The 119529-nt window shown below is 44.0% G+C and overlaps 3 protein-coding genes and 1 pseudogene across 6 annotated transcripts; 3 read left to right on the top strand and 1 right to left on the bottom strand.

Annotated features, from left to right (window-relative positions):
* Window positions 1-13223: 13223 nt before the first annotated feature.
* On the top strand, window positions 13224-20152 carry RAP2C (RAP2C, member of RAS oncogene family). Its single transcript, XM_061598421.1, has 3 exons — window positions 13224-13786; window positions 15443-15762; window positions 19213-20152. Exons 1-2 carry the CDS (start codon window positions 13514-13516, stop codon window positions 15719-15721), a joined length of 552 nt encoding a protein of 183 aa, XP_061454405.1. The 5' UTR covers window positions 13224-13513; the 3' UTR covers window positions 15722-15762; window positions 19213-20152.
* A 7180-nt stretch (window positions 20153-27332) lies between these two features.
* Window positions 27333-67696, top strand: FRMD7 (FERM domain containing 7). Of its 3 annotated transcripts, XM_061598533.1 has the most exons (12): window positions 27333-27415; window positions 40276-40380; window positions 47580-47622; window positions 50295-50373; window positions 53151-53248; window positions 54166-54280; window positions 55082-55229; window positions 58148-58243; window positions 59050-59213; window positions 61615-61683; window positions 64330-64402; window positions 66305-67696. In XM_061598533.1, the coding sequence occupies exons 1-12, from the start codon at window positions 27359-27361 to the stop codon at window positions 67319-67321; spliced, it is 2064 nt and encodes a 687-aa protein (XP_061454517.1). In that variant the 5' UTR covers window positions 27333-27358; the 3' UTR covers window positions 67322-67696. The 3 variants fall into 3 exon arrangements, with proteins under 3 accessions (XP_061454517.1, XP_061454520.1, XP_061454518.1); XM_061598536.1 differs by lacking the exons at window positions 27333-27415; window positions 40276-40380 and adding an exon at window positions 47337-47417 and having other exon boundaries at window positions 50162-50373; XM_061598534.1 differs by lacking the exons at window positions 27333-27415; window positions 40276-40380 and having other exon boundaries at window positions 47496-47622; window positions 50162-50373.
* A 2170-nt stretch (window positions 67697-69866) lies between these two features.
* Window positions 69867-104250, bottom strand: STK26 (serine/threonine kinase 26). 2 transcript variants are annotated; one of them, XM_061598203.1, is made up of 12 exons: window positions 103675-104250; window positions 102907-103043; window positions 85412-85642; window positions 80920-80976; window positions 78910-79018; window positions 78655-78812; window positions 77741-77926; window positions 76424-76572; window positions 73599-73692; window positions 72244-72306; window positions 72025-72161; window positions 69867-71742 (listed from the first exon to the last, which is right to left on the bottom strand). In XM_061598203.1, exons 2-12 carry the CDS (start codon window positions 102946-102948, stop codon window positions 71718-71720), a joined length of 1251 nt encoding a protein of 416 aa, XP_061454187.1. In that variant the 5' UTR covers window positions 102949-103043; window positions 103675-104250; the 3' UTR covers window positions 69867-71717. The 2 variants fall into 2 exon arrangements, with proteins under 2 accessions (XP_061454187.1, XP_061454188.1); XM_061598204.1 differs by having other exon boundaries at window positions 102907-103040.
* Window positions 104251-111410: 7160 nt separating this feature from the next.
* Window positions 111411-119304, top strand: LOC133371100 (ran-specific GTPase-activating protein-like; annotated as a pseudogene).
* Window positions 119305-119529: the final 225 nt, after the last annotated feature.

The raw sequence follows: 119529 nt of genomic DNA, 5'->3' as shown, positions 1-119529 counted from the left end.
ATCAGTTTGTGCAATTTATTAATCCAACTCATCGCCATCTTACCCATCAGAAACTGTTAAAAGGTTGCTATATACATTAGGAATCAGCCCCAAAGATTCCAGGGGCAGTTTCTTCCAGTAATTCTTCAAGACTAGAGCATAAACGATGCTACTGTGTTTTTTAAATAGATTCAGAATATACATTATGCATCCATGGAAATATCAACATATTTTAGTTAATTTGACATGACTTTAAACTGTCAACCTTAAATCTGGAGTTGCATTGCATGGGAGAAAGGGAGGGGCGATGCATGCAGGGCAAACGACAGTCAACACAGCCCCTAAGATCTGCACAGGTGTCTCAATGTTCACACAGGACTGAAATCCCATCCACTGCACATTTACGTTGGTGGAGGAAGTGGAATAATGTGACCCAGTTCAGAAGTGCATATCTTGGCTCAATAAGCCAAGAGATGAATGAGCTGTGTGCCAGTACACATTGCCCCTTGCCTCCTCTTTTTTTCAGCACACCATGATTTCTAAACCAACAAACCATGGTTACCAGGTTTGGAGCAATCTAGTGTATTAAACCAACACTGCACAGCCGCTTTAAGATACTGGCTTGTTCCATTCCTGGTAACCACAGTTTCTCAGTATGGATGCAAATGAGAAACTCTGGTTAATTAATTCATCCTGGAAGTACTGAATCACGGCATGCCAAGAAGGGAAGAAAGAAGGATCAGCAAGAGGACAAAACAATGCTGGGCACAAGGCTTGTGCACATTAAGCCGAGATACATAAATCCAAACCTGGCCTGTATCTTTTCACATCTCCATGTCTCCCATGCAAACAGCAGCACAAGGGGCTTGGTGACAGGAGGTAGCCAGGCACAAGGTTTCTAGAGTGGTGTTTGTCTCCTCTCTGGTCTCCTTCACACACCTGTGCTAGCCAAACCTCATTAGGTTGCTCCCTAAGAATGGGTCCAAGGGAGCAGGTGGATTTTTGTACGGTCCTGGTCTTTCAGCAGCAGTGTCTTCATGCAGGGAAATTTATCTGCATGCCAGGGGAAGTTCTCTGTCCCCAAGCTGCTTTTTAAGCAAGACATACGGGGGGGGCAGAGAATTAAGAAGACAACACCTACTTTTGGTTCAGGAGCTAATGGGTGCAATGGGGCAGAGAAAATTTTGAGCTTCGGGAACTTTCAGTTGATGTTTTGTGATGCACTTAATTGTATCCCTGCCAAAGGAGAAACTATCCTATTTTGTCTTTCAGAATAAAAATTAGATGACAGTAAGATAACAGTGGGAGCTTCTTTAAACCACTGGGATGTTCTGTTTCTTGTTTCCTGAAGCCTATTTTGAACTGAGTCTTCAAATCAGGTTAATTGGCTGACCTGTTGTGTCAACCCACTTTTCACAGTTCTTTCTATAAGTGACTTCTTCATAACCAGGATGCAAATTAAACAAAAAGAAATGAAATGAAAAACTCCCCCTCTGGCCAAGGAGAAAAAGATTGTTTCATCAATGGTTTCCTTGAAAACCTGTTTTATTTGCTTTCAAATAATTCATTCCACCTTCCTCTGAATAAAACCAAGGAAATTACCATAAAAATGTGCTCACCAAGAGCTTCCTTTAAAAGGAAGGTTGTACACAGGGCCGGGCCTACCATTGGGCAGAGTGAGGCGGCTGCCTTAGGGAACTAGTGCTGGGGAGCATCAAAAGGTGTTAGAGGGCAGTACTGTGTGCCACACAGGCTGCCCTGTGCCTCCTAAGCTAGCCCATTGACCTCTGTTGAGGTGGAGGACACTGTCCCATTCCCAGTACTGGATGATAATTCAGGTACAGTCCCAGACAGCATCTGGGCATGGAATGGGGGGGGGCTTGTCCTTTGTCTCAGGCAGGAAAGTGTCTTTTGGGATCATAGAATAGTAGAGTTGGAAGGGGCCTTTAAGGCCATCAAGTCCAACCCCCTGATCAATGCAGGAATCCAAATCAAAGCATTCCTAACAGGTGGCTTTCCAGCTGCCTCGTGAATGCCTCCAGTGTTGCAGAGCCCACTACCTCTCTAGGTAAATGGTTCCATTTTCATACCGCTCTAACAGTTAGGATGTTTTTCCTGATGTTCAGTCGAAATCTGGTTTCCTGAAACTTGAGCCCATTATTCCGTGTCCTGCACTCTGGGGTGATTGAGAAGAGATCCTGGCCCTCCTCTGTGTGACAACCTTTCATGTACTTGAAGAGTGCTATCCTATCCTCAGTCTTATCTTCTCAAGGCTAAACATGCCCAGTTCTTTCAGTCTCTCCTCAAAGAGCTTTGTTTCCAGTTCCCTGATCATCGTTGTTGTCCTCCTCTGAACCTGTTCCAGTTTGCCTGCATCCTTCTTGAAGGGTCGAGACCAGAACTGGACACAGTACTCAAGATGGCCATGGTTGTGTGTTTCTTTCTGAAAGTATCCCAGGTAAGACTTCCAAATGTTTATTTTAGTAAACATTTCCACCCAGAGACGGTCTTCCTCTACAGCTGCACCTACTGAAATGTACGGTGTATTATTATTATTATTATTATTATTATTATTATTATTATTATTATCTTTATTTATACCCCATTTTTTCCAAAACTGGAACTCATGGCGGCTTCCAGATAAAAAATACATATAATTAAAATACGAAGTCTACATAAAAATAAGATTAAACTATTTCCAATATTAAAACCATACACACATATAGCTAAAAAAGTTCAAACTAGTTTAAAAATGATATAATAGACATTAGCAATGCAGCACCCTTCACGCCCTATCCTTAGCCTTCAATTCCAAAGGCTTGTTGCAATAGGAAGGTCTTTGCTTGTCGGCGGAAGGCGGTGTACATATTAGAGACTCCTCTGAACATTTATGAAAAAAGGTTGCCTCATGGATGGGTGACTGGTGAAAGTAAAAGAAGGAGAGGGATGGAATAACTGAGTTTTCATAGAGAGGGACATGCTAGTTTGTGGGCTCTGTATTGGGATCCGTGCTTTTCTTGCTGTGGGACTCTCCAGTATGGACTAACAGCACATCTTTTTTTGTTGCCTTTAGCAGCCATTTTGTGCTGGCACCCACAGCACTTCATCAAGATACAAGTACTGGCACCTCCTTTTTTTTTTTTACCAAAATTAAGCTATTTAACTCCTTCAGAAATCATTGGGAGCTAAAGTTAGCCGTGAAGAAGCAAGGTCTGCAGCTGACTCCAAATAATTCAAGATTTATCGGACCACACTCATACAGGCCCATGTTGATCCTGTCATGTGGGAGTGGGAAATTTTTTCCATCCCGAAGGCCATATTCCCTTCCGGGCAACTTTCCAAGGGCCACATGCTAGTACTGGGCAGGGCCAGAGGCAAAAGTGGACAGAAAAACAAATGCAAATGTTGCCTTTGTACAGCAGACTAGTTTCTATACACAGCCGGGCACCTCTCTCTATCCATGCAAGCAAAAATGCATTATCGGAGTTTAAAAACTTCCCAGCCAGGCAAAGACAGCCAAGGAGGGTACAAAGCAAGGCTGGTGAGAGGTGTGGCCTGGGGACAGTCCCAAGGGCCAGACAGAGAGGCCTGGAGGGCCGCATTTGGCCCCCGGGCTTGAGGTTCTTCACTGCTGCTGTAATGTCTATACCGTGTTACCAGCTCACCTGGAATCTTGGCCCCTCCAGCTGTTGCAAGGTGTGAGCCCAACTTGAGATTTCCAGCCATGGCAGCTGGTGGGTCCATGTCAGTTGGGCAATGGGATCTGCTCCAGTTTTAGCACCTTGGATAGCTCCTTGAAACTTCAGGCTAAAACCCAGAGCAGATTCCACTGCCCCGCTGACATGGAGCCGCCACTGATATCCAGTGTTCTCTGTGCTTTCTTTTCTCGTGTATTCTTGCCGGGGAACCCATGACGAAAACAAAAGAAAATATGTTGGGATCTCTTGAAATGGAGACTGAAAGGCCCTTTCTGGACTTTCAACTGGCCAAAGCTGTCCCGCCCTAATCTGTCCCCCCTATATCCAGTGTATTCTCCCTTTAGCTTTTACAGAAATTTGCAAACGTTCCAGTTCCTGCCATACAGTGGCATCTGGTTACAGTTCCTGCATTACGAAACCAGACGGCTCCTTCCCCAGCCCTACAAAGAGCAGGCACCCTCACTGCTTAGGGCAGTGGCTCTCAAACTTTTTTGGTTCGCGGCGCACTGTAAAACATAAAAATTTTCTGGCGCGCTTCGTATACAAAATTAAAAATATATTAATGTATTTTAAACTATGAATAAAAATAACTTGAAACTATAGAAAACTATTACCCTATACAAATGGGTTTCTTCTCATTTTTAAAATATACTTTCATAATATTTGAGGCACACCTAGCCACCTCTTTGGGCGCACCAGTGTGCCTGGGCACACCGTTTGAGAATCACTGGCTTATGGTCTTCATCCTAATACCCTGAGAAGTGGCAAAAGCGGACACGAAGGGATCAGCTCATTTCCTCTTTCTTTCCATTAATTGCCATTGTTCTGCAAGTGTCTCCTTGGAGATGAACTCCAGTACTGCTGATTGAAACATTCACCCACACAAAAGCCTATTTGCTCAAATACCGAGTAATGTCATGGCTGACCATGGGGTGGCAGGCAGCAAAATGAACCCGCTGCCATTCTCGTCCCAGGGCCAGAGTTGCACCTTGCAATGGATCCCGAGGCACATATTTTTATGTAGGGGTGGGTGTTTAGCTGCCCTGGGTGAATTACAAAGTTGCAACACGCACAGAGATACCTTACTGTATGCTGAGTAGCATTTACAGCAGCCCATTAAATGACCAAGAGTTGATTCAATTACTGTTATCTTGGTTTTTAATGCTCATCGCTCCTCTGTTCCCTCCCCTTTGCATCTGCCCTTCCTCTTGTCCTTCCTTTGTTCTTAACTCAATCTGTACGGGAGGAACAAAAGAGAAACTTCTGTGGAGGCTTCCTTTCCCCACATCTCTTGGAGAAAAACAACAAGGAATGGAAAGAAATACTCTACAGATCCTCGTTAGACTTTAATTTGATGTTGACTTAGATTGGGCAGTATTACTGAAATGAGTACGTCTCATGGCTATGTTCTACCTCAGACAGTAACCCTCTGAATACCAGGTGCTGGGAATCACAAGGAGAGACAGCCCTAGTCATAGAACAGTAGAGTTGGAAGGGGCCTATAAGGCCATGGAGTCCAACCTCTTGCTCAGTACTGTTGCACTTGGGTCCTGCTTGCAGTCTTCCCATGGGCACCTGGTTGGTCACTGTGAGAACAGACTGCTGGACTAGGTGGGCCATTGGCTTAATCCAGCAGATATTTTCTTATGCTCTTATCTTCCAAAATCTAGTAACTAACCTTAGCTTCTCTCTCTTAGACCTATCTAACCAACACTGAAAGCACCCTGTACTCTATCTGAGGGCAGGCAGAAGATCAGTGGGGTAAATATCTGGGCTGATGGGAGTTGCAGTCCAAAACCTCCAGGTGAGGCACCAGATTGGCAACAGCTGTAGCAGACTGGCAAAGGTTTTTGACTCCCAGTAGAGATTAACAGTTGTATGTTTTATAAAAACTGTGGAACTGTTGTTTGCATTTCTACAGTATGTTTCATCTGGAATTGCGTATTTGTTTTGTTTACAACCTTTTTAATGCCACCCCCACTGCATACCCTCCTGCGGGCATCTTACAATAAATGTGCTGGTCCTCCTCCGACAACAAAAGGCAATGTTTGCATTTGGTTTGGGGGCTTTTTACTCATTTTAGCACCTCACACACTGTCCCAAAAATGATACAGTTTTGTTGGATCCAGGAATACCCCCAAGCTACAAACCTGCTCCTTCCAAAGGAGTGCAAACCCATCCAGCTGTCTCTCCATCTCTCAGACATGAGAACTCTGGACACATAACACCTCTGTCTTTTCAGAATTGTGCCTCAATTTATTGGCCCAATCCAGCCTATCGCCAAGCACCAGTCCAGCAGTTCAACTGCCTCTTCCAATTCAGATGAAACCAGAGAGATAAGAGTCAGGTAGGCTCTAAAAATTAGCAGGCGTTGAAAATTACAACAAAGGCACCAGTCTAACATCAATAGGCAGGGACTTACAGAAAATAGATATTGACACATTAAAAGATCTATTTTTACCAGACTTGGTGTGTCCGTTTTTCATTCATTAACATGATAGAGGGTCTGGGGCTGCAGAAATGATTGATCCTTGTAAAAACAAGGATAGCAGCCAAACAAGATGGGCTGAAAAGTTTGCAGTGCAAACAGTGAGCTTTATGAGGTACTTAAAAGATTTGAGGTACCAAATTGACCATTGACAAAACATTTACGTAAAAATGTGAATACACCGATTTACATATGTAGATACAAATTTTAATATCACAGTAAGCAAGCAAACAAATTTCCCATCCAAGTCACCCCAGATGAATTGTTCAATTAATTTGACCCCACCCCAGATCACCGTAAATCAGCTCTTCTTCAATTCATTTACCCCAATTAATCTTGCAACAGATCCTGGTCCAAATCAATTCATTTTCCTTTAATGACCCCCAAATCAATTCTACATAACATAATCATAAATACATTTCTTTCCCTAAATTAATATGTACTCCGTAACCCAGGCTACCCCCCCCAATTCAATTTCTCCCAAATTATTTATTCACCCAGAAACACTTGGGGCACTTAGAACAAGAGTCAGGGCCCAACACCCCTAAACTGTTTGGCTTTGACATTTTATCCCAGCCACACCCAGCGTGGTAAGGGAAAAAAATCTGCTTGGCAACTTATGCCATCCCTTCTGCAAGCCAATGCCATTACACCCTGGAGGTCAGAAGCTTTTGGAAAGGAACCAGAGCTCATGATTCACAAGTTTCCCCCTGCCCGAGGGAGAAGGTGCTGGAAAGCATGAATCAGAAATGGCACAGACAGAGTAGGGTGGCCTGCACGTTTACCAATTCCTCATTGCTGCTCCTATGATCTACAAGAGGGGTGGGAAGAAGGTAGATTAGGGTCTACTGGTAGATCACTGTCTGATTTGCAGTAGATCAGCGTGGGTTTCTAACAACAACAAAGCAACTCTTCCCACCACAGCCTCATCTGCCCCAGATATGTAAAGCAGTATGATACCGCATTAAATAGTCATGGCTTCCCCCAAAGCGACCTGAGAACTGTAATTGCTTAACAGCGCTGACAGTTTTAGGAGACCCCTGTTCTCTCACAGAGCTACCATTCCCAGAGTGGTTTTAGCAATGTCCCTCTACTCTGGGAATGGTGAAATGGAAATGGGCTGCCTTCAAGTCGATCCAGACTTATGGCGACCCTATGAATAGGGTTTTCATGGTAAGCAGTATTCAGAGGGGGTTTAACATTGCCTTCCTCTGAGGCTGAGAGACAGTGACTGGCCCAAGGTCATCCAGTGAGCTTCATGACTGTCTGGGGATTCGAACCCTGGTCTTCCAGGTCGTAGTCCAACACTCTAACCACTACACCACACTGGCTCTCTTTAATTCCTAACCCTTTAATCCACATTAATTGTGCAAACCTAACGTTTCGGTGACTGCTTGAATCCCTCCTACAAAATACTGACAGTTGGGAGATACCCAGAGAGAGAATGAGAGCACAGCTGAGAACTCCTAACACATCAAATCAGGTTCACTTTGAAACAAGCCCAAACCAAACACCACCTACTCAGACTGGCAGCTCCTCGTTGGGGTCTCAGGCACAGAGGGGACTTTTCCATCCCCTGCTCCCTGCCGGATCTTTTTGACTGGAGAAATGCCTGTGATTAAATCTCGACTTTCTGCATGCAATGTGTGTACACAGCCTTTACCACTAGGGGAAATCATTTAACTTTCCATGGACTACGACCTGGGAGACCAGGGTTCGAATCCCCAGACAGCCATGAAGCTCCCTGGGTGACCTTGGGCCAGTCACTGCCTCTCAGCCTCAGAGGAAGCCAATGGTAAACCACCTCTGAATACCCCTTACAGTGAAAACCCTATTCATGGGGTCGCCATAAGTCAGGATTGACTTGAAGTCTGTCCATTTCAGGGCTCTCTGTCTGGGCTGTAGGACTCTCAGCAGGCTGCACACTATTCCCATGGCACACCCTCCCTGAACATTTTCTCCTGGCTGTAATACATCCCTGAAGTAAGATTCATTGGCCAGTCCAGTTGGATTCTGTCCATGGAATGCAGTGGGGGGGGCATCCTGGGCTGGCCCTCTCTATTGGCAGATGAGAAGTTGGCCAGTCTTGATGACAAGGGGTGGTGCTGTATGACTAATGATGCCATTTCCATCTCTCGCTGGTAAAATCTATTTCTTATCCGCTATCCGTCAGGCATTCTGTTTATACAGTCTAATTGATGCCAAATTAAGTGAACCAGTTAGGCCTTATGAGGTGTTTCAGATTCAGCTGTTTTTGGAGTCCTGAAAGGTCCATCATCACAAAGGTGTAGCTTGATAGGACGCATACTGAATCACAGGGCCATTTCTCACAAGCACAAAATATCTGGACCTGGTTTAAGTTGCAACTGGCAGATGGGCTTAAATGGCAGCTTCTTTAAGCCAAATGCACAGAAGCAACTTGCCTGCAAATATGCAAGCTGCACAGGGTGGCCAGACTTCTCGCTGTACCTTTAAGAGTTCAGCAGCAATTGGCAAGTGACCAAGCTTAACTCCCCACCAGGCAAAGCTTCGGCTTGCTGCAATCCAATGCACAGAAGCAGGCCAGGCTGGGGTGTGGCTTGTTCCTGGGCAGCTGGCAATCCTGAGTACCTGAGAACAGGTAAGCCTAGAAAGACTGTCCGTGGTCATCTGTTAAACTAAGCATCCTTAGTTTCCTTCCCCAAAAGCAAGCACCTTCCCACTGCCTCTGGATGTTTGGTATTAACCTACTGCAAACACAGTTTGCAGTTTCCCATCACTCCCCTGCAAGCAGGCATGTTGAGTGCTGCAACTAGTAACTACCAGCCACCAAAAAAGCCATTAAAAAACAATATTTCAGCTGTTGATGCATAAGCCTAAACAGAAGCATTCCTAATACAACATCCAGAGGGGGAGGCAATTTGGTGTAGGACTATATGGATAACTGCTCTCTACTAAGAAAGCACAGGCAAGGCAGAGAAGGGGTGCCAGTAAATAGTGCAGGATCATCCTTTTCCTGTTACTTCCAAAATGGCGCCATGCTGTTCGGTTCTTTGCTGTGGCAGCCCCAGTTTACCTGTGACATCAACTTCTGTTTAATTGTCCTGCCTGGCCTGGGTTCTCTTGACCTACCCTCTCTCTCCTCCTTCCTGCATAGCCCAGCAGCAGCATCCAGGCTCACATGGTGAACGTGACTATGTAATTTTGTTGTGATCTTTCCTTTCTCTTCCCTTCCCTCCTCCCCACACCCATAGTTTGTTACTCTCATTCACAACTGTGTTAAGGCTAAAATTAGATGATAAGCTTCTGTAGGTGGGACTCTGTGTGTGACTTGCTCTGCCAAGTCTCTTGAGAGAGGGAACGTCAGTAAGCACAGGGGAAGGCCAGCTTCCTTGAACCAGCTGTTTCTCCTTTGCCAGCTAGTGAGAGACAACACTCTGAACTTGGCCCTACCACCGACAGCATGGACATATGTCCAAGATCCCCCTCTCTATAAGTTATCACGCATAGTTACAAAACTCCCCTGCAGGAAGGCAGGATGTGGATAGTCATGTAGGTTAGTCATATAGGAAAATAATTTGGTGCTCCAAGGTCAAGGCACAGACAGCACTCTTTTAGTTTCAGGGGTCTGAGGCCGACTCTCCATTTTTTGGTAGGGTGGACTAATGCTAAAGACAGGACTCCTGCACCTTTAATAGTTGTAGTCACTTGCTAAAATTTTCTCTGCTACACAATTATTAAAGGTACACATGCTCTGTCCACTTTAGCATTTGTTGTGCAGTGTGGAGAATCCGTCACCACCCTCAAACAAAAAACCCCACTTCCTCTGCCTTTGCAACCACGTAACAGGCAAACCTCAGCCACCTTTCGCCACTGGACTGCATCTCTGCTGGAGAAAAGCCCCAAGAACTGAAATTCTCCCCATCCATCTTGAAGCTCCTAAATGCACAGGAATAGTTCCCCTGGCTCTGGTGGTACCAGGTTTTTTTGGGGGAAACTCGAGATTGTTTTTTTAAGTGCCCCCCCCCATCTTCTATTATCCTTTACAGCAGGGCTAAGTGTTCAAAGTATATTTTTACAGGACAGAGGGCTGAGGTGGAGTCACATATGTGAGGAAATCCTCTTGCTTACAAAATAACATTTAACAGGTCATTGGGGCAGAATCATCCAAGGTCATGATTACTGCAGATTTTCAGGCCTGGGAACTTGTGCTGACCCCTAGTGGCTCTTGCTGAAGTGACATTTTAACAGACAAATTGAAGTTGATCAGAAAGGAAAAACACGTGAAATAAAGGCGGTCTTGTGGATAGAGGAAAATAGGAAAAACAAAATGACTGGTTGAATGAACGGCTTTTCTAAAAAAATAATAATAATAAGTAAGGTTTTTGGAGCAGAGAACTTTATGTTGTTGCTGTTAACTATATTTTTGGAGTAAGGAACTTGCATTATTGCTGTTTTTATATTGTTACATCTTCCTCTAGGATGCCCACCTTAACATGGTGAGGGGGTTTGAGAACGTCAAAGAAGCTGAGAGCAATGCCGTCAGGAGTCTAGACCAAGAGGCTAGACTCCTAGCAGGGGCACCCAAGGCAGAATGGTCCAAGCTGAGACACCAGACTAAGATGCATCCAGACTCAGAGGAAGGCAGTGGTAAACCACCTCTGAATACCTCTTACCACGAAAACCCTATGAACAGAGTATCCAAAATGCAACACGAGATAGTGCTGGAAGATGAGACCCCCAGATCAGATGGCACTCAGTGCGCTACTAAGGAAGAACAACGGACAAGTACGAGTAGCGCTGTGACTGACGCCACTGGGTCAAAGCTGAAAGGAAGCCCAGAGGCTGATGTGCACAGATGCAAAAGGAGAGTCCGGAGTTGTGCGATGTACACAATAGGAAAATGGAATGTGAGAAGCATGAACCAGGGAAAGTTAGAAATTGTCAAGCAAGAAGTGGAATGTATCAACATTACAATACCTGGCGTGAGTGGAGGGAATGGAACATTTTCAGTCGGGCAACTACAAAATATTTTATGCAGGAAATGAGAAATTAAGAAGAAATAGGGTTGTTTTAATAGTGAGAAGTGATGTAGCAAAAGCAGTTAGGGGCTATAACACAAGGTCTGAGCGAGTGATATCAATGAGATTTAACGGGAAACCTATTAACATAATCATCCAAGTCTATGCTCCAACGGCAAACACAGAAGAGGAACTGGAGAGATTTTACACAGAATTACAGGAATAAATTAATCACACATGAAAAGATGTTCTGATAATCATGGGGGACTGGAATGCAAAAGTAGGGAACAGAGAAGAACTAGAAATTGTGGGGAAATGGTGCTTAGGAGAAAGAAATGAAACAGCAGAAAGACTTATTGAATTCTGTGAAGCCAATCATTTGTTTCTTGCAAACACATTTGTTGAGCAACTGAACAGATGACTGTACATGTGGACATCACCAAATGGTCAACACAGGAATCAAATTGATAATATAATTGGTAGCAGAAGATGGAGTAGTTCCATACTTTCTGCAAAAACAAGACTGTGGTACAGATCACGAACTGGTAATATTGAAAATCAGAGTAAAGCTAAAGAAGAACAAAGGAATCATAATGCCAAAATACGATTTAAATAACATCCCAAAAGAATAAAGATGAAATAAGGAACAGATTTGAGGATTTAAGCTTAGTTGAGCGAGAACCAGAAGAACTATGGAGTGAAGTCAGAGACATTATCAGGGAAGAATGCAAAAAGACAATACCTCTCGTTAAAAAGAGAGAAAGACCTCAATGGATGACTGAAGAAACTCTTCAAATGGTTCAAGAGAGAAGAAAAGCAAAAGGATACAGAAACACGGTCTAGGCTCCTGGCGGCTTTGCTCTCAGGTTCTCAACACTCTCAGACCCCCTTAAGGTGGCATTAGGGGACTTATTAAGGACATAACCGGTATGGGGGGAGCACATAGAAATAGGAAAAGCCGACGGAAAATCCAAGGGACAAGGCCTGAACTTCCGGAAAGCCGCCATTAGCCGTGATTCTCTGTGTGCACAGGCGGATGTCGTTCTACCCCTTGACATCTCTGTAGTCGACACCTCCTTAATTAATGACGCGGGGCTGGGGCTCTTTCGCTATATTTGCGAACCGCTTTGTATCAATGGGCTAGCTAGAATGTAAACAAAATAAACATAAATAGAGCCGCAGGAGTCATAGAGCAGCGGAAGAGTGTGCGGCATCCCGGAAGTCACTCTACCTCTTTTTCTCCTATGTCCTCGGCGGATGTTACATTAGCAGAGAACCCTAATAGGCGCATGCGCACTTGTGTTGTTAGCTCCACCCACCTCCGTGTATATGTGTGTCGCGACATTTAAACCTCCCCTTCCTTCTTCCCGGAAGTCGTTTAAGCGGTGCTGCTCCGTAAGTCTTCCGGGTAGGCGGGCGGTTCCCCACCCCTGAGCAGAGCTCTGCGGCCGGCCATGGAGTGAGGCGGCGGCCGGGGCCTGAGGCAGGTGAGTGGGGCAGAGGGAAGGGATGAGGAGCGGAAGGCCGATGAAGGGCCGCGCTTGGAGAGCTTGGGGGCCGGCGGCAATAATAATAATAACAACAATAGTGAGGGCGATTCTGAGCCGCCCCTCGCGGGCTCTTTCTCTTCTCCTTCCTCCAGGCACGACGGAGCCGCCGGACGGAGACACCGACAGGAGCGGGGACCTCGACCAGCCATCCCCCCAGCGGCCTCTGCGCCTCCTGCCTGGACGCCCTCGACCCCATAGAGCCTGACCACCCCCCAACGCCCACCCCCTCCTCGGTGGAAGTGCCGGCTTCGGCCAGGGCCCCCCATCAGCCCGCCCGCCCTCCCCGGTCCTCTCCGTCTCCGAAGTACCCCTTGGGCAGCTCTTAACAACTCTGGCGAGGAACCCGCTCTCTCGCTCCCCAGGCTGCTGAGACACTCCCACACGCCTAGTCAACTCCTGCTGCTTTCTTTTCTCTGTCCCCCCCCCACAAGAAACTTACATGCGTGTGCCTCAGCCCCCACCCCCGGCAAAGCTTGCAGCTAACTCTGAGGCCCTCAAAAGCAAGCAAGAGAGAGAGTTTCCCCTCCCGTAAGGTTTGTAGCAAATCTGCCGAAAGGTTTTTTCCTTTTTTCAGAAACAGCCCAACCTTACCAGTTTTCTCTCTCCCCTATCTGTTGCTTGCTCTCCATCCCCCCCCCCCCACACACCCCAAGTCAACCTCTTTCTTGCGTGGGGGTGGTGGTGGTTTCTCCTCTTTTTCTAGTCTTCTGTACCCTCTTGCCCTCCTCCACGCCTGCCGGCTGCTCCCCAGTTTGCAGCATTCCTGTTTTATGCTGTGCAGAGGGGAAGTCAGCGCCCATGAGGGAGTACAAAGTTGTGGTTTTAGGGAGTGGGGGGGTGGGTAAGTCGGCCTTGACCGTGCAGTTTGTCACTGGGACATTCATTGAAAAGTACGACCCCACCATCGAAGACTTCTACCGGAAGGAGATTGAAGTGGACTGTTCGCCATCAGTACTTGAAATCTTGGATACCGCAGGAACGGAACAGTTTGCTTCTATGCGAGATCTCTACATTAAAAATGGCCAAGGGTTCATCCTAGTTTACAGCTTGGTAAACCAACAGTCTTTTCAGGTAACAAACATAGTTTTGCTTTTAAAAAACAAACAAAAACCCTCTTTGATGTGTGTTTCCAAAAAATCTTAAGAAACTGAAAACTATATTTTTCTGTTAAAAATACAAACAGGCTTTAAGAAAACACAATCACAGCTTCAGCAGCACTGTATTTTAGCGTAGTACTGAAAAAAACAAACTGCAATATTTATTAATAAAACTTGTTTAAAAAAATTATTCACACTTTGTTACAGAGATGGTTTTGGATAGCAATGATTGCTGATTCCGATTGCTAAAAGCTGTTTACATAAAATTGTGAGCTGGGTCAGGATATGTCAAATGTCTTGCTGAGTGGGGTTTTTTTTAAAAAATAACTTTTGCATTCCCTTAGATAACTTAACAGTCTTCAAATATGCTCTCTCTACAGCCATATAGTAATTTGGCCATGGCCAGTTATCTGGGTTCCCAGGAATAATTCACTCTGGGAAGTGGGTGGAAGTGTCCTCTATAGAAACATGCTCCTTTAATTGAAGCTCAAGCATGAAGAGCTACAGCCTGGCATCTTAATCGTGATTCTTGTAACCTGAGAGGGACCTGAAGTATGAAGGAGTGCATGGGAGAGATTAGAAGCTGTTCTCCTAAGAGCTATGCAGAGGCTCCTTCCTGGCACCAGCTAACTTGCTGAGTTGGACTGGCTCCAGCTTCTTGGCAGAGTCTATTACACCCACGCAAAGAGCTGAGCGTATCCGTGGATGCATAGCTAGATAAATGCTTATCTCAATTCCAGCCCCTTTCCCTTGGCATTCCTTTTCTATTGCATTTGGCTGCCTCTTTCTTCCCTGTTCATGATATCTTGCATATTCCAGCAGAAAGACAATTTAATAACCCCTTGAGCCTCCGTTGAATCCACAAGTGGGGCAGTGGAGCCCGTTTGCACTTAGGTTGTTTGCAAGGGGGTGGCCTTTTTAATATTCCTGATCAAAAGGAAGGAGGCATGAGGCTTCCAATGTTAATAATTATACATTCCAACATTAATAATTGTAGCTTTCAATACTTATTTCTGTGGCTTAGAATTGTGCAAGATACTGTAGATCCCGTGCGACTTATTTATAGTAACACTTCATCTGTAGAAAAGTCATGTCTTTTTTTCTCATGCTGTAGTGGATGCCTGCAAAACCACTTAAGGACCCCTGCAAGGTGTATGACAAGCTCCTTGTTCTTGCAGTCTCTTGTAGGTGCCTGCGAAACTTGGAAGGTGTATCAAGGCCCTGGCAGCCCACTGTACACATGCCTGCCTTTTCTGTTCTCTCATTCCTGTATTGTGAGGTTTTGGGTAGGGGCTTGCACTTTGTGCAGAATTTATATAGTTTTTTTAAGCAGTAAACGCTTACATACTTGAAGGCATATAATTGATCTCTCCTCTGAACATGAAGTTCCCACAAGTGCATTCCTGCCCCCTAAATGTAAATTGTCACTTAACACCCCTTCAGTGCAGCCAGCTCTGCCTCCTAGCATAGTGGCTAAATCGCATAACATTTGGCCCAGTGGCCCATTTTCAATGTTGTATTTTTAAGTTGTTGTATCCTGCCCTGGTACCTTTGGGTGAAGCCGTCCTGATTTGTTGTCTGGCAGCGACGGCAGTCACAAGAGCTTCAGCAGGCTTCTTTTCTTCTTCAGGATATCAAGCCAATGAGGGACCAGATTGTCCGTGTGAAGAGATACGAGAAGGTCCCTCTCATCCTGGTGGGGAATAAAGTTGATTTGGAGTCGGAAAGGGAAGTTTTGTCGGCGGAAGGGCGAGCGCTCGCACAGGAGTGGGGCTGCCCGTTTATGGAGACATCTGCTAAGAGCAAGTCCATGGTGGATGAACTGTTTGCGGAGATTGTGAGGCAAATGAACTATGCATCCCTGCCTGAAAAGCAAGACCAGTGTTGTACAACTTGTATTGTCCAGTGAGCGAGAGAGAGCAGACCCTCAATCATGGCCATACAGAGCAGGTTGGTGGAATATCCATGGCTAACAGTTGCCACCACCCTCCCCCACCCCCCCCACCCCCGCCAGAGGAAAAAAAGCTGTTAGGCTCAGGATGGACTAAGGTGTCTGTGTTGACAAACAACCCATGCATCAGTGTTCTTGCAGCAGCCCTGTGACTGAGAAGCAGCCAATTTAACGGGGTGCGGGGAGATGGCCTAAGGCCACTCAGTTGAATTCATTGCTTGGAAAGGGTTTAGAGTTGGGCTTCCTAAGGCCAGCACTGGGGCCGCTTGTCTCCACTGGCTTTCACTGGACGGCATGTTTAGATGTTCTGCAGGGATGCAATTTACTGTTTCCTGCCAGCCTGAATTGTTGTTGCAGGTGGCTTCAGCAGGGCATCTGACAATTGCGTTGTGTGTCTGCCAGGGTTGCCATATACTGTGTTGTCTGTGCCAGCAGGGGGTTGGGCTAGATTACCTTTTGAGATCCCTTCTGTTTTTATTTGCCTTATAATCAGGGTGTTGGTTCATCTAGCCCAGTGCAGCGTGTAGTGACTAGCAACAACTCCCCGTGGTCTTGAGCAGAGAATGGTGTTTCCCACCTCTTTTAGCTGGAGAGGCAAAGGGCTGAACCTGGTGCTTCCTGGATGCAGTGTGTGCTCTGCCCGTGAGATATAATCCCTTTCAGGTTTGCCCAGAAAATACTTCACTTGCCCTGATTGAACGACATTCTGCTGATTGCACGGAGCATCTCAAGTAGCTCACCTTGACATGTGCAGCTGCCTTCTGGTGGGGAGCTGATGACTGGGCCCCAAAGTGAAAGTGCAGAGTGGACCTCTGTGCTTTGTGCGACCATGCAGTCTACACTGCCCCAGGCTGAGAGAGAGAGAGAACGCTCAGCAAACAGCGCTCCCTCTCCAAGAGGTGTAATAAAGCTTCCGCAGTATTTGGCAAGGTACGAAATAAGCCTGGCACAGGCACAGCATCCTGGGATCATGTGCCACTGTGCTTGGTAACTGGGTTAACAAGCCATACAGGCCACTAACAGATCTCCTTCGTGAACTCAGGGGTAGCCAAACCTTGTGCGTTTGACAGGAAGGTGAACGCAATTAGAGAAAACGGAAAGATGCAAGGTGCTGATGGCAGTTTTTGTTGTTGTTGTTGTTTCTTTCTGCCCCGCCTTTTGGCCAAAAGGCCCTCAAGGCTGCTTACAAAAAAAACACAAATATAAAAATACATCAACAAAAACAATACAATTTACAAAAAGCAGCAGTTACAACTTCCAATAAAATACATTAACAAATCACAGAGCAAGAAGTTGGGCTACTTGATTCAGTCCTGTTTGTAGGGGAGGAGGCTAGCCCAAGGTACTCTTCCCAACATCTTTTTTCTAGTCCTCCAGCTTTCTTGGTACGTTCCAGGTGTCGCTGGACTGCAACTCCTATCATCCCTGACCATTGGGCATGCTGGCTGTTTGGGCTGATGGGAGTTGGCATCCAGCAACATCTTGAAGGCTAACCCCTGGCCTAATCAAAGGGGAACTACTCTAGAAGGAGAGCACTCCCTTGGAGCTCTCCTCCGCTTGCTGGCTTAGAGGATAAGGTGGCTGTCTACAAGGTATGTGAGGTGGCCTACTGTGCTGTACCCCTTGGTGCCTGCTCATGAGGGCGATGTTGATCAGGTCGTGATGGCAAAGTCCTCACACAAGCTGTTCTAAACTGATTCTCCGCCGTGCAAATCACTTTAATAACAGAAGCATAACATGAGGCGGCCTCCCAGCTCAAAAGAGGCAAGAGGTTGCAAAAGCATCATGAGGCGTCAGCTGTCCCTTACGTATTCGGGGCAGGGGGGCTGCTGACAGTAGGTTACAGTGCAAGAATTTGTGATGAAACTAATGTTAGTTGCTTCCAATGGAATGAAACTGAAGCAGCGACATCGTATAGTATCTCCTTTGCCTGCTGAAACTTCCCCTCTTTATTTATTTATTTATTTATTACATTTATATAGCCGAAGCTCTCTGGGCGGTTTACAGCAATTAAAAACAATAAAAACAAATATACAAATTTAAAAACACAATTTAAAAACACATGCTAAAATGCCTGGGAGAATTTCCATGCATTTTTTTTCCAGGCACTACTGAATGTGAAATGTTAACTCCAGATATTCCCGGACTTCAACTCCCATCAGCCTCATTGATGGCATGGCCAATGATCAGGGATGATGAGAGTTGAAGTTCAGCAACATCTGGAGGGCACCATGTTGGCTACCCTGAGTTAATACTAAATCATATAATCTTAGAATAGTAGAGTTGGAAGGGGCCTATAAGGCCATCAAGTATACAAAGCTCTATATAGCTTGGGACCAGGATACCTGAAAGACTGCCTTACCCCTTATTTACCCAGTCGATCACTGTGCTGTGCAGGTGAGGGCCTCCTGGAGACACCATCTTATCGGGAGGTTCATTCTGCACAATATAGGAAACGGACCTTAAGTGTGGTGGCGCCTACCCTGTGGAATTCCCTCCCTTTAAATATCAGACAGGTGCCATCTCTGCTATCTTTTCGGCGCCTTTTGAAATCTTTCCTCTTTCAACAAGCCTTTTAGGTTGAGACCTATCCCAGTCTGTGCCTGTGTTAGAATTGCTTAGTATGTTTTTTAATAATGTTTTTAACCCTTTTTTAAGTTATTTTTTTTAAAATGTTTTTAATGCTGTTTTGTTCTAATGTATTTTAAGATCTGTTTTTATGATGTTTTAAAGTGTTTTAGTGCTTTGTTTGCCGCCCTGGGCTCCTGCTGGGAGGAAGGGCAGGATACAAATTAAATCATAAATAAATAAATCCAACCCCCTCTCAGTGCAAGAATGCAGGAATAAATATATGATTTTGCAGGAAATCTGTCAGCTAGAAACTTGTTTCTTGTCTGCTCCTCCTCATAAATCTTTATTGTGCAAATGTTCTGGATGCTTCACCCTCTTGGTGAGAGGCTAGAGGCATTGGCATAAGGGTTGGAATACAAGCCCCTTTAGAAATAATGGTGGTCTCTCTTCTTTCTCATTCTGCTGTTTGCGGCCGAGGAGTAGAGGGTGGGGCATTCCATGCGGAGAGGTGCCTGCTTTCGCTTCCGTTGGTAGGCTGTCCTCTGCTGGGTGTAACACTTTCTGAGCTGTGTCACTGCTTAGTTCCTGTCTGCCACTCACCATGCTGTGTAATCTTGACCTCTGATGAAGTTGGCTGGGGGCAATTTGTACACCCGCAAACAAAGCATGAGATAGGAGAATGTGAAGGAGCCTTGATTGCGTGGGGGGGGGGAGCTGCTGCAGAGGGAAAAGCTGACCTCCCCAAACCAGACTTTTGGGGGGTGAGGGGTGCCAGGAAGCAGTGGGGTCAGCTTAGTATAAGTAGGGGGATGTCCAAACATTTGTCTGTATCCTGCAAGAGTATCCTGCCTTTGATTGACTCTTTGTCTTAACTGCAGATAAAAACTCAGAGGAATTTGCACAGATGCTGCTTTGGAGAACTCCTTTCAGCCCAGGCTGCAGAACTGAGCCTTGCTAAATCCTGTCTCTCTCTTTAGAGCACATTTCCAGGCATTCAGTGCAGAAAGAAAAAGTAAGCGGCGGCCATGGAGATCTGTAGGCCTGCGAGAAATGCTTAGCATGTTTACCATACGTTTTGAAATCTGTTCTTTATCTTTCAGTCCTCTCTTGGTTTTTAATAGCTTTCTAAGTTCCTATTAATGGCTAATATGCAAGAGTTCATTTTTTTACAAAAACATTTTGATTTCTTTTAATTGATTTCCAAAACTTGTATTTATTAAACTTTAAACTCAGTATTACCTACTCAATGCCTTTTTTTAAGATAAAGTTTTAATGGAGAATAAAAGTGAGCCTTAAACAAATGGTTACTTCTGTATATTACCTCACATCCATGCTTGATTTGCAAAAAAAGAAAGTGTTTTCTTCTCCTCCAAAATGTCATTAGTTGAAACTTCAAAATGTTCTGTTTACATGTGATGGTGTCATGGAAAGATACGAGTCATCTTATGTTGTGAGGATGTTCTTAACATTGCGTTCCGCAGCAGTTGTGGTGTGTGCTGGTCATTGGCCTGACATGAAGACAGAAAGTTATTGGACAGGGTCCAGAGCCATCCAGCACATTGTATGTGTTTTCTCTGTTATCACATGGTATCTAGAGTTTGTTTTTCTTTTTAAACTGATGTAAGTCACAAGGACATCTCCTTAACTGTTCAGTTTTCAATTTCTAATATGCTTTTTCTTGGAAAGGGATAATGTGTCCTCGCAAGGCTTTTGTTCCATAGCAAAAGCTACCTTGGGTTTGCCTGACGGGATTAAGACAACATCTGCACATGTAAATCAAATGCAAATAAAAATGACTTTACATTTTCTAGTCCTTAACTATTGTTTCTCTCATAATAATATTTTGAAGCAATATCTGTTTTCGTTTGGTGCCCTGTTGCACTGCTTCTCCCCCCCCCCTTCCCGGTTTCTGGTAAACTGAGCATTAGTTGGTATAACAGGGCGATACCATAAGCAGTAACTCCATATAGAGATGCATTACACAGCCATTGCCTTCTGCAGAGTTTACCTGATTTAAACTATTTTGTCTGAATACTTGAAACCTTTGAACAGCAACACAGGTATTAAGCAGAATGGAGAGTATATAAATAGTTGAAATGTTTTGAGTTTTGTTAACACAACTGTTGCATATATTGGAGCTTTTTCCAGCAGTGACTTGGGAAATCTTCTTTCTCCCTCTCCCTGCAGTTTTAATAACTGCAGCTCATTTATCTGCATCAAAAGTTGTAGGTTTAAGAGCCCAGCTTAAGTAATTTGAACATACTTGATAAATATTGACCTGTCTGGTAAAAGTCAAGGAATGACTTAACAATTAATTCTTGTAGTGAAATACTAATCTGAGGTGAGGTAACTTTATAATCAAAGAGAGGGACCAGCATTCTTTGGTCTTGTTTGAAACCAATCAAGAGAGAAAAAATTGGGTTTGAAGCTCCAGGTTCCCAAATTTGCTGTGGGGTTACTGGAAATTAATGTTAGGTTTGCACTTTAATGGAAGACTTCAAAACTGAAGACTGTTCTCAAAGTATATTTCTACAGTGATGTGTTGGTAGTGCCAAGGGAACAGAGGATTCAAATAGTCTAATTTCCTAAAAGGGTAGAAACCTTGCATTGCCATTTTTTAAAACTTCATTTGAAATTACTCTCTCAACTGATGTCAGCAGCTGGCACATTAGCAGGAAAGGCAAAACTTGTATCCACTGTGGGGAATATTCCACAGCTTGGGCTAAGGGACCAAATGTTTAGTTGAGGCTTCCTCATGAGCTGCACTGAGGAATAGCTTTGTACAAGAAGAAGCTAATGATGCAAGGTGCGTATTTGCAGTACCCCCCAGATCTATTTCCTGGGCCTCTGCATTAATGAATGAAGTTGTTGTGGAAGCTCCCATTTGCTTTCTGGAGGGCTTATTGTGGGCAAAGCTGCTGGTGGGTTGCCTCCTTTGCCCTCCCAGCATAGTTGTTAGGTGTTCAAATCACTGCAGTGGGGCTCTTTGAACAAAGGCCATGTTTAGGTATCTGCCAAACCATTCCAAATTATCCATCCCCTTATTGAAGAGGGGCAACAAAACATAAGATCCTGATAGAACTGTGGCCGCCTTCAGCTGCTCTTGTTCTGCAGTGGGAGTTGAGGAGGCCATATGCCTTTACCCCCAAGAGTGGATGTTCATTGAGAGAGAGAAATATTTTGCGGGGATGTGGTCTGATCTTTTGCATGGGCCCAGCTGAAGAGACCTAAATGTGGGCAAGAATACCGAAAATGAAACGTGAACTTATCCATTGTACTGTATCTTTTATTGGTGAAAAAGTCAAATCTGGAAAATCAGCAAATGCAAAACTAGAGCTACAATCTAATGCTTTGTAAGCTAAAAACCATCTATTCTCCCTTCCTGGATTTCATTCGTTCATTCTTTTGTAAGACAACCCTACAGTCCACCTGTTTGTAACTTTTTTAATAAAATAGATACCTGTATTAATTAACAAAGCTGTGTCACTGTTGCCTATCTTGGTAATATCTGTGCTGCCTGGTGGGTGGGTTCTAAATGGTGATACGTTTACTATGTACTATATAGTTGGGGCTGCTTGGAAGGGCATATGCTATGCTACATGAGCCAGAGTGCAACATTTGTAGACAATCTCTCTATACTTTACTGTGTGTATGAACATACATACAATATTCCAAACCAGGTGTGGGGAACCTTTGAAATGAAATGGACTGCCTTCAAGTCGATCCCGACTTATGGCTACCCTATGGATAGGGTTTTCATGGTAAGCGGTATTCAGAGGGGGTTTACCATTGCCTCCCTCTGAGGCTAGTCCTCCCCAGCTGGCTAGGGCCTGCTCAGCTTGCCACAGCTGCACAAGCCAGCCCCTTTCTTGTCGGCAACTGGGCTCCTTGGGACTATGCAGCTTGCCCATGGCTGCAAAGGTGGCAGGGCACATAACCCCTGAGCCACTCACTGTGGCGGTGATCTTTAGCTGGCCCTTGACACCAAGGAGATACGGGCGGGGATATGAATTCGGACTCTGGACTCCCAGCCAAGCTCTCCTCCCCACTGTGGTGTACCAGCTGTGGGACCGTTAGCCTTCCAGATATTCCTGGAGCCCCAGCAGGCATGTGCAAGTGCTAGGGATGGTGGGAGTTGTAGTCCAGCAACCACTGGAGGGCCAAAGGTCCCCCATCCTTCTTCTAAAGTCTTAAGATTTTATGGGCTGCAAGCATATGTGTCTCAGCATGCATTGCCTGTGTCCTGTTATCTCAGGTGTCTGAATCAGATCTCTAGTCACTGAGGGTGTGGCATCCGCCCTTCCTTGCCTGTCCCATCTGTGACTAGCAAAACCAGAAAAAATATGCACATTACAAGAGCCTGCAAGATTGAATCATTTGCATAGGTAGCTGGATTTAGCTTTCCTCACCTGAGAAGGTGGGTTGGATTCAGGCGAGGTTTTAACCTTCCTAACATGAAGTACAAAAAAAGGTGTCTTTGTGGCTGACCTATACATTAATAGTATCTGCCAGGTTGGTGATGGCTGAGTTGTGCAGATCCATGTTGCTTCATTAGCCACAGAGGCTCACAGCATCTTTAAAGGCTCTCTGGTTTGAATTGGCTCTAGTCCACAATACAATAAGTCATTAAATCTTTTTAACCCACTACTTGACTGTTTTCTGTGACAGACCTAATTGTCATGCTGGGAGATGTTGACTCCTGTCACATTTGCCTGCATCTTGGAGATGGCCTCATTGCAGAACCAAGGGCAGTCAATTTTTAATATTAATAAACATGCCTACAAATTAACCTGCTTTTTTGCTTAGGTTTCTTAGATTCCTAGGTTGAATCTCCTATATGCAAGAATTTCAGTGTCTTTGACTATCATCTTGGAGACTGGAGATGGACAAATATCCTTATCTTCAAAATGATAGGCATACGTGATTAATAGATATTTGGTATCTCAGCCCAAATAGCAAACCATTAAACCCTACTCAGGAAACCTTACAACGTGTAACATAAGGAAACAGGAACTCAACATAATTGGCCAATTCTGGAATAGTATGAAAGGCATAAGGTGGGGAAATGTATCAACTGATTAGAGAGAGGAGTTAATTTTCTTAATTTCAAGTATGGGCTTGGATTGTTCAGTTTCAATAATGCTTAGAGGTTGTTTTTTGCTAATGTTTAATTTCACATGTGCAGTCTATTCAGATACTTTTGGGGGGGGTTTAAGGCTGCTGCTGCTGCTGATTTGTTTGACAAAACGTTTGGCAACATAGTACTTTCATTTCACAGGACAAGCGTCTAGAACTCTTCCATAATTCAGGAGCTAGAAATATCTCTTCTGACATATGTAGGGTAGCTTTTAAAACTGTGTCTCTGAACATGTCAAGAGTGCATTTCCATCACCTCTGTATGACCACACAAGCCAGGACTTTGGTGGCAAGATTGCTTGCCTTCTGCAGTAAAGGGAGTGGTTTCCGCACAGGCATGAGTGCTGGCACTTCCTCTTCTACAGATGAAGCTCTAGGCGTGGTCCATGGCAGCCACAAGTCAAGAAAGGGTGAGAGTGTTCTTCAGAAATGAAGCCAAAAGCTGCACAGGATTGGAACAAGTTACAGTAAAAAGGAAATTATACATATTTAAACACTTTCTTTATATTTTTGGCTTGCTCTTCCTCCAAGGAGTTTAGGGTAAAGTACAAGGAACATGCACACGTTATCTTTAGTTTGGGCTGAGAGAGAGAGTGACTGGTTCAAGGTTAGCCGGTGAGCGTCATGGCTGCATGGGGGTTTGAATCTGGGCCTGCCCGTTGTGTCATCTGCTGCGTCACACAGGCTCTCGATATTACAAAGCACAAAGGACTTTGCCCAGCATTCAGAAATGCACAAGAGAAATAGACATGTTCTTTGCAAACATCTCTAAAAGAAGCATCAGTCTCCCTGCTTTCCTGCAAAGACACCACCAGTGGGGTAAATACAATCATCCAGTAACTTGTAGCTTCACTTGCCACTAACTCCATGTAATTAACTTGATGAGCATTTTTTATTCATGTTGCACCATTAAGGTGCAAGATGCTGTACAAAATACAAGCACAGGCATGTCCTTGCCCTGAGGGGCTCAAAATCTGAAATTCAAGCCAGGATACAGCAGAGGAAGGATGATGGAGAACAGACAGAGTAGCATACGCATGCATTTCGGTATGAATGTTAAGAGTGGCATAGGGTGATGGACGAGGACTGAGGAGACCCGGGTTCAAATCCTCACTCAGGCCCCATCTGCACTCTTGATTTAAGGTAGCATGCCACATTAAAGACCCCTAGCTTCCCCCCATAGAATCTTGGGAACTGTAGGTTGTTAAGGGACGCGAGAGTTGTTAGGATACCCCTGTTCCTACTCAATTCCCTGAGTAGTTTAACCATAAATCCCTCTTCAAGGGAATTCCGAAAATTATAGTTCTGTGAGGGAAATAGGGGCCTCCTAACAATTCTCAGCTCCTTTAACAAACTAAAGTTCCCAGGATTCTTTTGGGGGAAGCAAATTCAGAAGTGTAGGGTCCCTTCATGATAGTAATGCCACACCCCCTCATGGCCACGCCCCCTTTTCCAATTTCCCGCATCTCCCTTGCTCTCCCTGTCATCTCATGAGTCCACATTCCTCTACAACAGATGTCCCTAGAAGCCAATCAGGATGAAAAGAGAGGGTGTGTGTTAGCTACTGAGAAGAGCCTTCTCAGTGACTGACTCACCTCCTTTCATTCTGATTGGCTCCAATCAGCACGAAAGGATGACTCTTTTCCGTGGCTAATGCGCTCTCATTTCATGCTGATTGGCTCATTCATAGGGACCTGGCTGGGACCCTGCTCCCAAAAAAGTACCGGGTCTACGACACACACACCTGTAACCTTGGGTGACTACACCCCTGGCCATGACTGTTTGAAGTGGTATGACACTTGTTAAAATGTATAATGTAGATAGGGCTTCAGTTACATCGCTCCCTTGGTGGTCTTGGGCTGGTGGTCCTTTTCTCTCAGACTCACCTCACTGGTGCTCCCCCTGTTTAGCCCTTGCCTCCACCTGCGTTCTTTATTGTCTCTCCTGGGTTGCATTTTGGACTGTGAGCCTCTTGGGGCAGAGTCCTGTCCTCTTGTGCATTGTACAATGCAGGGCGTATCGGTTGGTGGTGCTAGGAAGGCAGGGAACAGGCGTTCTCTTTGAGAGCTTCTTTAAACATAAAAATTAAGAGCATGTAGTGCTTTCAGGAAAGCTACTTTTCCTCTTTGAGTGTGGGGTCCGTCCACTGCTGTGTAAACCAGGAGGTTCCTTTACAACTTGGCATCTTTTAGCAAGAGCGGCAGGACTGGCCACAAAGCAGGCACAAGGCTGCCTTCAACAGATACGGAACGTAACATTAAAAGCCATGGATTGTTTTGTGAAAATAACCAGGAGATGGTGCTCTTTGAAAGGAAATAACTGTTGCCCCTTCCAGTGACTAATAGTGCAGTGGCCTTGCAGGGCACGCTCAACCAGGAACGATAATTAAAATCACCCACCTCCAGGAACACCAGGAGCTGCCTCCTACTGGACCATCTAGCTCTGTACTGTCTACACTGACTGGCAGCGGCTCTTCCAGCATTTCAGACAGGAGTCTTTCCCCAGTCCTACTTGGAGATGCCAGGAATTGAACCTGGCACCTTTTGCATGCAGAGCAGGGTGCCCTGCCACGAATGCTTCTGGGGCAAAACTCCTCCAGGCCCAGAGATGGATGATCCTCATTTCAGGGAAGGAGATTGCACTTTGTCCCCACCTCAGCAGTCTTCACAAGGGGTGCCCCATAAATGCCCCCTGATGGAAATTTCCCAAGGCCAAGACCGCATGATGAAATGAGTGTGTATGTGCGTTCATGCACACACATGCCTATATAAGCACATCATAGGTATGCTCAGGTCTTGCTAACTAGTATCAAACTGGTGAATGCGTAATTTTGCAACAGAAAATCAGAAACCTGGTGTGCCAGTGGCCCAATTTAATTTTTTAAAACCTTGTAATGGCAGATCCTTTTTAAGTTGGAAACAAACCTTGCCTGTCTGCAACCAGTCCCAGCTGGGCCCTGTAGATATGCCATTCTTCCAGCGAAGAGTTAAATTGAGAGTGATTGAGGGTGGCAAGTACATCAGTAGAATTAGTTTATCTCCAGCAAGGAAGTACTCTTCCTGTGTTGTTGAGACAAGTTTGCAGCCGTTCAGGCTATTAAACATGAATTGGTGTGGTGCAGATCTGTTCAAATGGTCATCTGGTTTGTAAGAAGTGTGGGCCTTCCTGATGCTGTTGGATTCCAAACTCTCATCAGCTCCAGTCAGCCTGGCCAATGATCAGGGATTATAAGAGTTGTAGTCCAATTATTTCTGGAGGTCCACAGGTTCCCTATCTCTGATCTAATGTGGTTTTTTTTTAAGTTTCTGATCCTCTTGGCAAAATCAAAACAAAACAACCAGCTTGTATATGTCCAAGGCTGCAAGTGCTGAACTCTCAAAAATTCTGAATCGGGCAAACGCTAATCTTCAACAGCAGAGAGATGGTTGCTCCTGGTGTTTTGACACCACTTTAGAGTCCATCCAGTTTCCATCTTCAGTTGTGTACATGGAACAATAAGGTCTTGTTTAAATCCAGAGTGGCCCCAATGAAATGCAACCATTAAGGCTTAGTTCTTAGCATAACACTAGTCTCTCAGCATTTCAGAAACTCAGGAAAGCTGCAAACAAAGTAAAACCTTTTAAGATTTCTGTTGTTGAACAAAATAAAACCTTTTAGTTGCCTGTTGTTTTGTTGCTGTTGTTAGTGGTGATAGTGGTATTGATGTCTATCTCCAACATCTGTTCTTTTCAACTTATGCTCCTGTGCAAAAGTCTGTGCTCCGGAATCCTGTCCTTATCATCCAGCAGAGACTGAAATTCTGTATGAATCAGAACAGGAGGGAGGCTCCTTTCTGCTCACATCCCAGAGCGTCAAGATCTTGCTAGCTGCTCAGCTGCCTGCTTAAGGATGCTGCATCTGAAAGTCCAATTTTTGGATGACTCCCAGAAGATCTTTGTTGTTGATGTAAGTGGATTTTCTTATTGTTATTAGTTTGTGATTGTGGCTCCTGGGGTCCCTCTGATCGTCCTCAGCGTTATCGCCACTTCTGCATGTTGGCGGGCGTCAAAATATGGAAATTGCAGTTAGGTGGTGATGGTGATCTCCTGAGGGACAGCAAACACTCAGGGTGATGCTATTTCAAAGCATTTATTCAACAAAACAGAAAAACTGGGTTTTAAATAATTCTGTGTTGTTTATTTCATCTGATGCAAAAAGGTTAACTCTGATGCACATTAAGGAATCTCGTTATTGGAAAACATCTGTGTGTGTGTGTGTGTGTGTGTGTGTGTGTGTGTGTGTGTACAGATGAGTTTGGTAGTGGGAGGGGATATTTGATTATGTCTTTTTCATAAAAAAAATATTGATTGTTGAGAACTTGGGGAAAATTGCACAAAAGCTACTTCACTTGTTCAATAATATTAAAACCTCCCAAGAAATAATTAGACACAACCATTAAAATAATGTTTTAAAATATTAAAATAGTACCCTTTACTGCTGGACCTGCAAAATCAGCATTAAAACATTAAAGCGTAATGACCATACAGATAATTAACTGTCTGTATTTTAGTCAATTTATTGCTGTGTAGCCATGCCTTTTAGTGTACAAAGTATTTGATTGTTGTTATTTCCTTTTGTCAACATTTTAAAGGCTGGTCTTACCCAACAGCCTCAGTTGCCTGGATTTTATCCAAAATTTATATCCCACATTTCGTCCAAGGAGCTCAAGGTGGCCTACAAACATGGTTCTTCCCCTCCTGGTTTTATCCCCACAACAACCCTGTGAGGTAGGTTAGGCTGAGAGACAACGACTGGCCCAAAGTCACCAGGGAAGATAGGAAGCTGCCATATACTGAGTCAGACTACTGCTCCATCAAGCTCAGTATTGTCTACACTGACTGGCAGTGGCTCTCCAGGCTTCAGGCAGGAGTCTCTCCCAGTCCTACCTGGAGATGCCACTGGGGGTTGAACAGGGACATTCTACATGGAAAACAGATCACCGAACTATGGTGCTTCCCCACCTATAGAGCAATTGTCTTGTACTATTTAGGATGATGTGTACAGAATGATATTAAGAGAGCCTGGAAACATGCTCTGCTTGCCTTTTTCTGAAGCCAATGAAAAATGGCATTTGATGCAATTTCTCAGTTGTGGCTTCTGGGTGAGTAGAAAGGCACAATCCAGACCAACAGGAAAGGACTGCGTATGGAAAAGTGTTCTGTGGGGACAGCAAAATATTTGCTTTTTATTTTCATTTCAGTTTATTTCGGAAGATTTAGATGCCACTTAATCAACAAAAACCTCTAAGCGGTTTGCATAAAACAATATAAAATTTTAATTAAAAGTACTGATAGAAATATATTACTTAGTCTGGATCTTGATCTGCTGCTGGAGCTGCAGGGTTTTTAAAGCTCTCCTTTCATAATGCAAAGCTTTTGGGACACGAGTTGCAAATAAATGATTTTTCAAAAAGAGTTGTTAACAGTGAAAGTCACCAGGTCTGGTCTTGTTCTCATTTGTAAGTGTAACAAATTCCAACCAGAAATTATCTGAGTTCCAGCATCTCTTATCCTTCATGCCCACAGCTTCCCCCCTCACCTTCCTTCTTAGCCACAGACATCCCCAGCGCTTTAGTTCTGCATGACATGTTATTGCAACAAATAGGTTCCTTTAAGGCCCTGGCTTGAACTTTCCTTTTCAAACCTCCGAAACCCTTCCTAGACATATGATGCAGTTGATGCTGAATGGTTATTATAAAGGAGAACCTGAATTAGCGAGTCTTTCGGAATGAAAAGAACGCCTTGGGTTACGTTTCCACCAGACCTTTCACTGCAAGTTGTGCTGTGGCTCTTGTCAGTTAGAAGACTTGGATGAGTTCAGAAACCTCTCCATGGGTGGATTTCAGGGCCAATAAACAGGAGAACCACGTTGGCATGCTGAGAATGTGGACTGCATGAGTCTTCCACGAGCTTGCTCTGCGTGAATGTAGGCCACCCCTTCCCAACCTTGGTGCCCCCTCCCTATGTTTTGGACTACATCTCCCATCAGCCTCAGACCTCCCAGTTATAAAAACAAATAAAGCCCATCAACCCATTACACCTAAAACAGAACAGGATAGATTAAGCCAAAGAGGTGGGTCTCACCAGGGGGGGTGCCAGGCACGACTGGGCCCTTTTTCACCAGCCTGCCCCAGGCTCACAGATCCAAAGCTCAAGCCCCCCTGCAGGTGACGTGGGGCTAATATGCCTGCCTGCACATCCCACCTGCCCCTCCCATCCCTGTGAATGACGTGCATGCCTGCCATCAACCAAGATGGCAGTGGGGGCATCAGTCCCGTAGGGAAGCCTCCGCCGCCATCTTGGTTGATGGCAGGCATTGCACACATCATTCACAGAGACAGGAGAGGTAGGTAGGACGGGTGTGCTTATTAAAGTCCACCCTGACTGTATTGGGGGGGTTGCCTGGGAGCTCCCTCTCCGTGGTCTGCAGCAGAGTCGGGAGCTGACAGTGTCGTGGTTTGCTGAATGGGAGCACGACCTTCCCACCCAAAAGAGGGGGCCTATGGGCTGCAGGGCCCCTTGGCCAGGGCCCAACCTGGCCACCCTGTGGCACTGGCCCTGGGTCTCACAAAATTAAATACCTTAACTGTCAAGGGCCAGTGTAAAGAGGTGCGTGCTCAGCATGCAGTGAAAGCTATTCAGTGAAAATTGTACCTCTATGGGTGGAAGTTCCACAGTTTTGGGGCTGCCACAGAAAAAGCCCTCTCCTGGGCTACCGCTCCCCACACTTTTGAAGGTCACAGGACTACCAAGAGGGCCTCCTCCTCACAATGTACTAAACAGTTCTTTCCCTAAGGAATCACCACATAGTGCTTCAGGCCATGGCTTTTTATGGCATTTTCAGCCTCTGAAGTGCTAATTGATGATAGAATGCTTCATACCGGCATGCTCAATAGTAGAGTATCTGCTTTGTACACAGAAAGTCCGAAGTGCAGTAAGATGAAGTATCCTAGTTTTCCCCCTACTGAGTTCTAGCAACTTTACAGGCAGCTTGGAGGAAGTTTATCAATGTTCCTTCCTTCCTTAATTATTTGGGGGTTTGCTTACCTGGTGGAAGGTGTGCCGCCTAGAGAAGCAAAATAAAACAGAAAATAGTTTCTCCAGTATCACAGTCAGGGAGTAAAAGTTTTCATGTGTCGGGTACTGTCCAATAGGTGCCCATAATAAGAACATAAGAACATAAGAAGAGCCTGCTGGATCAGGCCAGTGGCCCATCTAGTCCAGCATCCTGTTCTCACAGTGGCCAACCAGGTGCCTGGGGGAAGCCCGCAAGCAGGACCCGAGTGCAAGAACACTCTCCCCTCCTGAGGCTTCCGGCAACTGGTTTTCAGAAGCATGCTGCCTCTGACTAGGGTGGCAGAGCACAGCCATCATAGCTTGTAGCCATTGATAGCCCTGTCCTCCATGAATTTGTCTAATCTTCTTTTAACGCCATCCAAGCCGGTGGCCATTACTGCGTCTTGTGGGAGCAAATTCCATAGTTTAACTATGCGCTGAGTAAAGAAGTACTTCCTTTTGTCTGTCCTGAATCTTCCAACATTCAGCTTCTTTGAATGTCCATGAGTTCTAGTATTATGAGAGAGGGAGAAGAACTTTTCTCTATCCACTTTCTCAATGCCATGCATAATTTTATACACTTCTATCATGTCTCCTCTGACCCGCCTTTTCTCTAAACTAAAAAGCCCAAAATGCTGCAACCTTTCCTTGTAAGGGAGTCACTCCCCTTGATCATTCTGGTTGCCCTCTTCTGAACCTTTTCCAACTCTATAATATCCTTTTTGAGATGAGGCGACCAGAACTGCACACAGTATTCCAAATGCGGCCGCACCATAGATTTATACAACAGCACTATGATATCGGCTGTTTTATTTTCAGTACCTTTCCTAATTATTGCTAGCATGGAATTTGCCTTTTTCACAGCTGCCGCACACTGGGTCGACATTTTCATCGTGCTGTCCACTACAACCCCGAGGTCTTTCACCTGGTCGGTCACCGCCAGTTCAGACCCCATGAGTGTATATGTGAAATTAATATTTTTTGCTCCAATATGCATAATTTTACACTTGTTTATATTGAATTGCATTTGCCATTTTTCTGCCCATTCACTCAATTTGGAGAGGTCTTTTTGGAGCTCTTTGCAATCCCTTTTTGTTTTAACAACCCTGAACAATTTAGTGTCGTCAGCAAACTTGGCCACTTCACTGCTCACTCCTAATTCTAGGTCATTAATGAACAAGTTGAAAAGTACAGGTCCCAATACCGATCCTTGAGGGACTCCACTTTCTACAGCCCTCCATTGGGAGAACTGTCCATTTATTCCTACTCTCTGCTTTCTGCTTCTTAACCAATTCCTTATCCGCAAGAGGACCTCTCCTCTTATTCTATGACTGCTAAGCTTCCTCAGAAGTCTTTGGTGAGGTACCTTGTCAAATGCTTTTTGAAAGTCTAAGTACACTATGTCCACTGGATCACCTCTATCTATATGCTTGTTGACACTCTCAAAGAATTCTAATAGGTTACTGAGACAGGACTTTCCCTTGCAGAAGCCATGCTGGCTCTGCTTCAGCAAGGCTTGTTCTTCTATGTGCTTAGTTAATCTAGTTTTAATAATACTTTCTACCAGTTTTGCAGGGACAGAAGTTAAGCTAACTGGCCTGTAATTTCCGGGATCCCCTCTGGATCCCTTTTTGAAGATTGGCGTTACATTTGCCACTTTCCAGTCCTCAGACACGGAGGAGGACCCGAGGGACAAGTTACATATTTTAGTTAGCAGATCAGCAATTTCACATTTGAGTTCTTTGAGAACTCTCGGGTGGATGCCATCCGGGCCCAGTGATTTGTCAGTTTTTATATTGTCCATGAAGCCTAGAACTTCCTCTCTCGTTACCACTATTTGTCTCAGTTCCTCAGAATCCCTTCCTGCAAATGTTAGTTCAGGTTCAGGGATCTGCCCTATATCTTCCACTGTGAAGACAGATGCAAAGAATTCATTTAGCTTCTCTGCAATCTCCTTATCGTTCTTTAGTACACCTTTGACTCCCTTATCATCCAAGGGTCCAGTCGCCTCCCTATATGGTCACCTGCTTTGAATGTATTTACAGAATTTTTTGTTGTTGGTTTTTATGTTCTTAGCAATGTGCTCCTCAAATTCTTTTTTAGCACCTCTTATTGTCTTCTTGCATTTATTTTGCGTTCCTTTTTATTTTCTTCATTCGGACGAGACTTCCATTTTCTGAAGGAAGACTTTTTGCCTCTAAGAGCTTCCTTGACTTTGCTCGTTAACCATGCTGGCATCTTCTTGGCCCTGGCGGTACCTTTTCCGATCTGCAGTATGCACTCCAGTTGAGCTTCTAATATAGTGTTTTTAAACAACTTCCAAGCATTTTCGAGTGATGTGACCCTCTGGAATTTGTTTTTCAGCTTTCTTTTTACCAATCCCCTCATTTTTGTGAAGTTTCCTCTGTTGAAGTCAAATGTGACCGTGTTGGATTTTCTTGGCAATTGGCCAGTTACATGTATGTTTAATTTAATAGCACTATGGTCACTGCTCCCAATCGGTTCGACAACACTTACATCTCACACCAGGTTCCGGTCCCCACTGAAGATTAAGTCCAGGGTTGCTGTCCCTCTGGTCGGTTCCATGACCAACTGGTCTAGGGCATAGTCATTTAGAATATCTAGAAATTTTGCTTCTTTGTCGTGACTGGAACACATATGCAGCCAGTCTGTGTCCGGGTAGTTGAAGTCACCCATTACTACCACATTTCCTAGTCTGGATGCTTCCTCAATTTCGTATCTCATCTCCAGGTCTCCCTGAGCATTTTGATCGGGGGATGATAGATCATTCCCAGTATTAAATCCCTCCTGGGGCATGGTATCACCACCCACAACGATTCTGTGGAGGAGTCCGCCTCTTTTGGGGTTTCGAGCTTGCTGGATTCAATGCCTTCTTTCACGTATAGAGCGACTCCGCCACCAATACGTCCTGCCCTGTCCTTCCGATATAGTTTATATCCAGGGATAACCGTATCCCACTGGTTTTCTCCATTCCACCAGGTCTCCGTTATGCTCACTATATCAATGCTCTCCTCTAAGACCAAGCACTCCAGTTCTCCCATCTTGGTTCGGAGGCTCCTAGCATTAGCGTACAGGCACTTGTAAGCAGTGTCTCTCTTCAAGTGTCTTTGGCACTTGTGGTTTGGCCTGTGGTAATTTTGCTCTTCTGAATTTATATCCTGTGCCCCTGCTCTCACAATGCCTACTTCTAGGCCTACCCCTTTTAAAATCTAATCAATTCTTTGGTTTTTATCCCAGGGGGGAGGTTTATTCCGAACCGGACCTTCCTCAGCTCCTGTCGGGTTTCCCCCCTCAGTCAGTTTAAAAGCTGCTCTGCCACCTTTTTAATTTTTTTTATTTTATTTTAATGCTGGCGCCGCTCCCATCCACAATGAACGCACAAGCTGGGAGAAGGAAGGGACGATTGTCAGTGGCAAAATAGTCTGTCTTGAATCCCAGGAGAAAAATGAGATCTCCTCATCACAGCAGCCTGGCTTTGAGGAACCTTCACAACAAAGTAGTAACAGCTGTGCATTTATTGGGTCTGCCTGCATACACAGAAGACAGACGAATGTTTCCGGCTGACAGCATAGTTAGCTTATTCAGCAGGGTTACATACAACTCTGTGGCAGGCAGAGCAGTTAATGCAAGCCTCCAGCAGGGCTTCTGCTGGGCCAAAGGAAGGAGGGAGGACCCAGGGAGTCATGCCCAGTTAATTCATGGCACTTGAATGCAGTACAACTTGCATGAAACATTCTACGGGAAGAGCTAGTAACTGGAAAAGAGCAAGCATTGTTTTGGATGGCACAAATATTTTGACAGTCTTGTCTAGCGCTTAGCTGTCTTCTAGGGGACCTTGGTCACAGTGCAGCAGGTCTCGCACGCCCAGAGATTTCATTCCATGAGAAAAGAGGCATCTGCGCCATATTCATCTGTTGGCCTAATGCATCCCAATTAGATCACAGCAAGATAGTCTCTTGTGAGGAAACGGCAAATGCCGTTCTCCAACTCTTCTCCTCTGGGAGCCGGTGCCCAAATATTCTACTGCAGGAGGAATCAACAATGACAATTGTTTTAATTGCGGTTGCAATCCAGCCGTTGGGAAGAGAACTGGGACAGCCCTAGAGAGAGTACTGTTATTACGCTGTCACTTCCCAGCTGCCTTCTTCCACAGAGGTAGTAATTTTAAGGTCGTTGAGTGCAATGAGGGATCATCTGCAAAATGTGAGCGTGTATGCTTCATGTTGAGCACGACACACGGTGTGTAAGCAACCCCTCAATTTTCTCCATAGCCAAAGTCACAATGACAGGTGTGTCCGGATTTGTGCCAGCTGCAATTTCCCTAGCAACGGGGCCAGCCTGAGACTCAGTGAAGGGTTAGGAAGCTTCTTCTTCTTAATCCCTTTGCTGCTGCACCTTCCTACCTTCTTCCCCAGGCAATGGTTCCAGTGCCTAATGTGAACTGGGGTTTATCCATTACCTCAGCACTTACACTAAGGACTTTGGGTAGATTCAGTGGCAGGTAGAGCAACTACTTTGATGCAGACAGTCCCAGGTTCAATCTACAGCATCTTCAGGTAGGGCTAGAAGAGATGCTGTGTCTAAATCCCTGGAGAAGCCACTGCCGGTCAGTGTAGACAATTCTGAGCTAAATGGGTCTGATTCTGTATAAGGCAGCTTCAATATATTCCACAAAGACTCCCATGTTAGTTATGGTCTGGAAGCAGGGAAAATTCAGGAGGCAAAGAAGTGAAATGCATTTGGACTTTAATGCAAGAGAGGGCATCCTGCAGATGCCATCTATCAGGAGGTCCACTCTGCATGATGTGGGAATTGGGTCTTTACCCTTTGGCACTCCCTCCCACCGCATATCAGACAGGCACCGTCTCTGTTCCCTTTTTGGTGCCTGTTTCAACAAGCCTTCTAAGGGGATATTTTTATTCCAGTTGGTATCTGTATTGGATTTGAAATTGTTTATTATTATTATTATTATTATTATTATTATTATTATTATTATTATTATTATTATTATTGTTATTATTATTATCCATTTATTTATACCCCGCCTTTTGGCCAAAGGCCCTCAAGGTGCCTTACAAAAAGGACAAATATAAAATACAATATAAAAATGCATCAATGAAACAGTACAAAATACAATCTGCAAAAGTTAAATAACAATACACATCACAGCTGTTAATGGTGGCTTTGTCCGTGGTACAAGTCACTGCATTTTCTGTGTGCTTGAACCTAATTTGAAAGTGAAGGTGCTAGATAGCTGTATATAAATTTCTCCGTCTCTTATGCAATTGTTTTAACTCTTTTTTATTTATTTTATTTAACAAAATGTGTACACTCCTCGATTGTCATAGAACCTCTAAGTGGTTTACAAACAAAATAACCCAACAATAAGAAAGAGAAAATCTCAAGATGCCACAACTGGAATTTTATTTGTAAAAAAGCCCAGCACGCTTCGGCCTATGAATGGTTTAGGGGGCCTTCATCGCCAGTGAAGGGGGGAAATGACTTTATTAACAGAGATTTCTGCACACTGTTTCTTCATTTTATTTTGACCCCTGATGAAGGCCTAAACTATGCACAGGCGAAAGCATGTTGGGCTTCTCTACAAACAAATTTCCCTTGTGGCATCTTGAGATTTTACCTCTCTCAGTGTTGGCATATTTTGGATGTTTACTAGTTTTTGCTATTTTTCCTTACAAACAAACAACAAACCATTAAAATTATCCTTAAAAGTGTTAAAAATAGGACTTTAAAAACATTCAGAAGATTATTATATAAATAATATATAACTATATATGCAGTTTTTTAATAAATGTTTTTATGTATAATGAAATTGCTTCAAGATGCTTCATAGAAAGTGATACAGTAATCATCCTCATCCAATTATAATTGCACCTCACTGGATTTGGGTTTGGTTTTTTTTTACCTGTTATCAGTGCAGAAAGTATCTTTCTTTTTTTCCCATCTTGTCTGGAAGCATCCAAAATTTGTTTGTTTACATGGGACCTGTCTTTTCCCCCCACACATTGACGACTGGAACATCTAGTGCTGTTCCTGTCATTGCTATTAAAATTGCTAGGAAATCTTGAGCAATCAGCTTTTTAAAGGCACTGTTCTTCGTGTTTAATGATACTTAATTACCGTTGCTCATCAAGGACCGTGCAGCTTAATTAATATGTGCAAATTGCATTGGTGTCCTCTAAGTGAGGAGCCAACTCGATTGCTAAAGCCATAGCTAAAGAGCTTGGGAACTGAGTTAGAAGCATTGTTCTTAATGTTAACAAAAGTTTATTGATTTATTGAGTTGTGCATTGACTACCGCAGCTAGGAATTCCAATTCTCCCAGTTTCTCATTCTTCCAATCTTAAATTCAATTCTCCACGTTTCTGCCGCAATTTGCGAATTAAAAAAAAATCCTCATGAAAATTCTCTACCGTTTTAGTGCGAATTTGTCCGTATAAACCCATTTTTGTAGGCAGGTTTGACTAATGGACACGCTTTTGCAAGCCACTTCTGGTCATATAATGCACTTTTGCACGTTATTTTCACTCATATATTTTCCTGCACACTTTCCCCTCGTGTGTGCCGTTTCGTAAACATTGTTTGGTTGGCGAACTGCATTGCAAAGTTCAAGTAACTGTGAATTTCAAAGGATGGCTGTGTTTCAGTTGCCATAGTTTATTTATTTTTATTTATTTATTTAATTCAATTTTTATACCGCCCATAGCAAGGCTCTCTGGGCGGTGTACATCGAATAAAAGCATATTTACATTCAATTTAAAAAACCACCTGGTCATCAAATCAACAATTTAAACATACAGCAAAAGTAAAATTAACATAATAAACCCATATTAAATACAAGTCAAAGGTAATTAGAAAAAAGGAGCTTAGTAGCAAAGTTCAATTATTTGCATCTGCTCTTGCACCCGATTGCAAAGTGCCACCCCAATCCAACTAGTGTTTTGGAAACTGCACATTCTATAGGTTCAGCTCAAAATGTGAACTGAATTGAATTTATTTTGCCATCAAATGGCCTCAAGAATGCAACCCTGTAAATCATTAAAATAAATAACACTTTAACCAACTGTAGCTTTTTGATTGGATGTGATCAACAAAAAAAATTAATAAAGTCCATCCATTCCAGACTCATCTCAGTACATTGTGGGCAACAATCGCATTACCTGCTCAGCCCTTGGTAGAATAGACCCAACAGGGCACAAATACAAGGCATGTTCAACTTAAGAAGTCAGAACAGCTTCCACACCATAGTTGAGCTTGGAAAAGTTACTTTTTTGAACTACAACTCCCATCAGCCCAATCCAGTGGCCATGCTGGCTGGGGTTGATGGGAATTGTAGTTTAAAAAAAGTAACTTTTCCAAGCTCTGTATAACAGTCACAGCTTCCCTCAAAGAATCCTGGGAACTGTAGTTTGTTAAGGGTACTGGGAATTACAGCTCTGTGGGGGATGTCCTCTCAGTACCTTTAACAAACTACAGTTCCCAGGATTCTTTGGGGAAAGTCGTGACTGTTAAAGTGCTATAAGAGTGCTTTAAATGTATGGCATGGATATGACCTAAATGCTGGTGTGATTCAGCCTCCTAACGCTATCCCATCTTCCAGAAACAACAAGAGCTTTACATCAGCAAAGCTTTTTTCAATGCTCAGCGGAAATAAGAGTACTTGAGACTCTGCAGTGGCCTTTTTGGGAAGCACTCGGTCTTCAGATTATCTCCAACTGCATGATGTCTTTGTGGGGAGCTGGGGCATGCTGGGGGGTTGGGAATGGCACTTAATTAAAAAGTTAGCTGGTGCTGAATGCTTAAACCTGTTTGACTGGTTAGCAAGCGCCTCTGAGTCCAGTTGGAAGTTGGGGGAGAGGGCGGGTTTGGCATCTCTGCTGACATGCTCAGTTTTGTTTCTCTTTGCAAATTATAAAAATGCTTCCAAAGGGCTACTCAGAGTGGGATCTTATTTCTTTGAACAACAGATTCTCCCCTCAAGCCATATCACAAACTGCTTTTGAAAGTAAAAAAAAATAGATTGTAATTCTGCATTGTCATTGGTGGTGTTGATAGAGGCCTAATGGAGGAATGGACAGATCTGTCAGTTTCGCTTTCTGGCCTTTCAGATGTTAAGCACAGTTCTCCACATTTCTGCATCAGTTTGCTTTTTTAAAAATCCTCATGAAAATTTCTCAGCACTTCAGTGTAAAATGTGTACATTTTAGTGTGCATTTATCCTAATACACACAGTGTTGCAATTTTCCCTAGAATAATGCATTCTGGTATGTTATTTTCATATTCCTACACTTTCCCCTAATACTGTGATTCCCAGACCTTTTCCCCCACAGACCACTTGAAAATTGCTGAAGGTCTTGGCGGACCACTGAAAATTATTTTTCTGCCTGTCGTAGCAATTGTAATGTGCTGAACTAGATGCTGCATTGATTTTAATTGTATTGGTATTTCTGCTTTTATTCCTTATATTGGATTACAACTTGAATTCTATGGAATGCAAATTGCAATTCAATAAAACACAAGAGAAGAAAGAAAATAAGGAATAAAAATACAATTAAAAAGCAACATGAATATTTAACACAGACTACCTGAGTGAAGCTGATGGACCGTTGGTGGTCTATGGACCACAGTTTGGGAACCTGTGCCCTAATATATATATTAGTGTATAGTATATATTAGTATGTAGCCAACTAAATTATATTCATTTAAATTAATGGACCTAGGTTAGCCATGCCCATTGATTCAATGGATCTACTCTGAATACGACTAAGATTGGATATACAATCCATTTTTATGTTAGTGTGTTGCAAAATTTGGAGGAGTGGGAATTTCAAAAGTTAGCTATGTTTTGGTTCGCGAATTGTTTCAGGAAGTGTAAAATGTGAACTGAAACAAATTTCTCACCCGACTGATGACCAAGAAACAAGAGCCCCAAAGCCCTCCCTGGCACATGGAATTAATTACAGGGCATCTTGGAACTCATCCATTAACATCTGACCTAAGGTAGTGATGAACATTTCTCTCTGCCCAATGGCTTCCTTTTGGCCCTTTCACATCTTGCCCAGGAATTAAAGGTTGTTAACTGTGCTGAAGACATGTGGCAGGTTTGAAAGTATCCAAAGCACACAGATCTTCACACAAGCCGAGCTCTTTCCCATTTGAGGAGAACAGGAGCGTTTCCTGCTTTCAACAGAGCCTTGTACATACATGTGCTCAATCCTTGTACAGCTGCAGATTGTGGCTATGGATGCAATCCTGGGCTCCAGCTGAACCCCATAACAAATTATATATGAAATGTTTCTTCATATTAAAAAAAGCATTGATTTAAAATATATTTTAAAAGAAGTGTTTAGTTATTAGAATATCAGACTAGGACCTGAGAGACTTGGGTTCAAATCACTGATCAGCCGCAAAGCTCTCTAGATGACCTTGGGCCAGTCACTGCCTCTCAGCCTAGCCTACCTCACAGGTTGTTGTGAAGATGAAATAGAGAGGGCAGAGAAATATGTACACCACCTTGAGCTTCTTGGAGGAAAGGTTGGAAGTACATGAAACAAGTAAAACAAACAGATGTTTCTGATTTGCTGTACTGAAACATTATTGTTCATCCTGTTGCACCCTCTCTTGTGTACCTGTCCAAATTCCTCCCTTCCCCTCCCCCTTTTCTTCCAATAGCAAAAATCTTCTGGCAAAACATTGTTCAACCTAAGCTGCAGCCACTTGAACCTCACAGAGAAGGAATACTTTGGACTGGAGTTTTGGAATTCTGCAGGGCATACTGTAAGTGAAGGCATTTGAATCAACCTCTAGAGGTGTCATGGAAGGCAGGCAGAACAGAAGGTAGTCAACTGGCTGGGTTTGTGGGCTCATTTGACTGAAGTCTTCCTGCACAAAGAAAACTAGCATTTTAGGTTAAAGAATATGTTAGAACTCTTCCCTCCTGAAATGCTAGGTTTCCATGTGCAGACATCTTTTTATATACAGAGGATGTGAGGCACACCCACCAAGTCAGCAATTTGAAATGGTTCAGTCTGGACACAGGTTTGCCAATTTATCTGTGGTTTGTGAGTATTACACGGCCTTAGAGATCACATTTCATATATATTTAACTATGCAACGGTAGCTGAAAATTCTGCAGTCTGAACCGTGCATTCTGCAACCTCCTTAAATGATGCAGGTTATGCAGATGTGTTTCACCTTATCTTGCACAATTTTTCCCACTAGTTATAGAGAAGTGAAGGACCCATACTTGCCCCCCCCACTTCCCTAGTTTAAGAGTCATCCCTCAAAGCTTTGAACCAAATGACATGTTATTAAATTTCATAAGAAGAGGAACAGCAGTTTTCAGAGCATGCTGTCTTTGTAGACATAGGTTCTACAAACTTTAAAATGAAAGGTCAATACCATATAAAATACAATATTAAAAACAGTTTAAAACAAATTGCATTCACAACTAGAGAGGGTCCTAAAAATATATGTATTGGGTGTCAAAGGTAAGGGTGAAGAGGTGTGTCTTCAGCATATAACGAAACCAGTGGCGTCACTAGGGTTGGTGTCACCTGGTGCGGCCCGCAGCGCCTTCTCTCTGAGATTGTGAGCGATTGTGACTGTGTGCGCGCAAGCGCGTGTGCGGCCTCTGCAAGCACGCGGTCGAACGACAGGGCCCGGAAGCGCGCCGAGGTCTCGCTGCCGCTGCTTCCACTTTCTAGCAGCCACCGTGCCACGTGAAGGCTCTCGTCGGTGCCTAGGCGGTGCCGGGGGGGGCAGCTCTGGGTGTCACTCCTGTCTGGTGGTGTCACCCGGTGCGGCCCGCACCTGCCGCACTGCCCTAGTGATGCCCCTGAACAAAACCTCTGCTGTGAAGGTGCCAGGCACTCCTCTGTGGTGAGGGAATTTCACAACTTAGGGGCCGCCACAAAGAAGGCCACTTCTGAGGGTGGCGGAACTACCAAGAAGGCCCCTCTGCTGATCTCAATGTCTGAGATGGCCTGTCAGGCAGGAGGCACTTGCTATTTGGGGCCTGCGTCGTTTAGGGCTTCACATGTGTCACCTGCATTGTACTATGCTCACTCCAGTCATGCTCACCTGTTCCATCCTTATTTTTGTTTTGCTACCCAGTTAAATCTTCCAGGCAAGGCTGGTTGGGCTGTTTTGCTGCTTCACTTAGATCAGAGTTGGGACACCTATTTCAGCCAAAGGGTCACATTCCCTTCTGGACAACATTCCAGGGGCCACATGCCAGTGGTGGGCAGGACCAGACGCAAAAGTGGGCAGAGAAACAATTGCACATTTTACCTTTGTATAGTGGGCTAGTTTCTACACACACACACACACACATAGAGTTGCACGGTCAGAAGCATCCCAAACCGTTTCCAGGGAAAGAGAGCCGTTTGCTGCTGTCTGCCTGCCTGCCTGCCTGCTTGCTGCTGCTGCTCGGCTACCACCACCACCACCCTTTCCCGGTTGGACTTCTGCTCTGCGGGGGCCACACATTGCAGGACCAGGCCCCAGGTACTCAGCCAGCTGTGGCTGATTTTTTCCACCTGTCCCTTCTCTGGAGGGGACACATAAGCCGGCTGGCTGAGGCGGCTCCTGCTTTGTCTGCCTTTTTCTGGGTCTTGAGTCATGTGCCTGGGAGAGAGGACTCAGAGCCAAGTGGGGAGATTTGAGGGGCCCCCAATTAGTGTAGTGACGGGTCGAGGGAGATATGGCGTTGTGAGGAGGACTTGCCAGTAAGGGGAACGCGGCCCAGGCAGTTAATGGCTGTGCCTTGTTCCAGTCCTCCCCACACCCGCAGGTTTGTTGGTTGCCCTATCAGACAGCTCTCAGGCCTCCGGCAGCTGCTGCTAAATGCCAGATCAGTGCATAATAAGATCTCCCTCATTCATGATTTAATTGTAGATGAGCCAGCCGATCTGGCATGTATAACCGAGACCTGGGTGGGTGAGCAGGGGGGAGTCAGTCTCTCCCAGCTATGTCCACCAGGGTACCTGGTCCAGCATCAGGGTAGACCTGAAGGTCGGGGAGGGGGGGCTGCTGTGGTCTATAGGAGCTCCATCTCCCTCTGCAAGCACCCTGTCCATGTGACTACTGGTCTGGAGTGTTTGCACCTTATGTTGGGTCAGCGGGACAGACTGGGGATTCTGTTGATGTACAGCCCACCCCGCTGCCCAACAGACTCTCTAGCTGAGCTGACGGAGGTGGTCTCGGGTGTACCGTTGAGATCCCCCAGACTGTTGGTTCTAGGGGATGTCAACATCCATGCCGAGGCCACTTTATCCGAGGGGGCTCAGGATTTCATGGTCTCCATGACAACCATGGGACTGTCCCAACATGCCATTGGCCCAACTCTAGATTTGGTTTTTGCATCTGGACATGGAGTTGGTGATCTGAATGTGGGGGGCCTTACATCAGTCCCTCTGTCATGGACAGATCACTGCTTGCTGAAGTTTAGACTTACAGCGGCTTTTCCCTTCTGTAAGGGTGGGGGACCTATTAAGTTGGTCCGCCCCCAGAGACTAATGGATCCGGATGATTTCCAAAGGGCTCTGGGGAGTTTTCCAGCTGATAGGGCTGGCGCTCCTGTCGAAACCCTGGTTGAACTGTGGAATACAGAAATGACCCGGGTGGTTGACATGATTGCTCCTGAGCGCCCTCTCCTGTGTAGAGCTTGTACAGCTCCATGGTATACCCCAGAGCTGAGAACGATGAAACAATATAGGAGACGGCTTGACTGCAGATGGAGATGAACTCCTAGTGGATGCAATTATACACTGGTAAGTGCCTATGGTAAGCTGTATTTAGGGGCAGTGAGGGCAGCAAAAAAACCAATATTTTGCTGCCACTATCAAATCATCAATCTGCCGCCCAGCGGAGCTCTTCAGAATTTTCCGGGGCTATTACACTCTGGCCCCAGGGACATGGTAGAACAATCTGAGGCCCACTGTAATGAATTTGCTAGGCACTTCCAGGATAAAATCTTTAGCATCCGCCAGGACTTAGACTCCAGTGTGATAGCAGGTGAATCAAGCGAGGTATCCAGGTCACAGCCTTGTCCCGATTTCTTGGATGAGTTTCAGTTGGTGCAGCTTGAGGACATTGACAAGGTGCTTGGACAGGTTCGTGCAACCACTTCTGTGCTGGATCCTTGCCCTTCTTGGCTAATAAAAGCTAGCAGGGATGGAACAGCCGGCTGGGCCAGGGAAGTGATTAATGCCTCTCTGTGAGAGGGGGTGGTCCCTGGCTGCCTGAAAGAGGCAGTAGTGAGACCACTCCTGAAGAGGCCCTCCCTGGACCCAGAAAATCTTAATAACTATATGCCGGTAGCAAATGTTCCATTCCTGGGCAAGGTCCTGGAATGAGTGGTTGCAGGCCAGCTCCAGACACTCTTGGATGAGACCGATTTTCTGGATCCATTTCAGTCAGGTTTCAGGCCTGGTTTTGGCACAGAAACAGCCTTGGTCGCCCTGTATGATGACCTTTGTCGGGAGAGAGACAGAGGGAGCGTGACTCTGTTGATTCTCCTTGATCTCTCAGCGGCTTTTGATACCATCGAGCGTGGTATCCTTCTGGGGAGACTAGCTGAGTTGGGAGTGGGAGGTACTGCATTGCGGTGGTTCCACTCCTACTTGGCAGGTCGCCTCCAGAAGGTGGTGCTTGGGGAACATTACTCGGCACCCTGGACTCTCCAGTATGGGGTTCCGCAGGGGTTAGTTCTGTCCCTCATGCTGTTCAACAACTACATGAAACCACTGGGTGCGGTCATCCGGAGCTTTGGAGTGTGTTGCCATCAGTATGCTGATGACACGCAGCTCTATTTTTCCTTTTCATCTTCTTCAGGTGAGGCTGTCAATGTGCTGAACCGGTGCCTGGCTGCGACAATGGACTGGATGAGGGCTAATAAACTGAGGCTCAATCCAGACAAGACTGAGATGCTGTTAGTGGGTGGTTCTTCTGACCAGATGGTGGATGTCCAACCTGTTCTGGATGGGGTTGCACTCCCCCTGAAGGAGCAGGTTCGTAGCTTGGGGGTTCTCCTAGAACCATCTCTGTCACTTGAGGCTCAGGTAGCCTTGATGGCATGGAGTGCCTTCTACCAACTTCGGCTGGTGGCCCAACTACGTCCCTATCTGGACAGGGATAACCTGGCTTCAGTTGTCCATGCTCTGGTAACCTCCAAATTAGATTACTGCAATGCACTCTACGTGGGGCTGCCTTTGAAGACAGTTTGGAAACTGCAGCTTGTGCAAAATGCAGCGGCCAGATTGGTAACAGGGACCAGACGGTCCGAACATATAAAACCGATTCTGGCCCGCTTGCATTGGCTGCCTGTATGTTTCCGAGCTCGATTCAAGGTGCTGGTTTTGACCTATAAAGCCTTAGAAGGCTTAGACCACAATACCTGATGGAACGCCTCTCCCGATACGAACCACCCGTACACTACATTCAAGATCAAAGGCCCTCCTCCGAGTGCCTACTCCAAGGGAAGCTTGGAGAATGGCAACAAGGGAGAGGGCCTTCTCAGTGGTGGCCCTCAAATTATGGAATGATTCCTGTGATGAGGTGCGCCTGGCGCCAACACTGTTATCTTTCCGGCGCCAGGTCAAAACTTTCCTCTTCTCCCAGGCATTTTAGCATGTGTTTTTAAATTGTTTTTATATTGTTTTGAATTTTAAGATTGTGTTTTAAATTGTTTTTAAAATATGTTTTTAAATTGTGTATTTGTTTTAATGTTTTTGATTGCTGTAAACTGCCCAGACAGCTTCGGCTATGGGGTGGTATACAAGTGCAATAAATAAATAAATAAATAAACCCTGAGATTTTGGGGGCGGGCCCTAGTGATGTCATAGGGGTGTACCTGAGTGATGTCACAAGGCAGGCCCAAGTGATGTCATTACACATGATACATGAAGCATCAACCACAGTTGCTTGGTGCATACAATTCAAACAAAAACATTTCTCTGATTGGAAATTAAGATAGAAATCTTAGCTAAAAGATGGAGCCTGGGTAGGGAACGTTTAATCTAGCCAACTTGCTTCTGAGAAAAAAGGATTAAGTGCCCTCAGCCCAGGTCAGTCACTAGTAGGCCATTGTAGGAAGAAAGGAGCCTAGTGTTGTAGAGATGTTAGATGGGAACACTCGGGAGTAAAGATGGATGCCCCTGAAGGCTGACATTCTAAACACACTTACTAAGGGACTAAGCTCCATAGAACTCAATAGGACTTACTTCTGAGTAGATAAGATTTGGATTGCGCTGTTAGTAAAGCTTGACTAGGCATCTTCCGCAAACATATCAATATCTAAGCAGGGGTTGGCAATCCCCTGCCTGGAATGCCCTGCCCCTACCTTTTAACATGGCCGCTCCACACTTCTTTATTGATTTGACCCTTCACTTCAGAAAGTGGTTTGAGACAGTGGCGTCACTAGGGTTGGTGTCACCCGGTGCGGTAACTCCTTGGTGAGCCCCCAAATGCCCTGCTGAGGTCACCCCAGAGGGGCACCCAGCCGGAGAAGCAGGCCTGGGAATGCCGGCGTGCCTCCCTTGCCCCGCCGACGCTGCTCCCGGTCTCGCCCGCCCGCCCGCCTGCCTGCCTGCCTCTGAGGAGGAGTTGGCTGCTCTGACGCCGACCCAGAGTGCTTCTCGGCTCCTTTGCCGGGCAATGGCGCGGGTGCCCTGCCCCGCAACGGGGCAGCTCTGGGTGTCACCCCCCTCATGGTGTCACCCGGGTGTGGTCCACACTCCCCGCACCCCGCTAGTGATGCCACTGGTTTGAGAAATGAGTAAGAGTAAGAAGATTCTGTGTGTGGCCAGGGGAGCCATCTGGGGGCCTGGAGGGCTGCATTTGGCTCCCAGATCTGAGGCTCTACATCTCTGACTTACATGTAAGATTCATTTGTTTAGGTTAAATTTTTAATACAGCTTTTGTTTTGTTTTTTGCTACTGCTGATGCATCTTGCCTTTGTTTGTTTATGAGTTTATTTACTATTTTGTTATAAGAGTTTTTGGGGTTTTTAAACACAAACAAACACAAGCTTTCTGTTTGCCTTCCTAAAGGGGCATATTTTGGAATAGATGCTGGAGGTGCGGCGAGTTGTGAAAGCTCCCTGCCTGCCGTCAGCTGGCCTCTTTGGTGTTTAAGCTGAGCTATTTATATGCCATTGGAAATTGCTCTCCAGCCACACAAACAGCCACGGTTGTGTTATTTTTGACCCCTTTTCTTTTCACTAGTGAAAAATCCCATCTCAGCCAAACAGACCTGAATCCAGAAGGGAAATCCAGGTTGTGGGGGTGGGGGGTGAGTAGTGGGGAGAGGGGGCAATCTAAGTGGCACAGAGCATCACTGGTCCAGTTTTACATCATAAAGACAACAACGGGGACTGCTGACTTCACTTTGCTTCATTAACTTGTTGGAGTGCAATGGGCCAAAAACAGGAGTCTGTATTTATAAAGAAAGGAAAGCAGTGAATATTTGCCTGTCAGCCGAAAGGCTGTTTTTCCTTCCCAGAAAACCATTAAAGGAACATCACTCCATGATATACATCAGTACACAGATTAACTTGGCGACATTTTTCAGCTGCTAGACTCGGCTTGTGGTCTCCTATTTATGTATGCAGCAGAATGAGAGGGTAGAGTCCTGATTCCTGAGGTGGTTGAATGGACTGTATCGCTTCACAATGCAAGTAGGGAGAAGTTGGTGTTTTTTTTTTTTTTTAAAGTCTGTTAAATTATACCTCCCTGCAAAAGGACAGCTAGCACAGCAAGTGGAGGACTCGGCTAGGACTCCACCCCCCCCAAGCACTACAACTCCATTTGCAGGTAGGATTTGGGTGATGTTGTTGCTTACATAAGAGAGAGTCCAAAAAAGGCAAACCTCACCTGCAGTCTGAAGTGACATTCAGCTCATTCTTCCTGCTGCATATGTAGATCTGGTCAGGATCAGCCCAAGATCTATGATCCACTTCTTTTTTGTTCTTACAGACTTGGCTGGAACTTCTCAAGCCTATAACAAAGCAGATTAAAAGTAAGTATTTTTGTTAATTTCTTAAAAAAAAACACTTTTCTAAGGCAACAGCTGATTAAAGGCCAGGAGGTGGAGCTCGGCTTCAGCACACCTTTTGCCCATCTTTGGCTCTTCCAATTGGAGCTAGCATAATAATTCAAGTTTGTTTACTGCTTATTTTAGAGCACTATGAGTGCAGGTGGTGCTATGCAAAGTGGTGAAACTACTGTAGGCGCTAGGAAGGATGGGAAGAAACATGAGAACCGAAAATTCCTCCCAAATTTGCACTGATCTGAAATGCAGTTCACCAAACAATGTTTACAAAAATGGGGAGAGAGTGCATGTGAATGGATATATTAGTGAAAATAACATACAAAAATGCATGATATTAGGAGAATGCTTGCAGAAATTTGTATATTTGTCAAAACTGCATACATACAAAAATGTGTGTGTTAAGATAAATGCATACTAAAGTGCTGAAGAATTTTCATGAGGATTTAAAAGAATAATAACTGCAAATTGCTACAGAAATACGGGAAACTGAATTTAAGAATAGAAAAACTGGGAGACCCTCAGTGGATAGATCCTTCTGTCCTAGCTGCTGGCCATGAAGGCTACCTGCAACCCAGGCTGAGAGGAAGTATGATGGGACGCTGTGGCTGAGCGGGGCATGTCTTTCCAGTCCCACTTGTGGCCTTCCCAGAGATATCTGGTGGGCTGCTGTGAGAAAGAGGGGGTTGGACTACCTAGATAGTTCTTTGGCCTGATCTAGCAAGGCTGCTCTTAGGTCCTTATTAGACATGACAGCAAAATGAATCCTCTGTGTCAGTGGTTCCCAAACTCCCCCCGGCTCCCCCATGCACCACCTGAAAATTGCTTAGGGTCTCAGCGAGCCACTGAATTATTTCCCCCCCTGCCTCTTTCAGCAGTTGTGATGCGCTGCGGTCGGTGCTATATCATTTTTCATTGAATTCGGTGGAATTCAAATTGTAATACAATAAAAGACTATAAATCTTTTTATGTTAAGTCTTTTATAAGACAATTATATATATAATTATATAATCATTTATATAATTATTTATAAAAGACCATCTGTCTTTTATAAATAAAAGCGTAAGAAATAAAAAAAGCGACGGGAATAGAATTTAAAATCAGTATGGCTATGTCGTGTGATGGCTGCGCTGTCTCCCGTCTTCAACCACAAATCCACCGTTTGGGAACCCCTGTTCTGTGTCCATACACAGCCTTCCTCTGAGTACATCTGGGGATACACACAGCCACGGGGAGGTGGCTGTCATAGTTCCCTACTTGTTGGTGACTCTGCGGTACAGGGGGAGGGCCGCTGTAGCTCAGTGGGAGAGCACCAGCCTTGCATGCAGAAGGCCCCAGATTCAATCCCCAGGAGCACCCCCAGGTAGGGCTGGGAAACTCTCCTGGTCTGAAACCCTGGGCAGCTGCTGCCAGTCGATGTAGGCCGTACTGAACTGGATAGACCAGTGGTCTGACTCAGCATGAGGTCGCTTCCTATTCAATTACTGAATACTGAATTCATAGTTTCCCATGTTCCAGAGGGTGGCATTCATTGTTAGTCCTGCCCAAAGTAGACCCACTGAATCGAACAGCCGTGCTGTAACAGGTTGACTAGTTTCAGTAGGCCTGCTCTGAGCAGGACTTAGATGAAAACAACCCAGCAAGCTGGGACAAGATGGACGGCTGGTTTGATCCAGCCAGCATCTTCTTGTGCTATGTAACCCGCATCTCTGTCCCAAAGTGCTTCCAGCAGGTGGGACGGGATGGAGAGCAGCAACTGTCTGCTGACATCAGGGTCTTAAAGGGACCGGTAGTGTCTCCAGGCAAGCACCTGGGAAGGAGAAAGGAAGCCACAGAAAGGCCGTAGCTCAATGGGAGGGTGTCTGCTCTGCATGCAGAAGGTCCCGGGTTCAAGCCCCGGCATAGGGCTGGGAATATTCCATGTCTGAAGCCCGGAGAGCCACTGCCAGTCAGTGTCAACAATACTGAGCTCAATCACGAACCAATGGCTGGGTGTAAGGCAGATTCCTATGGACCTACAATCCCGAGCAATTTATTTTGTGAAGCACGCCCAATGAATTGTGACCCTTGATGTCCGCACATTTTGTCCTGTGGGGAAATAGCAGCTTGAGGGGGTTGTTATATTATATTTGGGGAAACAGCATGTTTGTGAGGCAAGAGGAAGGAGAAACCCGCAACAAAAGTGCTCTTGTTCCAAAATCTTATTGGGGGAGGGGAAGGGAATATGTCTGCTGCTAGTCTTTATAAAAAGTGTGGTGGATCCTGACCATGGATTTTGCCTCTAGTTGCACCCCAAGCTAAGAGCTGTTTGGCTTTCCCAGTTTGAGAGGTGCCCGTAGAGCAGGGATGGGGAACCTGTGGCACTCCAAATGTTGTTGGACACCAAATCCCAGCTGCCCCAGCTTGGCCAATGGTCAAGGATGATGGGTGTTGTAGTCCAGCGACATCTGGAAGGCCACCGGTTTCCCCTTTCTGCCTCAGGTCCTTCTTTTTCCATCCCTCAATATAGCAGTGGATTGCTCCATTCCTGTTTGGCTAGAGTATTCAGAAAAGCTGATCCCGCAGGCTGTGGAAATGAAGAGATTTGTAAATGTTCCCGACAGACCTTTGAAACCAAACTTATGAAGATGTTGTGTTTTAAGATCCTAAGGAGATTCTTTTCAAATTTATGGTGAAATTTTTCCCAGTGGATCCGGGCCATCTGAGAGAAGAGCTGACAAGGTATGGGTTGTTGTTTTTTCACACTGCCTGTTCTTTGGCTTGCTTGTTTTTGCTGTTGTTTCATTCAGAAATCACTTCCTTGTGAGTGTTCTGAGTCCAGGTTTCATGAAATGCTTTAAATAACTCAACATCTTTAGCTCAAGAGTATTCTTCTTTTTCTCCTGTGTAAATGGTAAAAACACTGTCTAAATCTGCCATCGCCAATATGGTGCCCTCCAGACTCACAGCAGCCTCAGCCTGATCTCAATAAAACGTAACTGCCTTGTTCATTTTTTTTTTTTACTACACTTTGGTATTGTTGCATTTGAGACAATTATGTTATCTTATAGTTATTGTTGTTATTTTATTACATTTTTATCTCACCTTTCCTCCAAGTTGCTCAAGGCTTCATGACTGGGTGAGGATTTGAACCTTGGTCTCCTAGGTTCTATTCCAGCACTCTAACCACTATACCACATTGGCTTCTATCACTGCTACTGCTATCTTCAGGACACTAGGAACTGCTTGTGTAAACGAGGTTTCTGGTGGACTATGCCCATTCTATCCCAACTGCTGTCACAATTTTATTTAAAATGTGCTTTGCTCCCAGTGGACATGTGCATCATTAAAACAGAGAAACCTGGTAAATGATGTAATAGAAATCAACAGAGGACTAGGAATGCAGTGACCCAAACCCCTACACAGGAGGAGGACCTCATATGTATCCGTTACTGTAAAGTGAGAGGTCCAGAAATTGGTACTAGGCGTCGGATTCAGCATCCTGCAGGAATCTTCACTTTCATTTAAAGAAAAACCCAAGTTTCTAGCCCTTCAGGTGGTAAAGATAGGATTGAAAGTGTTTACAAAGAGTGATGAAACTGCAGAAGCTGGATGGGAAGGGCAAGGGGTTAAGCCGGATGCCGAGACCAGTCGTCTCGAGGTGAGGCTTCAGGGCCTCACCCTTCTGCATGCCTGGCAAAAGCAGATAAACCTATTCACAATAAGCACATTTATACCAATGTATGTAAGATGGGTGCTTTATTTGGGAATCCTGCTTTTTACCTTGCTTGTGAAACTAAGGCAAACTAATCAACTTAGACCATCTTGCACTTATTCTGGAAGGCCTGTACACTGATCCCCATTAGGGTTCTGCTGATCTGGTCTTGCTCAGCTTCATTTCTACAGAATCAAGAGGATTAGGAAGAAGAATAAATAATATAATAATAATAAATTTTATTTCTAGGCCGCCTATCTGGCCGCACAAGCAGCCACTCTAGGCGGCGTACAAGATCAAGTAAAATGCAACATACAAACTACATAACAACCCAAGAACTACAATATAAAACGAAACCGAACCCACCCATAGCTAAAACCAATGGCACCCAAAAGAAAACAAAACAAAAGACAAAACCCCAGGCCACCTCAGCCAGCCGGCTTATGTATCCCTCCCAAGAGGGACAGGTGATGGGAATCAGTCACAGCTGGCTGGGTACCTGGGACCTGGTCCTGCAGGAGGCACGTCTGCCAGGCAGCAGTCCCACTGGGAAGGGTGGTGGAGGTGGTGTTCCAACAGCAGCAGCAACAGCAGGCTCTCCTTCCCTGGGTGGCGATGTTCTCCTTCTTCCTGCAGGCACTGGGTCTCCCAGGCCACCTCAGCCAGCCGGCTTATGTATCCCTCCCAAGAGGGACAGGTGATGGAAATTAGTCACAGCTGGCTGGGTGCCTGGGACCTGGTCCTGCAGGAGGCACGTCTGCCAGGCAGCAGTCCCACTGGGAAGGGTGGTGGAGGTGGTGTTCCAGCAGCAGCAGCAACAGCAGGCTCTCCCTCCCTGGGTGGCGATGTTCTCCTTCTTCCTGCAGGCACTGGGTCTCCCAGGCCAGCTCAGCCAGCCGGCTTCTGTATCCCTCCCAAGAGGGACAGGTGATGGGAATCAGTCACAGCTGGCTGGGTACCTGGGACCTGGTCCTGATCTTGGGACAGGGCCACAGCTCAGCGATAGGGCACTTGCTCTGCAGGCAGACAGTCACAGATGAAGTTCTCAGCATCTCCAGACAGGCCTGGAGACGCCTGTCTTGAAAACCTGGAGAGCTATTGCCAGTCATTGGGTTGTATCTAATACTAGTTCTGTTCAGAGCAGACCCATTGAAATGAATAGAGATAACTAACATTGGTCCATTAATTTCAACGGGTCGACTCTGAGTAGGACTTGCACTGGATACAACCCAATGTATTATTATAATTTATTTATTAGATTTATTCATTGCTTGTTACCTGAAGGTCTCCAACCTATTTTGTTAAAAACAAAAGTAATAAATATATTATACAATGAAAACAAATAAAACAATAACACACACACACAGCCACAGGAAGCTCTGGCAGCACACACACACACAAGAACATCATCTTGGTCTATCAGATACCTGGGGGAAAATGTAAGTCCTTACCAGGCACTGAAAAGATGTCAATGAAGGCGCCAGGTGGATCTCAGTGGGGAGTGCATTCCACACAGGGCCCTCTCCCTTATGGACAACACTGAGCTCAACACTGGTCTGTCTCAGTACAGGCAAGTTCTGATGTACTAATGTTGTGTGGAATTTCATGAACACAAAATGATGCACACTAAATCACAGAATTTATGTTAATCAACAACACTAGTTGGCTAACGTGGACGGGTACATGCATATTTGTGTGTTGCACCATATGCCCGAAGGTCTGCTGTTACCCCTACATCTCCTGTGGGAGGGGGAGGATTTTGGGAGGGACTTCTTAGCAGTGATGCCTTTGAAATGTTTTTTAGATATATGTTCACTCTCCAAATCAAGAAGGACTTGTCCTGTGGAAGACTCCCCTGCAGCGATAACAGTTCAGCCCTGATGGTATCGCACCTTTTGCAGTGTACGTACAGCGTCGCCCAGGAGGCCCATTGGAATTCTGCACAAGGTTGGCTAGATGCAACATTCCTGCAGGGCTCCTGTGCCTGCACAGGTTGAGGAGATGTCAGCCGTTCAGTTTTTCTCAGCGTTGCAAGGAAAGCTGAACTTGTCCAACCCCCCCCCCATTCACTATTAGAGGTAAAGGCATTGTCGGCTTTTGCATTTGGACAGCCTGTTCTGCATATAGGATTAGCCCATCTCGCCCGCAGCCACAGGGGTCTTTCAGTGAGGGCCCTGCTCTGAATTCCATTTGTGTGGTCTGTGGAGTCCATTAGGACATTTGCTCCTCTCCCTGAGCCACCATTACGGCTTGGTTCAGTTCACATTTTAATATGCAACTCCTAGTTCACATCTCCTGAAAAAATACATGAACTGGAATGCTGTTATCCTTCAAAATTTGCACTTCTCTGAATTTTTCAGTGCAATTCTCCAACCAAATAATGTATATATTATGGGGAAGTGTGCATTAAAATGCATATATTAATATAAAATAACATATTAGGGGAAACTGCTTACAAAATGTGTATATCAAGGGAAATTATATAACAAAATGTGTATATCAGGTTAAATTTGCATTAAAACATTGATGAGTTTTCATGAGGACTTTAAAATAAACTTTGCAAACTGGTGTGGAAATGCAAAGAACTGAATTTTTCCAGTGGAAAAATTAGAAACTGAAACTGACAGATGTGTCCATCCATAACCACCATTTTGCTAATGGTCCCACCCATAGATACTGTTTCTCTCTTGGCTGTGGTTGGTGGATTTCAAGGTTTTATTAAAAATAAAAATAAAATTGTTCCAGGAAGCCTACAAATGCCCACTCCTGACTCCGGGTCTTCCAAAGAGATTCTTAGTTTGTGTGGTTTCATCTTGCAGCTGCGCTGGGGGATTTTCATGAAGAAATTGATCAAAAGCACCTGGAAACGCACAAATATTTATTAAACCAAGAGTATTTGGCAAACAAGATCATGCATTTCCACAAGAAACATGTGTAAGTGTTTTTGCCACTTGCCACTTTCTGCTTTATTGGTACAGAATCTGGAAGCAGTACTGTGGCTGTTCTGTTCTGCAGTCTGAAAAATAATAATCAAAAGTTCTGTGCATAGAAAATCTGGATTTTACAACTTGTACAAATTAAGCAAATGGATTATATTGGGCGATGAAGCTTCAGTTGTGCTCCCCACCCCCCAAAACCACTAAAAATTTTATTCACCCATCCCCAACTGTCTAAAATCACAGCAAGCATTATTTGTGTACCTTCATAAGTTTTATGTACAGTCATAAGAACTAGAAACTTGGTTTTTTTAAAAACTGAGATTCTCAGGAAGGTGCATGGTGCATCCTACCCTATTCTGTGGTTTCTCGGTATTTCTGCAGGTTCACAGCCCTGCTAATCAATTATTTTTGCCTTATCAACTCAGCTATATTAAATGTTATTTCATAATGTGGTGGTGATGGTGATTGCTGTGGTTGTTACATTTATATCCCACCTTTTCCCCAAGATGCGCAGGGTGACATACATTTATCCTCAGTAAAACTCTGTGAGGTAGGTTAGTCTGAGAGAAGCTGACTGGCCCAAGGTCACCATGTGAGCTTCACAGCCCAAATGAGGATTTGAATGCAGGTCTCATCAGTCCAGATCTAACACTCTAACCACTACACTACACTGATCCTCTTGGTTAGGCGAAGCACCCCACACATCTGGATTGTGGGGGATCAGAAGTATGGGAACGATCCCCTGGAAGAGCCTAAAATTGATGGGGGTGCTGAAATAATCCTCTTTTCTTTCTAGAGGCAACACCCCTGCTGAATCAGATGTGCACCTCTTGGACATCGCTAGGACATTAGAGATGTATGGCATCAGACCCCATGCAGCCAGCGATGGGGAAGGGACCCAGATCAATTTGGCCGTCACTCACATGGGAGTCCTGGTTTTGAGGGTATAGAGAAAAACTTCTTCTGACAACACCTCAGGAAGTAAATGTAAAGTTGCTGCTATGATGTATACTTGCTGCCTTTGACCGCATCCACTGCAGACCTCCTTGGGGATGCTAAGGCACTGGTTTTCTGTGATCCGCTGGAAACAGAATCGAAACACAGATTCTACGCAGCACTTCAGAGGCTGCATTCAGACAGCAGTTTACTCCAGTTTTACAACAGTTCCTTACCTGATAATTTCTCATTTTATTTTATCTTTCGTGTGACATAAAAGCCTCTTCTGGAAATCTAGCAGAATCGAGCGGAAATTTAGCTCTCCTTTCTGTGTTGGGTGCCTCCAGAAAAAATCTTGTTGCAACCCCATTAACCCAGAAAGTCGCTGGAGTAAAGTGACAAAATTTGGGGAGGTATGCTGGCATACAGTTCTTTCCTGCCATTTTCATGGGGGAACCGAAGTGCGCATGCGCAGAAAGGATGGGGAAGTTGTGTCATGTCCAGTGACATTGTTGTGTCACATCACGCTCACTGATGTGAATGAAATTTAGCGCAACATTGCAATATGTTGGTCAAAAAGCCACAGTGCCCTAATGCAACAAGAACTGCAGTGTGACAGGAATGTTAGAAATTGGGATAGAAACACTACCGTTATCACTAAAACTAATACAATAACCCCCATGTCTGAATGCAGCCATATAGTGATATTTTTTTTTATTCTCCAGTGTCCTCTGTGGCTCAAACCCTAGTCCCATTCAACTAAGGTCCTTTACAATGTTAATCAAAAGCTTCCTGCCCATTGTGATGCTTCCTGATGAACACAGGGGGAGGGAAATTAGTGGGGAATCTGAGATAGGTTGCTTCAGCTTCTCATTGCTTTTGGCTCAGTCCTCCTGCAGTTGCTGTCTAGAGGAAGAGCCAGCCTGTTTCTCGAGCGCCCTTTGATGTGGGCGTCTCCAATTCTGTCTTCCCCTGGTAAACCAAAATGCTGCAATGTCAGAACTTGGTGTTACACGGTAGCTAGACATCTCTTGACCATATAATCTTCTGCCAAAAATAGCCACCTAATTTCAGGGCAATTACATGGTACTGGGACTCCATGACATATTTGCAGAGCAATCACATACTTTGGTTGGTGTTTGCAGTGTGATGTGGGCGCTACAAGTCCTAGACGGCCACACCTCCAACTGGGGAAGAAGCCAGGAAATAGACGAAAATCACAACGATTTGCCCAGTGTTAAACATCAGCAGAGATCAGAGTTTTCTCAAGCTCTGGAAAACAAAACCCTCCCAGGTCGAGACGAAATGGCACACAGCATGGAAAAGAAATAATTCCCTCTGTTGATGTTCAGGCTCGAGTGAAGATGCATGTGTAGCCAGAATAGCACCATTCATGGATAAGAAGGAGGGGTCAGCATGCTTGGGATGCCCTTTTCAAAAGCAGCGAGGCCTGAAGTCTGGGGAGCTGCCCTTTCAATATCCCATAATTTATTTATTTATTATTTGATTTATATCCCGCCCTTCCTCCCGGCAGGAGCCCAGGGAGGCAAACAAAGGCACTAAAAACTTTCAATCATCATAAAAACAACCTTTAAAACACATTAAATCAAAAACATCTTTAAAGAAGTTTCTTAAAAAAGCTTTCAAAATATCTTCTCAGATTAAAAACATTTTAAAAAAGAAGGTTTAAGAACATATTAAAAAGCAATTCCAACACAGACGTAGACTACATTGCATAGGATACACTGCATACCCCACATGCTGCATTGAGGGAATTCTGGGAAATTAAAATGGCAGTTCCAAGCTGCCCAGCAGATTGTTGTTGCTGCCACCACCACCTCAGCTCTCCAGAGCCCACCAGGGACCCCCCTCAAACCTGGAGCTGGCTCTGATCATACAACAGCCCAAATATCCCATTAAATGGTTTGTATTCGACATAGCGCTAAGCCAGTGCTACTGAACTACTTTCTGCTTGCACAACGGAACTCCTTCCCTCCTCCCCCTAAACCAACCCTTCGCAGCAGATTTGGGGAGGGTATGGAGCACTTGCGGGAAGGGGAGGGGGAAAGTCCTATTGCGGTAGCGGTAATCTTGGTGCTGATGGGGCAGGTTAGTTGAATACCACCCCATAGTAGGACTAGGTCTAATGGTTTTAAGTTGCAGGAGCGTAGATTCAGATTGGACATTAGAAGGAACTTCTTGACAGTAAGGGCAGTTCGGCAATGGAACCGACTGCCTAGGGAGGTGGTGGGATCCCCTTCGCTGGATGTCTTCAGGCAGAGGCTGGACAGCTATCTGCGGGAGATGCTCTAGCTGTGGATTTCCTGCTGTGAGCAGGGGGTTGGACTCGATGGCCTACAAGGCCCCTTCCAACTCTATGATTCTATGATCCTCCTCATTATTATTCAGCAAAGCAATATGATGTTTTTATGGTACGTTTGGAATTGGGACGTTATAACGATGCCTTACGCTCTTTATCCGTTGCTGGAGGCAGTTTGCCCCTGAATTCCAGCTGCTGGAATCGCAGCAAGGGAGAGTGCTCTTGCACTCAGGTCCTGCTTGTGGGCTTCCCATTGGGGCATCTGGTTGGCCCCTGTGAGAACCAGAGGATGGACTAGATGTGCCCCCTTTGGCTCTTTTTATTTTCTAATGTAATAAATAATGTATGTTTGCAGGTTAATATTCCAAACAGTCTTGGGAGTAACGGAAACAAAACCTGTAAGAGACGCAGTCATTTGGGATGATTTCTGCGTTACTGTGACCCTGTTTTTTTGCTTCCTGGTAATCCAAGGGTTTTCATTTTTCACTACCGAACACTGCAGAGTGAGCTGTTCCCCACGACAATGGCAGCCCTGTCCGGGCATCCTAGCTCACCATGCCTTCCTTTTGTGTAACTTACACAGCATGCTTGCCTCTTTCTCTGCAGGGGAATACAAAGATCAACACCTTCAACTGGTCCAAAATCCGCAAGCTGAGTTTCAAACGGAAGCATTTCCTGATCAAACTCCACGCGAACATGTCGGTAAGAACGATGTTGCTTCCTTCCTTCATGCCGTTTTGTAGCAAAGTCGGCTTAAAGCACAACTGGGTTATCCCGACGCATTTGCCTCCAAAGCCCTCCACGGTCTGCGCGACATCGCAGCTGGCACTACAGCTAAGCAGCAGAATCTGCTAAAGGTGGGCTTCCCTACACAGCTGTCCTTGCAGCCTGGCCTTGGAAGGAAGAATGGGCAGGTATATTGGGATGTGTGTCTTCGTGCTAGGCCACGCTTTCTCCAGGCAGCCATTAATGCAGGCAATTTGGCACAACACTGGATGTCCAGTGACAACATGCATACCGGACGTTCGGTGCGACCAAGAGACAGAATCTCCAAAATGCCGTTCCAGCATTTCTCCAGTTGGCTTGCCTAATCATGTCTGCAGCAACCACTTTCTGTAAGGCCGTGCACTCGTAGTACATGTAAAGCACTATGATACCGCTTTAAGTAGTCATGGCTTCCCCCAAAGAATCCTGGGACCTGTAGTCTGTTAAGGGTGCTGAGAGTTGTTAGGAGACCCCCTCTTCCCCTCGCAGGTTCAAATCCCTGCTCAGCCAGCTATTCAAAAACACCTTTCCTCCAAGGAGCTCAAGGTGGTGTAGGTGGGTCTTCCCCTTCACAGTCATAACAACCCTGAGAGGTAGGTTAGGCTGAGAAACAGTAGCTGAGTGAAGATTTGGACCCTGTTCTCCCAGGCCCTACTCCAACCCTCTAACCATTGCACCACACTGACAGACTGACAGGGCTAACTTCCCACTATGAACCTCTCTCCCTCTCCCCTCCCTCTCAGGCCTTGCGCAAGGATACCCTGGAGTTCACCATGGCCGACCGAGACTCGTGTAAGGCCTTCTGGAAGACCTGCGTGGAGTACCACACTTTCTTCCGACTCTCTGAGGAGCCAAAGTCAAAGCCCAAACCCTTTCTGTGCAGCAAGGGCTCGAGCTTCCGATACAGGTAAGACAGCCCCTGCCCCCATCAGCCAATGGGGACTAATTCAATAAAGGAGGAGTGGGGAACTCTGGCCAGTGGGCTGAGGTGCCTCTCTCTGGCCCCCAGAGCTCTCCCTGGGCCATGCCCCTCCCCAGGCCACACCCCCTCTCTCCAAGACATACCCCTCACCGGCCTTCCTTCGTGCCCCCCTCAGGCCCCTTTGACTGGCCAGAATGTGCTCCTGGCTTGAAGCACCTTGCATGCCTGGGTGGAGTGTGTGTGGTAGCCTCTGATGTTTATGTAGCTGGAAAGTAGCCTACCACACAAAGAGTCACGCCTGTTGCCCCACTCACTTTTTGCCTCTGGGCCTGCCCACTACTGCCACGTGGCCCTTGGGAGGTTAGCCATGAGGCTACGTGGCCCTTGGCCTGAAAAGGGTTACTCATCCTTGTGCTAAAGGATTCTGTGCAGGCTTGTTTGAAGCAGGCTGGCTCCCTCAGGGGTGATCTGTAGTGGGCTGTTCCAAATTTTCCTCATCTGTTCTCTGTCCTGCTAAATTCCCTCTTCCATTTTCCATGGAAGGCTATTGCAATGGTATTGCCAGGATGAGAGACCTCCAAAGGAGCCATAGACTGGCGTTCTTTCCTTTCACTCCCTCTGCAACTCTCGCTTCTCTCTGTGCATGAGTAGTTTGTGTGGCCAATTTTGTGATGATCCCTAAGTGTTCTTCAGGAAGCATTTGGGCAGGGATTGCGCTGTACACAAACTGGCCTCTCCCTGGACATGGCTATTCCTCTCACAGAATGATTCATGTTATTGCAGCAATGAGGAAAGATGCTCCAAGATCTTAGATGTGGTACACCAGCTGAAAGCCTAGTTTGCAGAGCCTCTGCAGAAGGCCGGCCCTACCATTAGGCAGAGTGAAATGGCCAACATGAACTGTTGGATTTTGCAGCACTGTTAAAAGGCAGCAAATTGTCTGTGAGGGACTTTATTTTCGGATGGCTGCTGTTTGGATTTTCTGTCTCTGGCACTAAAAACCATCTTAGATCAGAGGCCCCCAAATTGTGGTCCAACAGTGGTCCACGAGCTTCATTCAGGTGGTCCGTGGCAGGTCTTGGAATAGCAGTGGGCACAGAGTGAACAGCAGGCACAGTGGCTGCCCCATTGTTTTCAGAACTGGGCGGTCTGTCCAGAAGGTGAGCGGGACAGGCCAGAAGTGACGGAGGAAGGAGGCACTTGAAAGGCACTTGAGAGGATTAGCAACAAAGTTAATGGGAGGCTAAAATTAAGAAGCTTAAACTTGATTCAGCAAAAATCGCACAACTAGCACAGTGCATGGCTATTGCTACAACAGGCAGAAAAAGTATTAAGCAGTCTGCTAAGACCTTGGGCAGTTTTCAAGTGGTCCATGGGGAGAAAAGTTTGGGAACCCCTGTCTTAGATCATCTTTGATTCCGAGCATCCCCTAGAGCCACTCAGGGAGATCTAGACATTTCTGAAATAAATCCCATATCCGAGAAGATACTGTTGGCTCTACTGGACCATCAGCCTGTTCACTAATAAATCTAATAAAATCAAACCAAACTCTTGTGAAATTGTCTCTCTTCCTTATATGAAACAGTTGACGGAGAGTTAATAAGGAAGTTAAACCAAGCTCCCTGAAATGATCCTGTAACGGCAAAGTGGGAAAATATTGGAAATTAACAAATATGTAATAGACTTAATGTACAGTATAAATGTATGGCCCAATTCAACACCGGAATTTAAGGAACTGATGTGTGAAAATGTAATGTTGAATTCTGAAAAGTTTTTCTTTTTTTTCTTGGTTGACTTTTTATGAGTTTGTAATGTCTTGGTAAATTAATAAAAAAAAATGGAACAGATCCCCTAAATAAAATTGGCTGTGTTGGACATCTTTATGTGCCAGCCACCTTACTCTGTTTTGGCTTGATCTGGACACCCACTCAGGCTGTCCAGGACATTTCTCAAACGAAGCCTTTGGCACAACTCCCCAGATCGTAACTCAGTCTAAGTACGCGGAACTGAAACAAATGCAAATTCTGTCCCTTTGTTTATCCCACCTCTGTTTCCCTCCCTTTGGGGCCCCTGCCCTCTATATGGAGTAGAGCCCCTGTGCACATCGGGGGTGCTACCCGAGCAATGCAAATGATAATCCCATCTACCTTGTTTATTATAGACGCAGGTTGTGCTGCATGTAGTGCAGAGCTTGGAAAAGTTACTTTTTTTGAACTACAACTCCCATCAGCTCCAGCCAACATGGCCACTGGATTGGGCTGATGGGAGTTGTAGTTCAAAAAAAGTCACTTTTCCAAGCTCTGGTGTAGTGTAAATGTGGGTGACAGTCGTCTGGGGAGAGAGTGCCAGAACTGTGTTCATGTATTTCTTGTCCTTAAAATGGCAGTGGAAGAACCCAGCGGCAGCTGCTGGAACATGCAACGAAAGGGAAGCTGAAGAGCCTGCCATTTGAGAGGTAAGATCTCTCCACAACAAAACTCCCGCCTGCTTTCCTGGGCTCTGCTTGCAGCCCTCCCTTCAGATAAAAGCCTGACAGTGAAGTTCTCAAGAGCAGAGTTGTCTGAAATGAAATTGCTAGAAGGAATTAAATTAACAAAGCTTGCCGGAGACAAGCTTAGTTTTATCTGAGGTGAAGAGCTGTCCTACACCACTGAAGCATTGTTATTATTATTGTCGTTGTTGTTGTTAACAATAACATTTATATGCTGCCCTTCCTCCCAGTAGGAGCCCAGGGCGGCAAACAAAAACACGAATAACACTCTAAAACATCTTAAAAACAAACTTTCAAATATATTAAAAGAAGACATCTTTGAAAATCTTAAAACAAAACATATTTAAAAAAGCTTTAAAAAGCAATTCCAACACAGACGCAGACTGGGATAAGATTTTTACTTAAAAGGCTTGTTAAAAGAGGAAGGTCTTCAGTAGGTGCCGAAAAGATAACAGAGATGGCGCCTGTCTAATATTTAAGGGGAGGGGATTCCAAAGGATAGGTGCCGCTACAATATAGGTCCGCTTCCTATGTTGTGCGGAACAGACTTCCTGATGAGATGGTATCTGCAGGAGGCCTGCACTTGCAGAGCATAATGATCGACTGGGTATATAAGGTGCTAGACAGCTAGCTAGAAAGCACTACCTATCTAAACTACAGTGTGCGGTGTTGAACAAGCCTGCACCAGAGCAACTGTTGATGATAGGCTGGAGCACTGGGCTGAAAACAACATAATGAAATTTAACAGGGATAAGTGTAAGTTCTACACCTAGGAAAAAGAAAGCAAATGTACAGTTATAAGATGGGGGTTACTTGGCTCAGTGATACTACATGCGAGAAGGATCTTGGAATTGTTGTTGATCATAAGCTGAATATGAGCCAACAGCTTGATGTGGCTGCAAAAAAGGCAAATGCTATTTTAGGCTGCATTAACAGAAATATCATTTCCAAACCAGATAAAGTACTAGTTCCCCTCTATTAGGCACTGGTTAGGCCTCATCTTGAGTACTGTGTCCAGTCCTGGACACCACACATTAAGAAGGATGCAGACAAACTGGAATAGGTTCAGAGAAGGGCAACGAGGATGATCAGGGGACTGGAAACAAAGCCCTATGAGGAGAGATTGAAAGAACTGGGCATGTTTAGCCCTGAGAAGAGAAGACTGAGGGGAGATAGGATAGCACTCTTCAAATCCTTGAAAGATTGCCACATGGAAGACGGCCAGGATTTCTTCTTGGTCATCCCAGAGTGCAGGATGCGGAATAATGGGCTCAAGTTGGAAGAAGCCATATTTCAAATGAACATCAGGGAAAACATCCTAACTGTTAGAGCTGTACGACAATGGAACCAGCGACCTAGGGAGTGGTGGGCTCTCCAATGGTGGAAGCATTAAAGGAGCAGCTGGACAGGCACCGCTCAGGTATGCTTTAATTTGGATTCCTGCATTGAGCAGGGGGGTGGACTTGATGGCCTTCTAGGCCATCTCTACTATTTATGATTCTATGAGGCACTAATCCCCAAAGAGAATGCACAGAGGCAGAAATGCACCTTAAAAGCATCAACTGCACCTGCATGCAGTGTATTTGGTGCTGGAGTAGAAAAAACCTAACTCATCGCTAAAAATAGCAAGAAGTAATTAATTAAGAGGAAATAGCAACCGGTGCAGTTTAGAATTACTAAAATTAACTGGGAGGAAAGACCATATGTATGCATGGGGAGAGTCACGTGCACAGCGGACCTTTGCTTCCGTGTTTGAGTTGCAGCAGTTCCCAAGGCCGAAGAGACAAGCCACAGCTCTGTTTATTAAAGAGGATTGTCTCTTTGGCAGGAGTGCACTGCTATGGCTGCAGGATTAAAGCAAGCTGCAGGGTCTATTCAGGCCTACTGTGACATGCACACTTAATGCTTCTTGTGATCACAACTAATTTCAATTCTATAGTGTGGATTTGGAGAGTTTAATTAAGCCAGTCCCCCTGCAAATCTTCTGTGGCTCTCTTGTACGCAGTCAAGCAACTCATTGTTATGTTTTAAAAAGGTATTTACTCATGATTAATTCCGCCAAGGCATGTATATTCAAATGTGCATCCCAGTGAAAACACTGTTGGGCTTAGCCACAGTGGCTGTGTCTGCAAATAATGGTTTAGCATGACATAGTCAAGCCGGCCTGATCATTATTGGAGGATCATTCCACTGGGTATAGGTGCCACCCCTGAAAAGGCCCTTCTCTATACTGCAGTCAGGTGAACATCCATGCAAAGCAATACCATCTTCATCTCCCCAGAAGATCACAATGATCTTGGTGAACTGCATGGGAGAAGGCGGTCTCTCAGGGAGCCTCATCCCAAGCTATTTAGGGTCTTATAAGTCAAGGCTTCTCCTTAAAGTAGTGACCGGCAGCCAATTCTTTGCCTACAATGTACATTTGGTTGACTGCTAAATTGATGCCCTATTAAAATTTACCTTCACATATTAGCATTACACTGAGCATGACCTGAGACAAGAAGTTTTGCAGGGTGTTTGAACACGCATATTTCCTGAGATGGATTTCCTTGTCATCAGATCTGAATTATATTTGAGATGTCAACCAGTGCACCTTTACTTTAATTTCAGGAAACGTTATCCCTCTCGATATGAGAGACAGTGCCGGTCGTCACCAGACCTTCTTACAGATGTTTCCAAACAAGTATGTAATGTTGTCAGAGGCCAGGGCGGGGAGGTGCAATTATATGAAAGAAAGACTGGAACCAGTGGCCATAGATATGGGATGTGTTGTATGTTTGGGGAAAATGCCCACTTCAAATTTTAGCCCAGTTAGCAGGCTGTAAGCAAATCTTACCTCTGTCTCTCTGATTATATCTATGGCAAATGACCTCTACAAGCTGCCTCTACTGTTTTAATTAGGCCTCCACTGTTTTATTGATAAATCAGTTAATCAACTAAAACACTTGGACCACAAGGCTCCTCCCATTAGCAGTTTTTAACTTATAAAAAAGGCAGATTTTAACTGCCATTTTAAGAGAGGCACACTAGAATTGCAGATGAACTGAAGGAAATTAATTCAAAAACCAAGTCTCCTGTGATTCCCTAATACTTACCCACAATGGCGGGGGCGGGGGGAAGACTGTTAGATTTCTCCAGGACTCTGATTTAGCCTCTTTCCTGTCAGCATCTGCTTGGGTTTACTCCATTTTTCTGCAATTCTGCACTAGGTGCAATTGCAATCTTCAGTTGTACCTGCTGTACAAGAACTGTTTGTCCTCTGGGGAGGTGCGCATGGAATAGTGACTCATTCAGAAACATAATGGGTGGGCTCTCAGATGGAGAAATCTTATCCTTATAATTCCATCTAACAGCAAACATGGGTAGGTGAGTGCCAATTAGTTTGGAAGTGAAACAGGGCTACAAAGAGTCATTTCTACATACAGTATTTGGGCAACTCCCTAAGTATGCAGAAATGTACACATTTGTGAATTCAAAGAGTGTTAAAAACAAACCAAAACTGCTTGAAAAGCACCTGTGAGCTTCCCGGAGGTAGAGAGTGTTGTCACTTGAGAGGGAAGGGAACCAGAGAGAGAAATAATTGGTCTGCACAAGGCATTAACAGATGAAAGCAAGTAACCTGGAGAAGGGTTTGGGGTGTGCGTGTGAGTCCTTGCACTATACAGGGATGTTTCAGGAGGCGGCAAATGGGAAAAAGCATCTCCCCACTTTCCATGCTGTGTAACAATGAAATGCTCAGTGAATTGCAGGCAACCAGCCCTGCACACAAGCTCTCTTGGGAGGGACATAGCTCAATGGCAGACATCTGCTTTGCATGCAGAAGGTCCCAGGTTCTGTCCCAACTGGTATCTCCAGCTAGGGCTGGGAATGTACCCAGGCTGGACTCCTGAAGAGCTGCTGCCAGTCAGTGCAGACAATACTGAGTGAGATGGACTAATGGCCTGACTCAGTATAAAGCCGCTTTCAATAGTCTATGCAGCACAACAGGTAAGAAGGGAAGGCTGGGCTGCTATTTCCCCTCCCCCAAAGTAGTCCGAGGAGAGCACAATAGCGGTTAGGAAACACACTGCAACATTTTGTTGCAGGTTCCACTTCTACATACTCTTTTAAGAGTGCACCCTTCTGTGCCAAATAAGCGTAGCTGCAGCTTGAATTTAGAGAGAGAGAACTGAGGCAGACTCTGACATGTGTGCACAGAGTGTTGTGGGGGATTTGGCGATTGCATGTATTGGGTACATGCTGGCTAGTCCATGAGGGCAAAAGGGGCAGTGCCCACACCAACCTCAGTCTGGCCTCAGCCAGCCTCTTCGGGTACACCTGCCTGCCTCTTCGGGTACATCCAGCCCAGAGAGTGGCTCTTCCATAGTCTGTGTTGCCCTTGCAGAACTCAGCAGGGAGGAGGATGGGGGCAAAACTTGGCATCAGCTGCCGCTGCCTCCTGTTTGGGCTCCCTGCATTCTGCCCTACCAGCCCCAATGGGCGCCCCCCCCCACGGCTCTCTCCCGTGCTTTGCTCGTGAAAAAGAAGAGGGCGTTTCTATCACACAGCCTGCTCCCTCACGTAGAATTCTGTCCTTTCCCCCCAGATGGAAGACTTGCGGCTAGTTTATGGCACCTTAGGAGGCTACCACGGTGCCAATGGAGTCCACACCTCTGAGCCTCTGCTAGACAGTAGGCGGAGGAACTCTGCAGTGGAAGTGATATTTGCGGATGAGTTGGAGCGGTCCAAGCCAGAAGCCGACCCGACGCTGCTGCCTCATTCCCAGAGCAGCTCTACCTTCTCACTGGCCTATGCAGAGCTGGAGCGGGATTGGGAACCAGTTCACATGTACGGGCAACAAATCCTGCTGACTTCCTTCCAGCCTGGCTACAAGCTGGCTGGGAACAGCAAAAGCAGCTCTGTGGGCAACATGAGAGAGGTGACCCCCCGACAACAGCTGACTTACACGGACGTGCCCTACAGGGGCCCCATCCACCAGCAATTGGATGTCGCTTCTCCTCAAGTCTTTTTCTACGTGGACAGGCCCCCTCAGTTTTCAAGGCCCACAACGATGGTCGGCCCTGCTGGGGAAGCAGGCAGTGGAGTGAACATGCTTGGGATGGCACCCACAAAGCCTTCAAGGAGAAGCCCTGGTACGCCAAGAATGAGGGCAACTGAGCCAGAGGCCTTGCCTAGAACTAACTACCTTTGTAGCTCTAGTATGGAGCAAGAGGACGATGGAAGCGTCTTTGACTATGGCACTCAGGATCGGACTCCCAAGAGATATTGGAGCCAGTCTGACATGAAAACCATCAGATTCCCATATGGCACAGAATTCCAACCTCTGGGACCATCTCCTGTCCTGAGCAGCAGGAAGGCTGATATTTTGCAGTACGTGCTGGACCAGCAAAGGTTCCCAGAACCTCCCAGAGTCCAGCGAACCACAGAATGCTGTGTGGGAAGCGGGACAGAGTCCAGTGACTCCGATTCAGACCTGCTGCCAGACTACTATTCTCTCTATGGGAGGGTGGTCAAAGCACCCAGTGCAAGGGTCCGCCTGTCTTCGCTTGAGGGGGAGCATGAGAACAGGACTTTACAAGAAGCATCTAATTATTTCACTTAAACAACAGGACTGGCCTAAGCCAAGTAGATCTTTAAAGGAGGTCCCTCTTTCGTACTTGGGGATATTGCTAGTTTTGACAGCATGATTAATTAAAACTCTGGCATTTAATAACAGAGAAATCAGCCAAAGAACTTTGCTCTTCAAAAGGAATGGAGGACTGTATTCAACTAAATCTACTCAGAGTAGACCCACTGCAATTAATGAACCTGTTAGTTGTGTCCATTAGCTTCAGGGGGTCTACTTTGAGGACTAGTGTTGCATACCCCACTGACTTTTTTAAAAGGGGGTAAAGAGGGAAAGCTTACATGCTGTCTCCTGGACACATTCCATGCTATGGGGCAGAGGGAGCAGGCTATAACCCCAGTGTGGCAAACTACCGTCTTGTAATATAGGGGAATGTTTCACCTTCCCAAATAGGTAACTGAACATCACCAAGCAGTTTGTCAGCGTGGCATTTTTCTTTTCGTGAAAGATTACTTCTATGGGGAATTCTATGGGGATTGCTTATATGGGGCAACTTCCAAAATCAACTGAAGTGATGAAATGGGGGCCATTCCAGCAGCTTTTAAAATATTCCCTTCTCCCTACATGGGTGCCAGCGTGCATCAGGATGGGTATGCAATTCTGTAAGCCACCAGTGTTGCTATGAATTCCAAAGACAAGTAAGTGCCCTTTTCAAATTTAACTGGCAGAAACAGAGAAAGATTCTGAGGTCTAACAGTACTCGAGATTTTATCAAGGGGATATGAACTATGGCTAGGTACTGGCACTTATTTATTTTATTTCATTTTTAAACCGCCCATAGCGAATAGCTCTCTGGGCGGTGTACAAAAGATTAAAAGTACAGAAATACAAAATATCACAATAAACTGAAACCAAGAGATTTAAAATTGTAACATTAAACGCTTTAAAATGCCTGGGAGCATAGCCAGGTCTTAACCTGGCGCCGAAAAGATAGAAGCGTCGGCGCCAGGCGTATTTCTTCGGGGAGGCTATTCCACAATTCGGGGGCCACTACAGAAAAGGCCCTAGATCGAGTAACTGTCCTCCGGGCTTCCCGATGGGTTGGTACCCGGAGGAGGGCCTTAGACGCTGAGCGAAGTGACCGGGTCGGTTCATAGCGGGAGAGGCGTTCCACAAGATACTGTGGTCCCACGCCGTGTAAGGCTTTATAGGTCAAAACCAGCACCTTGAATCTGGCTCGGAAGCAAATAGGTAGCCAGTGCAAACGGGCCAGAACAGGTGTTATATGCGCTGACCGGCTGGTCCTCGTCAGCAGTCTGGCTGCTGCGTTTTGCACTAGCTGAAGCTTCCGAACTGTCTTCAAGGGCAGCCCTACGTAGAGCGCATTACAGTAATCCAACCTAGAAGTTACCAGAGCATGAACAACTGAGGCGAGGTCATCCCTTATCTGATTCAAGTTAAATATTACCTATTAACAGTTCTCAGGCCTGAATACTTTTACCACTCACTTTTAGAGGATGGATTTTGAAGTATTGGCAGTGGCCTTTCAAACGCTTTCGATGCATGACCTGTATTGAGATCACCTTCTCATTAGCTGTATAATCTAAGCAGGTAAAACGGCTCTAGTTTGGAACAAAAAAGAAACCTGCCTCTCTGGGAAATTCTGCAAACTCCAGGTTCTGCCCTGTACAATTCTGGAAGCTGCCAGAGGTATAGATTGTTGGCACACATCTGCTCCCCAATGAAAAGTTGGCCTGGAAGTGCTTTTTGTGTCTTCGGCCTAAACACCACCTGCTGCTAAAATCAATCCACTCACTTAAAAGCATACTGCTAGAATCGTATTTGGAAGGGGCCTCAAAGATCATTCAGTCCAACTGCCTGCTGATGCAAATAACATGCTGCCGCAACATCCCGTTGACAAGGACTCGTGGAAGATGCAATTTAGCAGCTGATAAATGTGGGGAAGCAACACCCTTTATATAGATGGGCAGTGCAATCCTTTCAGTGAGGGACAGAGGCAAACCAAGGAAGAGGATCTGCCTTTTCTACAAAAAGTGTGTATGTGGCAAAGCGGAAGGGTGACAGCGCACATAGTTTCTGACATCATAGTTCCAATGGAGAAGCAACAGCTGTGGACCTTTCTGCACCCACAGCTGGGAGGCTTACGTGTTCCGATCTCTCTCTCTCTGAGGATGGACCTCTCTTCTCATCCTTGGAAAGAGAGATCTGAAAATTCCTATGGCCCCAGCCCACCCTCCCAGGAGCCGTAGGTAGGATCGTGCCCTAAAGTATCATAAAAAGCAGGACACTCTTCCTTCCCTTGGGTTCTTTAAAAGAACATCATCACGGAAATGAAGATGAGGACTATAAGAGATTACAGAACTTAAATATTTATTTCTTTAAACCATTCAACCTTCTGCTGCCCCTCCCCCCACCCCACCCCAAAAACATTGAAAGGAGCTTCATCTATAAACAGATTTACAGGACTAACAGCTACAGAGAAGAGCAATAGAGTTCTGTTTCAGTGATGCAGTTATTTTGTAAAGCTTCAGATCAACTGTATTTACAACATTTGCTGCTTTTACATTTATAAAAATATTTTTATTTAATCCATAACATTATTGTTTTCAAAAACTATGTCCAGACTTTTTTCTCCTCAGATATAAATTCTAATTGTGTTTCAGTTATATAGCGATGAAAGCTTTTTTTAAAACAAACATTTCTTAAAATTAAAACAAAGGAGTTAAAAGTAATTTTTTAATTATTTTACAGTGTAGGCACCATTGAAAATAATTGCCCGTGGCATTTCTAAACCACCATCTCTTGCCAGTGTCTTTATATCTTTTCTTTTTTCTAAAAAAGGATGTAATGGCAACTTTTAAACTTAAAAAAAAAAATCAACATTTGTTTGCATTCCACTAACTCTTTTCAATATTTGGCAGATATATTTCAAATCCTTTAAAATGACTTTTGTGCAAAAACAAAAATGTGCAGATCCGAACCATAAAATTAAACATATCCAGACTTTTTATCAAAAATAAATTTACACCAACAGTTCCACAGCTAAGGACTGAAATACAACCCCACTTCAAACTTCAGCATAATATACATACTGGGTTGAAAAGGGGAAAAAAAGGTATTACCCCATCTAAACAGTACCATAAATATATAGCTGAAAGCAAAGTTTATAATTTTATCTACCTTTTATGAAAAAAAAATCACTCCATACTACACAGTACTATCTTTTTGTGAAAGAATATCTATAACTCAATTATTTGCATATTAACTGGTAAATACATATTTAAAATACACTGGGGGGGAGAAGGAATTAAACACATGGTGATGCACTGCATGTAATGTACTTAAAAACTTACGTGTATAAATATCTTACAAGAAAAAACACCACCACATAAACGCTGGTGTCACACACTTATACCTGCTTGTGAGGTATTTATCACATGCCACGGTAATTCTCCCAGTCCCCTACCCCAAACACAGAATGAGCTACTTCCCCCTCCCAAATTTCACTAAAAAAAAAGAATAAATGATTAAATTAAGCCAGATTTCTATGTGTGTCCATTATTGCAAAAAGCCCCCCTTTGCTCTTCAACTGTATTGCTTTAAAAATTTCCTACCATGATGAATGAATATCTGAAATTCTGCCCTAAAAGGTAATACATACAAACTGTACACTAAGCTATATCAGTCGCTACATGTTAACTTGCAAAGCTATTGACATATTGCTCTCAAAATGTAGGTGATCACAGAGCTGCCTGAAATACTGTACCAATTTTCAAAAGAGTTGATATTGTCGCAGATATTACATTGACAGGGGCCTAAATGGTGTTCTAGCAAGTGCTACAGCGACACCCTATTGGCTGAGGTGCTCTCACGTATATTCTTGTGAAAAGCTGTTTTGAAACCTAGTTTTAGTGACTCAGACGAGCTATAACTTATGCGGACATAGAAAGAAACAAGAAGACAACCAGTCTTCTTTGGAGAGTAACAAAATGTTGTTGAAACACATGACACATGTACTTCCTATGAACCAAAGTAAAGAGGTGCAGCAGTCCACTAATCCTCTGGACACCCCAGATCCCAGACGTGGAGATTGGCAATTGGTAGCCCCTGGTTATATCTAGAAGCAAAACTGTGCCTCACCGTTTTTGTTTTTAAACTGGATTACATAGGTGAAAACTACAATATTAAAAGTTGCTCTTTACAAAAAAGAATGTCCAGGAAATACAAAAAAGCATGTATACCCATCACAAAATAGTGGAGTTAAGTCCTTTCAAATCCCCGATCATCAAATATGTTGCAGTGATCCAAAAAGGCACAAGGAGCTCATGAACAAAGCATTGCCAAGCTTATAGTAGGTTTTGGTGGGCTGTTACAGGGTCCATGTGGAACAGCATCACTGGTAGAAAGTTTCTTAGGATGAGTCATTAACCGAAAACCTAAGAGAGAGGCAAGGTGAAAGTGCTCAGTTACATCCCAGCCAAGTAGTTTAGCAAAAATGTTGTTTGCATCCTAACAATCCATCTACACATTCCATTTTCCTTTCCATCCCCACGCTAACTCACCCAACCTTTCAGTCCAGTGCCACCAATCAAGGTTGCTCCTGTGTTGTTTCTGCTCCCTTTCCCAGACATGCACAGCCAGCAGGAAGTGAGGTAACAGGAAATGCAGATGGACCCTAAGGTCTGCTTTAGGTTAAGAAATGAAACTCATGTGCTTACTTCTGAAACTTCTCCGTAAGTTTCTTCACCATCTTATCTGTGATCCCTGGACACGTCGCTTCTGCCATGTTGATGCTTTTTTCAAGTTCTTCAATTGCTCTCTTCCTGCTTGCATTATTGGTGTCTTGCTGCTTAAGCTGAGAGGAAAACAACATATGATCAAAATTTGGCAACCTTTGCTGCACATGCTCTGGACGTCTATGGAGATTAAAGACTTACCTCAGCAAAGACAGGGGTGATTATCATTGTTAAACAGCTAAGGGTTTTCATGAGATCTTGGTCCTGGAAAGGTAGAAAATACCTTGTTCAAACATTTGCTGACAAATAACTGAAATACCCCTGAGACCAAGAACTATCTCAAAACAGACAAGACTCTCCTGTACATAACGAAGCCCTCCTTTTCCTCACGTGTGGAGAAATAATGGCATAAACTGGGCTGCATAAAGGTATAGTCATATCTGCAGCATTCATTTTTCCAACTGGTACAAATGTGGGTATATAGCCACGGCCGTATTTGAGAAAGGCAATCCTGAAAGGCGGCCAATGCAGAAAGAAAATAAAACTAACAGCAGCCATCTAGTTCACACTTGTGTATTTTGAAGCATCTGCAGGCCTGCCTGGGGAGGGGCCAAGAGACTCCTGTATGAACGGAGACCGTCAAATTGGTCCTCATATGTATGATTCTGGGAACAGGAAAAACATGCAGTGGATGCACGCTAAACTCTTACTTGACTCTAGTGAGCTGCAACTAGCCACTGTATCATGGCAAGCTTGGAACTATTGAGAGGTTTAAATCCAGGGAATACTACTTGGTATAGCCAGGATGTGAGGCTGGATCCAGAAGGGCCCCCATATTAAAATTAATTTTGATTAATATATGTCCAGCATTTCTTCATCAAAATAAACCCCCAAAAAGGTAACAATAATCGAAACTGGATGTCAAAACCCCCTCGCTAGATGTCTTCAAGCAGAGGCTGGACAGCTATCTGCGGGAGATGCTCTAAGCTGTGGATTTCCTGTTGTGAGCAAGGGGTTGGACTCGATGGCCTACAAGGCCCCTTCCAACTCTATGATTCTATGAAACACTAAATACAGAAATACAATGTTACAAAATTTAAAAAGCAGGCAAGAACATTAAAGAGCAAAGATCCTCTCCTTTGGCTCCAGTTGACGGTGTGCAGACTCAATAAATAGCGATAGAAAGACAGTCGTTAAACACATTTTAGAGTAGGGTTAGCGAACATGGGTTGCACAAACCCCAATAACTCTTAATCACAGCCCACAATTTTATTGCATCCTGAGAATCCTAGCCTTCATTTTTTAAAAAAGAAATCATCACCACCACCACTTGTCGTCATCACTTCATTCCTCACGACTGCAGAGATAAATTTGAATATGGAATGTCTAATTGCTGTTACAGAACAGGCTGCTCACCCAACTACAGTCAACATTATCAGACAGCACTATGGGAGTGGGGGGAGACTTTTGACTCTGCTTCACAGGCAGCAAGGGATCGCGCTCTGCCTGTGAGAGATCCCAAGCAGTTGAAAGAATGAAGTTCTGGCTGGACGTACCGTTCCGTTCTGCAGTTTCTTGGGCTCTGGCTTCTTCCGAACGGTAGTAAAACTCCATTCTGGGTGAGAATTGTTCTCTTTGTTGCTAGACTCCCTAATGGGGAAAGGGGGGAAAGTGACATGGTTTGAGAGAACTGTGCTGCTACAGCAGAAGTCTGCCAGAGTTAAAGCCCTTAAATATCATACATGTTAAATGAAAAGGTCAATAGCAGGGCACTCTCTATGCAGTATGTGTGTTGCTGAAGTGGATACCAGTATATTCTGGACAAAACAATTCAAACCTTGGTGGCCCCCACTTTAGATGATGTACTTTAAAAAAAGGCAACCAGATGCCACACAAACTGTCATCGGCCACAACCAGGTTCCTTTTGACTTGGACAAAAAATATATAAAAAATAACAAGTTTAGAATTTCATTTGGGGTCTCCTCCTTTAGTGAGGATGGAGAGCGAGCAGGACAAATCTGAAGAAAATGCAGTCCAATGAGGTCCATGGCAAAAGTCACACACAGCAGTGGTTGCAGCCACCATCTGCAAGGTTGTTTATATTACACATTTAGTCTTCACAGAGGAGGTGCAACAGCGCACTGAATGGCAGAAGTAGAGGCTGGAGGGTCTGCCATGTGGCTTCACCACCACACAGAACGATTTATTCTCCGGCTCAGCCTACCTCGAGATTTGTGCCTTAGCTCTCTTGAAAACGTAGGACACACACACACACTTAATGGTGGGTTGCATTATTTTTTGTGCTACTTCAATATTTTTTTGTGAAAGAGCATCTGCCTTTTTTTTGTGGGCGTAAAGCCCCTAAATGATGCCTCTCAATTATTTATTAATGAATAAATGTATAAACTGCTTCACAACCGAAAGTTACTAATGAAAGATAAAATACAAAGGGTTAAAATACAAAAAGACTCAGTATGCTGTTTACGACTTTAAAGTCACTATCCCATAAAATGACTGGGTTACACTTCAGGGAAAGCCTTCTTAAACAAAAACATCTTCCATAGCTGCCTAATCCTAGGCATGTGCCTAATTTTAGCTACTAACTGATTCCAGAGACTGGATCTCCAACATTAAAAGCCCGTCTCCAGTGCATACTAAGCACGCCTTTGGGTCATGTGGTACCTGAGCGGTGTCCCATCTGAGGAGTGTAGTTGCCACGTAGGGATATATGGGGTGAAGCACTCCCTGCAGATAATGTGTTTCAGGTCAAAGATTTCAGAAATGACAGGGAAACATACATATGGTTTGTCAAAATGACACTACACTCAATGTGGTGCAGTGGACGGCCAGAGGGGTAAGTGAGAGACACAGACTCAGTGATTGAGAGGGTGACCTTGAACAGGACCACACCCTCTCGATTTAAATTTACTTCACCTATGAAAACAAATGGCTGTTAAAAATGAATTAAGAGCCAGGATCCACAAAGGCCTGTACATGTGTACAAATATATATATGCTGTATAATTTGCTGTTGACACAGCACTCAAAATAGCTTACGGCAAAGTAAAAACACAGCACATCATTTGCATTTCACTGGGTGCTGCCGGAGGTCTCCTGACCTTCAGATGGTTGGGGCAGAGGAACAGCCACCAGAAGGAAAAACTGGTCACCTGCACACAGAGCTTTCTATCCTGGCCAAGAATGATAAAAAGCATTTCAATATGCCAAAGGAAGTGTTATGGAAACCACCATTTATTGCTGCAACTAGACCAGCAGCAAGGACAGACAGAGTCTACTAGAAGTTACAATAAGAACACTGAACATTCATTGCGCAAAACATGACATCTATCTATAAGCATGCTTAAAATAAGAAGCTTAAAATCTTCTGGAGTTTAACTCTGAAGAAATCAAAAGGCTGCAAAACTGAGGCCTCCAAGAAACATTTATACTCAAGACTGCAGCTCTGTTTCTGCTTCAACAACTGCGCTTGCTGCAGTTGTGGCACCACTCTCTGGGCAAGGGCGTGATGAGTGACCAGCCAGCTGCCTTCCTCCCAACTTCAGAGCTGTGGAGGTGGGCAGGGATAGTCTCAGCAGCTTCAAGGCTAGGAGGAAGGCCCAGGGGTGGCTTGCCAGCTGCGTGGCCAAGACATCTAGAGTGCCTTGACCTTGCAGGCCAGGCTAGTGGCCTGAAGCAAGAAAGGATAGTGGGGCCTTCTTGCTTGCTGCTTGATGGTGCTCTGAGTCTTACCGCCAACCAATGGCTGAAGCTGCCCTGCTCTGTGCTTCTTTCCCTGCAGGAAAAGGAAATGGGGAAAGCTGCAGCAGCTGTTACACAGAAGGTGGCATGGCCTCACCTTCCCACAAGAAAGAGAAGATCTTTTTAGAGGGGGGCTTCGAACACTGCTTGGTAAGTGGGGTTCAGACTTCCTTACTGCTCCTCTGCTAAGCCCCACAAGCTTGCCATGTGTCTTTTCCATGGGGGCAGAGAGATGCTTGTTAAAGGAATTAAAGGCCCATCACTGGACAGTCGCTGAAACCCACGTTCTGATTCTCACAGGGGAGAGAGTGTAATTGCTTCTTCAGCCATTCCTCAGCAAAAGTGGCCTGGTGCGCATATGTGGGCTTCCTTTGCTGTTGGGTGGAGGCACATGCCCTCTATCAAACCACCACAGGGGAGGAACCCGGTGACCACAATTGTTGGCTTGGCTAGCAAGGTTGGCCAAATGTTGTTAGATCCTCGGTTAGCGGTCTGCAGTGGCAGCTCCAACAACAGACTACCAGAGCTGAACGCTACCCACCAAAACACAAAAGGGGTGTTTAGAGTTCCTTCAATCCCCCCCCATCCTCATTCCCAGGAAACAACTCATAATCCAGACTTACGAATCGGAACCGTCTGAATCTGTTTCGTCACTGCTGTGCCCTTCTGCTTTCCACCTCTTAAACCTGTCAATAAGCTCTGTCAGGTATGAAGTCTTCTTGGCATTTTTCAGAATGAATTTGTGCTTCAGGAGTTCTTTTGCAGTGGGACGCTATAAGGAACACAAAGTGCCAGTTTGTTACCAAGCAAAATGCAAAGTATTGTCAATTGCCTATAACGCCCTAAATGGTTTGACCCCAGGATACCCTGGAGGGCTGCCTCCTCCCTTACCAGATAGGCCAGTGAGGTTCTTTGATTCTGCAGCATGGCTGAGGCGTGGCTGGTTGGGGTGTGCGGAAGGACTTTTCCTCAGCTACATTTTGGAACTGGCCCAACCAAGACTTTTTAAAATGCCTCTAACCACTTCATCTGCTGTGCTGAGGAGTCTTTTATGGTTACCGTCATTTTTTGAAGGTTGGTTTTATCTTACCGGAAGGGCCACAGCTCAGTGGTCGAGCATCTGCTAGCATGCAGAAGACCCCAGGATCAATGCCCAACATCTCCAAGTAGAGCGGAGAGAGCTGCCTGAAACACTGGACAGCTACCTCCAGTCAGTGTGAACAATACTGATCTAGATGGACCAATGATCTGATTTAGTATAAGGCGACTTCCAGTGTTCCTCTGATTATCCACTGCTACGATTTTATTGTTTTTCAATTGTTGTAAGCTGCCCTGAGCACTGCAAATGTAGCAGAAGTGCAAATTGGCTCATTAGATCAGATTACAACTGAATTACCAAATGTTTTGTGATCTGAGGGCAGTGTACTATTTGCCCCATTCTCTTTATGCTTGAAAATTAACTTTCAACTTTTAATAAAAGTTCTCATGTCCTCTGCAGCAGCAGTTAAAGCCGGAGCAGGAAGCAGGCTTACAACACAAGTCACTGTGATACTTTTATGACAAAAGCCATGCAGGAACAGATTCATCTGAAGGAAACAGGTGCATAGATGGGCAAGGGTTTCAAGCTTGGATGACCTTCTCATCCCTCCCTTCCAGAACATTTGTTCTTTAAAACAACAGAGCATTCTCCAAGCATCCAGTTTGTTCTTGCAGCAATCAAGACTCTATCAAAGAAGCAATAGATCAAGATCCATGGGATCTATTCTATTTTTGCATGAACTCTGTATACCCCCTCCAGAAGCAACTACTGCACACCTTAAAAGCCCACAACCCTTTTGAAGTAACTAATTTCACCTAGCCTAGTCTCTGCCTTTTCTTATGCAGAACGAACACTACAGGCCAGTCCCCTGATGCTGAGGTAGTGAAAGGTTAACACTCACAAACGTCGGGTCCTTATTCAGACATGCGTCAATAAACTCTTTAAAGGGTTTGCTGAAGTCTCCTATTAGGGTTGGAGGGTTGTTTTTGGGAATGAGAAAGAGAACTCTCATTGGATGCATGTCTGAATTGGGAGGCTCTCCTTTGGCCAGTTCGATAGCAGTGATTCCCAGTGACCAAATATCAGCCTGCAAAGAAGACAGAAAGAAGATCGCATTCACACAGCACCAGCAATTTTGGAAAACAGACTGGTAGCAGGAACAGGTAACATGTTTTGCAGCTGAACTGAACTGATGCACGACACCTACAATAAAAGCAGGACCTTTGTACTCTGGGATGTTGGGACAACACCACCAGAGAAATGTCTGTATATAGGGGGCAGGTACCCCTTCAAGAGCAAGTGTAAAATTTTCAATGGATTGATATCCTTCGTGGGCAAAGCTTATGACCGATTGTGGAGGTGGTCACTTGGAAGGGAAAAACAGGGAGTTGTGTGTGATTATGCTGCACTGAACAGATATCAACAGGAAGTCTAGGGGAAAAAACCATTATAACTCTGGCATGAAAGGAGAGTTTGTTACTATGTGACCCGAGAACCATGTGTGTAACTGTGCACACCATCCTTCTGGTTACAGATTTATTTGGGCTTTTTGGAGGAGAGCAGAGAATTCTGGGCATGGATAGGAGCAGAGTTGAGGCTCAATGGACAGAGGAGGACAAAAGCCGGAAGCTAGTGGGAATATGTTCCAGCGCTCCTTTAGCGCTTAGACCCAAATTAAGGCCCCTGCTGGTTTTCACACTCTAAACAATTCTGGGCCACAATAATCAGGGCTAGAAGCTTGCTCTTTAACACACAGAAAGCTCACATTCTCAAGCTGTCCTACTCCCAAGCACAAACCAATTACCAGGGTCTTACTTTGGAGTCATAGGCAGATTGCTGGATGACTTCTGGGGCCATCCAAAATGGTGTGCCTACAAAGGTGTTCCTCTTAATCTGGGTATCGGTCAGTTGCCCTGCAACTCCAAAATCCGCAAGCTTCACATCTCCTTGCTCTGACAACAACACGTTGGCAGCTTGAAGGGAGGAGAGAGTAGAAAACCTAATTAAAAACCAGAAGGAGCTATTACTTGAAGGGATACTGCCTCCCTACTCATTTAAATTTATACACACCCTTTATATCCCTGTGGATTTTCTTCTCTGAATGTAGATAGTCAAGCCCTTTCAAGATTTCCTTGAGCATCGTGGCAATCTGGAACTCATCGAATGGGCCAGCACGGAGCTTTGGGAATAACATAAAGCACAATTCGTAAGGTTAATGTAGCTCTCACCTTCACCATTTGATAAACACACATTTATTGCAGATTTGAAATGTCACCTTTTTTTCTTTCCTTCTTTAAAGATTTTCAGGCAATGAAAAAGTTCAAACACACATGTTCCACAACAGTCACCGGAGAAACAGTTAATTCATAAACTTAAAAGAGTAACACAAGTAACTTGGAAATGTTGTCAAGCGAACATTGGGAATTGTTTTACCTCCCTTAGAAACTCTAATAAATGTAGCATTTTAGAGAAGGCAGCAAGAGCACAGAACAGAGGCAATACCTTCCTAATAAATGCAGCCCACCACACCCCAGCTTTCCAAAATCTGCTGCCCTGGCCTCAACTGGCAACTATGCCACAACTGACTTGCTACTTCAGAGGACATCCCCTGCCACTCTAAATTCCAGCAGAGAGCAGCAGAAGATGGCTGTTAGGAATGAACCGAGTGCTGTTTATGTGTAGAGACTACTCACAATTTTATGATACTGAATTTCTAGTTTAGTACAGGACGGTTTGCTACTAAGATTACAAAAATGTCTTATTGCTCAGTGTTAAATAATATTTCAGGATCTCATAAGCATAAACACTGAGCAGTATTATCTTACAGGAAAAGGGTGGGTCTCCTATACAGGGCTGTGGTGGAGCTGGACTGGGGGACCAGGGGAAACCACACATCACCACCCAGCGCTCTTTGCTTTTTTTAGTCCCTCCTAGGTTGTATCGGTCATGAATGCTGCGTTTGTCACAAGCAATGGGCCCTTTCATGGCTTAAATTTAAACTGCCCAAAATGGAAAAGCCAGGTCACTTTCAACACATTAACTGTGCTTTGCTTCCACCGAACACTCCTGGGATCTGCCTCCATGGGAAACATTTCTGTGTATTTAAAACTGATAAAACGTCCCACCTTTCAATTTATTAACTGTGCCATGTTTTGATGGCAATGAGGCTTCCTCTTACTAAAAGCTAGAATGTGTTGTAGACCTTTTGCTAATATACTGTATTTTTTAAAGACGCAAGTTAGACAACCTCCACTCAGGCTCATCTACAATTAGGCATAAAGGAACACTGTAGTCATTGTGTCAAAAGGAGCATCGTGTGACAAGGGAGCCAGTTTACACCAGCAAAAAAAGCGTGTTTGACTTGGACTAGGGAATTCCAATCCCTGTCCAGGCACTGAGTCATTTTGTAGCTTCAAAGTCTCAACTTCTGAGACTTGGTTAACCAATTGCAAGTGGAAGAAATAGTTGCCTAGCCTACAAGACTCTTGCAAAAGGAGGGAAAATGCATGTAGATTATATTTACTATTATTTATGCAGTGCCATCAATGCAAATGGCACTTTATACAAAGCAGTAACAAAACGGCAGGTGCCCACCCTGAAGGAGGTAACGATCTAGAGAATATTACACAATACTCTGAACACTGACGTGTTATAAAAGCCTATTATTAATAGCATAAAGAAGATAATCTCTTTCAGAGTTCAGCAGAATTAAACATCTAGTAAAAAACACCTGGAACCTCCATCCTATTCTCTGATGTGGATATTTATACTTCTTCGAGAAAGGAAGTATGTTCACTGAACAAGCTTCAAAAAACTGAAACTACCAACTCATGAACTATGAAACGAAAGAAATCATACTCCTAATAATAAGAATGCTATTGCTGTATTGTTAGACTGTTCTTAATGTTTTGAATTATTTGCCTGTATTTCATTGTTTAATGATTTATTGGTTTGCGTTTTGTATTGTTTCGAGCATATTTAGATGGAAAAGCGGCATTCAGACCTAAATAATAAAATCCATAAGAATGTGTAAGCTAACTTTAGAAAACGAACAAGCCAAAACACAACTGTAAAACTTACCAGATCCAGTGCTGACCCTCCACCTAAGTATTCCATGATGATCCATAACTTTGTGCCCTAAAAGTGAATGCAGATCAAGCATTAAGTCTTCTCAACAGACCAGAAGATGAGCTCATCATAAACTCCTCAGGCAAACAAGACACACACACTCCACGCACACGTGAAAGCTGGGTGGAAAAGATGCAAGCGAAGATGCAAACAATCACTGTGTTTGTCTCCTGTTGCCCACATCCATCTAGCACACTTGGTACCCACTCTTCAGCCCCCAAAGGGGTTCCCAGAGCGACTTACCCCCTGTTCATCATGAAGCACCCAAGGGAAACTGGAAAAGCTGCTGTGGGTGGTGTGCAAGAGATTATTAGGGGTACAATGTACTTGGCAGCAGGAGAGAACTGAGCTGGACTGTTGGCCGGAGGGAGACAAAAAACACCAAACACTTTACTGCAGGCTCTTGGCTAGTTATCCATCCACTGCCTGGGAGGAAAAAAATACCCTACAATCCCAACAGGAACAGAACTTTCCCTCCTTAAATGGACTGCCTTCATGCCATTCCTTCCTAAGGGCTGGCGTGAAGGTTGGTAACCCAGAGGACAAATTCACACATTGTCTTTTATGTGTTGGCTATATTATATGTTCTTCATGCTGCGTTCGCTATTAGTTGCATTTCTACTTTTATTGATTATAAAATATACTTTATATGGTTTTATGATTATGCTATATGGCGAACTGGGTTGTTTTAGCATAAGAATGGAACGCCTATTAATAAGACAGAGTAAGAGCTACTTTTCTATGTTCCTTTTCCACCACTTGATTATCCAGCCTAAGAAAAACGTTTGTGCCTCTCAAAAACTTGCATACTGCACTATGAATATTAACTGATCTCGATAAAAGGTATTTTAATGTCTTCAAACCTTGCTCTGATCACAAAGTTTTACCACTCAAGATATTTGCATCTGAACCAACTGTGCTGTTTATATAGCTGAGGGCCTGCCAATTAACCATTTCCAGATGAAAAGATCTGTGTAATGTGAAAGCTTATTCTAACAGAAGACTCCCCCACTTACTCTGAACTGCTTGCTCTCTGGCATCAACATGATATACTTAGCAATTGCAATGACTTAGGGATGCTACACAGAGAACAGGCGAAATACATGTACACTTTTAAAAGACAGATGGATTTACTCCCTAGCAGGGAGGTCTAGCACTGGACCCCTGCCGAACAGATTATTTCAGCCATTGGCATACCATTTCAAGAGACAGACAGACATCTCAAAAGAGGAAGAGTTGAGGTGTGTGTGTATCTGCATACACAAAAATGAAATATTCCTGGTCTGATTTTTAAATAAATATTATTTGAGGTCTATTTTTAATCAAAAAAACATAAACAAATTGTCATAAATAATTCTGCTTGCATATTACATAATCAATATTACCAACATAACCATGAATGTTTTTTTTTTAATGGAAGACCTATTAGCACATACAAAACTGTTGCAATACAGATTACTAAATGAACAGTTGTTCTTTCTATTCATATATAGGCGGAAGACAGATTTCAGAACAAACACAACTGGTCAATTGAAATTAAAGAAATTTGTCATCTGGTCAGATTAACTGATAAAAAGTTGTAATATCTGCCTTTCCACAAGATGTTAAATAAAATGTTACATCAGGTTTCCCATCTAAGGCTGTATTCTAACCTATCTCGATTTTCTGAAAGATGAAATCTGGGCACAACTGACCAAGCAAATAAAGGTGCAGGGCAGCCATGCTCCAGGTCCAGCGCTGAACAGAGCACACTTTGTTGAGAATCATGAAGGGTTATACTGTATTTATACTATAAAGGTGTGTTCCAATAGCTGGAAATGAGGAGGGAAGTAGTTTGCTACTTTTAGCACCTTTCACAAAGCCCAACTATGCCAGTAAGAAAAACCTGCAATGAGAACTCATTTCCAGGCTGACGCTGTGGTTACACTTATCTCTGGATGGTTTGAATGTAATTTGGAAAAGCCTACCCAGCAGGAAAAAAACAAGTACTGTTTTTTCCAATAATGCCTCAACGACATTGCTACTATAAACTGTAACTGGGTTTGTATAGTTTTCCCCTGGGCATCCAAAAACCCTCCTTGCCAGTCACTTCAGGACAAGAAAGGAAAGACTATATGCATAGCAGAGGACATTGTCAAATTCCTGAATTCCTAACAGGAGGCAGAGGCAGTTTGGGTTAAAGTTATGACACATTAGAAGAGGGGTGGGGACCCTCCATCTGGCCCAGGGGCCAGGCCTCTCAGTTTGGCCTGCCACGCTGTCCTGAGTGAACCAAACTCACTGTTCCCACACTTAATGTCAGGTGTAGGAAACTTTAAGCCATGGCTAAAATGAAGAACTGGAACACACTGCAAGCATGCTGCGGACTCTTCCTTTAAATCACTGGCTTGAATTCAAGCTGGCAATTTGAAGGATCTTCCTTTGCAGCGGATTGCTGTGAGTGACAACCAGGTGACTGGGGGCTGCAGCAAGCTCCACTGGGATCAGCTGTGCCAGAGCTCCCCATTGGGAACTCTGCAGTGTAGCTGATCCCTGTCCAAAGTGGTACTTGTCGCTTTCGGCAGGAATCTTTGTCTCAAGCCTGGCTCGAGTTCCAACCAGGGCTGCAAAGGAAGAAAGGAAAGAATAAGAAGCACACTTAAGGAGTGCGCACCAGATTTTCCTTTGTAGTTGGGTCGTTTGACGCCATGGTTATAGGTACGTGACATGGTTTAAGTGTTTAATAAAAATCTGTCATATTCTAATTCCTGCAGACTATTTGGGAGCATGGTGGTCTGTACAACTGTGATAATGTATGGTAAGATTGTACTGTGAAGTTTCTTTACAATACTGCATGTTCTATATGTTATAAGGGCTTGTGAAACCACGCAGAATGGAAGGCGTAACCTCCCTAAAGACACTGACCTATCTGCATTATGGTCCTACTTCATATTTATACAGTATGAGAACACTGTTGGCTATTGTAAATATGTGGTCTGTGTTGAAATGCAAGTTGTTGCATTAGCTGAACTGTTTGATTCTCACTGTGGGGCAGGCGGGGGGAAGACAGAGCAGATGCCCCTTTCCCCACATATACACACGTCTAACTGCAGCATGTTAATGGGGAGATTTTTGCTGGTGTCCCAATTATCCAATGATGAAATGGCTTCTTCTCGTCTAGCTTAGGCACCAGAACAACCAACATAAATATACATAGAAAAGGTCAAAAAGTATGGGTAGATGCACATGGAAATTTGTAAACACCTAGAACAACATCAGAACCTCTTCCCCGGGTTTGGGGGTATTGCAGGAAGGGTCTCTGCAGGTCATGGCACTGCTGTTATGGAAAGCCCTTCTGAATGTAGCCCGCCTGGGCCTGTCATTGCTGACTTTTTGTTAAGGAGTGAAAATGTGGTTCTTCTGTAAAGACTTTGGGGAGGGCATGCCTGATTACTACTGGTTCTGAATTGGCAGCTGTGTTTTGTCTTGCTAGCTTAATGTATACATGTTGTTTTAATGCTATTTTTACTTGACTTTATCTATCTTAGCAGTCTTCTTTAAAGTGGGATATAAGTATTTTAATGAATAAATGGGGGGGCGGGACACTCCTGAGGCCAAGCTGTAACAGGGTGAAGATTTGATTTCAGCTTTGCTTCCTTTTATAAAAATAACAAGTAAACAGTATTCGGTATGTTTGGTCTATGAGCTTGCTTCTGTTGTATAAGGAGCTTGTGTTTTGGAAGGGGTTGAGAGTGGTCATTGTGTTACCCAGAAAGAGAAACACCTCAGGCTGAAAAACTATGTACAAAAATATCACAGAGGAGGCAGCAGTGGTGGTGACACGTGTAGGAGAGGAGAAAGGCATTAAAGATCCTAAAAGAAGAAACCAGACAGGTGGCCTTCCACCCCATGCCTTTGTCTTATCTCTTCTTCTCTAACTCCACATCATGCCTTTGGGAGACTGATCCTCTTCTTGCAGGTCTCTCTATCCCCTCTCATGTCTACTGCTCTGTGCATAGTATCTTCACTTTTCAAGGTGTGCAACACCTTTGTAAACATGGGAACATTTGAAAAGCTGTGGATTACTGAGGGTGCAAGGGAGTGGAATACTTTGGCTTCAGACTCCATTTGCATGGAGTCTGCCGGATTTTTTTAAAAAAACCACGAGCTTGATATGTATTATAAAATCAATAAAAAATACAAGTAGAGAAGCAATAAGGTGTGAAAGCTGAATTATCTTTAGAATTTTTGACCACATCAAGACCTTGAACATGTGCATAAACCATGTAACAAATAGCAAAACTAAACTCAAACTCTATTCTTGATCTATAAAATGTGGTATTTTTTAAAAAGTCTGATAACATTCCTGTTGTTTGCATCTCATGACCTTAATTTTGCTGCTTTCAAAGCCATCAAAGAGAAGATTGCATTTTTCCAGTAAATAGGGAGTAATCACATACATTACCTTTAAATAGGAGCCATAGTATTTTGTTACATAAGGGCTGTCACACTGACTTAGAACAGTGATCTCCTGCTGGATGTCTTCTATTTCATCTTCTGCCTCCTCTAGGTCTATGATTTTTATAGCAACCACCTGCTGCGTTCGATTATCAATTCCTTTAAAGACTTCTCCAAATGAGCCTTTTCCAATGCGTTCTAGTTTTGTGAAAAGTTCCTCAGGGTCCGCTCTATGATTCTGAAGGGGGGGGGGGAGGACACACAAACACAGTAATTAGTTGGGTTTCTCCCTTTTTCCCCCTCCATGACTTAAAGATTTCAATTTATATCAAGATACATAACAAAGGAGGGATATACAGTGACAAGTAGGGATTCCATCCTGAAATTCTGCACCAAAGAAACTCCCAAGTTCTTGAAATTGAGGCAAGTTTGTGCATGATCTCATATTTTGTGTAGTTACAAACTGCAAGTATTTCACACCTTTTAATTTTCGTCCAGTTTGAAAGAATGGAGTGGGAACAAAGGGTGATGGGTAAGAAATGTTTAAGCTCTCTTTGACCATGACTGCAAGAAACAGCTTTGTAATTTTGAGAACAGACAGGATTCTGCATAGGTTACTGGACCCATTTGTTATCAGTTCATATTCTACTCTGGTATTAGCCACACAGAATTCAGAACGCCTAGAAGATAGCATTTCCAGTTATTGTTACCAACTGCAGGTTACGCCATGCTGAAGGGAAATCAGCAAGAAAATCATATATTTGAGAGAGGACTATGAGATACCTCAGCAAAAATTCAGAGGAAAGGTAGAACAATGCAAAGAAAGGCTTCAGATTGCCACAGCAATAATGTGCCATTAATTGGGGGCATGTGATCATTGTCTACAAAAGCAGGCATTTATTACAATTCTGTCTGTGAGCTATAAACCGATTACCACCAAGTAAAAGCGTACTCTAGCATAAGATGCTAATGGAAAAGTCATCCTTCATGCCTTTGTAAGGTACAAAAAACCTGTCAATTCATGTAATTTTTAGCTGAGCCAGCAAAAAGAGCCAGAATGGTGTCATGGTTAGTGTTGGACTAGGCCCTGGGAAACCAGGGTCCAAATCCCGACTCTTTCATGAAGCTCTATGGGTGACATGCGTCGATCACTGTCTTTCAGCCTAACCTGCCTCACCAGTGTTTTGAGAATAAAATGGGATGTGGGTATGTCTATATGTGAAGAACCACGTACGCCACTTTGAGCTCCCTTAAGGGAAGGTGGTATAAAAGTGTAATAAAAAATAAATAATTGTAGTGCACATTACAAGGCTGCAACTTTAAGTGGGTGACGGTCCTTCAAGGATGCAGGTAAAGGCATTTCTCAGCCCTTCTAGTCAAGATCTCTTAGGCTACAATCCTAAACTTTGTGTGTCTGGGAAACAAAGGCAGCTGAAGTGCGCATTTTCCAAAGGTGTGTTGGGCTCTCGCTGAGAGAATGGAAGAGGAATCCTCTTGCTTTCCTTCATCATTTTTCCTCTCATCTCTGTTTTTTAAAAAAGTATCTCTGCCATCGGGAACAACAGGAGAGAAATCAGAGGGTGAGATTGAGAGTTGGGTTAAATCTCTTCCTGGTTTAAGTGAGTGAGACAGCTTTGAATCCTTCAGAAACATGACATTTTTTGGTCCTCCCCCTAAACCCTATTTTTGGCCCAACTAAGATCAGAGCTCCAATTGTGGCTGGACCAGGAGAGAGGTTTCTGGAGCAACAGGAAAGGGGGCTCAGACATCAAAGAGGGAGATCTGACATATCCCATGGCCCGCAGGAGGCCTTTACAGGGGCCACAGAATTTCATCCTTACTGGAAATGTCAGGGATTGAACTAACCATGCACATCACATGCTACAGATTCTCCCTAATGGACAAGAGAAAACAGACATGGCTCTGAAGGAAAAATAATTCAAGTGGTTGAAAATGCCTCCTGCCACTGAAACTGTTCACACTTGGCCACTTTTTTATTACATTTCTATCCAGCCCTTCCTTCAAAGAAAGGGTAATTGAACACAGGAGATGCCAGGCAGTAATATTTTGCAACCTAGGGGTTATCTTCCCCAGGAGCTCTACAAAGTCCTCTACGAATACAGAATTGCAGAGGCCAAGGGAACATACATACTACCACCAGTGAGGCCATAACCCAGAGCACATTCCGATTTGTACTTTTGAGCACAAGCAGCAGCAGCAGCAGTTGTGCAACAGTTCCAGCTTGCCTAATTGTTCCCCTGTAGAAACCAGCTGATAATTGCATGGGCTGTTTCCTTCAATGCTAAAAAAGTTCAATATCCTCATGGAATTTTCCACTTCTAACTCTTTCATCTCCAGCTCTACCCCACCCCAAGGACTGGGTACTACCAGAAAAAGGCAAGGGTACTGCTGCAAGAGGAATATTAGGATGTTTGTAAAAACCACCTCAAAGATAAAAAGAAAAATCCCTGCTTGTTTCTTTAAGTTTACAAGTAAACGTATGTCAGTGTTCTAGGTATTTAGAAATAAGGTGTTTTTCCAAAGCCATATATATATTTAGAACCCCCTACTTCAGAAATCTGTTTAAAAGTCATAGCAGCTGTATGCAAACATCATCCAAGTTGAAAGGAAAAGGGAAACATAACCAAATTCAGTAATCCAGCATTCAGCAAGGACTTGCTTCTTCAATCATTACATAAACTGGTGAAAAAGTAACATTATGTGCCATTGATGCTCTCTGCTATCCAATGCACTATGAGGGATAAAGGGTGATATCTAATGTTAGCCATTCTCAGAACACACCCATTGAAATCAATGGGTCTACTCTGAGTATGGCTTAATTGACTACTACCCAGTGATTCTGAGTGAAAAGACTGAATGACGCAAAAAATGTAGTGGCTGGTGTCACACATTCCATGACAGCTGATACTTTTATCTGTGGCATGGTCTGACTTGTCAGGAACTCTGAACGAAACAGTAAGACACAATAGAGAACTCTGCAAAATGAAAAATAATCCTGCACTGGCCATGTATGGTAGGAACACTTTTGTTGAGAAGCCCCCATCTAGGCGGTTACCTTGAAAATTCTCCAAGAGCAGCCCTGTTGGTTCAGGTCAAGGGCCCATCTCATCCAGCACTCTGTTCTCATACTGGCCAACCACAGACCCATGGATAGCCCCACGCAGAACCTGAGCACAATGCTCTTCTCATCTGTGATTCTCAGCAATTGGTATTCAGAGGCACGCTGCCTCCATGGAGACTGGTGCAGCAGTTTGTACAGGGGGCAGAAGCAATGTTAGTAAGGACCCTTCCTACCATTACCCACTCCTGTATTTAGCAACACGGTTTCTTGTGCCCCCATTTCTAGCAAAACAAGAGCAAGGAAATCTCAGATGAGAACCAACGCAAAAGTGCCCTAACATTCTCCCCATGCTATCATCATCTGTGTGAACTCAAGCCAATGATCCACAGCAGCCTAGAGTGAAAGCTAATAGTCATCCTTGTGACACTCTTGTGTGTGAGAGAGAGTGAGAGAGAAAAAGACTGTCATTTGCATATAGACAGGTGATGTATAGTAGGTTTTTTAAAAAACAAAAAAGGTAAAATCGACATCTTATAAATAATATAGCAGCCAGAAAGAAATGCTTAGCTAGTCCCTAAGCTTAATAAGAACTATGTATCAAAATATTCATGGCAGTGTTGGGGGGGGGGAATGCAAAGTAGATGCTGCAGACTATTCCCCTTGTCCAATACTTCTTGCTGCAACAGTGCCACACAGCACCTTTCTCCATTCCCTTCAACCGCCAGCATGATTGCTCCTTCCCACTCACACCTCTCGTACATTGATCCATAATGCCAAAGTACTTTCTCTTATCCTTACGATTCCCTATTTCAGGAGACAATGAGAGAGCACCCACTCTGGGGGGACTACATCTTTGGGATCTTGAGCTTGCCCCTCGTTCACCAGTGTCCACTGGACAATACCAGGTTGCATTTTTTGACGCACGAAGGATCTGGATCTCTGTGCTTCTTAATGTATGAGGCTATAGACTTCTATCAGTAGTTTTGCGACTGGGCGTGTTTTAGGAATCTATTCTAAAAAACATATGATAGTCATCCTCAAAAGAAGCCAAGTTAAAGAAGGCAAACCTCTCCCTCAGGAGGGGGGGGATTTTCCTAAGGGGAGAGGCAACTTTGTACAATCAAATGCCAGGGCAACAAGATATACAGAACCCCACAATCCGATGTTGCCCTTCAAATTGCATAGTGATCTAAAATGACAGTCTAATTTAAAGGATCTCTTATGAACCATAATTGTAGCAGGGCAGTTATTCTTAACTTTGTACTTACAGAACAAACTACTCTTATGTTATTTATTTTAGGGTGACAGGGAACCTTGAAAGAAGGCAGCTTGCTGTAGATTATATTACATTTATGCCATGAATGTATCTAAAGAGGACAGGGGAAAGAAAACTAGGGATGGGAAACTGCCTACAAACACAGATTTCAGAAGACACAAACCCACTAGAGTTGCCTCAAAGAAGCCACACACTCTCAGACTCAGCTTCCCTTCTGCAATGGGGGGGGGGGTAATACTGACCTATCTTACAGTGTTGTTGACCTTAGAATCTGCAAAGAGACTGTCTATGAAGCACTTTGAACCTTCAAAGTGCAACAAGATAAAGGCCATGTTTAGCTAACAACCAACAAGCCTGTAGAACCATGCCAAGACTTCCTAAAAGTAATTTGTAAAGCTGAAAACACATCCCTGTGCTTGTTGTTGCAAATGCATATCAATATCAACACACAAAATCACTGTCATTAAGCGACTAGAAGGCTTATGTAGCACAGCTGCCTCATTTCCAAATGTGATCTTCCACACATTACTTCCTAGAGCTTTACCCAGGTAAACCAGGTTACAACATGTCTCAAGGAAAGAACAAGTGAACAAGGCACACCACAATAGAAGCATCTGCAATACTAGTTAACCAGGCCAGTCAACCCACAAAGTAGAGGAAGGCCAGATCCCATTTTGTTAGCCAATCTGACCTGTGGAAGAATTGCTTCCCAGCTCTGAATATGGTGTCAGCTAAACCCTCATCATGAAGCAAACCATAGCCGCTTGAAGGCTACTTTATGTTCATCACCATTCAGAGGTACTGAAACAATACTGGTGAATTCAGCTCTCTTAAGTGCAAAGATAGAGAAGGTCAATGAATAGAGAATTTGGGGAGATGGAGTAGATCTGAACAAGAAGGAGACCGCTGAAGTGGTAATCTAGCTCTTAACAGCAGTAACCTCTTCTTGTACAGGAAATTTTTTCTTCCTTTGGACTAATTCACTCTCAATTGAGAAATAAGCTGGGAACTGAAAAAGCAGAAGTATCTGATGTTGATTCTGTTGAAATTACCTAAATTTTATTTTTTTAAAATTTACATATGTCTAAAAACTGAAATAGTTAACCATTCAAAAATCCATGTGTATGTTTTGTTAATGTTGTTTCTTGAAGAAGAAAACTATCCAGAAGAATAAACAATCTTATTAGCCTGTTTGGTGGTGGTGGTGATTCTGGCACATCATGACAAAAATATCATGATCAATTGAACAGTTGGAGCTGGTTCATCTCCTAAATGACTTCACAAATTCATTCTGCTTCAGTACAAAAGCAACCAAATTATCATCCCATTTTTGATGAGAATTAACCTGAAAACAATTCAGAATAATTGCTTAGTGTATACCTACTTCTAATGAAACCTACATCTCTGAATATGTATTAAGGTTATATTAAATAATAATCGATTTCTACTAAAAATGATTAAACAGAATCTTCCTCACTAGTGATTTAAACTGTAATTTAAATAATTAAAATCGAGTCCTTCAGAAAATGATTTAAATCAATTTGATTTAGAGAGGCCTGGAGGCCACATTTAACCCCTAGGCCTGAGGTTCTCAATGCCTTGTCTACGGTTCTCTCCGTTATAATAAAAAAAGACAGCAGGTAGAGAAGGGATCAAATCCATTATGTTTAGTAAAGCCTTAACAGAACAAATATTTGCAAGAGTTAAGAATGTCTGTCATGTCAGTATCATCACTGGAATGTTCTTGAGATGAGCCACTGCCCCATAACCTGGTAATTCTCGTTTGAGATTTCCCACCCCTGTTATGAGTCGATATTCTATTGTCTGCATGTGGCACTCCCACATTCTACTTTAATGTGTTAAGAAATCGTAACTTGCTAATTAAATAGTTGGGGGGGGGTGCCCCGGCACAGGTTTTCAGCACTCCAAGAGCCCATACAAGAAGTCCTTTGTTTAATAGTTGTTTTTCTTATAGTAACACCTATATTGGAGACATAAGCTCAGTCGTTAAATATCATGGAGCACAAACACTACAGCGAGCAGCTGGTCTCAAACAGCAAGTAGAAAAGGAAGATGAACTATTACCACAGAGATGGGGAAATGAAGCATGAAGGGGTATGACTTGCAACAAGGAAATGTCTCCTTGATCTTTGTATGTTATATTTTGCTATTTACTTTCTTCATTTAGTTTGGGTCAGGAATAACTTCCAAAACAACTAAATTAAATTCTACTTGAACATATTCACCAAGCATCACCCAAGTGACTAATGCAATGCCAAAGCCTTACCATTTATCAAATGAAATACAATGCATTATTATTTAGGCTGGTGTTTTGTGGCTATGATCAACCAAGGTCACTATGGCAGTGGGTTTTTTTGGCGGGGGGTACCTATACATATGTGAATATCATGAAGCCACTCCAGGTACCCAGGATAGTGGCAGGAAAATTTAAAGCGACTAGGCAATGATCCAACACTGCCAGAGAAGCCTGGTCACCCAAGGTGCAAGGATCCAACTGCAAACAGAAAGGTACACCTTATAGCACTTAACCAGTGCCAAATGTCAGACTCAGCACAGTAGGTGGCATTGGCGCTATTGTAGCGAGATGCTCTCTTTGCAAATGGGGCACACCACCACATGTGGGAACCATTGTGCTGCAACCAGTACGGGGGCCTTATTTTGCTTTAACTTTGGCACCTGCTCATATAGCAAGGGTATCTAAAACATTAAATGAATGGAGGTGCATGCACTTTTTAATTGGTTTTTTATTTGACAATATGTGCTGTGGTACACATGAACAGTGTGAGAAATACATAACCCTAAATGCTTAAAAAATAATGCAATTTGCCTTTATCTGTGGCCCAAAAGCAGAAATTTGACACATACATAGACCCTTTCATCAGCCCTCAAAACAGGAGGGTTGTTAGCCATATCTGTCTGAACAGCCTATGCAAAATTAATTTGTGCTCTTAAGTATAACCAGTTAACACGTCTCAACATCACAGAAACATCAATCAAAATTTAACCTGACTAGCTGTTCCAGAGGTCACATTTGAACATAGAGCTATCTTCCAGAGTGGGTTGTCTGAGGCTGCAAATTAAGAAAAATGCGTCTACTGGTCTATACCTTTTGTGAACACCCACTTCAATCAACACTGTTTGATCCTCCCTGCTATAATGCAAAATAAACTAAAACTCAGGAGGGGGAAAAGTGCTATTTTTCTCCTGATAAAGCAGAGTTCAAAGACTGAGCAAGATGACTACAGAGCAGGAATATCAAGAAGCACAATATTAACATGCACTTTACTTTGATAAAATGCACAACAAATCATTACCCTTCATTAGAACAAGGCACATAGTCTGCAAGTTTAAATGAATATTGATTTCTCCCCCAATTAACAGTTTTCAGAATATCTCTACTCTGTTCTGTATTGCCAGTGGGGCCGATATTCCAATTCTGAACATGTTTGCATTGAAAAGAGTTCCAGTGATTTTAATGGGATTTACATCCAAGTAAACATTCTTTGGATTATAGCATTAGCGTTCTCAGGTAAAGGCACTATGTGTGTGAATAAACAAACAAACACTTTTCATAGTTTTTTTTAACAACCTAGCTACAACGCTCCAAGTTATTTTTGCTATCTTCAAAACTGTAATTAATCTTTTTACAGATTTAGAACTCTACATAAATGACGCATTAGAAGTGAGATCTTTATTTACATCTCACCTAAAAACTTGTGGAATTCAAAGATTTTTTGCTGTTTTTTAAAAGAGTGTCTCCTAAGACTCCATGTGTATTTGTTACACTTTGGATGTTTAACATTTGCTGTTTTTACTAAAGGAGAATGCTTGTCTTCATCTTTTGACAATACTATTTGAACGCTTTTATCTTTACAATTAAGAGCGCATTCTGAAAATGACTTTAAAAATAGTACTCAATTGACCTGTTCTTCTGTGTAAATACCCACCTGTAAATTCCTGTCAGTCACAACAGATTTTGGGTTGTTCTTTTGTTTGCACACTACATTACACGCAAACCTAAAGGATCAACATAGGCTAAGAGTGAACTGTGAATTCTATCCCACTGCATGCAACAAGCAGGAGTGCTGATCAGGTTCCAAGCAAAGGTATGAATAGATATACCACCAACATGATTTCAAACTGACAGGCATCATTAAAGGCTAAAGGCAAGTTCTAATCTTGCAGTTTCATCCAGGGAAAGTAGCAATGTGAACCAAATGCAGTGGAGCTGCTACATTTTCTGGGGAGGCATGCTCCCAACACTCCTCCTCAACTGGACAGGTATTCACACGCTCCTCCAAACCCCTCCACCAGAGCGGCATCAATAAGGTTGGAGCCTCTGTAGCCCCTCATTCCTCTGCAAGATTCCATCGTCAAAATGATGACATAAAGGGAAGATCCTGCAGAGGATTCCCCAACATAAACTGGCAGAATCTCAACAGTCAAGGACCTGAAAAGCATAGGCAGATAACTGAGATACAGCGCTCTCTCTTACAAACAAGTCCATGAGGAACATGCTGCCCAGGAGAGGTGACTAACGGGAGGAATGATGTCTATCTAGCACAACTGAGAATACATCAGAAGAACATAATACAGTTTTATTCACATGGTGCTAAATAGATTTGCTTGACGGAAGACTAAAGACACAACCACAATCATAAGCAGAATGGGTCCCATTAATTCATCAGTGAATAATACTACACATAGTCCCAGGAAATTTATTTTTTGTTAAATTTGCTTTACACAGCAAAGGCACTTTAATAACCAAGACCAGTGTTCCCTCACAGCTATTAGTATGGCCTCCAGGTTCCTAAAACATTACATTTCAATTTCCATGATGCAAGATTATATCCAGAATAGACCTTCCTAAGTCATTAAACAGATATCTAAGGGTGAAGCAGAATTCTAATTTTTCTAGATCAAAAGTCCTTTTTTCAGGAGTCCTCTTACACAGTCCGACTCATTTGTGCAGGTCCTCAGTGGTTGCCCTGCTCTGTGTCTGACTGCCAAGAGACGTGGCTCATGGATATGCAGGACACTCCCTCCTCAGTCTTGGTGTCTAGACTGTGGAACACTCTTCCTTGGAGGTTTGCCTAGTCCCTTCCCTGACATGTTTTTAAAATGTCAGATGAAAACACAATAAAAACATGCTATTTCAATGTGCCTACGGTATAGATAATGTTTGTTCTCTCTGTCTTGATATTCACTCTAATTTTACTATTTTATCTGCTGGATTATATCTGGCATTTTATTTATTAACTGTCTGGAGTCCCCACAATGGGATAGAAATGCAAACAAAAAGACATATCCATCCACCTTCAACATTTTTTACAAGGAAAACCTGATTAGTGTGGTAACGAACAAGCCGCTTCTGGTTGAACTTTCATTTCTCCACAACCAGAAACCACATTTATGCTTAAATGAGCTAATTTTTATTGTCAATCAACATCTCACTATCAAAATACAAAAGTAGTTCAGAATTCAGTTAATACTAGCAGAGGTGTTAGACCCAGGTATGACAAAACTACATTGTGCTACGCAAGACAGCCCAGCAGGTAGGTATACAACAAAATTAGATACCAATCTTTTTATAAATACACCAGCCTCCTCTATGTATGAAAAGAAAACAGGTACTATACCTTTCACCTGCACAGAAGGCAAGTGAGTTGCACACACAGAGCTCCTGCAGATCACCACAGATACAGAGAGGAAAAAACGAAATACACAATGGAAAGATCCTTATTCCACACCTACGAAGTAAATGAGTATCTTCCTTCTACTCCTGTTCACACACTGTACTTGGGTCAACGTAGAATACTGTGGTGACCTGTCTCAGAACACTGGGAACAGGACTATTGTGAGAGGCGAGGCAACCTCGTCTCAAAAAACTCTCGACACCTTCAAACAACAGTTCCCATGAATCTCTAAAGGATGCCATAACAGGTCTCAGGCTGATCTGATTTAAGCTTAACCATTACCTTGTTTAGCGCTCTGGACAATATATATCAGAATTAATGTTACTCTTTTGTACCAAATTTACTACTGGACTACATCAGCCAGTGTGGATTGGTGCAAACTGAGGTTTCTAAAAACCCTGATGCTGAGCCCACTGTACACATCTGGACAGAATAGAAGCATAAAGCTTTCTCTGGTAATCTTAGGTCACTTCATGCAGTAAAAGGTATCTGAAAACTGGTCCGTATGAGTGGGTGGAAATGGTTTACATGGGATTAGACAAATCCATTGAATGCTGGTCTATCCATAGCTGTTCTATATGTTGCTGGGAAACTGACAGGGAAGAACTCTTGCCCTTTTGCTTTGCTTGTGAGCTTCCTACCAATTGTGAGAAACAAGATTCTGGAAGATGGACCCTTGGTTTGATTCAGCAAGGCTCAGTTTATATTCTTAAAGATTATTAACAGAAAGTCTATGGATTCTTGTTCACTGAAATGTCTTGGAATGTTAGATTTTTTAATCTGGATCTTCACAGAGCTTCAACGTGTTTTATTACAGATTCTATTTAAAATTCCTTTAAATAAGTCCATATTACATAGTTGAAGTTGAAAGTACTTGTTCAAATCTTTCCCCCAGTCCTAATTTTAACATACCTATTAGAACATGTTACACTGAACTTCAGATCTCTTTACACTTCCTGAAATCAAGCTATATGCACTTCAAATCCATCCAGAACAAAGTAATAATCTTACAATAACTAGGCTGATTTCAATAATGGTAATAATTAGAAGTGGACACATTTGTTCCTATATTTTAATCACATAATAGCCCCTTTGTTTAATAAGGAAAATGGTGGTGAGGAATAATTTCCATGCTATATCCATCCTTGAAGGAATGTTTTGTGTCATCTGCCTTCTTTTTTAAAAAAAAGTCATTCAAGGAAAACTCTTTATTCTCTGTAGCTATGCAAAACTGAAACACAGAAATATACTTTTCATGTTTAAATTAAGGGATCTAGGTTAAGCTAACAACAGTGAAGTGAAAGGAAGTGTGCCATTATATAAAGTTTATATAATAAATATTGTAACAGGAGAATACAGTGGTTTGAGCAAACTGCACAAAGTTCTTCCTGGAATTCAGCGCTGCTCAAGAATAATCGCAATTTAAAAGGGAAACGTCTTTGGAAAAATAGAGAACTACCTTTTAGATTTGAAAATTGAAAATTCATTTCTGTTCTGCTTATAGCTACTAATCTATGGTGAGAACTGCCTTCATTCATTAAGGAAGCATTTGTAAACTGGAAGATAATGAGTTTCCCCCCCTTCAGGCTGTGGTTGTGCTATAAATGACTTACATTTGTATGCATCCACACACAGGTAGGCTAGTAAAACTTGTTGTAGGCAATTAAGTTTTGATGACATTTGCAAGGATTCATTATTTGCAGAGATGTATTTCTGTGGCATACTGGTTAGTGTTGGACTACGACCTGGGAGACCAGGGTTCGAATCCACACACAGCCATGAAGCTCACTGAGTGACCTTGGGCCAGTCACTGCCTCTCAGCCTCAGAGGAAGGCAATGGGAAACCCCCTCTGAATACCCCTTACAGTGAACATCCTATTCATAGGGTCGCCATAAGTCGGAATCGAAGGCATTCCATTTGTAACAAACAAACTGCCAGTAGTGCAAGTTACTGTAAAAATACATTTTTTAGACTACATCTCAAGAAGTAATTTGAGTGTGGGAGAAAAAAAGGTGGGGCAGCAGCTTTTAAGAACTTTCTACCCAAGTAACATTCCTAGTTTCAACATGACAGTCCCAGGCTGCAATCCAATATACTCTTACCTGGGAGTAAGTCCCACTGAATCCAACTGAACTCACTTCTGAGTAGACATCTACTGGATTGCACTTTAAGTTACAAGTTAAGTCTAACTACTTGGCTATGTTCCAATCTGCACAATTTTACTCTTTTATTTATTTAACACCAATAGACGGAGAGACGCCTCTGCCTGGAAGAGCTTACAATCTAAGATTCAACACATGGGAAGCACTTAATTAAAATGGCATTTATGATAGGGATGTATATTTAGCTGTTGAGAAATTCCATGAATAAAAACTTCCTCTAAAACTAGGAACTGAGTTTTGAGGAGCTGTGGAGGGTGACAGCAGAATATTATAGCCAGAGTATGGAAGAAACATTACCTGTTGTTTTAGTTGTTGTTCCAACTGGTTTTAATCCTACCTTGACATTTTAAGTTTTATTTTAATTGGAATTTTTATAAGCAGCTTTATGGACCTAGATCCAACATGAAAGTTACTATTCTATAATAATAATAATAATAACAATAACAACAACAACAAGTTACAGAACTAATTTCTGTATGACGTTCGTTGGCCCCCTGCCCAAAGGTACAAAGGCAGAGACCAGATACTTAGCAGGCAAAACCCTGTCAGAAACAAAAACTGACTTGTACCAGCTGTTAAAGAGTCAAAGAAGGCCATTGATGCATCATAGGGCAAAGTATTCCACAATTTTGGTGCAGCCACAGAGAATTTCAATTTCTAACCTTGCCAGTTGTAGAACATATCTTGAAAAAGTTGCAAGTTGTCGCCTACTACAATCTCAGAAAGCACAGAACAGCCAAGGAGGGCTTCCAGTGCTATCAATTACTGCTGTCTTCCCAGACCTTGGGAGGGGGGGGGAGCAGAAGGGGAGAAGAGGACCAAGCCAAATTGTGCAGAAATTCAAAGTCTGCAACCAAGATTAACCTTAATGATATTGGTAGAAGAGCAACCAACCTGTCCCAATATGAGCAAACCAAACAAAAACATGGAAATATAATCACAATAGAAACAACTTGCACCCTGAAGGATCACTGTGCTCCTTATCACTGAATTCTTTAACGCTGAAGCAGAAGGAAGCAACAACAACAGACTTTGTTTCAACTGCTGAACAACCAAATGATTCCTCCATGTCCCTTCCAGGAAGGTAGATTCTCTTACAGGAAGTTAGTGGTGCAAACTGTGTCACTTAAAGCTTCTCATGCATAGCTACCGAACACATTTTGGGACTGCAGACCTATGCTCTAAACCCAGAGCCAATATTCTTCAAAAGGCAGCTTCTAATACACTCATTCTTATTACAGAAAATCAAGAGGCATTTGGCTTTTATTGCATTGTGGCTTCAGTAAACAGAAGTGGGTTGTATAGCTCTATCCTTCATGGAAGCATTGCCATGATAAATTTGTGGGAAGCATACAGCTGCAGGAACGATGGATGAAGCTAATAAATCTGCTTTCAAGTCAGAGTTTGAATGTTGTTCATTAAATAAAGGTATGCTGTGGATAACAGAGGTATTGCTCCTCCATTCAACTGGGAAGGTAGGAGTCTACCACAGGGCAGGGGAACCTGCCAGACATCTTCACCCACCATTCAGAACCTTCCCCAGGCCACGCCCCTCACTGGTTTCACTTTGCACCCTACTCTAGTGCCTGTATCTGGCTGGAATGTGTCCTTCAACTGTGATAATGCCTCTGGTTTGACTGGATGGGCGGATGGGCAAGTGTGTGTAGAAACCTCTGGGTTTTATTTGGCTGGAATTTAGCCTATCGTACAAAGTTAAGACTCACATCTGTTGCCCCATTCGCTGGAACATCTGGCCCCACTTACCACCACATGTGGCCTCTGAAAGGCTACCCACAACAGAATGTGGCACTCAAGCTGAAAAAAGGTTCTCCACCCCAGCTTACAATACGTTCGCAACCTTTTCCTTCAAAGTAATTAAAAAGCAAACAGCAACAGACAGACAGCTGAATTTGGTGGGAGACCCAAATTCAGATTCTTGCTCAGCGTGAAACTCATTCCGTAGCTCCAGGAAAGTCACCACAGCCAAGGCCTACCTCACATGATTGATGGTAGGACAAAGGCTGTGTTCACACAATACACTGAAAGCACAGGACTTCCCCAAAGAATCCTGGGAACTGTCATTTGTTAAAGGTGCTGAGAATTGCAACTCTGTGAACTATGGTTCCCAGGATTCTTTGGGGGAAGTAATGAGCTTTAAGTGAAGGAAATGCATGCAGCCTACAAACTGATACAGAGACATTGGCCAGTTTAAATACAACACCAAATCAGACGGAAGCTTGTAAAATCCTTCTTTCCCACATGTTCCCATTCATTCACTCACTTTATGGTTCACAACTAGTCATACTTTGTCATTACATCCAAACCAGCGAATTTTGGTTTGCATTTGCCCTTCAATCCATGTTTTCCACTTCTGGAGGGGAAAGCTGACTGGCTGGGTAAGTGCTAAGCTATGGTTTACTGTGAATAAGTAAGTGAATATTAGTGTAAAGGGGAAAAGGGTGAATTTGTGATCCTGAGGCATGCTCATGAAATACCAAACTATAGTTTGGTATTATATATCAACCCGCCCATTGTGTCCCACTCTAACATGCCATCGGGACAAAGCAAGGAAGTTTAAAATTGGCCCAAACAGAATGAATATTAAACTAGAGGCTACAAAAAGGTTATGAATATAACATTTAATAAACTCAAAAAAGATTCCTGCAGCTGTACCAAATATGCACTAACTGGCAAACTTTCAAATGTTCCTTATGCTTCAGAATTGCTTATTGCTCATCTTTCTAACATTAAATGTACAACACAATCCTACATCTACTCAAAAGTAAGTCCCACCAAGATAAATTAGACTTACTTCCAGGAAACTGGGTACCAGACTGTCGCCTTAACATAAAATCTAAAGTCACAGGAACACAGGATGCTGCCTTATATCAAGTCACGACTACCGGTCCATCAAGTTCAGTATTATCAACACTGACTGGCAATGCTCTCCTGAATTTCAGGTAGTCTTTCTGAAACCAGGGTTCAACCCAGTAGCTGACGGTGGGGTGGCGGCACCAACCTCCCAGCTGGTGGGGCGCTGCTGCTTACTGGGAGAGTAGGAGGGGCATGATGATGCAGCCTAGTGCTGTGCGAATGCACCAGCAGGAGGGCCGTATTAGCTCCACTGGTGCATTTGCACAGTGACTACCTCACCGCTGCCCTGACCCTCCCAGTAAGCAACGTCCCACCCTACCCCACCATCTGCCACTAGTTGAACCTGGGATCTTTTGCATACAAAGCAGGTGCTATAACCCTTCCTGATTTACAACTGAGATATTACCTAAACTTTGCAACATACTCATTGTTCAGTACAAATAAAAACTTATTTCCTTGACTTTCTTACCACAAATAGTTAAAGTTACATTTATTTTATTGAGTGACACTGGGTGATTTATGCAATAGGAGAAAAAAATCCCCCCACCCCTCGCACACACACATATTCTTTTACAATAAGAAAGGCAGGAAAGCTTGATTCAACTATGAGAAAATTGTGATGAGACGTTAAATGATTAAAACAATTATAAATACTGAAGTTCTGAAATTATGTGTGAGAAAGTTAGCAATTGTCTGACAGTAATCAATTCTATAGTAGGTTAGGTACAAATTGCCTTGCGAAAATACCAAATTCTAGAGCAAGACCTTTGAGTTGTGTTACAGGCCTAACCATCTTCCCAAGAGCGCATGTGAATTTTTTTAGATTCATTTGCAGTAACCAGCTCCTTGGTGGAATTAAAAAAAATGAAAGTAACTGGAGGGTTCGTTGACCTTTTGTGATACGCTAGATTTAGAAGATAAACAAGCCCAAGGGAATAAGACTCTTTTGAGCCATAAACAAGGCCAGACACAAAATTGACCAACAAAGGAGGCCTCGAACCAGTAAAACCTACTGATCCTGCTGGAGGGCCTTTGCTTCATTTTCTTTTTTTAAACATAAGGACTTTTGATTGGCTAAGTACCTTTACACAAATATCAGCAAATCATTAGGGGCAAACACATCAACACCCCCCTCTGTGTATAGACAGATAAATTCCAGAACAGTAGATGTACTGGGTCACATCCACACCATACATTTAAAGGACATGGCTTCCCCCAAATAATCCTAGGAACTGTAGTTTACCTCTCATTGTACTAGTTATCAGCATCTGTTACAAACTAGTTCTCAGGATTCTTAGTATGGTGTGGATGTGACCTTAATCTGTAACAGCAAAATGACAAAAAGTGCTTCTTTTATTTAACTTCATGCAAACACCAACGGCTGACAAGAATTACTTACAGCTACAGATCTTGACCGAAATGTAATGTTCCCATTATGGTGTGAACAGTTCTAGAACTCTCATGACAGCATCCCACCCCTCACAAAATTCCTGACCTCTTTAACTTGGAGTCCCTCTAGCAATGGAGACTGAAGAATGTAAAAGTTCAGGTAATACTTCCAATCATTTTCCCATGCTCAGAGGTTGTACATAGTGCAGTGACCTGACCATACAAATCCTAGTTTAGGGTCAGGAAAACTGGCACCATCTTATAAACAATTTCAGTGTTCCAACAAGATCTTGCTCTTCCTTTAAAAAAAAACACAAAACGAAGCAAAACAAAAGCACAGCTTTTCTTCCTCCACTAGGGAAAGTCTGAGTAAAAGGAAAAGATGGGGTCCGTTGCTGCAAAATAAGGTACTAATAACTATGCTAACATACACCGGGGTTGGCCAGTGCTTAGTGCAGACAAGCTTAAGGGTGAAATCAGTGGGAGCAGTTCAGTAGCAGTTAAACCTCAGACAGAGACGTTCCATAGTCAATGGTAGCTCCTCAGGCAGGCACAGGATTTTACATTTACAAAACTTGAAACTAAAGCCAAAGTAGTAACAAGCCTCCTGTTCGCATCCCAAACCTCTTCCAATTTCAACAATAAGCGGTACTCTTTAGTTACCATGATGTAGGCACAGTTTGGTGGACTGAAGGGTGGTAAAAACATGGAGCCACCTCACAAGTGCTGCTGAACTGGAAGAACATTTCCATTTGAACCTTCTCCCAACTAATATCTATGCAGCATCCCCAGTTTTTGCCATGTCACTCTCATGCTTGTGGATTTGCTCACTGCTACATACATATCTCAAGTCGAAAGACACATAAGTAACAGCACTAATTGTAATAGGCACTAGCAAGGCAAATTAGAAACTGGGGTGCAGCAATTACTCCAGTGTAACCAGTCCAACACCCCCAGTGTGCTTTTCCTCTGCTGGGATGGTGCGTGCAAACCTCTCTCACCTGCATGCCAGGCACCTGCACGGCAACTGGTGAGTGGGCCATGGCGACCTCAAGCCTCCCTTGGCACGCTCTCTCGCCCTCTCTCCTCCCTGCGGCCTCCTGCTGCAGGGAAATGGCTTCTGCTATTACGGCGTCTGCTGCAACAGGGCCGGGGAAGGGGGCAGGAGAAGAGGAAGGAAACGAGGCATTAAAACACTTCAGCTTCACCTTAGTCAGTTCTGGAGGGGGAAAGAGAAATCCATCTGCCCAAACCTTAACCCTCCCCCCTTTTACTTAAACCCTCCTCTTTTCCCTGCACACCCCATTACGCAGACCCTTCGTTTCGCTTTCCTCCTAGACTACCGGACGGGAATCAATCAGATCATCAACCCCCCCCATCTTAACCAACCTCTCTTCCCTTTCTGGGTTACCCTCCCCCCTCGCCAATCGATACCCCACACATTTCTCTTCAGGTCTACCTACATCCCACCCCACATCTTCATACAAGCCACGACTTTGGATCCTGGCCTATTTGGGGAGGGAAGAGAAGGGCCACATTCTCTCCCACACACCTCATCTTAGCCCCCCAAACTCCTCACATTCTCCACCCAGCGGCCTTCCTCTATTTTCCTCGCCCCCCATAACCCTCCCCGACTTCAGCCCCACATGCCGCCCTATTTCTGGCCCACCCCATCCACTGCCAAAAGCCAAGGGGCGCCCCTGGGCTTCTAGGAGCTGTTCCCCTTTGTGTGTGAAGCGCGTGAAGCCTCCGTCCCCTTCGCGGCCCACCTCAACTCCGTCGCTCCGAGGGCGGCGGCGGCTCTTCTCCTTCCTCTGGTGCCCGCTCTCTCCCGGCTAGCGGCGCGAAGGAGCCATCGGCGGCGAGGCGGCTGGTGCTGGCGCGGTCGTCGTCCCCGTCCTGGTCCCGCTGCTGCTGCTCCTCTTCGCGGCCTGCCCGGCTCCGGCTGCTCCTCCTCCTCCTCCGCCGGCGCAGCAGCCCATGACCCGCTCCCTCGGCGGGGGAGCAGGCGGAGAAGGAGAGGCCTAGCAGCGGCAGCAGTGGCGACGGCAGCTGGACAGTAAGAAGGGTAAGGCGGAGGAGAAGGAGGAGGAGGCCCGGGCGGCTGAGCAAGCGGGCGCCGCGCGGAATCGCCTCAGGAGGACTCCGCGGCCATGTTGGGGGGACGGGGACGAGCAGGCGGGGAGGGCGGCCTCGCTCTCTTTGTCGCCCCTTGCCTTACTCTCCGCGGCGGTTGTCGCCTCCTCCGGCCCAGTAGAGGTGGAGAGCACCAGCAGCAGCGCAGGCGTCGCGCAGGCGGGAGAGGCCGAGACTGAGCCGCGGCCTCCGCCTCAGAAGCGTCACCCTCCGCCCGCCTATGGGGAGGGGACACCCGTTGGGGGGCGGAGAGGGCAGGGGGAGGAGCCTGGAATTAGGGGGGGAGGATTGAGAGGGGCAAGTAGAGTTGGGGGGAGCAGCTGAGGGGGAAATGGGAGAGTGGGGGGTCGCCAATCTACACCCCACAGATGTCCCTTCAGGCCCACCTGTATGCCGCCCCACATACAGCGATGGGGGGGAACAAATAGAGCTGAGGGGGTGGGTGGGGGAGGCGAGGTGTGGGGGGGAGTGAAGGGAACGCGGGGCTCAGGTAAAACTGGGGGGCAGCCCTGAGATGGGGGATAAGTAACTGAGGGGAAATGGCAGCTCGAGGTGAGGGGGTGGGGAATAAAGAGAAATGGGGTGGGGGTCAGGGAAGAGAGCTGAGGGGAGAAAATGGGGGGCCTACGTGTGAATGCCCTGGGGGATGTGAGGGATAAGTAGAGCTCCTGGAGAGAGGAAATGGGGGGCTGCTGAGATGGGGGTGCATTGGGGAGCAGAAGAGGAGTGAGGGGTGTGTGAGACGAGAGCCTAAAACTGAGTGTACATTATGGGGTCTGACAGAAGGGGGACCTGGGGGATGTGGGGAGGGAGCCCTTGGGGGCTTAGTAGGGTGAGCAGAAGGGAAAGTGGGGGCACCCAAGAGAGAAATCGGGGGCCATTCAGCTGCTGAGAGGGAATCTTTGATTATAATTATACTGCCTCGTCAGTGCCGTTGGGGTGGCTTCCAAAGTTACACTGGCAACACAGACAGAGCCCTGCCCTCAAGGAGCTTACAATACAAGAGGAAGAGGAGAGGGAAGGAGGATAATAAAGACACATGGTGAAATGCCTTCTGCTTGCTTGCCTTTGGGGAAGAGGTCGAGGAGGCAAAAACAACAGCTGTTGGGATGGCCACTGACTCCCCTCCACAGGTCTAACCTACTCCACAGGGTGGTTGTGAGGACAGGAGAAGGGGGGGAATTGACTACCTTTCCTTTTATTGGCCTGACCAAAAAACCCAAAAAGTTCTGCATAACTCAAAAGGTTGTATATTCTTTCACTACTATAAATTAAGCAAATTTATATAATGGGTCTGGCGTCCCGTTTACATTTAAAACATTATCATATCACTTTAAACAGACCTGGCTTCTAAAGAGTCCTGGGAACTGTAGTTTGTTATGGCTGCTGAGAGTTGTTAAGAGACCCCCTATTTCCCTCACAGAGCTACAGTTCCCTGGGAAGAGGGATTGCTTATTAAACCACTCTGGGATAATGTTTAAAGTGCTTTAAATGTATAGTGCAGATGGGCCTTCTTAGGAGGCCATAGGAAGGGCTTGAAAGCAATGAGTCTCTCCTGCTGCTCTTCCTCAATGACTGGTGTTCAGTGGCTACCTATGAACCTAGAGTATACCACAAAGCTTTTCTGTGCATCTTTTAAGAAGGCGGCTATACCGCTTACCTTGAACACCCTATTCATAGGGTAGCCATAAGTCAGGATCGACTTGAAGGCAGTCCATTTCCATTTTCATAACAAACGGATGATGCTGGCATTCTGTCCACAACTCCTTGTAGCTTGAAACCAAAACAATGATTAAATACCCCAGAATATTATTATATTATATATTATAATAAGCCTACACCTTACCACTCTCTAGATTTTTCTAACTTCTCATTAGTGTTAAAACTTTAAAATTACTTTGCTGCTTTCCCATCCTTTAAGAACAACCGATCTGTTTGAAGTCTGAGTGACCTGAACTGAACACATTATAATATTCCTTAGTCATCTGGCAAACTGTCCTTATTTCACTTTTCCAGGTAGAACATTTTGTGATAAATGCTTTTGAGAGCTCATACAGTATGCAATATTTACACATTAAATAAAATAATGAAGACACTGGAAAGTGAAGGATATTTTAAATGGAACTCGGCCTTGATTGCAGTCTGCAACGTTGGGAAATTCAAAAGTACCCATTCATTGGATTTCTGATTGCGTCAAACCTAATCCCATGTTTTAGTGGTCTGCGTTTTTCTTTTTAAAAATCCCAGCGTCTGGAACAGCAGTAGAGACTTTTTCAGTCTGCTTATTCACTATTATTCTGATATTATTCAGTAGCCTATGGCTAGGAGTACCTTTTACCAGCTTCAGCTGGTAAGACAACTGCAGCTGTTTCTGGACCGTGATAGCCTGAGCACTGTTGTCCTTGCACTGGCAGCCTTCAGGCTAGATTAGTGTAATGCACTCTATGTGGGGCTGCCCTTGAGGTTGGTCCGGAAGCTGTAGCTGGTGCAAAATGTGGCAGCTCACTGGGGCAGGGTATCGCCAACATGTCACCCGCTGCTGAAAGAATTGCACTGGCTGCCCATTTGCTATCAGGCCAAGTTCAAGGTTCTAGTTTTGGTATACAAAGCCCTATACAGCTCGGGACCAGGATACCTGAAAGACCGTCTTATCCCTTACATACCCAGTCGATCACTGTGCTCTGCAGGTGAGGGCCTCCTGCAGATACCATCTTATCAGGAGGTCCGCTCTGTACAACATAGGAAATGGACCTTTACTGTGGCGGCACCTTCCCTGTGGAATTCCCTCCCCTTAAATATTAGACAGGTGCCATCTCTATTATATTTTTGGCACCTCTTGAAGACCTTCCTCTTTCAACAAGCCTTTTAAGTTGAGACCTTATCCCAATCTGCGTCTGTGTTGGAATTGCTTTTTAATATATTTTAAACCTTTTTTTTTTTTTAAGTTTTAAACTTTTTTTAAGACGTCTTGAAACCTTTCAAAAAATGTTTTTAAAGATATTTTGTTTTAATGTATTTTAAGGTATGTTTTTGTGATGTTTTAAAGTGTTTTTAGTGCTTCCGTTTGCCACCCTGGGCTCCTGCTGGGAGGAAGGGCAAGATATCAATCAATCAATCAAATAAATAAATAAATAAATAAAATATAAAGTTAATATTTTAATCCCGCTTTGGAAACAGCTGCTATTTAAATTATAGAACTGTGTCCTGGACACACATACAAAATTTCATTCTGATGTCTCAATGTTAGATGATGATATTGCATTATGACCACACACAAACACACAAAACGCTTCACTTACTAATAAGTTACTTGAAATAGGAGAATCAAACGTTGTTGATCTGGCCTAATCTGATCCCACTGCAATCTCAACTCTGTTATGGAGTTCAGGGTATGTCACCCTGGAACACTTAACTGTGTACATAGCCCAGAAAGTTTCATCAGTTATGGATATTTTAAATCCAATAACTTCTTGTGGTTATAGGAAGTCAGACTAGATTACCCTTGAATGCCCCTTTAAACTTCGTTCAGGTGGCAGACCTAGTACTAATTGCGTCTGAGTATCAGTGATAAAGAGGGTGGATTTAACTACATCGTGATGATTAATAGCAGTGACTAAGAAGCCAGAATACCTGGCCAGGAAATCTTTTCACCTTCCTTTGAAAAGTATATTTACTGTAATATATATTCCAGAACCTTAAATGTGCCAGCTGTCAGCCAATGGAACTTATTACATGAGGGTAAAAATATAGGTAAAATTGTGGCATAAAAGCAAAATTTTAATAGTAGATTATTAGTCTTTGTACTGCAGAATGAGAGTACTTTGTGCAAGCGTGATTTAGACATGAAATATTCACACACCCACTCCAAATATAATAGAGCGATAACAGTTCAATCTCTGTTAAGTGGCTTGAAAAGCAACTTGTTCACAAATTGAAATCTCATTTCAATTTCCTTTTTTCCCCTGATCCTGACCTCCAGACTGCCAAGAGACCTGTATTGTAGTAGGTCTAAAAAAGAAGTTACAGGATCTATAGATTTTGGTTGGCTTTTGGTATTAGGTCACTTAACATTGAAGAGTAGAGAAAGTTTTTGCTTCTCACAGAATTTTTCAGCCAAGAGTTGTGTGCAACTGAAGAACTTGCTGCTTTTACCAACATAATTGTTTCAATAAAAATTGAGATAATATAGTTCAAATTGTGTCTCAGTTTTTATTGGAACAATTATGTTGGTAAAAGTGGAAAGCTATGCTCAAAACAGATACATTGTTTACATAAAGGGAAATTACAAGAAGTAATAGACATTTGTAAACGAGTATTTTACTTTTCAAATGCCTATTTAAAAACAGGGCATGAAAACAACTCATGATGGAATTCTCATGTGTTCTCATTGGTGAAATTCTCACCATTTCATAAGTGGTGATATTGAACCACAAAAGAATTTTGACATTATTTTACCTACTCTGGAGCTACTCCAGTTGTGACCAAATAAAAGCTGATTGTTATGTATTATATAATTCAATATAATAATTATTATATAATTCAACCAATCAGCTCTCCTTTCAGTATCATAATATATTTTGCATTTTCCTCCTTCATTTGAAATGAGAGGCAGGGAGGCTGAGTTACTATTTGAACTTGAACATAAAACTATATCCTGAACATGTGTATCAGATTTCATTCCAATGCCACACAACAGCCAGCAGAATATAGTCCCAGGCTATGGTCTGAAGGCACATCAGGCCTGCTCCCTGCTAAAGCTAAGCAACGTCATGTCTGGTCAGTGCATGGATGGGAGACTGCCTGAGAACCATATGTAAGCCGCCTTGGGTTTCTATCATGAAAAGAAAGGCGGGGTAGAAATGTAATAAAGAAATAATTTATAAATAAATAATGTACAACGGGTGTCTTAACTTTTTGCTCTTCTGCAGTTCTCTTCACCACATAAGCTTTCAGTGAAACAAAATCCAGGTTTTCAAAAGTTTCCAGATATTTTTAAAGCAGATGACCAAAATCAGATTAGCAGATACAAGAGAGGACAGGCTCATGTACCTTTTGCTGTAAAGCATTAGAGGGAATATTGGCAAGTGAATGGAGGGCAAAAGCCGCTGGTCCAGAAATGCCTTCCTTTACACAGCTGGTAAAGCCCAGGAGCAAAGTCCTTTGCAACTGGCTTTTCCCAGGTGCGATTCTTACTGACACTTTAAATGCAATGGAATTAAAAGTATTAAGCTTCCTCTTTGCATTGGTGGCAATCGTAATTCCTTTCACACATGACTGCAGCCTGGGATGGAATAAACGCTGTTGCCATTGAAATAAACATTTGCTGTATGCTCTGTATCTCAGCAACAGTACTTGCAGCAAAAAAATAAAAAGCAAGGGCAGACCTCCAAAGAGCTGCTTGGCAAACCCCAGGCATCAGTAACTGGTTCAAACAGAGTGACAAAGCAGCCTTTCTGCACCGGGCAAGTATACAACAGGTTGGCCAAGAAGGAAAAACTCTGGCCAAGCAATAGAAAGAAAGTTACTAATAATTTGCAAGGCTGTTTAGAACCCTGCTCTTTTTAACACCAGCACCACTAGCAGCAGCCTGCAGTAAAGAGAAAGCTCTGGCACCCTCAAGAGGAAGGACATGGGATCCTAAACACCAGGGTGGTTCTCCTCCGGGATGCAAAAAGAGAAGCTGAAAAGCAAATAGATTGGCTAGGTAGAGTAGTGCTCCCCCCACAAAAAAAGTGGGTGAGGAGTCAAGATCCAGAAGCAGGCCAGTTTTCTGCAAATAATTATTATAAAACAAAGGGGTTTTGGAAGCTACAACGTGTGAACAAGCTTCAAGTATTTAACAGAAGAACAACTGGCTGGTATGAAGGTTAAGTCTGCCTTAAGGCTAAGAAGAAACAGGAGGACCTCCGTCTCCCCACCTATCTCCCTCTCATAACTAGAGATAATTCTGGAGATATTTTTAAAACTACCTCCTCACAGTTTTTGCCTTGCATAAAACAGGAGATGACCAGGGAATGACCAGATTGCCTTTTCTTTGTATTTGATAAGTGTGGTAGTCCTCAACATGTGGATCAGGAAGCGAGCTGTCTTCAACGTAGGGCTGTCATTAATTTGCAGGTGGGATTCAGTTGCATACTAGCAAATTCAGGTTGTGCAGTAAGGCTGGTTTGGTGCTCTTGCAGTGGGATGCAAAAAGATAAAAGACTTTTTGCAGGAGGGAAAGTGATGGAATAAGAGTTGCTTGAGGCAACATTGTATAATCTCCCTGCAAATAAATCAGCATAAATGCTCAATAAATGGCTGATGTCAAACCCTTTCTGCAGACTTTGTGGAAACAAATCAGGACAAATTCTTAACAAACAGGTAATCTGGAAGTGCCTGTCCTGCAGGGGTAAGGAACCTCAAGCCTGGGGACCAAATGCAGTCCACCAGGCCCCACTACCTGGCCTTTGAGCTTCTCTGTGCTACATCCCGTCCCCAGGCCACGTGTCTCACTGGCCCTGCTTGTACCCTGAGTGCTTTTCCCTGACTGCAATGAGTCCTTGAACTGATTACTCTTGCTTGCCTGAATGGATGGAGACAGAAGTGTTGTGAGAGTGTGTACCAACTAGCCAACTGAACAAAGGCAAAATTTACATTCATTGTTTTGCTCCCTTTTGCCTTTGGCCCTGTCCACCACCAATACGTGGCCCCCAGAAGGTTGCCCAGAAGGGAATGCGGCCCTTGAACTGAAAAAGGTTCCCCATCCTTCTCTTAGCGGAATGTACATGTCTGTGGGAAGGGCAGCTCATGGTCCCTATGTGCATGAGCAGCTTTTGTGATGCATGACTGACAGAAATTCAGTAAGTGCAATAATACCCATAGCTGGGAAAAACAGGAGGGAGTAGAAAAAGAGGAAGGCCAAACAAGAGATGGATTGATTCCATAAAGGAAGCCACAGACCTGAACTTACAAGATCTGAACAGGGTGGTTCATGACAGATGCTCTTGGAGGTCACCGATTCATAGGGTTGCCATAAGTCACAGTCTACTTGGAAGCACATAACAACAGATATCCGCATTCTGGAAACTCTTCATCCTTTGAAAGTCACCTTCCTAGAAGGTGGGGCCCACCTATTTTGAAGCTGAAGCTTCTTTTATAAATAACCGCCTGTTAATTTTTCTCCTTGTGCAAGGTCAGTGAGATCCTGGCATAAAACTGTGTATGTGCAATACACAAGTTTAGTCACCCAGGGCTTCCTGCTTCAGAAACCCAGCGTTCCGCACTTCCTCTTCATAAAAATTGAACTCTCTTTCCCCCATCTCTTTTTCAGCTTCGTCCAGCTGCATTTCTGACTCACTCCGCCACACACTGTAACACTGTGGCTGCCTCATGGTGCAAAGCAGGAAGTGTAATTTTCTTGACACATGTCTTGGGGTCCCTCCTCCACTCCAAAACAGGTGATGCTGGTTCACACTATAAGAAGGGTGTGTGTGTTAAAGGCTATGCTTTATTTTATTTTATTTATTTTATTAGATTTCTATACCACCCCATAGCTGAAGCTCTCTGGGCGGTGCACAACATTCAAACATAAAAATACAATAGGTCACATATAAACTAATTTAAAACTTTTTAAAAACTTTAAAATTATAAAATATCCAGAAGAATCAAGACAGTTTTCAACACATACTAAAATGCTAAAATGCCTGGGAAAAGAGGAAAGTTTTAACCTGGCGCCGAAACGATAGTAATGTTGGCGCCAGGCGTACCTCCTCAGGGAGATTGTTCCATAATTTGGGGGCCACCACTGAGAAGGCCCTTTTTCTTGTTGTCACCCTCCGAGCTTCCCTATGAGTAGGTACCCGGAGGAGGGTCTTCGATGTAGAGCGTAGTGTACGGGTGGGTTCATATTGGGGGAGGCGTTCCATCAGGTATTGTGGTCCCGTGCCATATAAGGCTTTATAGGTTAAAACCAGCACTTTGAACCTGGCCTGGAAACATATAGGCAGCCAATGCAAGCGAGCCAGGATCGGTGTTATATGATCGGAATGCCTAGTCCCTGTTATCAGTCTGGCCGCTGCATTTTGTACAAGCTGCAGTTTCCGGACCGTCTTCAAATGCAGCCCCACGTAGAGCACATTGCAGTAATCTAGCTTTGAGGTTACCAGAGCATGGACAACCGAAGCGAGATGCTCTCTATCCAGATAGGGGCGTAGCTGGGCCACCAACCGAAGTTGGTAAAAAGCATTCCGTGCCACCGAGGCTACCTGAGCCTCAAGTGACAGGGATGGTTCTAAAAGAACTCCCAAGCTATGAACCTGCTCCTTCAGGGGGAGTGCAACCCCATCCAGAACAGGTTGAACATCCACCATCCGGTCAGGAAAAGCACCCACTAACAGCAGCTCAGTCTTGTCTGGATTGAGCCTCAGTTTATTAGCTTTCATCCAGTCCATTGTCACAGTCAGGCATCAGTTCAGCATATCGACAGCCTCACCTGAGAAAGATGAAAAGGAGAAGTAGAGTTGCGTGTCATCAGCATATTGATGGCAACGCACCCCAAAACTCCTGATGACCACACCCAGCGGCTTCATATAGATATTAAAAAGCATGGGGGACAGATCTGACCCCGAGCAATGTTCCCCAAGCACTACCTTCTGGAGACAGCCCGCCAAGTAGGAGCGGAACCACTGCCAGGCAGTACCGCCATCTCCCAACTCAGCGAGTCTCCCCAAAAGGATACCATGGTCAATGGTATCGAAAGCCGCTGAGAGATCAAGGAGAATCAACAGAGTCACACTCCCCCTGTCTCTCTCCCGACAAAGGTCATCATACAGGGCGACCAAGGCTGTCTCTGTACCAAAACCTGGCCTGAAACCCGACTGAAATGGATCTAGATAATCAGCTTTCACTTTCAGGCCTCATAAGCTCTGACTGATAGTCTGATCTCGTCTCCTCTTGCCTCTCTGTCACTTGGTCTTCGCAAAAGGCAAACTCCCATTCTTGAGGTTTCACCGCTATGTACTTCCCTGCCGTGGAGTATATTAGTCTGGATTTCAACCCCATTTACAACATGTTCAGGAAATCTACTGCTTTCCCAGGAATGAGCTGCAGGGCTGGCCAGTGGTAAAAGATGCAGTTGGTAGATCTAATTGATCCATTCTCAAACATCAGAACCAAGATTAGGTCAATCAGTTAGATCCACCAATCACATTTTCCACTTTCTAGTGGAATCCCACAGTGAACTCTTTCTCCCCCACTATTTTCATCATGAATACTGTTTTGGAACTATGGGGAAATATTGGCCAATAATTGGCACAACAGCAATGCAAGAAAAATACAAATAAATAATGCAGTAACGTAACTGCATCAGAATCCCTTGAACACTATAGGGTGGGATGAAAGGAAAAATCTGGTAACGTTAGTAGGCCTCTTCTGCCCCCTGGTGTCTAATCTGTGCACAATTCTTGTCCACTTCTGACTTGCCTTTTATTATAAAGCAGCTTTGGAAAGTCACCTAACATGTTAATTATCAAAGTAAAAGAAGGTGATGTGTCCAATGCAATTGCTCAGTCAATGGCCCCAAGTTGCTGAAACAGAACGACTTCTTCACACAGATAGTTAAAATAATGGAGGGGCAGCTTATAATTATTCACAGTGCAATATGCAAGCTTTCAAGTTACACGCCGGGTATTTTAAAAAGAAAACACTATTTCTTGTTATCTACCCTCAAGGCTTGGCACACTTATTAACACTACAAGCAGCCAAGTTTTTTTTTTAATTAGGAGCAGCACTGCGAAATGCACCCTGCTCTTATGGTGAAGCATAAAACATCCCCAAGGGATCTCAGAATAGCAGCAAACATCTCTAATTTATTTGTTGTTGGGGTGACCCAAGGCAACTGGTTTATCTCACTGCCCAAAATTACCATTGGCCCAGTGTGCAGTTACCATGTTTGGTTGACTAAAAGGGAACAAAAGAGCAGGAAGATGAATTAGCAGACCAGTGAAATAATGGCTGAGTTAACTGAGGTCAATGTGGCACCTGGCAACCAACACATATTTAAATATCTGTCCCTAGAAGTACATGAGACTGCGGCCAACTGATATGGACTTATTTAAAGCCATTCATTCTCATGCGTAGCTGGCCTTTGTGCTTGGCACTGTGGTGTGGGAAAGAGGTGTAGCCCATTACATTTTATTACCTATTGGCAAATCTGAAGTCGGTCAGTCTTTTTAAAGAGACTGCATCTACACAACCATGCTTCCTTACATGTACTCCAGGAAGGGATTTGGGGTGTGAACACCTTCCATTTCATCAGCCCCTTAGTGTTGATAGTGTTACAATAAAATGAATAAACCCTGCTTCCAGCCTTACAGTCTGAAGATGGACAAGATTGTAGGAGAGGTAACGAGACAGAACAAAGGAGAGGCAGAGAGTTACAGGCTCAGAAGAGGCAAGATTTTAGATGCTGGATTAAACACTTACAAGGGGAGAGCTGTGCAAATATGGTGGGGGGAGTGGTGGCAGTACTCTGCTTAGGACAGCAAGAAAACCCCAAGCTAAACACTAGCAACTCACCCACAGCCACAAGAGTATTCAGCATGGGGTTGGGACAACAGTGGCCAGCTAGATTAACCATACTGTTTTGGGCCCAGTTCAAGGTACTGGGTTTTGACCTTTAAAGGCTTGCATATTTAAAAGATCAAGATTCCCATATAAACTTGCCTGATCATTGAAATCATCTTCAGCAACTCCTCTCTGGTTGCTCCCATCTTCCAGGATTAGGACATTTTCTGTGATCTGTAGAAGTTCCTTCCTGGTGATGGGTGCTTGGCTTCTATTTTAAGTTTCTAAGTGACAGCATTTTTATTTGTTCAAGCTTTGGAAGACCAATGGTCTAGTTTTATCCAATGATGGGGTTTTTTTGGCCATTTTTAATGTGTTTTTGTAACTTTGTTGATTATGTATTTTATGTTGGGTTGTTTAGACGTATCTAATGCAGGGCTAAACAGTTAGAACAACAATTTACACTTACACAATGGAATTTTTCCACTCTCCTCTTCCTGTGCCCCCATAAATCTGTTCAGGAGGAGCAGATGGGGGATGTTCCAAGCTTAACCCCTTTCACTAACGGAACAAGAACATTAGATACCACCATTAGTGTCTTATCATTTATAAGCTGCCTGGTAATGTTGCTAAAGTGAAAAGGCATATATATGTTTTTAATATATATTCCCAGATTTCTCTCAACAGCCTCACCCACTGGCAAACAGAGAAGTAGATAAGTCACTGAACAATGAGTTAATCTAATTGCCAAGAACAGGCATGGGAGCGGGCGGCAGGGGCAGCTGTTTTGTTATACTTCACAAGCTCTTGGGCAGTTGTGTCAGGAGGCAGCACATAGCCAATAAAAATAAAACCCCAGAAACTTGCAAGGATATGGGAAAGAGGTCTTTTTAAGCAACAGAGATGTTCTATTAAAAACTGTATTTATTCATTCTTTATATAAATAACAGATCTTGACTGTTAAAAACCAAACAAACCCAGAGCACACAAATATTCAATTTACAATATGTGGACAAAAATTCCATCAAGCCTCATAGTTTGCAACATGAGACAAAATGGCAACCTACATATAAGTTCAAAGATGCTGCAGAAATCCTTGAGATAGATTTTGGCCGGCATAAAGTCAGAGAGCCAGACCCTTTGACCTGTGCAGCTGCATAGCCCTCATTTGTTGCAGAAGGTGTTGTGTGGGTCTCTGCTGAAACGAACAGAAATTACCATTGATGGATTGCACTTTTGTGACCACCTGTGATAAGTTTTGAAGTCCTTCAGTCTTCTCATTTGTTATTTCTACATAAACCCTTTCCATGGCTTCTACATTCAAAAGCAAAGCATCAAGCCCTAGACCAGGAACGAAAGCAAGCAAGACCAGCCTAGCCCTTCCACTCAGTTCTCTTTTAGCCACACCCAAAGAAACTTAAGTAGTTTTTTGTTTAACTTGCAGGGAGGCAACAGCACGGGCTGCAGGAACGAGGACACATATGAGGAGCATGACTCAGCAACTGACAAAGTAGATGATTCTAACCATGACCCCCAGTTTGAGCCCATAGTTTCTCCTCCTGAGCAAGAGATCAAAACTCTTGAGGAAGATCTCTTTAAGATGTGAGCAAAGCTGTTCAGGCTTCCATCAGCAAATGATCTTCCCGAATGGAAGGAACAACGCACTGGTGATGGAAAACTTCTGAAGCACAAAGAGAAGGGGACCATTCCCCTCTTGATGAGCAGAGATAAAACCCTAAAAATCTGTGCAAATCGTATTACGCCTTTAACAGAGCTGAACCCTAATGCGGGAAGTGACAGGGCAAGGGTGTGGAATACACATGCTGATTTTGCAGATGAGAGTCCTAAGCCAGAACTTTTGGCAATTTGGTTTGAAAATGCAGAAAATGCACAAAAATTCAAGGCAAAATTTGAAGAATTTAGGAATGAGGTTGATCAGCAGAGAAAGAAAGCAGGAACAGACAAAAATGATAGTGCTGAGAAACTAGAAGAACTTTCTGTAAAGGAAGAGAGCAAAGAATCTGAGAAAGAAGTCGAGGAGAAAACTGGAGAAAAGCAAATCATCTTAGGCCTTGCATTTTCTTAATTTTTCAATTTTTACAAGGGATAAAGATCTGTACAACCTTCCATTTTTTCCATAACTTTTGCCCTTTTTGAAGAAATCTTCAGAATGAATGAATCATTATGGTCACAGACCAGATTAAAATCAATTTAAAAAGTCACAAAAATTAAAATACATATAAAACACAACTGCTGGTAATTACTGCAAACCGAATAAATACAGATTAAGTAGTTTGTTGGTCAGAGGACTGGCAGCATTTCCCCCCAATTTGCATTGTGATAAAAAAGAACTTTGCAACACTTTTGGTAACAGAGGTGAGATATCACTTAAACAGAACAATACCAATTTGCAGAAATACCTCTACGCAAAACTGTTAGTAAAGAAGAAATTTTCTTCTTTCTGCAATCACTGTACAAATTACAAGACATTAAAACATGACGAACAGTTTCCGCTGCACCAGCTCCACAAGGACAGGTCTGTTCGCTGACTGGGATTCTGTTGAATCATCCTTGCAGCAATGCTGATGGCGATACATTGAAGCAGGCAATAGTAAATGCTCTCCTGTACTTTGGAATTGTCAGTGAACGCAAGTATGAAGCTGCAATAATTCCACAGTTGTTAAAACTATTAGTGGTGAGCAGGATTTATTAGCACCAATTCTCAAATACTGCAAGTCTAAGTCTATTAGTCTTTGGGCGACAGAAATCTGGGCCTTCTTAAGCCTGTAATTACCCAGCACTTCAGGGGGAAAGCCCAGCTTATTTACTTCTCCACCTCACGCATCCAGCGACTCACAAAGGAGTCCGAGAGCAGTAAGGAAAGATATCTGCCAGGAGCTGCTAAGAAAGGTAGGTGTAACCACCATTTTAGGGCATCAATCCAGACTACAGGAAACTGAGTGAATACCTACTTCCGAATAGATGGCAGCATTGCCCGCACAGGAAGCGAGACCCAGTAATTTCCTAAGAAATAGACTGGACACTTTCCATTTGAGAATTAAAGCCCAGGATCCAAATATAAGTGTGAATAGCAGAGGGAATGTATTGACCACCTTTTATAAAAATGAATCTTGGGATAAGATGCTGACTAAAATTCACAGAATCAATTGCCTGCCTACGTTGTTGAGACCAGAACCTTACATTTGGATCCCTAAGTATTTATATGGGAAACTCGCTCAATTATATTACCATTTAAAATCCATTTGTATTGTGTACGAGCTTCAGAAAACACTAAAACTTCAGATTTACAGTAATTAACAATCAGATTATTATTAGAGCAGCAGGTGCCAAAAGTGGATAAGAGATTTAACCCTGTTCTGGACAAGGATAACAATACAGCATCATCAGCATACAAAAGCAACGGCGTTTTAACATTACACAATTTGGGAGCACGAGAATCAACATTATGAAGAAATGGGGCCAAATCATTTAAAAATAGATTAAAAAGAAAAGGGCCCAAAATACAACCTTGTCTTACCCCCTTAGTAACTAGGATTGGATTAGTAATTTGACCCTGCTCCCCACATCTAACTTGGCTGGAGGTCTGATTATATAAGGATTTGATGAGAAATAATAAATGCTTGTCCATACCACTATTCTGTAATTTAACCCATAGCAGATCTTTTGAAACCAGATCAAAAGAGGAGATCAACAAAGGCAGCAAAAAGTTTACCACCAGGAACTGAAGCAAATTTCTCAGCTAAATGGGCTAATACACAACAACGGCCTAAGGTTGAACAACCAGCTTTAAACCCAATCTGTTCCTCGTCAGTTATGCCATTTTCTTCCATCCAAGATAAAAGCCTGCTTTTCAGATACCTAGCCTAATGTTTCCCAATTGATGAGAGAAGGCTGATGGGGCGATAATTAGCTGGGTTGGTCCTGTCACCTTTTTTGAAAGTAGGAACTTTACTCCAAATCTTTGGGATTTTACCAGTTCTATTGATAAAAGTAAAGAATGCTGAAAGTAGTGGGGCCCACCAGTCAGGGTTAGATTTTAAAAGATCCGTGGGCACAGAATCTGGCCCAGGGGCTTTCCCAGACTTAAGCTCAAGAATCACGTTGAGAATTTCATCAGGAGTTACAGGTTGCCATTCTGGAACATCAGGAGATAGTTGAAGGCTACCGATAAGAGGGTTATTAGAATCATGTAGAATTGCAGAAAAGTATCTTTCCCACTCATCAGATGAGATACAATAGAGAGAGAATCTATGGGGATGTGTCATAGCCCCTGCAACAATCCGCCAAAGTAATTTACTATCCTTCTTCTGAATGGCAGATATTAGTAAGTTCAATTTTCTCCTCTCTTCAGCTTTTTTCTTTTGGTTAATGAGTGCTTTATATTCATGTTTCAATTTATAATAAACTTCAGGTAAGCATTTGCCTCCTTCACTACAATAGATGGACTATACTTGCCTGATTTGATTCTTAAGCAACACACAGTCACGATCAAACCAACTCTTGTTTCTAAGGTGCTTAACAGCAGCTAAATTGCTGACTTCCACTAGGGTCCTTTGAGTGTCAGGCTGTCCGGCCACTAAACCAGTGCCTGATTTCAGTAATGGACTGGATGAAGTTGAATAAGGTGAAATTAAATCCAGACAAAACAGAAGTGCTCCTCGTTAGTCATGGGATTGATCTGGAGATACGGAATTTACCAAGGTTAGATGGGGTTGCACTCCCCCTGAAGATCCAGGTACGCAGTTTGGGTGTACTTCTGGATTCTGCATTGAACCTGGAGGCCCAGGTATCGGCGGTTTCCAGAAGCGCTTTTGCCCAGTTAAGACTGGTTCACCAACTACGCCTGTTTCTGGAGATATCCGACTTGTCGAAGGTAACACATGCCTTAGTTACATCCCGGCTTAGACTACTGCAACGCGCTC

Source organism: Rhineura floridana, chromosome 16, assembly GCF_030035675.1.
Source record: "Rhineura floridana isolate rRhiFlo1 chromosome 16, rRhiFlo1.hap2, whole genome shotgun sequence".
Lineage (NCBI taxonomy): Eukaryota > Metazoa > Chordata > Lepidosauria > Squamata > Rhineuridae > Rhineura > Rhineura floridana.
The sequence above is the reverse complement of the archived record's forward strand: the minus strand, read 5'-3'. Positions and strand labels throughout refer to the sequence as shown.

Bases quoted from the DNA above. Each gene is read 5' to 3' on its own strand.
- RAP2C (XM_061598421.1), top strand. From the start codon at position 13,514: ATGAGGGAGTACAAAGTTGTGGTTTTAGGGAGTGGGGGGGTGGGTAAG. The intron at 13,787-15,442 runs GTAACAAACATA...TTTCTTCTTCAG, and splicing joins TAAACCAACAGTCTTTTCAG to GATATCAAGCCAATGAGGGA.
- FRMD7 (XM_061598533.1), top strand. From the start codon at position 27,359: ATGCTGCATCTGAAAGTCCAATTTTTGGATGACTCCCAGAAGATCTTT. The intron at 40,381-47,579 runs GTAAGTGAAGGC...TTGTTCTTACAG, and splicing joins GGAATTCTGCAGGGCATACT to ACTTGGCTGGAACTTCTCAA. The intron at 53,249-54,165 runs GTACGTACAGCG...TTCATCTTGCAG, and splicing joins GGTATCGCACCTTTTGCAGT to CTGCGCTGGGGGATTTTCAT.
- STK26 (XM_061598203.1), bottom strand. From the start codon at position 102,948: ATGGCCCACTCACCAGTTGCCGTGCAGGTGCCTGGCATGCAG. The intron at 85,643-102,906 runs GTGAGAGAGGTT...CCCCCCCTTCAG, and splicing joins TGCAGGTGCCTGGCATGCAG to AATCATAGAGCGGACCCTGA. The intron at 76,573-77,740 runs GTGAGTGTTAAC...TGTTCCTTATAG, and splicing joins TGAATAAGGACCCGACGTTT to CGTCCCACTGCAAAAGAACT.